The sequence below is a fragment of the Oncorhynchus mykiss genome, chromosome 4 (genome assembly GCF_013265735.2).
Source record: "Oncorhynchus mykiss isolate Arlee chromosome 4, USDA_OmykA_1.1, whole genome shotgun sequence".
Lineage (NCBI taxonomy): Eukaryota > Metazoa > Chordata > Actinopteri > Salmoniformes > Salmonidae > Oncorhynchus > Oncorhynchus mykiss.
In genome coordinates this window covers 41036505-41180683 of record NC_048568.1, presented here as the reverse complement: position 1 = coordinate 41180683, position 144179 = coordinate 41036505, and the positions used below count along the sequence as shown (strand labels likewise).

Here is a 144179-nt window from a genome sequence, read left to right as displayed (position 1 = left end):
GACCAGGAGGAACCTGGTCCCAGATCAGCCCTGCTACCGACCAGGGGGAACCTGATCCCAGATCAGCCCTGCTACTGACCAGGGGGAGCCTGCTCCTAGATCAGCCCTACCACCGACCAGGGGGAACCTGATCCCAGATCAGCACTGCTACTTGTTAGAAGTAGCAATGAAAAGGAGCAACAAAAACACTCAATCACTGACCTATATACCAACAAGCGACACTCCTAAATTGGTTGCGTAGTCCAACTGCACAGACACAAGAATCAAAATACACCCGGCTATACCGTACATGTACAGACAGAACCAGACGGATTAAAGCTACAAGAATAATGCCTCTCTCCTCATGCAGAGGCTGATAGGGATATCAGGGGAGATGTGAGTGTCGCAGGCCGCAGGAAGTGGAATACAACACTGGACTTAACAAAGCATCACAAGTCGAAGAGAAGAGGCTCTAACCCCCTTCTGCTAGGCCTCCGAAATGTCAGCAATGACAGCACCATCACTCATTACAAATGGGTCTCTCTTGGCGTACGTTTCTGTGTGTGTGTGTGTGTGTGTGTGTGTGTGTGTGTGTGTGTGTGTGTGTGTGTGTGTGTGTGCGTGGGTGCGTGTGCGTGCGTGCGTGCGTGTGCGTGTGCGTGTGCGTCTCCTCACACTGACCTCTGTGTGTCTGTGTGTGTTGTGATCCTCCAGGGTCTCTACGTCTGCTGAGAGCCGACACACTGGTGATGCTGGGAGGAGATATGCAATTATTCAAAACAGGAGAGGAGAGAAGCCCTTGCCTCGGCTGCTTGTGGCGATAGCTTGGGGGGCCGTAACAGTTCCGTCCTCTCACGTTTTCTACGTTTCTCACTTTGTTTTGTATGACTGCATCAACTCAACTGAAAGAAAGGCCGATGGCTAAATGCAACTAAAATTGTGTGATAGTTGTTTTGTGTAACACCCACCTAACACTTTGAATGTTCCTTCATAATCCCCAGAGAGCTCCTGAATAATAATCAGGATGGGGGACGCCATTTGCCTTTTGTATATAATAAATGTTTGCCTTTCCATTCAGGGGAATGACCGTGCAGGTTCGAATCCTGCCGACTACGCCAAATGTAACAAATGTGGATTACGCCATCAATATAATACTCTATACATCTTTTTTTTACCTTTATTTAACTAGGCAAGTCAGTTAAGAATAAATTTTTATTTACAATGACGGCCTAGGAACAGTGGGTTTAACTGCCTTGTTCAGGGGCAGAACGACAGATTTGTACCTTGTCAGCTCAGGGGGTTTGAACTTGCAACCCTCCGGTTAACAGTCCAATGCTCTAACCACTAGGCTACCCTGCCTAGTTTGCCTAGTTTGGTGTGCATCGCTGAAGGGTGTTGGGTGTAGTTTGGTGTGCATCACTGAAGGGTGTTGGGTGTAGTTTGGTGTGCATCACTGAAGGGTGTTGGTGTAGTTTGGTGTGCATCACTGAAGGGTGTTGGTGTAGTTTGGTGTGCATCACTGAAGGGTGTTGGTGTAGTTTGGTTTGCATCACTGAAGGTTGTTGGGTGTAGTTTGGTGGGCATTGCTGAAGGGTGTTGGGTGTAGTTTGGTGTGCATCGCTGAAGGGTGTTGGGTGTAGTTTGGTGTGCATCACTGAAGGGTGTTGGGTGTAGTTTGGTGTGCATCACTGAAGGGTGTTGGGTGTAGTTTGGTGTGCATCACTGAAGGGTGTTGGTGTAGTTTGCTGTGCATCACTGAAGGGTGTTGGGTGTAGTTTGGTGTGCATCACTGAAGGGTGATGGGTGTAGTTTGGTGTACATCACTGAAGGGTGTTAGAGGTTAGAGATACGTGAGATTGTCATAAATATGCTTGCGAAGTAAATGATTATAAAAACAAAGCCACAACAGTCATCTCTGCACACCCATCCTGATAACTCTGGCTAACACACGTCCATATTGCAACATCGTTAACAAGATCCACTAATACAGGTAGTGGGTTCCATTGGTTGAGAGGGAGGTTTGACTAATTACTTGAATGTATTGGAGTCATGCTCATTAAATATATAAATTGTGTTCTGTGGGGAAGGATTGGTTTCAATGATCAATCTTGTTATGGACAAGCTTACAAGATAACAGCTTTTCGTTGTAAAATGAAAAACACCACACACATACTTGAGTGAGTGCATGCACACACAGACGGGGACACACACGTACTCGTCCCAGTCTGGCGATGTGGTGTGGATGTTCCCATCTTTTCGCCATCTCTGTTGCGTTGACTTTTTTTGTCTTTTCATCTGTTGTTGTTGTTGTTGTTGTTGAATTTTATTTTATTTAACCTTTATTTAACCAGGAAGGGATCATTGAGATTACAATCTCTTTTTCAAGAGCGTCCTGGCCAAGATAGGCAGCACCAAGTCATTACAAAAAAATTACAGACAGACAACATGAAAAACTACAAGTGATCTAGTAAAAACCATTGAATTCACAAGAGTATAAAACAGCAAATTAAAAACATTGACAGGTCAGGGAATCAGCCTCAAAATCCTTCATCAGTGATTTAAAAACACCAATCGGGACAAGTTCTTCCAGTTTAAAAGTATTTTGTAAGGCGTTCCAAGACGATGGCTCAGAGGACATAAAAGCCCTTTTACCAAATTCAGTTCGGACGTTTGGAACAGTTAGCAGGATAAAGTCCAGCAAACGAAGAGAGTACCCACCACATTTCTGAACGATAAAAATGCCCAAATAAAAAGGTAGTAAACCCAAAATGTCTTTGTAAATAAAAGTATACCAGTGACTGAGTCTACGAGTGAGAAGGCCAGCCAACCCTGGTATACAAAGTGCAGTGGTGCCACATCTGTATCCCCCCCTCACCACATCTGTATCCCCCCTCACCACATCTAGATCCCCCCCTCACCACATCTAGACCCCCCCCTCACCACATCCAGATCCCCCCTCACAACATCCAGATCCCTCCCTCATCACATCTAGATCCCCCCCTCACCACATCTGGATTCCCCCCTCTCACCACATCCAGATCCCCCCCTCACCACCTCCAGATCCCCCCTCACAACATCTAGATCCCCCCTCATCACATCTAGATCGACCCCACCACATCTAGATCCCCCCTCACCACATCCAGATCCCCCCTCACCACATCCAGATCCCCCCTCACCACATCCAGATCCCACCCTCGCCACATCCAGATCCCCCCCTCGCCACATCCAGATCCCCCCTCACCACTTCCAAATCCCCCCTCACCACATCCAGATCCCCCCCCCTCACCACATCCAGATCCCCCCTCACCACATCTAGATCCCCCCTCACCACATCTAGATCCGCCCCTCACAACATCCAGATCCCCCCTCACCACATCCAGATCCCACCCTCGCCACATCCAGATCCTCCCCTCGCCACATCCAGATCCCCCCTCACCACATCCAGATCCCCCCCTCACCACATCCAGATCCCCCCCCTCACCACATCTAGATCCCCCCTCACCACATCCAGATCCCCCCCTCGCCACATCCAGATCCCCCCCTCGCCACATCCAGATCCCCCTCACCACATCCAGATCCCCCCTCACCACATCTAGATCCCCCCTCACCACATCTAGATCCCCCCTCACCACATCCAGATCCCCCCCTCGCCACATCCAGATCCCACCTCACCACATCCAGATCCCCCCTCACCACATCTAGATCCCCCCCCCTCACCACATCCAGATCCCCCCTCACCACATCTAGATCCCCCCTCACCACATCCAGATCCCCCCTCACCACATCTAGATCCCCCCTCACCACATCTGGATCCCCCCCTCATCACATCTAGATCCCTTCTCACAACATCCAGATCCCCCCCTCACCACATTCAGAACCCCCCCTCACCACATCTAGATCCCCCCTCACCACATCCAGATCCCCCCCTCACCACATCTAGATCCCCCCCTCACCACATCTGGATCCCCCCCTCATCACATCTGGATCCCCACCTCACCACATCCAGATCCCCACCTCACCACATCTAGATCCCTTCTCTCAACATCCAGATCCCCCCTCACCACATCCAGATCCCCCCCTCACCACATTCAGAACCCCCCCTCAGCACATCCAGATCCCCCTCACCACATCTAGATCCCCCCCTCACCACATCCAGATCCCCCCCTCACCACATCCAGATCCCCCCCTCGCCACATCCAGATCCCCCCCTCGCCACATCCAGATCCCCCCTCGCCACATCTAGATCCCCCCCTCACCACATCCAGATCCCCCTCACCACATCCAGATCCCCCCTCACCACATCTAGATCCCCCCCCTCACCACATCCAGATCCCCCTTCACCACATCCAGATCCCCCCTCACCACAATCAGATCCCCCCTCAGCACATTCAGAACCCCCCCTCAGCACATCCAGATCCCCCCTCACCACATCCAGATCCCCCCCTCACCACATCTAGATCCCCCCCTCACCACATCCGGATCCCCCCCTCATCACATCTGGATCCCCACCTCACCACATCCAGATCCCCACCTCACCACATCTAGATCCCTTCTCTCAACATCCAGATCCCCCCTCACCACATCCAGATCCCCCCCTCACAACATCCAGATCCCCCTCACCACATCCAGATCCCACCCTCGCCACATCCAGATCCCCCCCTCGCCACATCCAGATCCCCCCTCACCACATCCAGATCCCCCCTCACCACATCCAGATCCCCCCCCTCACCACATCTAGATCCCCCCTCACCACATCCAGATCCCCCCCTCGCCACATCCAGATCCCCCCCTCGCCACATCCAGATCCCCCCTCACCACATCCAGATCCCCCCTCACCACATCTAGATCCCCCCTCACCACATCTAGATCCCCCCTCACCACATCCAGATCCCCCCCTCGCCACATCCAGATCCCACCTCACCACATCCAGATCCCCCCTCACCACATCTAGATCCCCCCCCCTCACCACATCCAGATCCCCCCTCACCACATCTAGATCCCCCCTCACCACATCCAGATCCCCCCTCACCACATCTAGATCCCCCCTCACCACATCTAGATCCCCCCTCACCACATCCAGATCCCCCCTCACCACATCTAGATCCCCCCTCACCACATCTGGATCCCCCCCTCATCACATCTAGATCCCTTCTCACAACATCCAGATCCCCCCCTCACCACATTCAGAACCCCCCCTCACCACATCTAGATCCCCCCTCACCACATCCAGATCCCCCCCTCACCACATCTAGATCCCCCCCTCACCACATCTGGATCCCCCCCTCATCACATCTGGATCCCCACCTCACCACATCCAGATCCCCACCTCACCACATCTAGATCCCTTCTCTCAACATCCAGATCCCCCCTCACCACATCCAGATCCCCCCCTCACCACATTCAGAACCCCCCCTCAGCACATCCAGATCCCCCTCACCACATCTAGATCCCCCCCTCACCACATCCAGATCCCCCCCTCGCCACATCCAGATCCCCCCTCGCCACATCCAGATCCCCCCTCGCCACATCTAGATCCCCCCTCACCACATCCAGATCCCCCTCACCACATCCAGATCCCCCCTCACCACATCTAGATCCCCCCCCTCACCACATCCAGATCCCCCTTCACCACATCCAGATCCCCCCTCACCACAATCAGATCCCCCCTCAGCACATTCAGAACCCCCCCTCAGCACATCCAGATCCCCCCTCACCACATCTAGATCCCCCCCTCACCACATCTAGATCCCCCCCTCACCACATCTAGATCCCCCCCCTCACCACATCCAGATCCCCCCCTCACCACATCTAGATCCCCCCCTCACCACATCTAGATCCCCCCACTCACCACATCTAGATTCCCCCCCTCACCACATCGAGATCCCCCCCTCACCACATCTAGATCCCCCCTCACCACATCTAGATCCCCCCCCACCACATCCAGATCCCCCCTCACCACATCTAGATCCCACCCTCACCACATCCAGATCCCCCCCTAACCACATCTAGATCCCCCCCTCACCACATCTAGATCCCCCCTCACCACATCTAGATCCCCCCCCACCACATCCAGATCCCCATCACCACATCTAGATCCCCCCCTCACCACATCCAGATCCCCCCCTAACCACAGCTAGATCCCCCCTCACCACATCCAGATCCCCCCTCACCACATCCAGATCCCACCCTCGCCACATCCAGATCCCCCCCTCGCCACATCCAGATCCCCCCTCACCACTTCCAAATCCCCCCTCACCACATCCAGATCCCCCCCCTCACCACATCCAGATCCCCCCTCACCACATCTAGATCCCCCCTCACCACATCTAGATCCGCCCCTCACAACATCCAGATCCCCCCTCACCACATCCAGATCCCACCCTCGCCACATCCAGATCCTCCCCTCGCCACATCCAGATCCCCCCTCACCACATCCAGATCCCCCCCTCACCACATCCAGATCCCCCCCCTCACCACATCTAGATCCCCCCTCACCACATCCAGATCCCCCCCTCGCCACATCCAGATCCCCCCCTCGCCACATCCAGATCCCCCCTCACCACATCCAGATCCCCCCTCACCACATCTAGATCCCCCCTCACCACATCTAGATCCCCCCTCACCACATCCAGATCCCCCCCTCGCCACATCCAGATCCCACCTCACCACATCCAGATCCCCCCTCACCACATCTAGATCCCCCCCCCTCACCACATCCAGATCCCCCTCATCACATCTAGATCCCCCCTCACCACATCCAGATCCCCCCTCACCACATCTAGATCCCCCCTCACCACATCTAGATCCCCCCTCACCACATCCAGATCCCCCCTCACCACATCTAGATCCCCCCTCACCACATCTGGATCCCCCCCTCATCACATCTAGATCCCTTCTCACAACATCCAGATCCCCCCTCACCACATCCAGATCCCCCCCTCACCACATCCAGATCCCCCCCCTCACCACATCTAGATCCCCCCTCACCACATCCAGATCCCCCCCTCGCCACATCCAGATCCCCCCCTCGCCACATCCAGATCCCCCCTCACCACATCCAGATCCCCCCTCACCACATCTAGATCCCCCCTCACCACATCTAGATCCCCCCTCACCACATCCAGATCCCCCCCTCGCCACATCCAGATCCCACCTCACCACATCCAGATCCCCCCTCACCACATCTAGATCCCCCCCCCTCACCACATCCAGATCCCCCCTCATCACATCTAGATCCCCCCTCACCACATCCAGATCCCCCCTCACCACATCTAGATCCCCCCTCACCACATCTAGATCCCCCCTCACCACATCCAGATCCCCCCTCACCACATCTAGATCCCCCCTCACCACATCTGGATCCCCCCCTCATCACATCTAGATCCCTTCTCACAACATCCAGATCCCCCCCTCACCACATTCAGAACCCCCCCTCACCACATCTAGATCCCCCCTCACCACATCCAGATCCCCCCCTCACCACATCTAGATCCCCCCCTCACCACATCTGGATCCCCCCCTCATCACATCTGGATCCCCACCTCACCACATCCAGATCCCCACCTCACCACATCTAGATCCCTTCTCTCAACATCCAGATCCCCCCTCACCACATCCAGATCCCCCCCTCACCACATTCAGAACCCCCCCTCAGCACATCCAGATCCCCCTCACCACATCTAGATCCCCCCCTCACCACATCCAGATCCCCCCCTCACCACATCCAGATCCCCCCCTCGCCACATCCAGATCCCCCCCTCGCCACATCCAGATCCCCCCTCGCCACATCTAGATCCCCCCTCACCACATCCAGATCCCCCTCACCACATCCAGATCCCCCCTCACCACATCTAGATCCCCCCCTCACCACATCCAGATCCCCCTTCACCACATCCAGATCCCCCCTCACCACAATCAGATCCCCCCTCAGCACATTCAGAACCCCCCCTCAGCACATCCAGATCCCCCCTCACCACATCCAGATCCCCCCCTCACCACATCTAGATCCCCCCCTCACCACATCCGGATCCCCCCCTCATCACATCTGGATCCCCACCTCACCACATCCAGATCCCCACCTCACCACATCTAGATCCCTTCTCTCAACATCCAGATCCCCCCTCACCACATCCAGATCCCCCCTCACAACATCCAGATCCCCCCTCACCACATCCAGATCCCACCCTCGCCACATCCAGATCCCCCCCTCGCCACATCCAGATCCCCCCTCACCACATCCAGATCCCCCCTCACCACATCCAGATCCCCCCCCTCACCACATCTAGATCCCCCCTCACCACATCCAGATCCCCCCCTCGCCACATCCAGATCCCCCCCTCGCCACATCCAGATCCCCCCCTCGCCACATCCAGATCCCCCCTCACCACATCTAGATCCCCCCTCACCACATCTAGATCCCCCCTCACCACATCCAGATCCCCCCCTCGCCACATCCAGATCCCACCTCACCACATCCAGATCCCCCCTCACCACATCTAGATCCCCCCCCCTCACCACATCCAGATCCCCCCTCACCACATCTAGATCCCCCCTCACCACATCCAGATCCCCCCTCACCACATCTAGATCCCCCCTCACCACATCTAGATCCCCCCTCACCACATCCAGATCCCCCCTCACCACATCTAGATCCCCCCTCACCACATCTGGATCCCCCCCTCATCACATCTAGATCCCTTCTCACAACATCCAGATCCCCCCCTCACCACATTCAGAACCCCCCCTCACCACATCTAGATCCCCCCTCACCACATCCAGATCCCCCCCTCACCACATCTAGATCCCCCCCTCACCACATCTGGATCCCCCCCTCATCACATCTGGATCCCCACCTCACCACATCCAGATCCCCACCTCACCACATCTAGATCCCTTCTCTCAACATCCAGATCCCCCCTCACCACATCCAGATCCCCCCCTCACCACATTCAGAACCCCCCCTCAGCACATCCAGATCCCCCTCACCACATCTAGATCCCCCCCTCACCACATCCAGATCCCCCCCTCACCACATCCAGATCCCCCCCTCGCCACATCCAGATCCCCCCCTCGCCACATCCAGATCCCCCCTCGCCACATCTAGATCCCCCCCTCACCACATCCAGATCCCCCTCACCACATCCAGATCCCCCCTCACCACATCTAGATCCCCCCCCTCACCACATCCAGATCCCCCTTCACCACATCCAGATCCCCCCTCACCACAATCAGATCCCCCCTCAGCACATTCAGAACCCCCCCTCAGCACATCCAGATCCCCCCTCACCACATCTAGATCCCCCCCTCACCACATCTAGATCCCCCCCCTCACCACATCTAGATCCCCCCCCTCACCACATCCAGATCCCCCCCTCACCACATCTAGATCCCCCCCTCACCACATCTAGATCCCCCCCTCACCACATCTAGATACCCCCCTCACCACATCCAGATCCCCCCCTCACCACATCCAGATCCCCCCCTCACCACATCTAGATCCCCCCTCACCACATCTAGATCCCCCCCCACCACATCCAGATCCCCCCTCACCACATCTAGATCCCACCCTCACCACATCCAGATCCCCCCTAACCACATCTAGATCCTCCCCTCGCCACATCCAGATCCCCCCTCACCACATCCAGATCCCCCCCTCACCACATCCAGATCCCCCCCCTCACCACATCTAGATCCCCCCTCACCACATCCAGATCCCCCCCTCGCCACATCCAGATCCCCCCCTCGCCACATCCAGATCCCCCCTCACCACATCCAGATCCCCCCTCACCACATCTAGATCCCCCCTCACCACATCTAGATCCCCCCTCACCACATCCAGATCCCCCCCTCGCCACATCCAGATCCCACCTCACCACATCCAGATCCCCCCTCACCACATCTAGATCCCCCCCCTCACCACATCCAGATCCCCCCTCATCACATCTAGATCCCCCCTCACCACATCCAGATCCCCCCTCACCACATCTAGATCCCCCCTCACCACATCTAGATCCCCCCTCACCACATCCAGATCCCCCCTCACCACATCTAGATCCCCCCTCACCACATCTGGATCCCCCCCTCATCACATCTAGATCCCTTCTCACAACATCCAGATCCCCCCCTCACCACATTCAGAACCCCCCCTCACCACATCTAGATCCCCCCTCACCACATCCAGATCCCCCCCTCACCACATCTAGATCCCCCCCTCACCACATCTGGATCCCCCCCTCATCACATCTGGATCCCCACCTCACCACATCCAGATCCCCACCTCACCACATCTAGATCCCTTCTCTCAACATCCAGATCCCCCCTCACCACATCCAGATCCCCCCCTCACCACATTCAGAAACCCCCCTCAGCACATCCAGATCCCCCTCACCACATCTAGATCCCCCCCTCACCACATCCAGATCCCCCCCTCACCACATCCAGATCCCCCCCTCGCCACATCCAGATCCCCCCCTCGCCACATCCAGATCCCCCCTCGCCACATCTAGATCCCCCCCTCACCACATCCAGATCCCCCTCACCACATCCAGATCCCCCCTCACCACATCTAGATCCCCCCCCTCACCACATCCAGATCCCCCTTCACCACATCCAGATCCCCCCTCACCACAATCAGATCCCCCCTCAGCACATTCAGAACCCCCCCTCAGCACATCCAGATCCCCCCTCACCACATCCAGATCCCCCCCTCACCACATCTAGATCCCCCCCTCACCACATCCGGATCCCCCCCTCATCACATCTGGATCCCCACCACACCACATCCAGATCCCCACCTCACCACATCTAGATCCCTTCTCTCAACATCCAGATCCCCCCTCACCACATCCAGATCCCCCCCCTCACCACATCTAGATCCCCCCTCACCACATCCAGATCCCCCCCTCGCCACATCCAGATCCCCCCCTCGCCACATCCAGATCCCCCCTCACCACATCCAGATCCCCCCTCACCACATCTAGATCCCCCCTCACCACATCTAGATCCCCCCTCACCACATCCAGATCCCCCCCTCGCCACATCCAGATCCCACCTCACCACATCCAGATCCCCCCTCACCACATCTAGATCCCCCCCTCACCACATCTAGATCCCCCCTCACCACATCCAGATCCCCCCCTCGCCACATCCAGATCCCCCCCTCGCCACATCCAGATCCCCCCTCACCACATCCAGATCCCCCCTCACCACATCTAGATCCCCCCTCACCACATCTAGATCCCCCCTCACCACATCCAGATCCCCCCCTCGCCACATCCAGATCCCACCTCACCACATCCAGATCCCCCCTCACCACATCTAGATCCCCCCCCCTCACCACATCCAGATCCCCCCTCACCACATCTAGATCCCCCCTCACCACATCCAGATCCCCCCTCACCACATCTAGATCCCCCCTCACCACATCTAGATCCCCCCTCACCACATCCAGATCCCCCCTCACCACATCTAGATCCCCCCTCACCACATCTGGATCCCCCCCTCATCACATCTAGATCCCTTCTCACAACATCCAGATCCCCCCCTCACCACATTCAGAACCCCCCCTCACCACATCTAGATCCCCCCTCACCACATCCAGATCCCCCCCTCACCACATCTAGATCCCCCCCTCACCACATCTGGATCCCCCCCTCATCACATCTGGATCCCCACCTCACCACATCCAGATCCCCACCTCACCACATCTAGATCCCTTCTCTCAACATCCAGATCCCCCCTCACCACATCCAGATCCCCCCCTCACCACATTCAGAACCCCCCCTCAGCACATCCAGATCCCCCTCACCACATCTAGATCCCCCCCTCACCACATCCAGATCCCCCCCTCGCCACATCCAGATCCCCCCTCGCCACATCTAGATCCCCCCCTCACCACATCCAGATCCCCCTCACCACATCCAGATCCCCCCTCACCACATCTAGATCCCCCCTCACCACATCTAGATCCCCCCTCACCACATCCAGATCCCCCCCTCGCCACATCCAGATCCCACCTCACCACATCCAGATCCCCCCTCACCACATCTAGATCCCCCCCCCTCACCACATCCAGATCCCCCCTCACCACATCTAGATCCCCCCTCACCACATCCAGATCCCCCCTCACCACATCTAGATCCCCCCTCACCACATCTAGATCCCCCCTCACCACATCCAGATCCCCCCTCACCACATCTAGATCCCCCCTCACCACATCCGGATCCCCCCCTCATCACATCTGGATCCCCACCACACCACATCCAGATCCCCACCTCACCACATCTAGATCCCTTCTCTCAACATCCAGATCCCCCCTCACCACATCCAGATCCCCCCCTCACAACATCCAGATCCCCCCTCACCACATCCAGATCCCACCCTCGCCACATCCAGATCCCCCACTCGCCACATCCAGATCCCCCCTCATCACATCCAGATCCCCCCCTCACCACATCCAGATCCCCCCCCTCACCACATCTAGATCCCCCCTCACCACATCCAGATCCCCCCCTCGCCACATCCAGATCCCCCCCTCGCCACATCCAGATCCCCCCTCACCACATCCAGATCCCCCCTCACCACATCTAGATCCCCCCTCACCACATCTAGATCCCCCCTCACCACATCCAGATCCCCCCCTCACCACATCCAGATCCCACCTCACCACATCCAGATCCCCCCTCACCACATCTAGATCCCCCCCCCTCACCACATCCAGATCCCCCCTCACCACATCTAGATCCCCCCTCACCACATCCAGATCCCCCCTCACCACATCTAGATCCCCCCTCACCACATCTAGATCCCCCCTCACCACATCCAGATCCCCCCTCACCACATCTAGATCCCCCCTCACCACATCTGGATCCCCCCCTCATCACATCTAGATCCCTTCTCACAACATCCAGATCCCCCCCTCACCACATTCAGAACCCCCCCTCACCACATCTAGATCCCCCCTCACCACATCCAGATCCCCCCCTCACCACATCTAGATCCCCCCCTCACCACATCTGGATCCCCCCCTCATCACATCTGGATCCCCACCTCACCACATCCAGATCCCCACCTCACCACATCTAGATCCCTTCTCTCAACATCCAGATCCCCCCTCACCACATCCAGATCCCCCCCTCACCACATTCAGAACCCCCCCTCAGCACATCCAGATCCCCCTCACCACATCTAGATCCCCCCCTCACCACATCCAGATCCCCCCCTCGCCACATCCAGATCCCCCCTCGCCACATCTAGATCCCCCCCTCACCACATCCAGATCCCCCTCACCACATCCAGATCCCCCCTCACCACATCTAGATCCCCCCCCTCACCACATCCAGATCCCCCTTCACCACATCCAGATCCCCCCTCACCACAATCAGATCCCACCTCAGCACATTCAGAACCCCCCCTCAGCACATCCAGATCCCCCCTCACCACATATAGATCCCCCCCTCACCACATCTAGATCCCCCCCCTCACCACATCTAGATCCCCCCCCTCACCACATCCAGATCCCCCCCTCACCACATCTAGATCCCCCCCTCACCACATCTAGATCCCCCCCTCACCACATCTAGATACCCCCCTCACCACATCCAGATCCCCCCCTCACCACATCGAGATCCCCCCCTCACCACATCTAGATCCCCCCTCACCACATCTAGATCCCCCCCCACCACATCCAGATCCCCCCTCACCACATCTAGATCCCACCCTCACCACATCCAGATCCCCCCCTAACCACATCTAGATCCCCCCCTCACCACATCTAGATCCCCCCTCACCACATCTAGATCCCCCCCCACCACATCCAGATCCCCCTCACCACATCTAGATCCCCCCCTCACCACATCCAGATCCCCCCCTAACCACAGCTAGATCCCCCCCTCACCACATCTAGATCCCCCCCTCACCACATCCAGATCCCCCCCCCCTCCCCACATCCAGATCCCCCCCTCACCACATCCACCCCCCCCCCCCCCTCACCACATCCGGATCCCCCTCTCACCACATCCACCACCCCCCCCCCCCCCTCACCACATCCAGATCCCCCCCCTTACCACATCTGGATCCCCCCTCACCACATCTGGACCCCCCTCTCACCACATCCACCCCCCCCCCCCCCTCACCACATCCAGATCCCCCCCTCACCACATCCAGATCCCCCCCCTCACCACATCTGGACCCCCCCACCCCCCCCCTCACCACATCTAGATCCCCCCTCATCACATCTGGACCCCCCCCACCCCCCCTCACCACATCTAGACCCCCCCTCACCACATCTAGACCCCCACCTCACCACATCTGGATCCCCCCCCCCCTCACCACATCTGGATCACCCCCTCACCACATCTTGACTCCCCCCACCCCCCCTCACCACATCTGGATCCCCCCTCACCACATCTGGACCCCCCCCCCCCCCACCCCCCCCCCCCTCACCACATCTTGACTCCCCCCACCCCCCCTCACCACATCTGGACTCCCCCCCCCCCCCCCCTCACCAGAAACATCCCCATTATTCTATCGGCCACTTCTGCCCCTTGCATTTCAAACATCATGATACTTTTAAATGTGGGAATGCCTTATTCATGCCTCTGGCTATATGAAATATCTGTCTCACATTTTTGAGGAATTATATCACAGACGTTATAGTCTCTATAAGATACAGGGAATAGAATAAACCCAGCCGGTTCAACTCACTGGCAGGCCCGGCTATTCATATAAATCAAACAGCTACGTTCCTTTATGACACAAAGCAAATACGCTCTTCTTCTCTCCTAATAGTCTGTCTGGTTACAATCATACTGTTACATGTTATCGTTATCGTATCAGGCAATCACCTCTTTTTTTCTCATAGGTATCATTTATAACCAGTGGACAGATGGTTCTGTAATGATATTCGAAGCAGGCTGGCTATTGGGTCTAGGGATCTTCCTCTCTGTTTAGTTGGATTTACATATATTTCTGTGTGTTTAATTTCCACATCGTCCAAGTATGATGAATGCATAGCTGTAGTCTGTCTGGGGGTCTGGGACAGAAACAAGGCACTATATATACACACACAATGTATCTGAGGCCAGGCAAGCTGCAGTTTACATTTACCAACAAGGTTAGACGTCTGTCTATCGAAATGAAATATCTTATTATTACAAATGTATTAATTGTATATAGACCAATATATCAGAGGACACAGGGCAGTTTACAGCAAAGTTGACCATGTGTTTTGGTTTTAAATGACTTGTTATTTTAAAATGACCATCTTATAATTGCATAATTATATATACATATAAATATATATATAGTACCAGTCGAAAGTTTGACACACCTACTCCTTCAAAGGTTTTTCTTTATTTGTACTATTTTCTACATTGTAGAATAATAGTGAAGACATCAAAACTATGAAATAACACATATGGAATCATGTAGTAACCAAAAAAGTGGTTAACAAATCTAAATATATTTTACATTTGTGATTCTTCAAAGTAGCCACCCATGATTCCATATGTGTTATTTCATAGTGTTGATGTCTTCACTATTATTCTACAATGTAGACATTAGTACAAATAAAGGAAAACCCTTGAATGAGTAGGTGTGTCTCCTCTTTTGACTGGTAAAATGGAAAACTGGAAACCAAAACAGGCAAGGTATTTATAAACCATCTGTGTTGTAGACCTATACTCCCCCTTTCATTTGTAGAGCGTTGGTTAAATAATTAATATTCTTCTCTCAAGGACTTTTTATAAATCTCATCATTAATAAAAACAGACATTCAATTAGCAACCAAAGCTTGATAGCCAATTTTGTCATCATAACAGTCTCTCTCTCTCTCTCTCTCTCTCTCTCTCTCTCTCTCTCTCTCTCTCTCTCTCTCTCTCTCTCTCTCTCTCTCTCTCTCAGCTGGAGGGATGGTGTGAGAGGGAGGGAAAAATTAACTAATTTCATTCATCTCGTTGTCATCCTTTTTCAAGTGGCTGCTAATAAGTACAAATTAATATGATTAATCAAATTGACTGCATCAACTCATTCCAGGTTTTCAAAGGCGAGAGGGTGTGTTGAGGTGATAGGGAGGGAAGAGAGGATGAAGAGAGGAGAGGACAGAAGAACCTTGTCATGTATTGTCATGTTGTGTGTTTCTGTCCTTTCCCTTCACCCTGTCTCCCTCTGCTGGTCGTTATTAGGTTACCTTTTCTCCCCCGCTTTCCCCCAGCTGTTCCTTGTCTCCTCCTAACTACCCATTCACCCCGTTTCCCACCTGTTCCCTTTTTCCCTCTGATTAGGTCCTCTATATCTCTCTCTGTTTTTGTTCCTGTCCTTGTCGGATTCTTGTTTGTTGTGTTTCATGCCTGAGCCAGACTATCGTCATGTTTGCTGTAACCTTGTCCTGTCCTGTCGGAATCTGCCGGTCTATCTGAGCCTACCTATGTTTGGTTATTAAAGAAGCTCTGTTTAAGTTAGTTCGCTTTTGGGTCCTCATTCACTCACCGTAACAGAAGAATCCGACCAAGAATGGACCCAGCGACTTCGGATCCTCTCCACTCAGCCGTCGAGATCCAGGGAGCGATGCTAGGCAGACACGAGCAGGAATTGTCTGCTGCTCGACATGCCGTTGAGACCCTGGCCACCCAAGTCTCCAACCTCACAGAACAGGTTCACCATCTCCGCCTCGATCCACCGGCCACTTCCAGGGCTTTCGAATCTCCGGAGCCCAGAATCAATAACCCGCCGTGTTACTCTGGGGAGCCCACTGAATGCCGCTCGTTCCTCACCCAGTGTGATATTGTGTTTTCTCTCCAGCCCAACACTTACGCCAGGAGCACTGCTCGTGTCGCCTACGTCATATCTCTCCTTACTGGACGGGCTCGTGAGTGGGGCACGGCAATCTGGGAGGCAAGGGCTGAGTGTACTAACCAGTATCAGGACTTTAAGGAGGAGATGATACGGGTTTTTGATCGATCTGTTTTTGGGGAGGAGGCTTCCAGGGCCCTGTCTTCCCTATGTCAAGGCAATCGATCCATAACAGACTACTCTATTGAGTTTCGCACTCTTGCTGCCTCCAGTGGCTGGAACGAGCCGGCTTTGCTCGCTCGTCTTCTGGAGGGTCTCCGCGCAGAGGTAAAGGATGAGATTCTCTCCCGGGAGGTTCCTTCCAGCGTGGATTCCTTGATTGAACTCGCTATTCGCATTGAGCGACGGGTTGATCTTCGTCACCGAGCTCGTGGAAAGGAGCTCGCGTTCTCCGTTGCCCCCCTCTCCGCATCACTACCATCTTCCTCTGCCGGCTCGGGAGCTGAGCCTATGCAGCTGGGAGGTATCCGTATCTCGACTAAGGAGAGGGAACGGAGAATCACCAACCGCCTCTGTCTCTATTGCGGTTCTGCTGGTCATTTTGTCACTTCATGTCCAGTAAAAGCCAGAGCTCATCAGTAAGCGGAGGGCTACTGGTGAGCGCTACTACTCCTGTCTCTCCTTCAAGATCCTGCACTACCTTGTCGGTCCATCTACGCTGGACCGGTTCGTCAGCTTCCTGCAGTGCCTTAATAGACTCTGGGGCGGAGGGCTGTTTTATGGACGAGACCTGGGCTCGGGAACATGACATTCCTCTCAGACAGTTAAGGGAGTCCACGGCCTTGTTCGCCCTGGATGGTAGTCCTCTCCCCAGGATTCAGCGTGAGACGCTACCTTTAACCCTCACTGTTTCTGGTAATCATAGCGAAACCATTTCTTTTTTGATTTTTCGTTCACCTTTTACACCTGTTGTTTTGGGCCATCCCTGGCTAGTTTGTCATAATCCTTCCATTAATTGGTCTAGTAATTCTATCCTCTCCTGGAACGTCTCTTGTCATGTGAAATGTTTAATGTCTGCTATCCCTCCTGTTTCCTCTGTCTCTTCTTCACAGGAGGAGCCTGGTGATTTGACAGGGGTGCCGGAGGAATATCACGATCTGCGCACGGTGTTCAGTCGGTCCAGGGCCACCTCTCTTCCTCCACACCGGTCGTATGATTGTAGTATTGATCTCCTTCCGGGAACCACTCCCCCCCGGGGTAGACTATACTCTCTGTCGGCTCCCGAACGTAAGGCTCTCGAGGATTATTTGTCTGTAGCTCTTGACGCCGGTACCATAGTCCCCTCCTCCTCTCCCGCCGGAGCGGGGGGGTTTTTTGTCAAGAAGAAGGACGGGTCTCTGCGCCCCTGCATAGATTATCGAGGGCTGAATGACATAACAGTTAAGAATCGTTATCCGCTTCCTCTTATGTCTTCAGCCTTCGAGATCCTGCAGGGAGCCAGGTTTTTCACTAAGTTGGACCTTCGTAACGCTTACCATCTCGTGCGCATCAGGGAGGGGGACGAGTGGAAGACGGCGTTTAACACTCCGTTAGGGCACTTTGAATACCGGGTTCTTCCTTTCGGCCTCGCTAACGCTCCAGCTGTCTTTCAGGCATTAGTCAATGATGTCCTGAGAGACATGCTGAACATCTTTGTTTTCGTTTACCTTGACGATATCCTGATTTTTTCACCGTCACTCCAGATTCATCTTCAGCACGTTCGACGTGTCCTCCAGCGCCTTTTAGAGAATTGTCTTTTTGTGAAGGCTGAGAAGTGCACTTTTCATGCCTCCTCCGTCACATTTCTCGGTTCTGTTATTTCCGCTGAAGGCATTAAGATGGATCCCGCTAAGGTCCAAGCTGTCATTGATTGGCCCGCTCCTAAGTCACGCGTCGAGCTGCAGCGCTTTCTCGGCTTCGCGAACTTCTATCGTCGTTTCATCCGTAATTTCGGTCAGGTGGCAGCTCCTCTCACAGCCCTTACTTCTGTCAAGACGTGCTTTAAGTGGTCCGTTTCCGCCCAGGGAGCTTTTGATCTCCTCAAGAATCGTTTTACATCCGCTCCTATCCTTGTTACACCTGACGTCTCTAGACAGTTCGTTGTCGAGGTTGACGCGTCAGAGGTGGGCGTGGGAGCCATTCTTTCTCAGCGCTCCCTCTCTGACGACAAGGTCCACCCATGCGCGTATTTTTCTCATCGCCTGTCCCCGTCGGAACGTAACTATGATGTGGGAAACCGCGAACTGCTCGCCATCCGGTTAGCCCTAGGCGAATGGCGACAGTGGTTGGAGGGGGCGACCGTTCCTTTTGTCGTTTGGACTGACCATAGGAACCTTGAGTACATCCGTTCTGCCAAACGACTTAATGCGCATCAGGCGCGTTGGGCGCTGTTTTTCGCTCGTTTCGAGTTCGTGATTTCTTATCGTCCGGGCTCTAAGAACACCAAGCCTGATGCTTTATCTCGTCTCTTCAGTTCTTCAGTAGCCTCCACTGACCCCGAGGGGATTCTCCCTGAGGGGCGTGTTGTCGGGTTGACTGTCTGGGGAATTGAGAGGCAGGTAAAGCAAGCGCTCACTCACACTCCGTCGCCGCGCGCTTGTCCTAGGAACCTTCTTTTCGTTCCCGTTCCTACTCGTCTGGCCGTTCTTCAGTGGGCTCACTCTGCCAAGTTAGCCGGCCACCCTGGCGTTCGGGGTACGCTTGCTTCCATTCGCCAGCGTTTTTGGTGGCCCACCCGGGAGCATGACACGCGTCGTTTCGTGGCTGCTTGTTCGGTCTGCGCGCAGACTAAGTCCGGTAACTCCCCTCCTGCCGGCCGTCTCAGGCCGCTTCCCATTCCCTCTCGACCGTGGTCTCACATCGCCTTAGATTTTGTCACCGGACTGCCTTCGTCAGCGGGGAAGACTGTTATTCTTACGGTTGTCGATAGGTTCTCTAAGGCGGCTCATTTCATTCCCCTTGCTAAGCTTCCTTCTGCTAAAGAGACGGCACAAATCATCATCGAGAATGTTTTCAGAATTCATGGCCTTCCGTCAGACGTCATTTCGGACAGAGGTCCGCAATTCACGTCTCAATTTTGGAGGGAGTTTTGCCGTTTGATTGGGGCTTCCGTCAGTCTCTCTTCCGGCTTTCACCCCCAGTCTAACGGTCAAGCAGAACGGGCCAATCAGACTATTGGTCGCATCTTACGCAGTCTTTCTTTTCGCAACCCTGCGTCTTGGTCAGAACAGCTCCCCTGGGCAGAATACGCCCACAACTCGCTTCCTTCGTCTGCGACCGGGCTATCTCCTTTTCAGAGTAGCCTCGGGTACCAGCCTCCGCTGTTCTCATCTCAGCTCGCCGAGTCCAGCGTCCCCTCCGCTCAGGCTTTTGTCCAACGTTGCGAGCGCACCTGGAAGAGGGTCAGGTCTGCACTTTGCCGTTATAGGACGCAGACTGTGAGGGCTGCTAATAAGCGTAGAACTAAGAGTCCTAGATATTGTCGCGGTCAGAGAGTTTGGCTCTCCACTCAGAACCTTCCCCTTAAGACGGCTTCTCGCAAGTTGACCCCGCGGTTCATTGGTCCGTTCCGTATTTCTCGGGTCATTAATCCTGTCGCAGTTCGACTTCTTCTTCCGCGATACCTTCGTCGCGTCCACCCGGTCTTCCATGTCTCCTGTATTAAGCCCGTTCTTCGCGCCCCCGCTCGTCTTCCCCCCCCCCCCCTCATCCTTGTCGAGGGCGCACCCATCTACAGGGTCCGCAGGATTTTGGACATGCGTCCTCGGGGCCGTGGTCACCAGTACCTCGTTGATTGGGAGGGGTACGGTCCTGAGGAGAGGAGTTGGGTTCCCTCTCGGGACGTGCTGGACCGTGCGCTGATCGAGGATTTCCTCCGTTGCCGCCAGGTTTCCTCCTCGAGTGCGCCAGGAGGCGCTCGGTGAGTGGGGGGGTACTGTCATGTATTGTCATGTTGTGTGTTTCTGTCCTTTCCCTTCACCCTGTCTCCCTCTGCTGGTCGTTATTAAGTTACCTTTTCTCCCCCGCTTTCCCCCAGCTGTTCCTTGTCTCCTCCTAACTACCCATTCACCCCGTTTCCCACCTGTTCCCTTTTTCCCTCTGATTAGGTCCTCTATATCTCTCTCTGTTTTTGTTCCTGTCCTTGTCGGATTCTTGTTTGTTGTGTTTCATGCCTGAGCCAGACTATCGTCATGTTTGCTGTAACCTTGTCCTGTCCTGTCGGAATCTGCCGGTCTATCTGAGCCTACCTATGTTTGGTTATTAAAGAAGCTCTGTTTAAGTTAGTTCGCTTTTGGGTCCTCATTCACTCACCGTAACAAACCTATCCCACAAAATGACACCACAATTGGGCATTAAACCATCAGTGGAAACAACACCCAGATGACGATGAGACCTGGGAGAGCAGATATCTGTACAGCTTTAATCTTTATTGTTTATTTTAATTATATATTTTCTTCTACCCCCATTCAAAGCTCTTCCTATTTGACTTAAAGACAATTCAAATATCAGATACGCACACTTTAACTGGATCTACATTGTGTTATATTGCAATAAGCATCAGACACCTTTTAATGTATATGTTATTCGCCCTTTGGCTTCATTTCCCCCAATCAGAATATACTATAGGCCTATACCATTCTCAGTGAGGATATATTAGCCTGTTCTTTTGTTCTTTTGTTCTGACATCGGATGAATCGGCTAGGGAGGGAAATAAAGCAGCATCACTATTAGACTGAACATGTTATTGTAAACAGAGTTTGTGTAACGGATGTGAAACGGCTAGCTAGCTTAGTTAGCGGTGGTGCGCGCTAAATAGCGTTTCAATCGGTGACGTCACTCGCTCTGAGACCTTGAAGTAGTGGTTCCCCCTTTGCTCTGCAAGGGCCGCGGCTTTTGTGGAGCGATGGGTAACGATGCTTCGTGGGTGACTGTTGTTGATGTGTGCAGAGGGTCCCTGGTTCGCGCCCGGGCATGGGCGAGGGGACGGTCTAAAGTTATACTGTTACAGATGTATACTTATTAAAATATAAATATGTACTACATACTCATACTGAACATAATGTATCAGCTTCATCTTATCAGAACGGCATCGTTACAGGTGATGTTCTCTGTTAATCAGCTTCATCTTATCAGAACGGCATCGTTACAGGTGATGTTCTCTGTTAATCAGCTTCATCTTATCAGAACGGCATCGTTACAGGTGATGTTCTCTGTTAATCAGCTTCATCTTATCAGAACGGCATCGTTAAAGGTGATGTTCTCTGTTAATCAGCTTCATCTTATCAGAACGGCATCGTTACAGGTGATGTTCTCTGTTAATCAGCTTCATCTTATCAGAACGGCATCGTTACAGGTGATGTTCTCTGTTAATCAGCTTCATCTTATCAGAACGGCATCGTTAAAGGTGATGTTCTCTGTTAATCAGCTTCATCTTATCAGAACGGCATCGTTACAGGTGATGTTCTCTGTTAATCAGCTTCATCTTATCAGAACGGCATCGTTACAGGTGATGTTCTCTGTTAATCAGCTTCATCTTATCAGAACGGCATCGTTAAAGGTGATGTTCTCTGTTAATCAGCTTCATCTTATCAGAACGGCATCGTTAAAGGTGATGTTCTCTGTTAATCAGCTTCATCTTATCAGAACGGCATCGTTAAAGGTGATGTTCTCTGTTAATCAGCTTCATCTTATCAGAACGGCATCGTTAAAGGTGATGTTCTCTGTTAATCAGCTTCATCTTATCAGAACGGCATCGTTACAGGTGATGTTCTCTGTTAATCAGCTTCATCTTATCAGAACGGCATCGTTAAAGGTGATGTTCTCTGTTAATCAGCTTCATCTTATCAGTACGGCATCGTTAAAGGTGATGTTCTCTGTTAATCAGCTTCATCTTATCAGAACGGCATCGTTACAGGTGATGTTCTCTGTTAATCAGCTTCATCTTATCAGAACGGCATCGTTAAAGGTGATGTTCTCTGTTAATCAGCTTCATCTTATCAGAACGGCATCGTTACAGGTGATGTTCTCTGTTAATCAGCTTCATCTTATCAGAACGGCATCGTTAAAGGTGATGTTCTCTGTTAATCAGCTTCATCTTATCAGAACGGCATCGTTACAGGTGATGTTCTCTGTTAATCAGCTTCATCTTATCAGAACGGCATCGTTACAGGTGATGTTCTCTGTTAATCAGCTTCATCTTATCAGAACGGCATCGTTACAGGTGATGTTCTCTGTTAATCAGCTTCATCTTATCAGAACGGCATCGTTAAAGGTGATGTTCTCTGTTAATCAGCTTCATCTTATCAGAACGGCATCGTTACAGGTGATGTTCTCTGTTAATCAGCTTCATCTTATCAGAACGGCATCGTTACAGGTGATGTTCTCTGTTAATCAGCTTCATCTTATCAGAACGGCATCGTTACAGGTGATGTTCTCTGTTAATCAGCTTCATCTTATCAGAACGGCATCGTTACAGGTGATGTTCTCTGTTAATCAGCTTCATCTTATCAGAACGGCATCGTTACAGGTGATGTTCTCTGTTAATCAGCTTCATCTTATCAGAACGGCATCGTTACAGGTGATGTTCTCTGTTAATCAGCTTCACCATTATAACCAGGTGATTAAGGAGCAGCTCGTATTGCTGCTGTGCTACACTGTATATTGGTATTATCTTTCAGATCCTCTGTCTCCTAATTGGAGAATTGAGGGCATTACAGACTAGATACAGACCAGACAATCTGGGGCGGAATACCAAATGCCACCCTAGCTATTCCTTATATGGTACACTACCCTGGTCAAAGGAAGTGCACTATATGGGGAATATGGTGCAAATTGGGACGTAGTTCTGGGTTCGATTGGAGAGGAGGAGAGCAGAGGAGAGGAGTTGAGAGGAGAGCTTGGAATGCTGCTGACAGTCGAGAAAGAGAGAGAGAGAGAGAGAGAGAGAGAGGGGAGAGAGAGAGAGAGAGAGAGAGAGAGAGAGAGAGAGAGAGAGGGGGAGAGAGAGAGAGAGAGAGAGAGAGAGAGAGAGAGAGAGGGAGAGAGAGAAGAGCAGAGAGAGAGAGAGAGAGAGAGAGAAGGGAGGCTTTTAAATGTCACACCAATTAATCTATCCAGCCATCAAACAATATTCTGGAAAACAAAGTCAGAGGCTGATCAATCGGCATCACTCTTCCCCTCACAGGGTTATGGGAAAATTGATTTGTCAAACAAAGCAAAGCGTTTTGAAAGCATCCAGCCAGGGAACAACCATGGAGACATGGGCATGTGCTGAATCCATTAGACTGCGTTGAACATTTTGTTTAACGTAGGATTTTCATCACAGGAGAAAATGCACCGTCCTCAATATTGTATAACTGTCACATTTTAAGTGTTTGAAATTGTTCAAACAGCTCTGGAAAGGGTTGTGCTGTTAAGTATCCATTACGCTGTACTATTCTGCTCTATAATACTACACACTTGTAGACGTTTCACTTCTAGACACCATTAGGAACACAACACATACTAATTTGGTCAGAAATGACCAGGAAATATAAAATATGGATATTGTTTACAAAAAAAATGATCTGACTTTTCACATTTCTTCCATACATCACTCAAATACAGGTAACTGTAAAAAATAATGACAACATTTGAGGAGATGAGGGATACAAAGTATATTGAAAAGCCGGTGATTCCACACAAGTGAGTTCATTAATAAATTAACATGCTTAGGGGTCATGTATAAAAATGGGCAGACCATTATTTTGTTTATTCCATATATCACACAAATACTATATCACAGTGGTATAGTGTACCCTATACCAGAAGATACAAAGGCCTACTCTTCTAAGCTGTAATGGCATATCCTGCTATTCAATACAGCACTGCCCTAAACTGCACCATGCTATTTCCTGGCCTGCCCATGCTATTCTTTATCCCCCCGTGCTATTCTCTATCCCCCCATGCTATTCCCTGGCCTGCCCATGCTATTCCCTGGCCCCCCTATGCTACACAGTCTAGTGTTCTAATCGAAACAGAACTGTATCAGTGTGCCCGTCATGCTTTTTAAAGGAGAGAGAGCTCAGCTTCCTTCCTGTTTAGGGATTCCTCCTCCCTCCACTGCATCCCTCCTCCCCATTCCCCCCTCCATCCCACCCTCCACCCCACTCCCCCCTCCATCCCACCCTCCACCCCATTACCCCCTCCATCCCACCCTCCACCCCATTCCCCCCTCCATCCCACCCACCACCCCACTCCCCCCTCCACCCCATTCCCCCCTCCATCCCACCTCCCCATTCCCCGCTCCATCCCTCCCTCCATCCCTCCCTCCACCCACCTCCCCATTCCCCCCTCCTTCCCTCCCCATTCCCCCCTCCTTCCCTCCCTCCATCCCTCCTCCCCATTCCCTGCTCCTTCCCTCCCTCCACCCACCTCCCCATTCCCCCCTCCTTCCCTCCCTCCATCCCTCCTCCCCATTCCCCGCTCCTTCCCTCCCTCCACACTCCTCCACATTCCCCGCTCCATCCCACCTCCCCATTCCCCCCTCCATCCCACCTCCCCATTCCCCCCTCCTTCCCTCCCTCCACCCTCCTCCCCATTCCCTGCTCCATCCCTTGACAATGTATCTGTATCCCTCCCTAAAGGCCAGAGCTCGTAGTGTGACCTTGTCTTCCATCAGGGAGGGCGTCCCGTCTTGAGAGTATAAAAAGCTGGGCCAGCGTCCAAAATTGCCCCCTATTCCCTATATCCCTCAAACTCAACTCTGGACCTCCAAGCCAGGTCCACTGCATTATTTCCACTGTTGCCCTCTAATCAGGGACTGATTTAGACCTGGGACTACAGGTGTGTGCAATTAATTATCAGGTAGAACAGAAAAGCAGCAGGCTCCGGACCTCGTAGGGTCAGAGTTTAGTACCCCTGCCCTATATAGTGCATAGGGATTTGGTCAAAAGTAGAGCACTATATAGGGAATAGGGTGCCATTTATTCTCTGTTTAACACCCCTTTAATGTCATCATGAAATATGAGGTCATTAGGAGATATTAAAACACTGCTGACAAACTCATTAACAGGAGACATTAAACGGGGCGGGGGTTGATTAATCCGCTTTAACGATTATTTTTAAGTGGTTCTGGTTTAAACTTAATACAGATTTACTGGGGATCTAACTGAAGACAAAACAGTAACACTGTGTGAAGGGTAGGGAGTCGAGAGGCCCTGAAGGGCAAGATAAAGTCGTTGGCGTTTGACCACAGCATGCGTCCTCTCTCCTTCAATCCCTTTTAGCTGAACTTCAAAGTCTCAAGGGGAACCAAAGTGATTTCCAAATCATCCCAACACTCCTACATTTTGTTAGTGGTTCAGACTTCTGTGATGGAGATCATTAGAAATATACCTATTTTAAAGGTATTCAACAAAGGCTGCACACACACACACAGGTTTTTTTGTAAGCCATCTCTCAGACCTTCAAAGCGCAATTATCTGATCCAAACTATTTTGTTTTGACCCAATAATTTACTGTTTGACCCAATAATCTATCTGATTGGTTCCAACAAAAAAAAACATTTTCTCGTCATGTTGTTTTGGACTACTGAAATCTGATTGTGGCATATGAGGTCTGTGTATTTATGTAGAAATGTCACCCTCTTGTGGAATGGAAAAATAACAACAATTTGATTGATCCGGAAATGATGTATTCATGACGTACATCCGTCATACCAACCAATCGGCGTGTACGTTTCCCACGTCTCCCTCCACAACCAGCTAGTTAGCTTTCTAGCTAAAGGATACGGAACCCGAAAACCAAGGCGAACAACGCATTTTCTTTAATTTGTTAACGTTTACTGATACAACAAACGCGATCAATAATCAGCGTTTGTTTACGGTTTGTAACGCACGTAAAAACGTACCTCTATATCGAGGGTAGCGTCGCATTACCTTGTATTTTTCACTGCGCCGGTTTTATGTGAGCACAAAGGCCCACACAAGCCCGCTGTTTCCAAGCATGTATCCCTGGGGTACTAACTACGGCGGTGGCCATCAACCACCTTCGCAGCAGAACTTCGGCGCGCCGTCTCCTCAAGGCGAAGGCTTCGCAGGTGGATTCGGGAGTTATGGAGCCGCTACGCCCGCAGCGGCACCCGGTTCCACGTTCAACAGCCTGCGGGAGCAGCATCTCCAGCAGATGCAGCAGCTACAACAGCTCCACCATAAACAGCTCCAATCCGTGCTGCACCACGACAGGAACGTAGATGCAAACCCCTATGGCGGCGGTGGTACTGCGGCCGAATCGTGGCAAGGCAGTTCGGGATATGGGTATGGTTCAACGGGGGCCGGTGCCCCTTCCCCTTATCAAGATGAGTATCAGACCATGCAAGCCGGTCCGCCCGGACCACAGCAGCCGCCGCTACCGCCACAGTCCCCGCAGTCCAAGGAGGCCCAGCCTCCCCCACCAGATTCGACCCTCCCGGTGCCCACTCAGAACAATGGTACTCCAGCGACTAAAGAGGTAAACACGAAAGAATCTTTGGCCTCGAAAGACCAGGCACATTCCTCTGGGTCGGAGGAGGAAAAGCCCGATTTTACGTCAATGTCGCTCCAGGTAATATCTTGGATGTGTATTTCACATTGCTGCAGTAGGTCTGCTTTCCACGACGGCATGCAAACGTACCCGTACTTCATCTCAGGAATGACGAGAATGTACCTTATATGATTTGTAATTTACTCATATTGCATCGGGAAGTCGTTGTTTCTGCGTGCTATTGTCATAGCCTGACCCCAGATTTGTTAAAGTTGTATATAGCAAGCTCCTATGATTTATCACTGACCGTAGGAGTCTGCAAAACAGCACAAACAGATCTGGGACCATGCTAGTAGTGTTGTTAGTTTCTAAATGTATTGTGATCTTCTCATCACCCATCTTCTTGCATGAGATAAGCCTACTTATCATTCCCCCAATCATCTCTCAGAGCAGGGTTTTAACTATAACACAATAGTAGCTATGTTTATTCCATCATATTTACAACAAGCAGGAAGGGAAAGGGGGCTGCACATCCTAATCAGAGTGTCTAAAATTGTCATGTTGATGTGATGTTTGTTGTTGTCATCCAGGAACAGCAGCAGTATTGGTACAAGCAGCATCTCCAGAATCTGCAGAGGCTGAAAGTCGAGAAGGCCAAACAGGGTCAGGGTGATGGCCCAACGCCCCGGCCCCACTCGACAGCCGCGCCTCCCCCTCCATCGGAACCCCCTAAGAACGCCCCTCCACCACCCCCACCCAAAGAGGAGCCCCCGCCACCACCTCCACCGGAGGACAAAACGGTAAAGGAGAAACCTGACCGTTTCACATGTCTGAGATTCTAATTGTTCGTAAATATATTGGTCTGTGAGACATATCCCATTTATAGCAGACGATGTGTTACCTGTAAAAAAAAACACAACAAAATTAATTAGTGGGATTTTTCTCTGTATGAAAGGGATACTGCTGACAAACGCAATCTTCTCCACACAATCGTCTCCCGAGAGTCTGATATGTTTTGAAATTCAATATCTTCAGAATGTAATCGGACTGTGGTAACGATCCAGTGATATGGTAGGTATTCACGTGTCGGTTTACCAATGTCACAGGGAAAAAATACAAATAATTGAATGGGAATGTTATTTAAGCTTCCTCGCGCTACAGAAACAAAGACAGAGGCTCTCGCCCCTGTGTGAAGTTCTGGTAGTGTGGACAAGGCTGAAGGACTCTACGTAAACGTAGCGTGGACAAGGCTGAAGGACTAAATGTAGCGTGGACAAGGCTGAAGGACTCTACGTAAACGTAGCGTGGACAAGGCTGAAGGACTAAATGTAGCGTGGACAAGGCTGAAGGACTCTACGTAAATGTAGCGTGGACAAGGCTGAAGGACTCTACGTAAATGTAGCGTGGACAAGGCTGAAGGACTAAATGTAGCGTGGACAAGGCTGAAGGACTAAATGTAGCGTGGACAAGGCTGAAGGACTCTACGTAAATGTAGCGTGGACAAGGCTGAAGGACTCTACGTAAATGTAGCGTGGACAAGGCTGAAGGACTCTACGTAAACGTAGCGTGGACAAGGCTGAAGGACTAAATGTAGCGTGGACAAGGCTGAAGGACTAAATGTAGCGTGGACAAGGCTGAAGGACTAAATGTAGCGTGGACAATGCTGAAGGACGTAAACGTAGCGTGGAAAAGGCTGAAGGACTCTACGTAAACGTAGCGTGGACAAGGCTGAAGGACTCTTCGTAAACGTAGCGTGGACAAGGCTGAAGGACTCTTCGTAAACGTAGCGTGGACAAGGCTGAAGGACTCTTCGTAAACGTAGCGTGGACAAGGCTGAAGGACTCTTCGTAAACGTAGCGTGGACAAGGCTGAAGGACTCTTCGTAAACGTAGCGTGGACAAGGCTGAAGGACTCTTCGTAAACGTAGCATGGACAAGGCTGAAGGACTCTTCGTAAACGTAGCGTGGACATTGCTGAAGGACTAAACGTAGCGTGGACATTGCTGAATGACTAAACGTAGCGTGGACATTGCTGAAGGACTCTACGTAAATGTAGCGTGGACAAGGCTGAAGGACTCTACGTAAACGTAGCGTGGACATTGCTGAAGGACTCTACGTAAACGTAGCGTGGACAAGGCTGAAGGACTCTTCGTAAACGTAGCGTGGACAAGGCTGAAGGACTAAATGTAGCGTGGACATTGCTGAAGGACTCTACGTAAATGTAGCGTGGACAAGGCTGAAGGACTCTACGTAAACGTAGCGTGGACATTGCTGAAGGACTCTACGTAAACGTAGCGTGGACAAGGCTGAAGGACTCTTCGTAAACGTAGCGTGGACAAGGCTGAAGGACTCTTCGTAAACGTAGCGTGGACAAGGCTGAAGGACTCTTCGTAAACGTAGCATGGACAAGGCTGAAGGACTCTTCGTAAACGTAGCGTGGACATTGCTGAAGGACTAAACGTAGCGTGGACATTGCTGAATGACTAAACGTAGCGTGGACAAGGCTGAAGGACTCTACGTAAACGTAGCGTAGACAAGGCTGAAGGACTCTTCGTAAACGTAGCGTGGACAAGGCTGAAGGACTCTACGTAAACGTAGCGTGGACATTGCTGAAGGACGCTACGTAAACGTAGCGTGGACAAGGCTGAAGGACTCTACGTAAACGTAGCGTAGACAAGGCTGAAGGACTCTACGTAAACGTAGCGTGGACAAGGCTGAAGGACTCTTCGTAAACGTAGCGTGGACAAGGCTGAAGGACTCTACGTAAACGTAGCGTGGACAAGGCTGAAGGACTCTACGTAAACGTAGCGTGGACAAGGCTGAAGGACTAAATGTAGCGTGGACATTGCTGAATGACTAAACGTAGCGTGGACAAGGCTGAAGGACTCTACGTAAACGTAGCGTAGACAAGGCTGAAGGACTCTTCGTAAACGTAGCGTGGACAAGGCTGAAGGACTCTACGTAAACGTAGCGTGGACATTGCTGAAGGACTCTACGTAAACGTAGCGTGGACAAGGCTGAAGGACTCTTCGTAAACGTAGCGTGGACAAGGCTGAAGGACTCTACGTAAACGTAGCGTGGACATTGCTGAAGGACTCTACGTAAACGTAGCGTGGACAAGGCTGAAGGACTAAACGTAGCGTGGACAAGGCTGAAGGACTAAATGTAGCATGGACAAGGCTGAAGGACTAAATGTAGCGTGGACAAGGCTGAAGGACTCTTCGTAAACGTAGCGTGGACAAGGCTGAAGGACTCTTCGTAAACGTAGCGTGGACAAGGCTGAAGGACTCTTCGTAAACGTAGCGTGGACAAGGCTGAAGGACTCTTCGTAAATGTAGCATGGACAAGGCTGAAGGACTCTTCGTAAATGTAGCGTGGACAAGGCTGAAGGACTAAATGTAGCGTGGACATTGCTGAAGGACTCTACGTAAATGTAGCGTGGACAAGGCTGAAGGACTCTACGTAAATGTAGCGTGGACAAGGCTGAAGGACTCTACGTAAACGTAGCGTGGACAAGGCTGAAGGACTAAATGTAGCGTGGACATTGCTGAAGGACTCTACGTAAATGTAGCGTGGACAAGGCTGAAGGACTCTACGTAAACGTAGCGTGGACAAGGCTGAAGGACTAAATGTAGCGTGGACAAGGCTGAAGGACTCTTCGTAAACGTAGCGTCAAAGCTTCATCTTCGTCGCTCTCTGCGTAGTTCTACGTACTAATATTTGTAACAGATCGTGTTATGATGATCCGTTGCTCTGTTTGCGTAGACTTTGTGGAGCCCTTAACTCCTCCAAGGCTTCCTTACTTAGTTAGTTTGGGTTAACTTTACTACAAGGTACACTCCTCTCCACCTGCAGCCTGCACCCCTAGCCCAGGACCCAGCAGAGGCGGCCCGGCTGAAGCAGCTCCAGAGTGCAGCGGCCCAGTGGCAGCAGGCCCAGCAGCAGAGAGCTGGCTACCAGTACCAAGCACTGATGCGGCACCATGCTCAGCTACAGGTCATCCTCAACCAGTACCAGCAGTGTATCCAACAACCTGCACAGCTCGAGGTAAGTAAGGATCCACTGACACAATATTATTTCCATCCTTTCTAACTAGGACACTGTCTAACTAGGACACTGTCTAACTATGTCTAACTAGGACACTGTCTAACTATGTCTAACTAGGACACTGTCTAACTATGTCTAACTAGGACACTGTCTAACTATGTCTAACTAGGACACTGTCTAACTATGTCTAACTAGGACTATGTTTAACTAGGTCTAACTAGGACTATGTTTAACTAGGTCTAACTAGGACTAGGTCTAACTAGGACTAGGTCTAACTATGTCTAACTAGGACTATGTCTAACTAGGACTATGTCTAACTAGGACACTGTCTAACTATGTCTAACTAGGACACTGTCTAACTAGGACACTGTCTAACTAGGACACTGTCTAACTAGGACACTGTCTAACTAGGACACTGTCTAACTATGTCTAACTAGGACACTGTCTAACTATGTCTAACTAGGACACTGTCTAACTAGGACTAACTAGGACACTGTCTAACTAGGACTAACTAGGACTATGTCTAACTAGGGACTATGTCTAACTATATCTAACTAGGACTATGTCTAACTTGGACTATGTCTAACTATGTCTAACTAGGACTATGTCTAACTATGTCTAACTAGGACTATGTCTAACTAACTGTCTAACTATGTCTAACTAGGACTATGTCTAACTAGGTCTAACTAGGACTATGTTTAACTAGGTCTAACTAGGACTATGTTTAACTAGGTCTAACTAGGACTATGTTTAACTAGGTCTAACTAGGACTAGGTCTAACTAGGACTAGGTCTAACTAGGACTAGGTCTAACTATGTCTAACTAGGACTAGGTCTAACTAGGACTAACTAGGACTAGGTCTAACTATGTCTAACTAGGACTATGTCTAACTAGGACTATGTCTAACTAGGACTAGGTCTAACTAGGACTATGTCTAACTATGTCTAACTAGGACTATGTCTATGTCTAACTATGTCTAACTAGGACTATGTCTAACTAGGACTATGTCTAACTAGGTCTAACTAGGACTATGTTTAACTAGGTCTAACTAGGACTAGGTCTAACTAGGACTAGGTCTAACTAGGACTAGGTCTAACTATGTCTAACTAGGACTATGTCTAACTAGGACTATGTCTAACTAGGACACTGTCTAACTATGTCTAACTAGGACTATGTCTAACTAGGACTATGTCTAACTAGGTCTATGTTTAACTAGGTCTAACTAGGACTAGGTCTAACTAGGACTAGGTCTAACTATATCTAACTAGGACTATGTCTAACTAGGACTATGTCTAACTATGTCTAACTAGGACTATGTCTAACTATGTCTAACTAGGACTATGTTTAACTAGGTCTAACTAGGACTAGGTCTAACTAGGACTAGGTCTAACTATATCTAACTAGGACTATGTCTAACTAGGACTATGTCTAACTATGTCTAACTAGGACTATGTCTAACTATGTCTAACTAGGACTATGTCTAACTATGTCTAACTAGGACTATGTCTAACTATGTCTAACTAGGACTAGGTCTAACTATATCTAACTAGGACTATGTCTAACTAGGACTATGTCTAACTAGGACTATGTCTAACTATGTCTAACTAGGACTATGTCTAACTATGTCTAACTAGGACTATGTCTAACTAGGAGAACTAGGTCTTACTGGACCTAGGACTACTGCTTCCACCAGGATCTAACAGCTGTATACAAGGTGGTGGTCTGTTCAGCTAGTGTAATGCTAGTGTAATGCTAAGAGCAGTCGACTTTATTTGCACAGCGTCTTGCATTGATAAAATAAAATACAATTTTGGAGTGAGCATAGAGGGCATCATCGTATCGTGCATACTCTTTGCTCCTGTCAAAGTGTGCGTTGTCTCTTTGCTCCTGTCGAAGTGTGCGTTGTCTCTTTGCTCCTGTCGAAGTGTGCGTTGTCCCTTTGCTCCTGTCGAAGTGTGCGTTGTCCCTTTGCTCCTGTCGAAGTGTGCGTTGTCCCTTTGCTCCTGTCGAAGTGTGCGTTGTCCCTTTGCTCCTGTCGAAGTGTGCGTTGTACCTTTGCTCCTGTCGAAGTGTGCGTTGTCCCTTTGCTCCTGTCGAAGTGTGCGTTGTCTCTTTGCTCCTGTCGAAGTGTGCGTTGTACCTTTGCTCCTGTCGAAGTGTGCGTTGTCCCTTTGCTCCTGTCGAAGTGTGCGTTGTCCCTTTGCTCCTGTCGAAGTGTGCGTTGTCTCTTTGCTGTCAGGGCATTTTGTAGTGTCATTTTGAAAAACGAAGCCTGTTCTATTCTCCTCAATGTCCTCCCCCGTGTAGACGATGTCTATGGCCATGCAGCTGAGTCACTATGAGAAGCAGCAGCAGCAGTTTGACCCGGTGTTTGGAGACTGGGGCCGCACCTTCAGCCAGTGGCAAGAGCAGTTCCAGTCCTACCCACATAAAGACCAGCTACAGGACTACGAGTTACAGTGGAAACAGTGGCAGGAACAGATGAACTCTACCTCAGCACACCTACAGGTACAGTACAACCAGACAAACTCCACCTCAGCACACCTACAGGTACAACCAGACAAACTCCACCTCAGCACACCTACAGGTACAGTACAACCAGACAAACTCCACCTCAGCACACCTACAGGTACAGTACAACCAGACAAACTCCACCTCAGCACACCTACAGGTACAGTACAACCTGACAAACTCCACCTCAGCACACCTACAGGTACAACCAGACAAACTCCACCTCAGCACACCTACAGGTACAGTACAACCAGACAAACTCCACCTCAGCACACCTACAGGTACAGTACAACCAGACAAACTCCACCTCAGCACACCTACAGGTACAGTACAACCTGACAAACTCCACCTCAGCACACCTACAGGTACAACCAGACAAACTCCACCTCAGCACACCTACAGGTACAGTACAACCAGACAAACTCCACCTCAGCACACCTACAGTACAACCTGACAAACTCCACCTCAGCACACCTACAGGTACAACCTGACAAACTCCACCTCAGCACACCTACAGGTACGGTACAACCAGACAAACTCCACCTCAGCACACCTACAGGTACGGTACAACCAGACAAACTCCACCTCAGCACACCTACAGGTACAGTACAACCTGACAAACTCCACCTCAGCACACCTACAGGTACAACCTGACAAACTCCACCTCAGCACACCTACAGGTACAGCCAGACAAACTCCACCTCAGCACACCTACAGGTACAACCTGACAAACTCCACCTCAGCACACCTACAGGTACAACCAGACAAACTCCACCTCAGCACACCTACAGGTACAACCAGACAAACTCCACCTCAGCACACCTACAGGTACAACCAGACAAACTCCACCTCAGCACACCTACAGGTACAGTACAACCAGACAAACTCCACCTCAGCACACCTACAGGTACAGCCAGACAAACTCCACCTCAGCACACCTACAGGTACAACCTGACAAACTCCACCTCAGCACACCTACAGGTACAACCTGACAAACTCCACCTCAGCACACCTACAGGTACAGTACAACCAGACAAACTCCACCTCAGCACACCTACAGGTACAGTACAACCAGACAAACTCCACCTCAGCACACCTACAGGTACAACCTGACAAACTCCACCTCAGCACACCTACAGGTACAACCTGACAAACTCCACCTCAGCACACCTACAGGTACAGCCAGACAAACTCCACCTCAGCACACCTACAGGTACAACCTGACAAACTCCACCTCAGCACACCTACAGGTACAACCTGACAAACTCCACCTCAGCACACCTACAGGTACAGTACAACCTGACAAACTCCACCTCAGCACACCTACAGGTACAACCTGACAAACTCCACCTCAGCACACCTACAGGTACAACCAGACAAACTCCACCTCAGCACACCTACAGGTACAGTACAACCTGACAAACTCCACCTCAGCACACCTACAGGTACAACCTGACAAACTCCACCTCAGCACACCTACAGGTACAACCAGACAAACTCCACCTCAGCACACCTACAGGTACAACCAGACAAACTCCACCTCAGCACACCTACAGGTACAGTACAACCAGACAAACTCCACCTCAGCACACCTACAGGTACAGTACAACCAGACAAACTCCACCTCAGCACACCTACAGGTACAACCTGACAAACTCCACCTCAGCACACCTACAGGTACAGTACAACCTGACAAACTCCACCTCAGCACACCTACAGGTACAGTACAACCAGACAAACTCCACCTCAGCACACCTACAGGTACAGTACAACCTGACAAACTCCACCTCAGCACACCTACAGGTACAACCTGACAAACTCCACCTCAGCACACCTACAGGTACAACCTGACAAACTCCACCTCAGCACACCTACAGGTACAACCTGACAAACTCCACCTCAGCACACCTACAGGTACAGTACAACCAGACAAACTCCACCTCAGCACACCTACAGGTACAACCTGACAAACTCCACCTCAGCACACCTACAGGTACGGTACAGCCTGAAGAGGAGGGGCCCTCCCCCTCTGCCTCTGGGGTCTGTTCAGTAGGATGTAATGTTACAGGACTTTTTTTTTTAGATATGTTCTGTCTGTCGCATAGTAAATGAGTAAATCCCCAGGCAGCTTCATGTAAAGGCGCTGCTGATGTGAAAAAAGGGGTCGTCATATTGGGGCGGCAGGGTAGCCTAGTGGTTAGAGTGTAGAGGCGGCAGGGTAGCCTAGTGGTTAGAGTGTAGAGGCGGCAGGGTAGCCTAGTGGTTAGAGTGTAGAGGCGGCAGGGTAGCCTAGTGGTTAGAGTGTAGAGGCGGCAGGGTAGCCTAGTGGTTAGAGTGTAGAGGCGGCAGGGTAGCCTAGTGGTTAGAGTGTAGAGGCGGCAGGGTAGCCTAGTGGTTAGAGTGTAGAGGCGGCAGGGTAGCCTAGTGGTTAGAGTGTAGAGGCGGCAGGGTAGCCTAGTGGTTAGAGTGTAGAGGCGGCAGGGTAGCCTAGTGGTTAGAGTGTAGAGGCGGCAGGGTAGCCTAGTGGTTAGAGTGTAGAGGCGGCAGGGTAGCCTAGTGGTTAGAGTGTAGAGGCGGCAGGGTAGCCTAGTGGTTAGAGTGTAGAGGCGGCAGGGTAGCCTAGTGGTTAGAGTGTAGAGGCGGCAGGGTAGCCTAGTGGTTAGAGTGTAGAGGGCGCAGGGTAGCCTAGTGGTTAGAGTGTAGAGGCGGCAGGGTAGCCTAGTGGTTAGAGTGTAGAGGCGGCAGGGTAGCCTAGTGGTTAGAGTGTAGAGGCGGCAGGGTAGCCTAGTGGTTAGAGTGTAGAGGCGGCAGGGTAGCCTAGTGGTTAGAGTGTAGAGGGCGCAGGGTAGCCTAGTGGTTAGAGTGTAGAGGCGGCAGGGTAGCCTAGTGGTTAGAGTGTAGAGGCGGCAGGGTAGCCTAGTGGTTAGAGTGTAGAGGCGGCAGGGTAGCCTAGTGGTTAGAGTGTAGAGGAGGCAGGGTAGCCTAGTGGTTAGAGTGTAGAGGCGGCAGGGTAGCCTAGTGGTTAGAGTGTAGAGGCGGCAGGGTAGCCTAGTGGTTAGAGTGTAGAGGCGGCAGGGTAGCCTAGTGGTTAGAGTGTAGAGGCGGCAGGGTAGCCTAGTGGTTAGAGTGTAGAGGCGGCAGGGTAGCCTAGTGGTTAGAGTGTAGAGGCGGCAGGGTAGCCTAGTGGTTAGAGTGTAGAGGCGGCAGGGTAGCCTAGTGGTTAGAGTGTAGAGGCGGCAGGGTAGCCTAGTGGTTAGAGTGTAGAGGCGGCAGGGTAGCCTAGTGGTTAGAGTGTAGAGGCGGCAGGGTAGCCTAGTGGTTAGAGTGTAGAGGCGGCAGGGTAGCCTAGTGGTTAGAGTGTAGAGGGCGCAGGGTAGCCTAGTGGTTAGAGTGTAGAGGGGGCAGGGTAGCCTAGTGGTTAGAGTGTAGAGGCGGCAGGGTAGCCTAGTGGTTAGAGTGTAGAGGCGGCAGGGTAGCCTAGTGGTTAGAGTGTAGAGGCGGCAGGGTAGCCTAGTGGTTAGAGTGTAGAGGCGGCAGGGTAGCCTAGTGGTTAGAGTGTAGAGGCGGCAGGGTAGCCTAGTGGTTAGAGTGTAGAGGCGGCAGGGTAGCCTAGTGGTTAGAGTGTAGAGGCGGCAGGGTAGCCTAGTGGTTAGAGTGTAGAGGCGGCAGGGTAGCCTAGTGGTTAGAGTGTAGAGGGCGCAGGGTAGCCTAGTGGTTAGAGTGTAGAGGCGGCAGGGTAGCCTAGTGGTTAGAGTGTAGAGGCGGCAGGGTAGCCTAGTGGTTAGAGTGTAGAGGCGGCAGGGTAGCCTAGTGGTTAGAGTGTAGAGGCGGCAGGGTAGCCTAGTGGTTAGAGTGTAGAGGAGGCAGGGTAGCCTAGTGGTTAGAGTGTAGAGGCGGCAGGGTAGCCTAGTGGTTAGAGTGTAGAGGCGGCAGGGTAGCCTAGTGGTTAGAGTGTAGAGGCGGCAGGGTAGCCTAGTGGTTAGAGTGTAGAGGCGGCAGGGTAGCCTAGTGGTTAGAGTGTAGAGGGCGCAGGGTAGCCTAGTGGTTAGAGTGTAGAGGGCGCAGGGTAGCCTAGTGGTTAGAGTGGAGGGGCGGCAGTGTAGCCTAGTGGTTAGAGTGGAGGGGCGGCAGGGTAGCCTAGTGGTTAGAGTGGAGGGGCGGCAGGGTAGCCTAGTGGTTAGAGTGTAGGGGCGGCAGGGTAGCCTAGTGGTTAGAGTGTAGAGGCGGCAGGGTAGCCTAGTGGTTAGAGTGTAGAGGCGGCAGGGTAGCCTAGTGGTTAGAGTGTAGAGGAGGCAGGGTAGCCTAGTGGTTAGAGTGTAGAGGCGGCAGGGTAGCCTAGTGGTTAGAGTGTAGAGGAGGCAGGGTAGCCTAGTGGTTAGAGTGTAGAGGCGGCAGGGTAGCCTAGTGGTTAGAGTGTAGAGGAGGCAGGGTAGCCTAGTGGTTAGAGTGGAGAGGCGGCAGGGTAGCCTAGTGGTTAGAGTGGAGGGGCGGCAGGGTAGCCTAGTAGTTAGAGTGTAGAGGCGGCAGGGTAGCCTAGTGGTTAGAGTGGAGGGGCGGCAGTGTAGCCTAGTGGTTAGAGTGGAGGGGCGGCAGGGTAGCCTAGTGGTTAGAGTGGAGGGGCGGCAGGGTAGCCTAGTGGTTAGAGTGGAGGGGCGGCAGGGTAGCCTAGTGGTTAGAGTGTAGAGGCGGCAGGGTAGCCTAGTGGTTAGAGTGGAGGGGCGGCAGGGTAGCCTAGTGGTTAGAGTGTAGGGGCGGCAGGGTAGCCTAGTGGTTAGAGTGGAGGGGCGGCAGGGTAGCCTAGTGGTTAGAGTGTAGAGGCGGCAGGGTAGCCTAGTGGTTAGAGTGTAGAGGCGGCAGGGTAGCCTAGTGGTTAGAGTGTAGGGGCGGCAGGGTAGCCTAGTGGTTAGAGTGTAGAGGCGGCAGGGTAGCCTAGTGGTTAGAGTGTAGAGGCGGCAGGGTAGCCTAGTGGTTAGAGTGTAGAGGAGGCAGGGTAGCCTAGTGGTTAGAGTGTAGAGGCGGCAGGGTAGCCTAGTGGTTAGAGTGTAGAGGAGGCAGGGTAGCCTAGTGGTTAGAGTGGAGAGGCGGCAGGGTAGCCTAGTGGTTAGAGTGGAGGGGCGGCAGGGTAGCCTAGTAGTTAGAGTGTAGAGGCGGCAGGGTAGCCTAGTGGTTAGAGTGGAGGGGCGGCAGTGTAGCCTAGTGGTTAGAGTGGAGGGGCGGCAGGGTAGCCTAGTGGTTAGAGTGGAGGGGCGGCAGGGTAGCCTAGTGGTTAGAGTGGATGGGGGGCAGGGTAGCCTAGTGGTTAGAGTGTAGAGGGGGCAGGGTAGCCTAGTGGTTAGAGTGTAGAGGGGGCAGGGTAGCCTAGTGGTTAGAATGTAGAGGGGGCAGGGTAGCCTAGTGGTTAGAGTGTAGAGGGGGCAGGGTAGCCTAGTGGTTAGAGTGGAGGGGCGGCAGGGCAGCCTAGTGGTTAGAGTGTAGAGGGCGCAGGGTAGCCTAGTGGTTAGAGTGTAGAGGGGGCAGGGTAGCCTAGTGGTTAGAGTGTAGAGGGGGCAGGGTAGCCTAGTGGTTAGAGTGTAGAGGGGGCAGGGTAGCCTAGTGGTTAGAGTGTAGAGGGGGCAGGGTAGCCTAGTGGTTAGAGTGTAGAGGGGGCAGGGTAGCCTAGTGGTTAGAGTGGAGTGGCGGCAGGGCAGCCTAGTGGTTAGAGTGTAGAGGGCGCAGGGTAGCCTAGTGGTTAGAGTGTAGAGGGGGCAGGGTAGCCTAGTGGTTAGAGTGTAGAGGGGCGGCAGGGTAGCCTAGTGGTTAGAGTGTAGAGGGGGCAGGGTAGCCTAGTGGTTAGAGTGTACAGGGGGCAGGGTAGCCTAGTGGTTAGAGTGGAGGGGCGGCAGGGTAGCCTAGTGGTTAGAGTGTAGAGGCGGCAGGGTAGCCTAGTGGTTAGAGTGTAGAGGGGACAGGGTAGCCTAGTGGTTAGAGTGGAGGGGCGCAGGGTAGCCTAGTGGTTAGAGTGTAGAGGTGGCAGGGTAGCCTAGTGGTTAGAGTGTAGAGGGCGCAGGGTAGCCTAGTGGTTAGAGTGGAGGGGCGGCAGGGTAGCCTAGTGGTTAGAGTGGAGGGGCGGCAGGGTAGCCTAGTGGCTAGAGTGGAGGGGCGGCAGGGTAGCCTAGTGGCTAGAGTGGAGGGGCGGCAGGGTAGCCTAGTGGCTAGAGTGGAGGGGCGGTAGGGTAGCCTAGTGGCTAGAGTGGAGGGGCGGCAGGGTAGCCTAGTGGCTAGAGTGGAGGGGCGGCAGGGTAGTCTAGTGGCTAGAGTGGAGGGGCGGCAGGGTAGCCTAGTGGTTAGAGTGGAGGGGCGGCAGGGTAGCCTAGTAGTTAGAGTGTAGAGGCGGCAGGGTAGCCTAGTGGTTAGAGTGTAGAGGCGGCAGGGTAGCCTAGTGGTTAGAGTGTAGAGGGGACAGGGTAGCCTAGTGGTTAGAGTGTAGAGGGGGCAGGGTAGCCTAGTGGTTAGAGTGTAGAGGGGGCAGGGTAGCCTAGTGGTTAGAGTGTAGAGGGGGCAGGGTAGCCTAGTGGTTTGAGTGTAGAGGGGGCAGGGTAGCCTAGTGGTTAGAGTGGAGGGGCGGCAGGGCAGCCTAGTGGTTAGAGTGTAGAGGGCGCAGGGTAGCCTAGTGGTTAGAGTGTAGAGGGGGCAGGGTAGCCTAGTGGTTAGAGTGTAGAGGGGGCAGGGTAGCCTGGTGGTTAGAGTGTAGAGGGGACAGGGTAGCCTAGTGGTTAGAGTGTAGAGGGGGCAGGGTAGCCTAGTGGTTAGAGTGTAGAGGGGGCAGGGTAGCCTAGTGGTTAGAGTGTAGAGGGGGCAGGGTAGCCTAGTGGTTAGAGTGTAGAGGGGCGGCAGGGTAGCCTAGTGGTTAGAGTGTAGAGGGGGCAGGGTAGCCTAGTGGTTAGAGTGGAGGGGCGGCAGGGCGGCCTAAAGGTTAGAGTGTAGAGGGCGCAGGGTGGCCTAGTGGTTAGAGTGGAGGGGCGGCAGGGTAGCCTAGTGGTTAGAGTGGAGGGGCGCAGGGTAGCCTAGTGGTTAGAGTGTAGAGGTGGCAGGGTAGCCTAGTGGTTAGAGTGTAGAGGGCGCAGGGTAGCCTAGTGGTTAGAGTGGAGGGGCGGCAGGGTAGCCTAGTGGTTAGAGTGGAGGGGCGCAGGGTAGCCTAGTGGTTAGAGTGTAGAGGTGGCAGGGTAGCCTAGTGGTTAGAGTGTAGAGGGCGCAGGGTAGCCTAGTGGTTAGAGTGGAGGGGCGGCAGGGTAGCCTAGTGGTTAGAGTGGAGGGGCGGCAGGGTAGCCTAGTGGCTAGAGTGGAGGGGCGGCAGGGTAGCCTAGTGGCTAGAGTGGAGGGGCGGCAGGGTAGCCTAGTGGCTAGAGTGGAGGGGTGGCAGGGTAGCCTAGTGGTTAGAGTGGAGGGGCGGCAGGGTAGCCTAGTAGTTAGAGTGTAGAGGCGGCAGGGTAGCCTAGTGGTTAGAGTGTAGAGGGGGCAGGGTAGCCTGGTGGTTAGAGTGTAGAGGGGACAGGGTAGCCTAGTGGTTAGGGTGTAGAGGGGGCAGGGTAGCCTAGTGGTTAGAGTGTAGAGGGGGCAGGGTAGCCTAGTGGTTAGAGTGGAGGGGCGGCAGGGCAGCCTAGTGGTTAGAGTGTAGAGGGCGCAGGGTAGCCTAGTGGTTAGAGTGTAGAGGGGGCAGGGTAGCCTAGTGGTTAGAGTGTAGAGGTGGCAGGGTAGCCTAGTGGTTAGAGTGTAGAGGGCGCAGGGTAGCCTAGTGGTTAGAGTGGAGGGGCGGCAGGGTAGCCTAGTGGTTAGAGTGGAGGGGCGGCAGGGTAGCCTAGTGGCTAGAGTGGAGGGGCGGCAGGGTAGCCTAGTGGCTAGAGTGGAGGGGCGGCAGGGTAGCCTAGTGGCTAGAGTGGAGAGGCGGCAGGGTAGCCTAGTGGTTAGAGTGGAGGGGCGGCAGGGTAGCCTAGTGGTTAGAGTGGAGGGGCGGCAGGGTAGCCTAGTGGTTAGAGTGGAGGGGCGGCAAGGTAGCCTAGTGGTTAGAGCGTTGGACTAGTAACCGAAAGGTTGCAAGTTCGAATCCCCAAGCTGACAAGGTACAAATCTGTCGTTCTGCCCCTGAACAAGGCAGTTTAACCCACTGTTCCTAGGCCGTCATTGAAAATAAGAATTTGTTCTTAACTGACTTGCCTGGTTAAATAAAGGTAAAATATATACAAATATATTTGATTGATTCGTTGCAGGAGAGGGTCACCACCCTGCGAGCCACGCAGCAACAGTACGGAGGTGGCGTCGGCAGCGATGGCGGTGGACAGTACGGCGCTGATCAATACGGTAGTAGTGACCGGTATGGTAGTGGAGGGTACGGGGACCAGTACAACCAATATGGTCAGTACCCACTATCTGGACCGGACTCGCAGATTCAACAAGGTCACATGGTGAGCCCGTCCGTGCCGTCCCAGACAGGTAGCCAGCCCTCGTCCACCTCTGGATCCATGTTGCAGGGCCCTCGACCAGGGCAGCAAGGCCCCTCAAACACCCAACGCATGGGAACCCCAACAGGAAAACCACACCAAGGGCCTCAGGCAGAGCAGTACAACCTGTCTGGAACTCCAGGGAGAGGGGCGGGCCCAGGAGGGAGAGGGGCGGGCCCAGGAGGGAGAGGTGTGGCCAGATCACCAGTTCCACCACCAGGACAGCCTCCACCCTTCCAAAGCCCCAGAGGACCAAGGTAACTTGTGTACTCATAGTATAATGATATTGAAACGGTGTGATTGTGTTTCACCTCTTGACCATAGAGATGTTGTTTCTACCTGAACATGACAATCTGGAGGTTAAATTAATAAATGAAAATAATTGTGGATTTGGACAAAAAAAAAACACAAAAAAAACATTGCAATTTCCAAAAACAGACTGTTGACAGACATTCATGTGATTTTCTTTTCAAGGTTTGATGGTCCGAGAGGGAATGGCCCGCTGTTTGACCAGCAGCAGCAATCCGGTCAACAGCAGAGGTTTAATGCTCCACCAGGCCCCAGGTTCAACGAGCAGCGCCAGAGGTTCAACCAGCCTGGCCCCAGAGGACCAGGGCCTCGCTTTGGGCAGCAGGGGTCCCGGTTCGACCAGCCCCCCCCGAGACAAAACCCCCCTGGCTGCTTTGAAAGACCACCTGGTCCCCTAGTTCCCCATATAGGCCCACAGCCTAAACCAGACACTAGTAAAGACACACAACCACCACAGGGTAAGACTGAGACGCCAGCGGGCTCCAAGCCTCCTGGTAATAAACCTACCGGGCCAGCGAAACCAGGAGCAGAACCGGAGGATATGTCAGAGGACATGGTGGACTCACTGGATGGCTTCTTCGTCCAAAATGACCCCATCCCTCAGACGAAGGCAGAAGCTGACGCTGCTGCTGCTAGTAAGGGATCCACCGTCAACATGGAGAAGGTGAGCCCTACTGGTCCTGCCGGTACCAAGCCCCAAGTGTCCACCGACGCCTCTGTGTCCCCGAAAACCGCTTCCCCCGCTAAGACCGCTTTCAAACCAGGTGGACCGGATGGGCCATTGAAGAATAATGTCAATAACAACAACAGGCCTCAGGGACCGGAGCCTTCGAAGACAGACCCAATGACCAACCAATCTCCTGGTCCTCCGGGGCCCATGGGACGTGGCCAGCCGCTAGGGCCTGTCAGAGGTCGAGGGGAGCCGGATGGAGGGATGAGGGGAGGTAGAGGACGAGGGGAGTTTGATGGGGGGATGAGGGGAGGTAGAGGACGAGGGGAGTTTGATGGAGGGATGAGGGGAGGTAGAGGACGAGGGGAGGCGGATGGAGGGATGAGGGGAGGTAGAGGACGAGGGGAGGCGGATGGAGGGATGAGGGGGGGTAGAGGACGAGGGGAGTTTGATGGAGGGATGAGGGGAGGTAGAGGACGAGGGGAGTTTGATGGAGGGATGAGGGGAGGTAGAGGACGAGGGGAGTTGGATGGAGGGATGAGGGGGCGAGGAGGAAGGGGTGGTCTGAGGGGACGTGGAGGACAACAGCCCGGTATCCCAGACTTCAGTCCCAACACTGTCCCCCTGGGAGGTGGGAGGACGGAGGACGACATGGAGGGGGTTCCTTACGACTACAGACCTCCTCATGACGAGATGAGATCACAACATGGAGGACCAGAGGAGGACTGGCAGCAGGACCCTTCACTGGAGAAACCTGGAGGTCCTCCTCTGCCTGAAGAGGAGATGTGGGTCCCTGAAGAGCACTACTACTCTCCAGAGGACTACTACGAAGACCCAGGGAGAGGAGGTCCCCCTATGGGGAGAGGAGAGCCTCTAGACGGGCACCACTGGGAGGAAACAGATCCCCCACTTCCAGAGTACTGGGGAGAGGAAGGAGATCCCTACTGGATGGACCGGAGGCCCCCTCCTCATGGCATGAGAGGAGGCCCCCGAGCCCCCTTCCATCCTGGGCGTAGTCGCCCTCCACGCGGCCGACCCGGCTTCATGCACCAGGGGGGTCCCAGACGCCCCCTTCCTCCTCCTCGCGGAGCCATGGACCCCCATGACCCTCTAGGATCCCCCATGGGGCCTCACGATGACATGGACCCTCTGGGACCCCCGCTGCATCGGGACTACAACCCCAGAGGGCCGCCCATGCACCACGATATGATGGAGCGAGACATGAGGGGGCGACCTCCTCCACCTAGAGAGATGATGGACAGAGATCTGATGGGGCCTGGTGATCATCCTCCATATCACGACACGGATAGGGACCTTGGCTGGCCCCCGGGCCCAGGACGGCCCCCCAACCACGGCAGAGTCGGGCCAAGAGGTCCGCCTCCCCTTGAGATGATGATGGAGCGAGGGGGGATGAGGAGGCGTCCGATGGGCCCTCGGGGAGCCCCGATGGGCAGGGCCCGGGGTATGATGCAGCAGCCACACGAGGAGATGGAGGGGTACCCCCACGACGGGTACGGGGAGGAGTTTGGTGGTCCTGATGATGACAGGTATGGAAGGCCGCTGCCACCGCGTGACTGGCCGAAGCGCCCGCCACATGACTACGACCGCGAGGAGGAGTATTATCCCCATGAGCCTCCTCGTGGTGGGGAGTGGGACAGGGAGAGAGGAGGACCACTACCAGAGAGAGACTACCCTCCCCCAGACCGCTTCAGAGAGGACGAGTGGACTGATGAGAGGGACCAAGACCGTCCTCCATATGCCTACGAGGGAGACAGAGACCGTCCTCCATATGCCTACGAGGGAGACAGAGACCGTCCTCCATACGCCTTCGAGGGAGAAGAGCACGGAAGAGGAGGCAAGCTACAAAGTCGCGGCTACCCGGACGACCCTCCTTACAGGCACAATGAACCCCCCTACTTGCCTCCTCCAGAGTGGGAGAGATCAAGACCACCCCTTCCGGAGAGAAACTACCCCTCAGATTTTGAGGAGCATAGGCCCCACTACGACGGACGAGCCGAGCCACCTAGATCCGATCTAGGTATCCCTCCACCCACCTCCTCCCAGGCCCTTGCTCCTCCCACTACTGGACCAGACAGCTCTCAGGAACCAGCCTCACAGGGAACTGGACCGGGCATACTGGCTCTGTCACAACGACAACATGAGATCATCCTGAAAGCTGCCCATGAGCTGAAGCTTATCAGGTAAATTAGAGACATCAGGATTGGGTTCAATTCGGGAAGTACCATTCCAATTATCTTCAATGCTTTTAAACTAGGAAAATGTGGAATTGCAATTTGGTTTACTTTTGTAATTGCTTGGAATTGAAATGGAATTGACCCCAACCCTAAGAGATGTGTATGTATGGATGGGGTTGCCCCTAAGATAGAAACTGTCTTGGTGAAACCTTGTCATTTTTTAATGACCACAATATATATCAAACTATACATTACATTTGGAAAGTATTCAGACCCCTTGACTTTTCCCACATTTTGTTACGTCACAGCCTTATTCTAAAATGTAAAATGGATGAAAAAATGTTTTTTTTACATCTCATCAATCTACACACAATACCCCATAATGACATCACAATACCCCATAATGACATCACAATACCCCATAATGACAAAGCAAAAACAATTTAAGATATTTTTGCAAATGTATAAAAAAATTCACCTGAAATATCACATTTACATAAGTATTCAGACCCTTTACTCTGTACTTTGTTGATGCACCTTTGGCAGCAATTACAAGCTTGGCACACCTGTATTTGGGGAGTTTCTCCCATTCTTCCCTGCAGATCCTCTCAAGCCCTGTCAGGTTGGATGGGGAGTGTCGCTGCACAGATATTTTCAGGTCTCTCCAGAGATTTTCGATCAGGTTCAAGTCCAGACTCTGGCTGGGCCACTCAGAGGCTTGTCCTGAAGCCACTCCTGTGTTGTCTTGGCTGTGTGCTTAGGGTCGTTGTCCTGTTGGAAGGTGAACCTTCACACCAGTCTGAGGTCCTGAGCACTCTGGAGCTGGTTTTCATCAAGGATGTCTTTACTTTGCTCCGTTCATCTTTCCCTCGATCCTGACTAGTCTCCCAGTCCCTGCCGCTGAAAAACATCCCCCCAGAGAGTCTTGTTTCTCATGGTCTGTCAGTCCTTTAGGTGCCTTTTGGCAAACTCCAAGCGGGCTGTCATGTGCCTTTTACTGAGGAGTGGCTTCTGTCTGGCCACTCTACCATAAATGCCTGATTGGTGGAGTGCTGCAGAGATGGTTGTCCCTTCTGGAAGGTTTTCCTGGTCACCTCCCTGACCAAGGCCCTTCTCTTCTGCTCAGTTTGGTCGGGCGGCCAGCTTTAGGAAGAGTCTTGGTGGTTCCAAACTTCTTCCATTTAAGAATGATGGAAGCCACTGTGTTCTTGGGGACCTTCATTGCTGCAGAAATGTTTTGGTACCCTTCCCCAGATCTGTGCCTCGACACAATCCTGTCTCGGAGCTCTACGGACAATTCCTTCGACACCAATCAAGTTGTAGAAACATCTCAGGGATGATAAGTGGAAACGGTACAATGGGCCTGAATACTTAAGGAAGGAGGTTTTCCATTTGGTGTGAAGTACTTAAGTAAAAGTACTTGAAAGTTCATCTTAAGTAGTTTTCTTGGGTATCTGTACTTTACTATTAATATTTTGGAAAACTTTTACTTCACTACATTCCTAAAGAAAATAATGTACTTATTACTCCATACATTTTCCCTGTCACCCAACTCGTTACACTTTGAAGGCTTAGCAGGACAGGAAAAATGTCTAATTCACCCACTTATCAAGAGAACCCTGGTCATCCCTACTGCCTCTGATCTGGCAGACTCACTAAAACACATGCTTCATTTGTAAATTATCTTTGACAGTTGGAGCATGCCCCTGGCTATCCGTAAATACATTTAAAAAAACTAGAAAATGTAGTGGTCTGATTTGCTTTAATATAAGGAATTTGAAATGATTTATACTTGTACTTTTGATACTTAAGTACATTTTATCAATTACATTTTCTTTTGACACTTAAGTATATTTAAAAACATATACTTTTAGACTTTTACTCAAGTAGTATTTTACTGGGTGACAGACTCACTTTTACTTGAGTCATTTCCTATTAAGGAATCTTTACTTTTACTCAAGTATGACATTTGGGTACTTTTTCTACCGCTGGGTATTTAAACAACAAAAAAATCGCAATCATTTCTTAAAACCCTGTTTTTGCTTCGTCATTCTGCGGTATTGTGACGTCATTATGGGGTATTGTGATGTCATTATGGGGTATTGTGACGTCATTATGGGGTATTGTGACGTCATTGTGGGGTATTGTGACGTCATTGTGGGGTATTGTGATGTCATTATGGGGTATTGTGACGTCATTATGGGGTATTGTGATGTCATTATGGGGTATTGTGACGTCATTGTGGGGTATTGTGACGTCATTGTGGGGTATTGTGACGTCATTATGGGGTATTGTGACGTCATTATGGGGTATTGTGACGTCATTGTGGGGTATTGTGACGTCATTATGGGGTATTGTGACGTCATTATGCGGTATTGTGACGTCATTATGAGGTATTGTGATGTCATTATGAGGTATTGTGATGTCATTATGAGGTATTGTGTGTAGATTGAGGGGGGAAAACAATCGAAACCATTTTAGTCTAGAGGTCTGAATATTTTTTGTTTTTCTTTATTTTTACTATTTTCTACGTTGTAATAATGAAATAACACATATAGTAACCAAAAAAGTGTTAATAATTAAACAAATCCAAAATATATTTTATATTTGAGGTTCTCAGAAGTAGCCACCCTTTGCCTTGATGACAACTGTGCACATAGTTTTGATGTCTTCACTATTATTCACTTGAATGAGTAGGTGTGTCCAAATTTGACTGGCACTGTATATTTTTTTGAAATGCCATTTTTCACAACTGTTTTTTTGTGAGAGACCTCTGAATGTAGCCTGAGTACCTGTCTGATTGTTCTATCATTCTACTCATTGCCACCCTTTTGTGATACCATTTTTGGAGTACACGGAGAGGAATGTTAGCACAAAATAGGTTCGGGATTCCAGGCTACTCTGTACATTCATATTAGCAAATGAATCACACAGCACTTTAAATACAATGTAGGTCTGTTTCTCTGGTACTGAACAGAGAAATGCAGGAGAATTTGACCGAGGGAGAGGCCCTATCCATCACGTCTGACCCTAAGACGGAGCTCCCTGCTGGGCTACTGGGGCTAGAGATCCCCCCTGAGGTCCGGAGTGCCCTGCAGGTAAACCACCACACCCTGTTGATATAAAATATGACTAAATATGACTAAAATATGACTAAATCAAATGTATATATTTTACATAAAATATAGAATTGAACTGTTTGACATTTACATATAGAATTTAGCTGCAGGTAAATCTATAGGCATTTGTTTGAGATAGTACAGTTTTGTGTATTTTTTCTTTCAAGCTGTTTATTCAAGTAATTATATATATATATATATATATATATATATATATATATATATATATATATATATATACGTATGTGTATATATATACGTATGTGTATATATATATGTATATATGTATATGTGTGTGTATTTGTATATAGGGTTGCAAAATCCCGGGAACTTTGAATAAATTCCCTGGTTTTCCAGAAATCCTGGTTTAGAGGGTTCCAGGTTTGCTGCTTGTTCCCTCCTGATTCCGGGATTCCTGGTTTAGAGGGTTCCAGGTTTGCTGCTTGTTCCCTCCTGATTCCGGGAATCCTGGTTTAGAGGGTTCCAGGTTTGCTGCTTGTTCCCTCCTGATTCCGGGAATCCTGGTTTAGAGGGTTCCAGGTTTGCTGCTTGTTCCCTCCTGATTCCGGGAATCCTGGTTTAGAGGGTTCCAGGTTTGCTGCTTGTTCCCTCCTGATTCCGGGAATCCTGGTTTAGAGGGTTCCAGGTTTGCTGCTTGTTCCCTCCTGATTCCGGGAATCTGGAATTTTGGGAAAACCAGGGAATTTATTCAAAGTTCTTGGAAGCCCATATAAAACTGTTAAATCTCACAGTTGAGTCATGTCACTAGCTAGGTTTCCATCCAATTGGCGACAGAGTTGCTTGCAAATATTCTAAAAAAAAAAAATAATAATAATTCCCAACAGAGATTTTTTTTGCGCGATGAAATGATGCACATACAAATTACTTTTTCCCATTTCATTTTCAACTCTGCTGATGGTTTTGGTACAAAAACAAAAAATGTTTGTGTTTTATAAAGCAAATGTGCCCTGTGTTTATTTCCATGTGCTTTAGCCAACATCTCTCAGCCAGTGCAGGTAGACTATCTACATGATGAGATTATTATGGATAAGAGTCATGTCATTTTTATTTGTCAAATGGGCACCCAAGCATCGATCATCATGTCACCAGAATAAGACCCTCAATATTTCCTATTGGAAAGGAGCGTCAAGCTCGCGTCACCGTGCACTTTCACCACCCTGTGAAGTTCCATCGGAACTGATTTCATCCGTAGTCTAATAAACTCCGTGGGTTTACCCTGTCATAGTGAGAGGAGCACACAACGTGTAATTTGCATGTCTCCAAGTTTACTTCGATATGATGGTTAATATACCGTATCATTATCTGCGCGTTAAAAGGTTTCCACCTCCATTTCTCGCACCAATTTATTTTACCGACAAGCGGCCACCTTGTCTAGCGCGTTTTTGTTTTATCGACAGTTAGGTTTACTGCCAGATTTGCGGTTGTCATCAGGCCTCTCGTGGCATTTTTAAAAATGTTCATTACACTGAATGTACTTGCATAAAGAGGCTGGTTGTAAACTGGTTATAATGTTGGTCATAATAGTTGGTTATAATGTTGGTTATAATGTTGGTTATAATAGTTGGTTATAAACCTGGTTATAATAGATGGTTATAATAGTTGGTTATAATAGTTGGTTATAGACCTGGTTATAATGTTGGTTATAATGTTGGTTATAAACCTGGTTATAATGTTGGTTATAATGTTGGTTATAATGTTGGTTATAAACCTGGTTATAATGTTGGTTATAAACCTGGTTATAATGTTGGTTATACACCTGGTTATAAACCTGGTTATAATGTTGGTTATAATAGTTGGTTATAATGTTGGTTATAATAGTTGGTTATAATAGTTGGTTATAATAGTTGGTTATAATGTTGGTTATAGACCTGGTTATAATGTTGGTTATAGACCTGGTTATAATGTTGGTTATAATAGTTGGTTATAATAGTTGGTTATAATAGTTGGTTATAATGTTGGTTATAATGTTGGTTATAATGTTGGTTATAATAGTTGGTTATAATGTTGGTTATAAACCTGGTTATAATGTTGGTTATAGACCTGGTTGTAATGTTGGTTATAATGTTGGTTGTAGACCTGGTTATAATGTTGGTTATAATAGTTGGTTATAATAGTTGGTTATAATAGTTGGTTATAATTGTTGGTTATAATGTTGGTTATAATGTTGGTTATAATAGTTGGTTATAATGTTGGTTATAGACCTGGTTATAATGTTGGTTATAATGTTGGTTATAGACCTGGTTATAATGTTGGTTATAATAGTTGGTTATAGACCTGGTTATAATGTTGGTTATAGTGTTGGTTATAATAGTTGGTTATAGACCTGGTTATAATGTTGGTTATAATGTTGTGGTTATAATAGTTGGTTATAATGTTGGTTATAGACCTGGTTATAATGTTGGTTATAATGTTGTGGTTATAATAGTTGGTTATAATGTTGGTTATAGACCTGGTTATAATGTTGGTTATAGACCTGGTTATAATGTTGGTTATAATGTTGGTTATAGACCTGGTTATAATGTTGGTTATAATGTTGGTTATAATAGTTGGTTATAGACCTGGTTATAATGTTGGTTACAACCTGGTCATAATATGGGTATAAACCTGGTTATAGTCCAACAATATATTTGAAGAAGACCACTTTAATTATTGTCCGTTGTCATTTCCAGGTCACATACATATTTCTAACTCTTTTTTTTGTTTGTTTTTAGTTACAAATTATAGATATTTACCCATTTTTTAAAAACGTGTTAACCCACAACACTATTTCTCCACCCCAGGCGACCAATCTCATTTCTAACTCAACTGCTGCAAAAACAGTGACGTGGGGAGACACCAACCCTCAAGACACTGGGTACATGTCCTCCGTTCCTCCAGTCCCCAACGCACCAGTCATCCCGAAGACTGTCGACTATGGACATGGACATGGTAGGGAAAGAAACATGGAAATAGGAAGCAGTGTTGGGGTCAGTTCCTGTTCCAATTCCATTCAATTCAGAAAGTATTCTAAATTCCTGTTCCAATTCCATTCAATTCAGAAAGTATTCTAAATTCCTGTTCCAATTCCATTCAATTCAGAAAGTATTCTAAATTCCTGTTCCAATTCCATTCAATTCAGAAAGTATTCTAAATTCCTGTTCCAATTCCATTCAATTCAGAAAGTATTCTAAATTCCTGTTCCAATTCCATTCAATTCAGAAAGTATTCTAAATTCCTGTTCCAATTCCATTCAATTCAGAAAGTATTCTAAATTCCTGTTCCAATTCCATTCAATTCAGAAAGTATTCTAAATTCCTGTTCCAATTCCATTCAATTCAGAAAGTATTCTAAATTCCTGTTCCAATTCCATTCAATTCAGAAAGTATTCCAAATTCCTATTCCAATTCCAAATGGCCCTTATTGAAAAGCATTAAAGAGAATTGGAATGCGTATTGGAATTTGTTTAGGAAATTGGTACTTCTTTTAATTGACTGATGTTAAAATGGAATAGCTTCTGTAAAAATATATAAATAGTAACTAAAGGATGCTCATTGGCCAAACTGTGTTATCTCTATCTTTAAAACCTACAGACCTGAAAGTGGTTATTCTGCTTCAGAAACACGCCGTTGCCTCCTTGTTTATTTTTCTGTTATACAAATCAAATTGTATTTGTCACATACACATGGTGAACAGATGTTAATGTTATGGTCACATACACATGGTGAACAGATGTTAATGTTATATGTCCTGGTCACATGGTGAGCAGATGTTAATGTTATGGTCACATACACATGGTGAACAGATGTTAATGTTATATGTCCTGGTCACATGGTGAACAGATGTTAATGTTATATGTCATGGTCACATGGTGAACAGATGTTAATGTTATATGTCCTGGTCACATGGTGAGCAGATGTTAATGTTATATGTCCTGGTCACATGGTGAACAGATGTTAATGTTATATGTCCTGGTCACATGGTGAACAGATGTTAATGTTATGGTCACATACACATGGTGAACAGATGTTAATGTTATATGTCCTGATCACATGGTGAACAGATGTTAATGTTATATGTCCTGGTCACATACACATGGTGAACAGATGTTAATGTTATATGTCCTGGTCACATGGTGAACAGATGTTAATGTTATATGTCCTGGTCACATGGTGAACAGATGTTAATGTTATGGTCACATACACATGGTGAACAGATGTTAATGTTATATGTCCTGGTCACATGGTGAACAGATGTTAATGTTATATGTCCTGGTCACATACACATGGTGAACAGATGTTAATGTTATATGTCCTGGTCACATGGTGAACAGATGTTAATGTTATATGTCCTGGTCACATGGTGAGCAGATGTTAATGTTATATGTCCTGGTCACATGGTGAACAGATGTTAATGTTATATGTCCTGGTCACATGGTGAACAGATGTTAATGTTATATGTCCTGGTCACATGGTGAACAGATGTTAATGTTATATGTCATGGTCACATGGTGAACAGATGTTAATGTAATGGTCACATACACATGGTGAACAGATGTTAATGTTATATGTCATGGTCACATACACATGGTGAACAGATGTTAATGTTATATGTCCTGGTCACATACACATGGTGAACAGATGTTAATGTTATATGTCATGGTCACATACACATGGTGAACAGATGTTAATGTTATATGTCCTGGTCACATGGTGAACAGATGTTAATGTTATATGTCCTGGTCACATGGTGAACAGATGTTAATGTTATATGTCCTGGTCACATGGTGAACAGATGTTAATGTTATATGTCCTGGTCACATGGTGAACAGATGTTAATGTTATATGTCATGGTCACATGGTGAGCAGATGTTAATGTTATATGTCCTGGTCACATGGTGAACAGATGTTAATGTTATGGTCACATACACATGGTGAGCAGATGTTAATGTTATATGTCCTGGTCACATGGTGAACAGATGTTAATGTTATATGTCCTGGTCACATGGTGAACAGATGTTAATGTTATATGTCATGGTCACATGGTGAGCAGATGTTAATGTTATATGTCCTGGTCACATGGTGAACAGATGTTAATGTTATGGTCACATACACATGGTGAACAGATGTTAATGTTATATGTCCTGGTCACATGGTGAACAGATGTTAATGTCATGGTCACATACACATGGTGAGCAGATGTTAATGTTATATGTCATGGTCACATGGTGAGCAGATGTTAATGTTATATGTCCTGGTCACATGGTGAACAGATGTTAATGTTATATGTCCTGGTCACATGGTGAACAGATGTTAATGTTATGGTCACATACACATGGTGAACAGATGTTAATGTTATATGTCCTGGTCACATGGTGAACAGATGTTAATGTTATATGTCCTGGTCACATGGTGAACAGATGTTAATGTTATATGTCCTGGTCACATGGTGAACAGATGTTAATGTTATATGTCCTGGTCACATGGTGAACAGATGTTAATGTTATGGTCACATACACATGGTGAACAGATGTTAATGTTATATGTCCTGGTCACATGGTGAGCAGATGTTAATGTTATATGTCCTGGTCACATACACATGATGAACAGATGTTAATGTTATATGTCCTGGTCACATGGTGAACAGATGTTAATGTTATGGTCACATACACATGGTGAACAGATGTTAATGTTATATGTCCTGGTCACATGGTGAACAGATGTTAATGTTATATGTCCTGGTCACATGGTGAACAGATGTTAATGTTATATGTCATGGTCACATGGTGAACAGATGTTAATGTTATATGTCCTGGTCACATGGTGAACAGATGTTAATGTTATGGTCACATACACATGGTGAACAGATGTTAATGTTATATGTCCTGGTCACATACACATGGTGAGCAGATGTTAATGTTATATATCCTGGTCACTTGGTGAACAGATGTTAATGTTATATGTCCTGGTCACATGGTGAACAGATGTTAATGTTATATGTCATGGTCACATGGTGAACAGATGTTAATGTTATATGTCCTGGTCACATGGTGAACAGATGTTAATGTTATATGTCCTGGTCACATGGTGAACAGATGTTAATGTTATATGTCCTGGTCACATGGTGAACAGATGTTAATGTTATGGTCACATACACATGGTGAACAGATGTTAATGTTATATGTCCTGGTCACATACACATGGTGAACAGATGTTAATGTTATATATCCTGGTCACTTGGTGAACAGATGTTAATGTTATATATCCTGGTCACATGGTGAACAGATGTTAATGTTATATGTCATGGTCACATGGTGAACAGATGTTAATGTTATATATCCTGGTCACATGGTGAACAGATGTTAATGTTATATGTCCTGGTCACATACACATGGTGAACAGATGTTAATGTTATATGTCCTGGTCACATGGTGAGCAGATGTTAATGTTATGGTCACATACACATGGTGAACAGATGTTAATGTTATATGTCCTGGTCACATGGTGAACAGATGTTAATGTTATGGTCACATACACATGGTGAACAGATGTTAATGTTATATGTCCTGGTCACATACACATGGTGAACAGATGTTAATGTTATATGTCCTGGTCACATGGTGAACAGATGTTAATGTTATATGTCCTGGTCACATGGTGAACAGATGTTAATGTTATGGTCACATACACATGGTGAACAGATGTTAATGTTATATGTCCTGGTCACATGGTGAACAGATGTTAATGTTATATGTCATGGTCACATGGTGAACAGATGTTAATGTTATATGTCCTGGTCACATGGTGAACAGATGTTAATGTTATATGTCCTGGTCACATGGTGAACAGATGTTAATGTTATATGTCCTGGTCACATGGTGAGCAGATGTTAATGTTATATGTCCTGGTCACATGGTGAACAGATGTTAATGTTATATGTCATGGTCACATACACATGGTGAACAGATGTTAATGTTATGGTCACATACACATGGTGAACAGATGTTAATGTTATATGTCCTGGTCACATACACATGGTGAACAGATGTTAATGTTATATGTCCTGGTCACATACACATGGTGAACAGATGTTAATGTTATATGTCCTGGTCACATGGTGAACAGATGTTAATGTTATATGTCCTGGTCACATGGTGAACAGATGTTAATGTTATATGTCCTGGTCACATACACATGGTGAACAGATGTTAATGTTATATGTCCTGGTCACATACACATGGTGAACAGATGTTAATGTTATATGTCCTGGTCACATACACATGGTGAACAGATGTTAATGTTATATGTCCTGGTCACATGGTGAACAGATGTTAATGTTATATGTCATGGTCACATGGTGAGCAGATGTTAATGTTATATGTCATGGTCACATGGTGAACAGATGTTAATGTTATATGTCCTGGTCACATGGTGAACAGATGTTAATGTTATATGTCATGGTCACATGGTGAACAGATGTTAATGTTATATGTCATGGTCACATGGTGAACAGATGTTAATGTTATATGTCCTGGTCACATGGTGAACAGATGTTAATGTTATATGTCCTGGTCACATACACATGGTGAACAGATGTTAATGTTATATGTCCTGGTCACATACACATGGTGAACAGATGTTAATGTTATATGTCCTGGTCACATACACATGGTGAACAGATGTTAATGTTATATGTCCTGGTCACATACACATGGTGAACAGATGTTAATGTTATATGTCCTGGTCACATACACATGGTGAACAGATGTTAATGTTATATGTCCTGGTCACATGGTGAGCAGATGTTAATGTTATATGTCCTGGTCACATGGTGAACAGATGTTAATGTTATATGTCCTGGTCACATGGTGAACAGATGTTAATGTTATATGTCCTGGTCACATGGTGAACAGATGTTAATGTTATATGTCCTGGTCACATGGTGAACAGATGTTAATGTCATGGTCACATACACATGGTGAACAGATGTTAATGTTATATGTCCTGGTCACATGGTGAACAGATGTTAATGTTATATGTCCTGGTCACATGGTGAACAGATGTTAATGTTATATGTCCTGGTCACATGGTGAACAGATGTTAATGTTATATGTCCTGGTCACATGGTGAACAGATGTTAATGTCATGGTCACATACACATGGTGAGCAGATGTTAATGTTATATGTCCTGGTCACATGGTGAACAGATGTTAATGTCATGGTCACATACACATGGTGAGCAGATGTTAATGTTATATGTCCTGGTCACATGGTGAACAGATGTTAATGTTATATGTCCTGGTCACATGGTGAACAGATGTTAATGTTATATGTCCTGGTCACATGGTGAGCAGATGTTAATGTTATATGTCCTGGTCACATGGTGAGCAGATGTTAATGCGAGTGTACCGAAATGATTGTGCTTCTAGTTCCGACCGTGCAGTAATATCTAACAAGTAATCTAACAATTTCACAACAACTACACACACCTTTATTTAACTAGGCATGTAAATTAAGAACTAATTCTTATTTTCAATGACGGCCTAGGGAACAGTGGCCTTGTTCAGGGGCAGAACGACAGATTTGTACCTTGTCAGCTCGGGGATTTGATCTTGCAACCTTTCGGTTACTAGTCCAACGCTCTAACCACTAGGCTACCTGCGCTCCGTGCGTGTCCGTGCGTGTGCGCGTGTGTGTGTGTTTGTTTGTTTGTTTGTTTGTTTTCCCTCCCCAAGACATTGACCCCCACATTTCCATGTTGCTATCCAGACCTGGGTGCTGCCACGGTGGAGCGGATCTCCTACGGTGAGAGGATTGTGTTGAGACCCGATCCCTTGCCCGACAGGGAGAGGAGTTATGAAAAAGGTGACTGTTTTATTTTTGCATGGTGATTATTTTTAAAAGTTACTAACATTGGTTTTGCAGGTAGCAGCTAATTCTGTATGTCGCTTTGGGTAAAAGTGCCTGCTTAAATGGCATCGACTATAACGATAACCTCCTTTCCCCCTATAGAACTACTGGGCCCCCTGAGAGACCCCTACCACAGAGACCTGTACTACGACAGACGACCGGTGGACCCCTACATGGAGCGCAGGGAGTACAGCAGGGAGAGGGACATGTACAGAGAAAAAGCTCCCATGGACTTTGAAAGAGAACGATACGAGAGGGAGCGCTATCCGCCTCGAGATGACAGGTATACCTGGTTACATTTAGTGGAGATTAAACTAGATGATTGAATAATACATGATATTGCTATGGGTTTAACAACACCCACTGTGTGTGTGTGTGTGTGTGTGTGTGTGTGTGTGTGTGTGTGAGACACACATAACTACAGGCTCCACTAATGAATTTGTCTTCTGTTCTTGTTAATGCAATTAGTCTTATCAATCAAATCTATTTCTAAAGCACTTTTTTCTTTACCTCAGCCGTTTCACAGAACTGTGTGACAGCGCTGTGTAGAACTAACAAGAGGCAGGACTCGTTTAACATTTTGTTTTTGTGTTCTGTTCTTGCTGCTTCAAGCAAACACTCCATGGATGTTGATGACAGGTATTATATCACACTGTCACTGTGACTAGTCCGGCTGGTATTATATCACACTGTCACTGTGACTAGTCCGGCTGGTATTATATCACACTGTCACTGTGACTAGTCCGGCTGGTATTATATCACACTGTGTTACTGTGACTAGTCCAGCTGGTATTATATCACACTGTCACTGTGACTAGTCCGGCTGGTATTATACCACACTGTCACTGTGACTAGTCCGGCTGGTATTATACCACACTGTCACTGTGACTAGTCCGGCTGGTATTATATCACACTGTCACTGTGACTAGTCCAGCTGGTATTATATCACACTGTGACTAGTCCGGCTGGTATTATACCACACTGTCACTAGTCCAGCTGGTATTATACCACACTGTCACTGTGACTAGTCAAGCTGGTATTATATCACACTGTGTTACTGTGACTAGTCCAGCTGGTATTATATCACACTGTCACTGTGACTAGTCCGGCTGGTATTATATCACACTGTGACTAGTCCGGCTGGTATTATATCACACTGTGTTACTGTGACTAGTCCGGCTGGTATTATATCACACTGTCACTGTGACTAGTCCGGCTGGTATTATACCACACTGTCACTGTGACTTGTCCAGCTTGTATTATACCACACTGTGACTAGTCCAGCTGGTATTATATCACACTGTGACTAGTCCAGCTGGTATTATATCACACTGTGACTAGTCCAGCTGGTATTATATCACACTGTGTTACTGTGACTAGTCCGGCTGGTATTATATCACACTGTCACTGTGACTAGTCCGGCTGGTATTATATCTCACTGTGACTAGTCCAGCTGGTATTATATCACACTGTCACTGTGACTAGTCCAGCTTGTATTATACCACACTGTGACTAGTCCGGCTGGTATTATATCACACTGTGTTACTGTGACTAGTCCAGCTGGTATTATATCACACTGTCACTGTCACTAGTCCAGCTGGTATTATATCACACTGTCACTGTGACTAGTCCGGCTGGTATTATATCACACTGTCACTGTGACTAGTCCGGCTGGTATTATACCACACTGTCACTGTGACTTGTCCAGCTTGTATTATACCACACTGTCACTGTGACTAGTCCGGCTGGTATTATATCACACTGTCACTGTGACTAGTCCAGCTGGTATTATATCACACTGTGACTAGTCCGGCTGGTATTATACCACACTGTCACTAGTCCAGCTGGTATTATACCACACTGTCACTGTGACTAGTCAAGCTGGTATTATATCACACTGTGTTACTGTGACTAGTCCAGCTGGTATTATATCACACTGTGTTACTGTGACTAGTCCAGCAGGTATTATATCACACTGTCACTGTGACTAGTCAAGCTGGTATTATACCACACTGTCACTAGTCCAGCTGGTATTATATCACACTGTCACTGTGACTAGTCAAGCTGGTATTATATCACACTGTCACTGTGACTAGTCCGGCTGGTATTATATCACACTGTCACTGTGACTAGTCCAGCTGGTATTATACCACACTGTCACTAGTCCAGCTGGTATTATATCACACTGTCACTGTGACTAGTCAAGCTGGTATTATATCACACTGTCACTGTGACTAGTCCGGCTGGTATTATATCACACTGTCACTGTGACTAGTCCAGCAGGTATTATATCACACTGTCACTGTGACTAGTCAAGCTGGTATTATATCACACTGTCACTGTGACTAGTCCGGCTGGTATTATATCACACTGTCACTGTGACTAGTCCAGCAGGTATTATATCACACTGTCACTGTGACTAGTCCAGCAGGTATTATATCACACTGTCACTGTGACTAGTCCGGCTGGTATTATATCACACTGTCACTGTGACTAGTCCGGCTGGTATTATATCACACTGTCACTGTGACTAGTCCAGCTGGTATTATATCACACTGTGACTAGTCCGGCTGGTATTATACCACACTGTCACTAGTCCAGCTGGTATTATACCACACTGTCACTGTGACTAGTCAAGCTGGTATTATATCACACTGTGTTACTGTGACTAGTCCAGCTGGTATTATACCACACTGTCACTAGTCCAGCTGGTATTATATCACACTGTCACTGTGACTAGTCAAGCTGGTATTATACCACACTGTCACTAGTCCAGCTGGTATTATATCACACTGTCACTGTGACTAGTCAAGCTGGTATTATATCACACTGTCACTGTGACTAGTCAAGCTGGTATTATAACACACTGTCACTAGTCCAGCTGGTATTATATCACACTGTCACTAGTCAAGCTGGTATTATATCACACTGTGACTAGTCCGGCTGGTATTATATCACACTGTGTTACTGTGACTAGTCCAGCTGGTATTATATCACACTGTCACTGTGACTAGTCAAGCTGGTATTATATCACACTGTGTCACTGTGACTAGTCAAGCTGGTATTATATCACACTGTCACTGTGACTAGTCAAGCTGGTATTATATCACACTGTCACTGTGACTAGTCAAGCTGGTATTATATCACACTGTGTTACTGTGACTAGTCCAGCTGGTATTATATCACACTGTCACTGTGACTAGTCAAGCTGGTATTATATCACACTGTGTTACTGTGACTAGTCCAGCTGGTATTATATCACACTGTGACTAGTCCAGCTGGTATTATATCACACTGTCACTGTGACTAGTCAAGCTGGTATTATATCACACTGTGTCACTGTCACTAGTCCAGCTGGTATTATATCACACTGTGTTACTGTGACTAGTCCAGCTGGTATTATATCACACGGTCACTGTGACTAGTCCAGCTGGTATTATATCACACTGTCACTAGTCCAGCTGGTATTATATCACACTGTCACTGTTACTAGTCCAGCTGGTATTATATCACACTGTGACTAGTCCAGCTGGTATTATATCACACTGTCACTGTGACTAGTCCGGCTGGTATTATATCACACTGTCACTGTGACTAGTCCAGCTGGTATTATATCACACTGTCACTAGTCCAGCTGGTATTATATCACACTGTCTCTGTGACTAGTCCAGCTGGTATTATATCACACTGTCACTAGTCCAGCTGGTATTATATCACACTGTCACTGTGACTAGTCCAGCTGGTATTATATCACACTGTCACTAGTCCAGCTGGTATTATATCACACTGTCACTGTGACTAGTCCGGCTGGTATTATATCACACTGTCACTGTGACTAGTCCAGCTGGTATTATATCACACTGTCACTGTGACTAGTCCAGCTGGTATTATATCACACGGTCACTGTGACTAGTCCGGCTGGTATTATATCACACTGTCACTGTGACTAGTCCAGCTGGTATTATATCACACTGTCACTGTGACTAGTCCAGCTGGTATTATATCACACGGTCACTGTGACTAGTCCAGCTGGTATTATATCACACTGTCACTAGTCCAGCTGGTATTATATCACACTGTCACTGTTACTAGTCCAGCTGGTATTATATCACACTGTGACTAGTCCAGCTGGTATTATATCACACTGTCACTGTGACTAGTCCGGCTGGTATTATATCACACTGTCACTGTGACTAGTCCAGCTGGTATTATATCACACTGTCACTAGTCCAGCTGGTATTATATCACACTGTCTCTGTGACTAGTCCAGCTGGTATTATATCACACTGTCACTAGTCCAGCTGGTATTATATCACACTGTCACTGTGACTAGTCCAGCTGGTATTATATCACACTGTCACTAGTCCAGCTGGTATTATATCACACTGTCACTGTGACTAGTCCGGCTGGTATTATATCACACTGTCACTGTGACTAGTCCAGCTGGTATTATATCACACTGTCACTGTGACTAGTCCAGCTGGTATTATATCACACTGTCACTAGTCCAGCTGGTATTATAACACACTGTCACTAGTCCAGCTGGTATTATAACACACTGTCACTGTGACTAGTCCGGCTGGTATTATACCACACTGTGTCACTGTCACTAGTCCGGCTGGTGTTATATCACACTGTCACTAGTCCAGCTGGTATTATATCACACTGTCACTGTGACTAGTCCAGCTGGTATTATATCACACTGTGTCACTGTGACTAGTCCGGCTGGTATTATATCACACTGTCACTGTGACTAGTCCGGCTGGTATTATACCACACTGTCACTAGTCCAGCTGGTATTATATCACACTGTCACTGTGACTAGTCCAGCTGGTATTATATCACACTGTCACTGTGACTAGTCCAGCTGGTATTATATCACACTGTGACTAGTCCAGCTGGTATTATATCACACTGTCACTGTGACTAGTCCAGCTGGTATTATATCACACTGTGTTACTGTGACTAGTCCAGCTGGTATTATATCACACTGTGTCACTGTGACTAGTCCAGCTGGTATTATATCACACTGTGACTAGTCCAGCTGGTATTATATCACACTGTCACTGTGACTAGTCCAGCTGGTATTATATCACACTGTGTTACTGTGACTAGTCCAGCTGGTATTATATCACACTGTGTCACTGTGACTAGTCCAGCTGGTATTATATCACACTGTCACTAGTCCAGCTGGTATTATATCACACTGTGTCACTGTGACTAGTCCGGCTGGTATTATATCACACTGTCACTGTGACTAGTCCAGCTGGTATTATATCACACTGTGACTAGTCCAGCTGGTATTATATCACACTGTGACTAGTCCAGCTGGTATTATATCACACTGTGACTAGTCCAGCTGGTATTATATCACACTGTGACTAGTCCAGCTGGTATTATATCACACTGTGACTAGTCCAGCTGGTATTATATCACACTGTCACTAGTCCAGCTGGTATTATATCACACTGTCACTGTGACTAGTCCAGCTGGTATTATATCACACTGTCACTGTGACTAGTCCAGCTGGTATTATATCACACTGTCACTGTGACTAGTCCAGCTGGTATTATATCACACTGTCACTGTGACTAGTCTGGCTGGTTGTTGTGGCCTTGTGAATGCTTCCTGCTCCGGGGCCTGCGTGTTCACAAAGCATCTAAGAGTTAGGAGTACTGATCTAGGATCAGGTCCTCCTTGTCCATATTATCATATTCATTATGATCTAAAAGGGGAAACTGATCCAAGATCAGCAACCCCATTTTCTTAAAAAAAAAACTATTTTGTAACTACCGGTCCAGATCTGCAGTGTTCTGAGGGATTTTCATCGTGTGTCTCTCTTTTCTCTCCAGACAACCCCCTGGCCATCCTCGCCCCGGTCCCCCACCTCCTCGCCCGGGCTACAGGGACAGAGACATGAGGGAGAGGGAGGGCAGCCGGACCAGTAGAGACAGAGAGGATACTTATGGAAGACCTGGGGGTTATGACAGACCTCCGTTCGAGCGCGGGCCTGAACGTGGGCCTGAGCGCTACGACCATGGTGACGAGCGCGGGCCGGAGCGCTACAACCATGGTGCCTCAGCGTATGGTAAGACATGCTATGTACTGCGGTCTCTAACAAACATATGCTAGCTAAGACATGCTATGTACTGCGGTCTCTAACAAACATATGCTAAGATATGCTATGTACTGCGGTCTCTAACAAACATATGCTAGCTAAGACATGCTATGTACTGCAGTCTCTAACAAACATATGGTAAGACATGCTATGTACTGCAGACTCTAACAAACATATGGTAAGACATGCTATGTACTGCGGTCTCTAACAAACATACACTCCCTTTCAAAAGTTTGGGGTGACTTATAAATGCCCTTGTTTTTGAAAGAAAAGCACATGTTTTGTCCATTAAAATATAATCAGATTGATCAGAAATATAGTGTAGATATTGTTAATGTTGTAAATGACTATTGTAGCTGGAAACGGATACATTTTTTAATGGAATATCAACATAGGCGTACAGAGGCCCATTATCAGCAACCATCAGTCCTATGTTCCAATGGCACGTTGTGTTAACTAATCCAAGTTCATAATTTTAAAAGGTTAACTGATCATTAGAAAACCCTTTTACAATTATGTTAGCACAACTGAAAACTGTTGTCCTGATTTAAAGAGGCAATAATACTGTCCTTCTTTACACTAGTTTAGTATCTGGAGCATCAGCATTTGTGGGATCGATTACAGGCTCAAAATGGTCAGAAACCAAAGCACTTTCTTCTGAAACTCGTCAGTCTATTCTTGTTCTGAGAATTGAAGGCTATTCCATGTGAGAAATTGCCAAGAAACTGAAGATCTGGTGCAACGTTGTGTACTACTCCCTTCACAGAACAGCACAAACTGGCTCGAACCAGAGTAGAAAGAGCAAGAGGACAAGTACATTAGTGTCTAGTTTGAGAAACAGACAAGTCCTCAACTGGCAGCTTCATTAAATAGTACCTGCGAAACATTGCCTTGCTGACATCTTTGCACACTCTTGGCATTCTCTCAACCAGCTTCACCTGGAATACTTTTCCAACAGTCTTGATGGAGTTCCCACATATGCTGAGCACTTGTTTACAGCAATTCCTTCACTCTGCGGTCCAACTCATCCAAACCACCTCAATTGGGTTGAGGTTGGGTGATTGTGGAGGCCAGGTCATCTGATGCAGCACTCCATCACTCTCAAATAGCGCTTACACAGGCTGGAGGTGTGTTTTGGATCATTGTCCTGTTGAAAAACAAATGATAGTCCCACAAAGTGCAGACCAGATGGAATGATGTATCGCTGCAGAATGCTGTGGCAGCCATGCTGGTTAAGTGCGCCTTTAATTATAAATAAATCACTGACAGTGTCACCAGCAAAGTACCCCCCTCACCATCACACCTCCTCCTCCATGCTTCACGGTGGGAAATAGACATGCAGAGATCACCCACAGCACGTCTCACAAAGACACAGCAGTTGGAACCAAAAATCTCCCATTTGGATTCATCAGACCAAAGGACAAGTTTCCACCAGTCTAATGTCCATTGATCGTTTTTCTTGGCCCAACCAAGTCTCTTCTTCTTATTGGTGTCCTTTCAGTAGTGTTTCTTTGCAGCAATTCGACCATGAAGGACTGATTCACGCAGTCTCCTCTGAACAGTTGATGTTGAGACGTGTCTGTTACTTGAACTCTGTGAAGCATTTATTTGGGCTGCAATTTCCGAGGCTGGTAACTCCAATGAACTTATCCTCTGCAGCAGAGGTAACTCTGGGTCTTCCTTTCCTGTGGCGGTCCTCTTCAGAGCCAGTTTCATCATAGCGCTTGATGGTTTTTGCGACTGCTCTGAAAGAAACTTTCAAAGTTCTTGAAATGTTCTGTGTTGACTGACCTTCATGTCTTAACGTAATGATGGACTGTCGTTTCTCTTTGCTTATTTGAGCTGTTCTTACCATAATATGGTCTTGGTCTTTTATCAAATAGGGCTATATTCTGTATACCACCCCTACCATGTCACAACACAACTGATTGGCTCAAATGCATTAAGAAGTAAATAAATTCCACAAATCAACCTTTAACAAGGCACACCTGTTAATTGAAATGCATTCCAGGTGACTACCTCATGAAGCTGGTTGAGAGAATGCCAACAGTGTGCAAAGGGTGGCTATTTGAAGAATCTCAAATATAAAATGTATTTTTAATTTATTTTACACTTTTTTGGTTACTACATGATTCCATATGTGTTATTTCATAGTTTTGATGTCTTCACTATTATTCTACAATGTAGAAAATAGTAAAAATAAAGAAAAACCCTTGAATGAGTAGGTGTTCTAAAACTTTTTACAGGTAGTGTACATGCCGAAAAACGCGTTGGTTTTAACAATCAAAATGGTGTTTGTGAAGGCAACTTCCATTGTCCTACTAATTTTCAGTTTGCTTGTCTTTTCATGCCTCTTGGTTTTAAAGTAAAATTGCGACAGGTTTCTCTTTTTTTTGCTTTGCACTGACTGTCCTGTCTTGTGGTCTAGGTGAACGGAGGAGTTACCCAGAGGAGAGAGGAGGAGGAGGCCCCACGTCGTCCCACCCTCCTCCCCCCCCACCGACTGCTCCTCCTTCCAGGATGGAGAAGAAACCGGAGACCAAGAACGTGGAGGACCTTCTCAAACTGCCAGGCCGAGACACTCGTCCAGAAAGGGTGCAAATAAATGACTTCTCGCTCAATCATCTTACTCTTCATTCACTTACTTCCTCATTCACTTCAATACAACTTTAAATACAGTACTTCCTCATTCACTTCAATACAACTTTTAAATACAGTACTTCCTCATTCACTTCAATACAACTTTTAAATACAGTACTTCCTCATTCACTTCAATACAACTTTATTTACCCCTCTCGGGGACAATTAAGAAATGCGTTGCCAGGATAATAACATCCTCAAGTACAACAAGAGTAGACAGATCTCATATCCCCAGATGCATGTCTCGTGTATGAGTGAGTTCCATAACCTCTGATGTTTCTCAGATCGTCATCATAATGAGAGGCCTACCAGGAAGTGGGAAAAGCCATGTGGCCAAGCTGATACGGGTGAGTGGAACCTAAATACAGTACTTCCTGTATCTTCCAACGTGGCTGTTCTGTTGTGGTAATAATAATGAAATGTCTGGGATGAAATGTTCTCTCCTGTCCCGCGTTTCCTGTTTTCCAGATATACTAATATATGATATATTGTATCCCAGAGTTCTTTCACAACGGTCAACTACCTAGCCTCGTTCCACCATCCTGATCTCGAGAGCTACGAGAGAGCGATGGTCAGGATGGTGGATCAGGTTAATCTAAATACCTGCACCACTCGTCTTAAATGCACGCTGCTACCTGCACCACTCGTCTTAAACGCACGCTGCTACCTGCGCCACTCGTAGTTGTCGTCTTGTCTGGAGCGCTGCCTTCTCTCACTGAAATACCTTGTCGTTACTAGCTCTGACTTTTCTGCTAGCGGCTTTATTCAGGAAGTTTTGCTTACTGTGACTGTGAAAGGTGGTTGTCTCATCTAGCTACCTTTTAAATAAAAAAAAGATGAGTACACTATAACTGTAAGTGTCTCTGGATAAGAGCGTCTGCTAACTGACTAAAATGTGAAATGTTGTTGCGTGGGTTAAGGACAAGGAGGTGGAGTGTGGAGGGGCTCCACCCAGAGTGCTGGGGTTAGACGACTACTTCATGACGGAGGTGGAGAAGGTGGAGAAGGACCCAGAAACAGGGAAACGGATCAAACTCAAGGTGTGTCCTTCTGTTTGCTCTCTGACTGACTTAAACCTCTCTCTGTGTGTGTGTGTGTGTGTTCCTGCTATATGTAGAGCATAAGGCTTTCTACAAGAGAGCAGTTTAGTGAAATACTATCTCTCTGTAGGAGATGACTGTAGGCCTTAAGAAAACTTACCCATGTGTAATATGGTGTCTCACTGGAGCTATTGTAATGCATGAAGCAAATGGGCCCCATTTATGCTATGTTGTTTTCATTAAGCAATAACTCACCGAAGAGGGTGTGGTATATGGGCCAATATACCACGGCTAAGGGCCGGTTCTTATGCGCAACGCAGAGTGCCTGGACACTGCCCTTAGCCGTGGTATATTGGGCGTAAATCACAAACCCCCGAGGTGTCTTATTACTGTTATAAACTGGTTAGCAATTTAAATAGAGCAGTAAAAAATAACATGTTTTGTCCGTTTTTATACGGTCTGATATACCACGGCTTTCAGCCAATCAGCATTCAGGGCTCGAACCACCCAGTTTATGATTAAATATTTGAACACGTGTTTATTTTGTATTTTTAATATCAATTCATAAATTGTTTATTTTTTTTATTTTTGTCAGTGTCTGGAATACGAGTACGAAGCCGAGATGGAAGACACGTACAGGAACAGTATGCTAAAAACATTCAGGAAGACCCTAGACGACGGCTTCTTCCCCTTCCTCATCATCGACGCCATCAATGACCGGGTTAAATACTTTGATCAGTTCTGGAGTGCTGCCAAGACTAAAGGCTTCGAGGTGAGTTGACGTTTTCATATCTTGAAATATCAAAAAATAATACCGTTCCTTAGTCCATACTAGCTTACCATTTTAGAATTCATGCCCAATGAATGACTTAATTCGAAGTTGTGTACTAGTGTGGAGATTCGAACCGAATTAAAACGTATACGCTTCCTGATGTGGCCTACATTACGTGGAAACGTGTCAAATGTTTTTTTTATACCAGGTATACTTGGCGGAAATCACGGCAGACAATCAGACTTGTGCTAAAAGAAATGCCCACGGACGGAAGATGGATGATATTCAGAAGGTACTGTACTGAGTGTCCTCGAGTCAACAACCGCAGAGCTCTTATACATTTTTAGTGGATTCAGGGGTCATATTTATCAAGGCATTGATAACGACAGTGATAGACCATGCGTAGATTGTCTATTTATTGTCTTGTGTCTGTCTATATAGTATTTTTTTTTTAATTAGAGTAATTAATGGCAATATATAGTGTTTTTTTTAAATTCCCGTTCTGTTTTCTATTTCTGTTTTCTGTCCGTCTAGATGTCCAGTAACTGGGAGTCGTCTCCACGTCACATGGTGCGGCTGGATGTCCGTTCCCTGCTTCAGGATGCTGCTATTGAGGAGGTATGTAGTACGGGAACATGTCACAATATGTTGACATCTTGGTTTTTATACCCGTTAGGGGCGTTAAAGGTGCTACACATAGGATTTGTTTGAATATCGGCAGTAGTGGTGAAATTAGTGTTTCACGGTAATTCTTACCTGTCAGTGTTGTGATTGGCTGGGATATTTGCCTATTGGCTGGGATATTTGCCTATTGGCTGGGATAGTTGCCTTTTGGCTGGGATAGTTGCCTTTTGGCTGGGATATTTGCTGGGATATTTGCCTATTGGCTGGGATATTTGCCTATTGGCTGGGATAGTTGCCTATTGGCTGGGATATTTGCCTTTTGGCTGGGATATTTGCCTATTGGCTGGGATAGTTGCCTATTGGCTGGGATATTTGCCTTTTGGCTGGGATAGTTGCCTTTTGGCTGGGATAGTTGCCTTTTGGCTGGGATAGTTGCCTTTTGGCTGGGATAGTTGCCTTTTGGCTGGGATATTTGCTGGGATATTTGCCTATTGGCTGGGATATTTGCCTTTTGGCTGGGATATTTGCCTATTGGCTGGGATATTTGCCTATTGGCTGAGATATTTGCCTATTGGCTGGGATATTTGCCTATTGGCTGGGATATTTGCCTATTGGCTGGGATATTTGCCTATTGGCTGGGATAGTTGCCTATTGGCTGGGATATTTGCCTATTGGCTGGGATATTTGCCTATTGGCTGGGATAGTTGCCTATTGGCTGGGATATTTGCCTTTTGGCTGGGATAGTTGCCTTTTGGCTGGGATATTTGCCTATTGGCTGGGATATTTGCCTATTGGCTGGGATATTTGCCTATTGGCTGGGATATTTGCCTATTGGCTGGGATATTTGCCTTTTGGCTGGGATATTTGCCTTTTTGATTTCTCCCGACCAGAGTGGTATTTGTTGTAAAAAATGACAAAGCTGTTTTGACTTTGGCTGTGTTATCTAGTGGCCAATGTAGAAATTGCTCTGTCATTTCCTGGTCGATAGAATTGTACACTGTTCACTCAATTTCAGTTTGTGAGCAAAAAAAACCAATAACTGAATAGTGAAGAGGAATCATTCTACCAATCACTGTCAAATATAATTTTCAATAACCAGAAATATTGTTTGTGAAGCTAGTGGACCAAAACAGAAAGTATGAAGCTCACGGCCCAAGGCTCCACCGTGTTACGGGGAAATGGGATGCAGGGGATGTTCATTTGGAATGCAGCTTAATGCTGTTCCAATTCACCTAGCATCCACACGGGGGATACATTCTAGTCGTAGCACCTTTTTTTATTGAGCGCTTATATAATGGGCTCCTGCTATAAGAGTGAACCTTGTCCTCTCTTATTAAAAGATGTGTCGTACCTGTTGGCACTGTCCTCAATGATTTCGGTGTCGCAACTTGTGTGGTTGTAAAGTTTTTTATTATTTTTATTATAGAATATTAATGGCATTTCAAAAAAATAAGAATCCAAAAATGAAATTCAATGGAAACATTTTGTGTTTTAAAGGTTGAGATGGAAGACTTAAATCCTGATGACGAGCCACTGAAGGAGCCCAAGAAGGAGGAGGAGGAGGAAGATATTAAGGTAGGACCCAGTCAGCAAGCCTTTAGGTCTGTTATTAAGGTAGGACCCAGTCAGCTAGCCTTTATATCTGTTATTAAGGTAGGACCCAGTCGGCAAGCCTTTATCTGTTATTAAGGTAGGACCCAGTCAGCTAGCCTTTATGTATGTTATTAAGGTAGGACCCAGTTAGCTGGCCTTTTATATCTGTTATTAAGGTAGGACCCAGTCAGCTAGCCTTTATATCTGTTATTAAGGTAGGACCCAGTCAGCAAGCCTTTATATCTGGTATTAAGGTAGGACCCAGTCAGCTAGCCTTTATATCTGTTATTAAGGTAGGACCCAGTCAGCTAGCCTTTATATCTGTTATTAAGGTAGGACCCAGTCAGCTAGCCTTTATATCTGTTATTAAGGTAGGACCCAGTCAGCTAGCCTTTATATCTGTTATTAAGGTAGGACCCAGTCAGCTAGCCTTTATATCTGTTATTAAGGTAGGACCCAGTCAGCTAGCCTTTATATCTGTTATTAAGGTAGGACCCAGTCAGCTAGCCTTTATATCTGTTATTAAGGTAGGACCCAGTCAGCTAGCCTTTATATCTGTTATTAAGGTAGGACCCAGTCAGCTAGCCTTTATATCTGTTATTAAGGTAGGACCCAGTCAGCTAGCCTTTATATCTGTTATTAAGGTAGGACCCAGTCAGCTAGCCTTTATATCTGTTATTAAGGTAGGATCCAGTCAGCAAGCCTTTATATCTGTTATTAAGGTAGGATCCAGTCAGCAAGCCTTTATATCTGTTATTAAGGTAGGATCCAGTCAGCTAGCATTTATATCTGTTATTAAGGTAGGATCCAGTCAGCAAACCTTTATATCTGTTAAGGTAGGACCCAGCCTTTATATCTGTTATTAAGGTATTAAGGTAGGACCCAGTCAGCTAGCCTTTATCTGTTATTAAGGTAGGACCCAGTCAGCTAGCCTTTATATCTGTTAGCCTTTATATCTGTTATTAAGGTATCTGTTATTAAGGTAGGATCCAGTCAGCTAGCCTTTATATCTGTTATTAAGGTAGGATCCAGTCAGCAAACCTTTATATCTGTTAAGGTAGGACCCAGTCAGCTAGCCTTTATATCTGTTATTAAGGTAGGACCCAGTCAGCTAGCCTTTATATCTGTTATTAAGGTAGGACCCAGTCAGCAAGCCTTTATATCTGTTATTAAGGTAGGATCCAGTCAGCAAGCCTTTATATCTGTTAAGGTAGGACCCAGTCCTTAAAGATATCCACTAGAGCAGGACTCTCCAACCCTGTTCCTGGAGAGCCTACCCTCCTGTAGGTTTTCACATATTTATCAACCAGCTAATTATTAGAATCTGGTATTTTTTATTTTACCTTTATTTAACAGCAAGCTGTTAAGTCAGTTAATTAAGAACAAATTCTTATTTTCAATGACGGCCTAGGAACAGTGGGCTAACTGCCTGTTCAGGGGCAGAACGACAGATTTTTACCTTGTCAGCTCGGGGGTTTGAACTCGCAACCTTCCGGTTACTAGTCCAACGCTCTAACCACTAGGCTACCCTGCCGCCCCGTATGCCAGGTGCGCTAGGACGGTAGTTCTCCAGGAACAGGGTTGGTACATGTTGATATGGTGTCATGGCAGTGAGCAGAAATGCTAGGTTGCTTGAAGGTACAGTGAGTGACTTGCTGACAAAAGGCCAGTATTGCATCTACAGCAGTATATTTATTTTTTACTTAAAGTCCCAGTGCAGTCAAAAATGTAATTTTCCTGTGTTTTTATATATATATTACCACACTATGAGTTTGGAATAATACTGAGTTTGTGAAAATGATATTGTATTTTTTTTGTGTAAGAGCTGTAAATTGTAGCCTGTTTCCCTCCCCACCCAGATCCCTCCGACAGTCTTAGCCAAATTCTTGCTAGAGAAATTGCTCTTTGCTAAGAAGCTATATTTGGTTTTTTTGTTGGGTTTTTTTGCTACCCAGAAGTGATTTGATATTGAGATTATTGTTTTTTTTAAACAGCTGCATTAGACCTGCTGTTTTTAATTTGGTCTTGTGTTTTTGGTCGAAACTGTCCTCCGTTGTGCTGAGATTAATCAAATTGATCCAAAATATCTCATAATATTAATGAGAACTTCATGAAGTTATAAACCCAAGTCAAACTTCCTATACAGGGATATAAAATACAAGCGTACCAGAATGAGGAAGATCGTGAGATTTGGCAACGTGATCAAAATTGAGGAAGTAGTGTGTTGGGTCTAGTGGTTTAGTTGACCTCGAGGAAGTAGTGTGTGGGTCTAGTGGTTCAGTGGTTAGTTGACCACAACACGTTTTGTTCAGAGAATCCAACCCACAATCCTTCTGACTCGGGCCTTTCCTGTTGTCCCTTCATTGTCCTACATGTTCAATACAGCACAAGGATACAGATGAAGTGGCATTTCCCACATACATACATATACATAAAATATTTTTAAAAAGATTACGCCTCCCGGGTGGAGCATTGGTTAAGGGCGCTGTACTGCAGCGCCAGCTGTGCCATCAGTCCCTGGGTTCGCGCCCAGGCTCTGTCGTAACCGGCCGCGACCGGGAGGTCCGTGGGGCGACGCACAATTGGCCTAGCGTCGTCCGGGTTAGGGAGGGTTTGGCCGGTAGGGGAAATCCTTGTCTCATTGCCCACCAGCGACTCCTGTGGCGGGCCTCCACGCTAACCAAGGTTGCCAGGTGCACGGTGTTTCCTCCGACACATTGGTGCGAATGGCTTCCGGGTTGGATGCGCGCTGTGTTAAGAAGCAGTGCGGCTTGGTTGGGTTGTGTATCGGAGGACGCATGACTTTCAACCTTCGTCTCTCCCGAACCCGTACGGGAGTTGTAGCGATGAGACAAGATAGTAGCTACTAAACAATTGGATACCACGAAATTGGGGAGAAAAAGGGGTAAAAAATAAATGTAAAAAAGATTACATATAAATACATGGAGAAAGCATTCATTTTGTCTTGGTAATGTCTTGGTAATGTCTTGGTAATGTCTTGGTAATGCCTTGGTAATGCCTTGGTAATGCCTTGGTAATGCCTTTGTAGCGTCTTGGTAATGCCTTGGTAATGTCTTGGTAATGCCTTGGTAATGTGGATGCTTTTTAGGATGGTAGACGTAAGTAATATGAAATATTCTATAATATATATATATTTTTTAAATGATTGTTAACTATGTAAGCCTATTAGCCTATTAGTTCTGTATTTCTTCTGTAATCAAACTCTACGTGAGTAAAACAAAATATGTTTGTGTTGCCGTGGCGTTAGTTCCTTACTAGATGGTAAGTACCAGCGTAACTGTTTACAGTTAGGATGTGTTGATCACACATTTTCCATCTCAGATCCATGGGTATAGTTATTGTGGTGATTTTCAATGTAATTAACAGATATGACTTGATACTTCCACAGTCATGATTATAATAACAATTTGTCATTTCTACAAACAGCACCATATATATTGTGTTTTTCTCATGTATTTAGCAACAAAAATATATATATATATATTTTCTAGCGGTACCTAAGGAAGTATAAAAACATATTTTCCAAACATTTCCCAAACGGCTCGCCCGGTGAAGGAATGGTGACCTGTGTGGGGGGAAAAAATTGTTTTCCTTTGGTTCTTTTCAGGTTTTTACTCCCAAAATCACATTTTTCTTTTTCTATCGACAACATTTAAATGTTCTAAGTGCACAACAATGGTTAAACCACGTCAGAGGGGTGTCCTACGAAGCAGGTTTGAGGAGTTAGCGAGGTTATCTTTGGCCAACTCCGTATAACCGGTCATACAAAAGTGGGTCACCTTTTTTTTTTTAAATTAAGCCAAATTTCTATTTTTGACAAATCTTTCAGAACTAACCTGCTCCTGGGCAGGCTAACTCCACTTACCCCGAATGAAATGACTTGAGCCGCGTGAGTTGAGGACCAATGAAATCCGATTCCCTCCATCTCGCAAAGATTACGTCTTCCACTTCATTTGAGGAAGACTACTGATTTTTTTTAATGATTTATTAATCAAATGTTGTTTTGGGGTGTAAAATATACATATTTTTAATATATATCACATTAAACATTTAGTAATAACAGAATGCATTTTAAACTTCACACAATGTAACACTTTTGTATGACTTAATATAAAAAAATTGAGGGGAGTGGGGAAAGAGGTACTTGTGCATTAATAAGCACGCCGAAGACGACATGAACAATAAGCAAGTGGTCTTGCAGTGCCTGGATAAGTGGGTATCCTCAAATTTTGCCCCCCTGCCCCCCCACAAAAAAATCAACCAAGACATCAAACCAAACCTTTTCAATAACAGGTTTGCAAACCCGTTGGTGCCTTAGTTAGCATTTACTTGTAGATATCATAAGCTAAAACATCTTTCCTACCCTACTGGCTACCGATGTCATTGTTCTGTGAGCTGCTCCATGCGACAATCAGTTGAGAGCTGAACGCTCCTGCTGCCTGATATTCGGCTGAAACAAGCTGTGTGCGGCACACTTATAAAACAAAATATATATATATATATATATATATATTTTGTAAAGAAAATCTTTGAAATTGTTGCCTTTATATTTTTGTTCAGTTTATATATATATGATAGTTTTACATTACAGATGACCGTGTGGTACAACTATAGTCTTTTACAATAAGCACTATGCAACTGCCTATATTTACATGCCTGGTACAATGTAATGCTCCTCTATGACCCTGGAATAATACCTATAACATAATGACATAGCCTTCCTCACTGCCAACATGTCAATGTTATGATCATTTTATTTACTTTTCACTTTTTTACTTTTTTACTTTTTTTACCTAAGAACTTTTCATTAAAACCGTGCATGATGACTGAATTGTGCATCGTAAAGATTCAACCAAGACATCAGACCACAAACTTTATAATTGAATGAATCTCTACTTATCTCTACTGCTACCAGAATCCCACCTCAAACACCCAGGGAAGGTCCTTCCAGAACTATTATTATTAACACAATTCATTAGATGATAGATCCATTTATTAGAAATGGTAAGAAAATGATGTTAGGATCATGTTTACTGAAGCACAGAGAGAAGCTACAGTACACCAGGAAACACATCTCACTCAGAAGTTGAGTGGGATTGGACATTAGGAAATATGGTGTCACAGGGTTTTGGGTCAATTCCATTTCAATTCAGAAAGTAAACCAAATTCCAAATTTTCCTCAATGAAAAGCATTGGAGAATTGGAATTGTCAGTGTTCTACCTGAATTGGCTGGAATTGAAGAATTGGAATTGTCAGTGTTCTTCCTGAATTGAAGAATTGTAATTGTCAGTGTTCTACCTGAATTGAAGAAGTGTAATTGTCAGTGTTCTACCTGAATTGAAGAATTGGAATTGTCAGTGTTCTACCTGAATTGAAGAATTGTAATTGTCAGTGTTCTTCCTGAATTGAAGAATTGGAATTGTCAGTGTTCTACCTGAATTGAAGAATTGGAATTGTCAGTGTTCTACCTGAATTGAAGAATTGGAATTGTCAGTGTTCTACCTGAATTGAAGAATTGGAATTGTCAGTGTTCTACCTGAATTGAAGAATTGGAATTGTCAGTGTTCTACCTGAATTGAAGAATTGTAATTGTCAGTGTTCTTCCTGAATTGAAGAATTGGAATTGTCAGTGTTCTACCTGAATTGAAGAATTGGAATTGTCAGTGTTCTACCTGAATTGAAGAATTGGAATTGTCAGTGTTCTACCTGAATTGAAGAATTGGAATTGTCAGTGTTCTACCTGAATTGAAGAATTGGAATTGTCAGTGTTCTACCTGAATTGAAGAATTTGAATTGTCAGTGTTCTACCTGAATTGGCTGAAATTGAAATAGTATTTACCGCAACCCTGCTGGAAGGTCTCAATTAACGGTCTGCTTTCAGGAACAAGGTAACCTCGTATCCAGACTCTCTCCTCCATTAGCTGTCTACTGTTTTGAACGAGCCTCTGATACCGCTTCATAAATGCTACTTTATTAATGATTCAAATATTTTTAGAAATTCAAAATCAGTTATTTGCCCAGCCCATTTAGTGCTGACAAAATGACCATGGCATGCCGAGAGGTGCTCTGACGGACAACAATCTCTGAGTCTCTAACCTCGTCCACCAGTCGTCTCCCTCTGTCTGTATGCCATAGCAGTTAGCCTAGGGGCGAGGTTACCTTGTTCCTAACAACAAAAAGCTAATGTGTCTCGGTTGGTAGAGCATGATGCTTCCAACGCCAGGGTTGTGGGTTCGATTCCCACGGGGGACCAGTATGAAAATGTATCCACTCACTACTGTAGTGGCTCTGGATAAGAGAGTCTGTTAAATGACTCACTACTGTAGTGGCTCTGGATAAGAAAGTCTGTTAAATGACTCACTACTGTAGTGGCTCTGGATAAGAGAGTCTGTTAAATGACTCACTACTGTAGTGGCTCTGGATAAGAGAGTCTGTTAAATGACTCACTACTGTAGTGGCTCTGGATAAGAGAGTCTTCTAAATGACTCACTACTGTAGTGGCTCTGGATAAGAGAGTCTGTTAAATGACTCACTACTGTAGTGGCTCTGGATAAGAGAGTCTGCTAAATGACTCACTACTGTAGTGGCTCTGGATAAGAGAGTCTGTTAAATGACTCACTACTGTAGTGGCTCTGGATAAGAGAGTCTGCTAAATGACTCACTACTGTAGTGGCTCTGGATAAGAGAGTATGCTAAATGACTCACTACTGTAGTGGCTCTGGATAAGAGAGTCTGCTAAATGACTCACTACTGTAGTGGCTCTGGATAAGAGAGTATGCTAAATGACTCACTACTGTAGTGGCTCTGGATAAGAGAGTCTGCTAAATGACTCACTACTGTAGTGGCTCTGGATAAGAGAGTCTGTTAAATGACTCACTACTGTAGTGGCTCTGGATAAGAGAGTCTGTTAAATGACTCACTACTGTAGTGGCTCTGGATAAGAGAGTCTTCTAAATGACTCACTACTGTAGTGGCTCTGGATAAGAGAGTCTGCTAAATGACTCACTACTGTAGTGGCTCTGGATAAGAGAGTCTACTAAATTGTAAATGTAAAATATATGGAGTCGTATCTGAGGCTCTATTCCAAAGTGTTTTTGCAAGTGCCAACATGTTGAAGGAGAAAAAAGTAGCACATAAAAAGGCCAGTCACTTTTTTTTTTAGCTTTCCAACTTTTTGTAAATGACTACCTAGATACAGGACGACCTAGATACAGGACGACCTAGATACAGGACGACCTAGATACAGGACGACCTAGATACAGGACGACCTAGGTACAGGACGACCTAGATACAGGACGACCTAGGTACAGGACGACCTAGATACAGGACTACCTAGATACAGGACTACCTAGATACAGGACGACCTAGATACAGGACGACCTAGATACAGGACGACCTAGATACAGGACGACCTAGATACAGGACGACCTAGGTAAAGGATCGACCTAGGTAAAGGACGACCTAGGTAAAGGACGACCTAGATAGAGGACGGCCTAGATACAGGACGGCCTAGATACAGGACGGCCTGGATACAGGACGACCTAGATACAGGACGGCCTAGATACAGGACGGCCTGGATACAGGACGGCCTGGATACAGGACGACCGACCTAGGTACAGGACGACCGACCTAGGTACAGGACGACCGACCTAGGTACAGGACGACCGACCTAGGTACAGGACGACCGACCTAGGTACAGGACGACCGACCTAGGTACAGGACGACCGACCTAGGTACAGGACGACCGACCTAGGTACAGGACGACCGACCTAGATACAGGACGACCGACCTAGGTAAAGGACGACCTAGATACAGGACGACCGACCTAGGTAAGGGACGACGGCCGACCTAGATAAGGGACGACGGCCGACCTAGATAAGGGACGACGGCCAACCTAGATAAGGGACGACGGCCGACCTAGATAAGGGACGACGGCCGACCTAGATAAGGGACGACGGCCGACCTAGATAAGGGACGACGGCCGACCTAGATAAGGGACGACGGCCGACCTAGATAAGGGACGACGGCCGACCTAGATAAGGGACGACGGCCGACCTAGATAAGGGACGACGGCCGACCTAGATACAGGACGACCGACGTGATTTAACGACAAATGTAAACAAACGATTAATGTATTTATTTAGTACATTTACATTTATTATTGTGGGCTCAAGATTCCTGTTATTAAGGAAATGGCTATATCCACTACTGCTTCCTGTTATTAAGGAAATGGCTATATCTACTACAGCTTCCTGTTTTTAAGGAAATGGCTATATCCACTACAGTTTCCTGTGTTGGAAGCATACGGTTTGAGAGGTATAACAACTATCCTGATTTCAAGTTTTGACCCAGAATACTTGTATTTCACGTTCTTAATTTATTTACCAAATACTGCAGAATCAAAGACGATTTAATGTCCAACTTGTGCACATCAGTGTTGTGTTGGGGGGGGTTTAACTAATGGTCTAACTTCTTCTTCAGTAACTAGGCTGTATAATCTGTTTTGACTTGGTGTTGAACCACGATTAACACAAAGAAAGTGTTGATCAAATCTAGTTGTGCACTTGTAGTAGGCTAGCTTGTCTATCAACTAGCTGTTTTCTGAAGTGTCTCAAAATGCTTTGATCATGGCTAACACCAAAGGCAAATCTTCTCAACACGGGGTGTCATAATGACATCTGACATGTTGGCATGCCAACGTCTTAAAAGAATGTTGTGGCATTCTTACGATTCTCCTGATTTGTACTGATATTGTTTGATTAACGTAACTATTTCAACGCCTTCTTTCCGTCACCGAAACCATCTCTCTGCTCTCTCTCTCTGCTCGCTCTCTCTGCTCGCTCGCTCTCTCTCTCTCTCTCTCTCTCTCTCTCTCTCTCTCTCTCTCTCTCTCACTCTCTCTCTCTCACTCTCTCACTCTCTCTCACTCTCTCTCACTCACACACTCACATATTCATTCATTCATATCCTCCACCTGACCCCTAGCTCCTTGCCGCTCAGAGGCCTAACCCTTGCGGTCTCTTCTCTGTATAATTTAGGGTTACATTCCACAAAGCAAATGGGAGATGGACACTTCTGATGCGAAACTCGGTAGGTATTCCCTTTGTTTTCTGATCTTACTAATGTACATGATATTTACTAACAACTATGTGGTGAATGGAATGATTTCAAAAACGTCTTTGATTCCATGTACAGCGCCTTCGGGAAAGTATTCAGACCTCTTGACCTTTTCCACATTTTGTTACGTTACAGCCTTATTCTAAAATGTATCAAATTGTTTTTTTTCCCCTCATCATAAATACCCCATAATGGCAAAGCAAAGATGGGTTTTTAGACATTTTTCCTAATTTATTTAAAGACAATTATAAACTGAAATATGATATTTACATAAGTATTCAGACCCTTTACTCAGTACTTTGTTGAAGCACCTTTGGCAGTGATTACAGCCTCGAGTCTTCTTGGGTTTGACGCTACAAGTTTGTCATGACGGTATTTGTGGAATTTCTCCCATTCTCCTCTCAAGCTCTGTCAGGTTGGATGGGGAGTGTCGTTGCACAGCTATTTTCAGGTCTCTGCAGAGATGTTCGATCGGTTTCAAGTCGGATTTTTGGCTGGGCCACTCAAGGGCATTCAGAGACTTGTCCAGAAGCCACTCCTGCGTGGTCTTGGCTGTGTGCTTAGGTTTGTTGTCCTGTTGGAAGGTGAAACTTCGCCCCAGTCTGAGGTCCTAACCTGCTGCAGAGCGCTTTTCATCAAACATCTCGCTGTGCTTTGCTCTGTTCATCTTTGCCTTGAGCCTGACTAGTCTCTCAGTCCCTGCTGCTGAAAAACATCCCCACAGCATAATGCTGCCACCACCATGCTTCACCGTAGGGTTGGTGCCAGGTTTCCTCCAGATGTGACGCTTGGCATTCAGGCCAAAGAGCTCAATCTTGGTTTCATCAGACCAGAGAATCTTGTTTCTCATGGTCTGAGAGTCTTTAGGTGGCAATCTCCAAGCGGGCTGTCATGTGCCTTTTACTGAGGAGTGGCTTCCGTCTGGCCACTCTACCGTCAAGGCCTGATTAGTGGAGTGCTGTGGAGATGGTTGTCCTTCTGGAAGGTTCTCTCATCTCCACAGAGTAACTCTAGAGCTCTGTCAGAGACAATCAGGTTCTTGGTCACCTCCCTGACCAAGGCCCTTCTCTCCCGATTGCTCAGTTCGGCATGGTGGAAAGTTCTAGAAAGTCTTGGTGGTTCCAAACTTCTTCCATTTAAGAATGATGGAGGACACTGTGTTCTTGGGGACCTTCAATGCTGCAGAAATGTTTTGGTACCCTTCCCCAGATCTGTGCCTCGACACAATCCTGTCTCTGAGCTCTACGGACAATTCCTTCGACCTAATTGCTTAGTCTTTTCTCTGACTTTAACTGTCAACTGGGGAACCTTTAGACAGGTATGTGGCTTTCCAATCCAATTTAATTTACCACAGATGGACTCCAAACAAGTTGTAGAACCATCACAAGGATGATCAATGGAAACAGGATGCACCTGAGCTCAATTTCGAGTCTCAAAGCAAAGGGTCTGAATACTTACGTAAATAAGGTATTTCTGCTTTTTGTTTTTAGTACATTTGCAAAAATGTATAAAAACCTGTTTTTGCTTTGTCATTATGGGGTATTGTGATGTCATTATGGGGTATTGTGATGTCACTATGGGGTATTGTGATGTCACTATGGGGTATTGTGATGTCACTATGGGGTATTGTGATGTCACTATGGGTTATTGTGATGTCACTATGGGTTATTGTGATGTCATTATGGGGTATTGTGATGTCATTATGGGGTATTGTGATGTCATTATGGGGTATTGTGATGTCATTATGGGGTATTGTGATGTCATTATGGGGTATTGTGATGTCATTATGGGGTATTGTGATGTCACTATGGGGTATTGTGATGTCACTATGGGGTATTGTGTGTAGATTGCTGAGGAAATTGTTTTATTTAATCAATTTTAGAATAAGGCTGTAACGTAACAAAATGTGGAAAAAGTCAAGGGGTCTGAATACTTTCCCGAAGGCACTGTACATGATGTTCACTAACAACTACAGCTTCCAGTAGATGTTCCCTTTTTTCCACAGTGTTATCCTTTTAACCAGTCGTTTTCAAACTTCTCCGGGACTCCCAGACTTTGACAATGTTGTTGTTGCCCTTAACTAGCTCACTTGATTTAATCAATCAAAGTTATTTATAAAGCCCTTCTTACATCAGCTGATGTCACAAAGTGCTGTACAGAAACCCAGCCTAAAACACCAAACAGCAAGCAATGCAGATGTAGAAACACGGTAGCTAGGAAAAACTCCCTAGAAAGGCAGGAACCGAGGAAGAAACCTAGAGAGGAACCAGGCTCTGAGGGGTGGCCAGTCCTCTTCTGGCTGTGCCGGGTGGAGATTATAACAGAACATGGCCAAGATGTTCAAATGTTCATAGATGACCAGCAGGGTCAAATAATAAGAGATCATTTAAGAAGTCAATGTCTTGATAACTAGTTGGCAAGTTGAATCAGGTGTGCTAGCTCTGGAATGGATCAAAGACATGTAACGGTTGGGGGTCCCCAAGGAGAGACACTCGGCCCTCCATGGAATGAGTTTGACACCTGTGGTCTGAACTGTTTCCAGCCTCCTCCTTATTATAGACAAATGTGCATAAATGCTGAATACAAAACGATCTGATCAGAACACACACAGATCAAAATAGTACGTTTTCAAATAAATAACATCCTCACTTATATTTACAAAAAAAAAAAAAAAAAGATGTTCTATAAAGGAACACATTAGTGCTTTTTATACCACACACAGTTTGCTTCAAAATCAAAATGAGAGGAGACAACTCTTTGACTGAGAGGGGATCTTTGGTAATACATCTGGAAAACATGGAAAGTTTCTTACAAGCATTAAAAATATTTATAGATGCAGGAAGATAATGGCGTTATACAGAATCTGAGCAGTGTCGGGCATCGTCACGGTGATCATGGTAGCAAGCTTTTTTTTTTTTTTTTTTTTTTTTTTTTGCTGAGTCGTGAGGTGACGTGGCGAGCGCTCTTCTCCTTACAGACAAGCTGGACGGCTTGGTGATGGGGGGGAAGAGGAAGAGGGAGGGAGACGACGTGGCAGGGATGGATGACTTTCTTCAGCTGCCAGACGACTACGCCACGCGCCACTCTGAACCCGGCAAGAAGAGGGTAAAGTGGTATACACTATTATATCCCGTCGTACCCGTTTCCTGTTTAACAGACCCAAAACCTCCACATCCTGTCTAATATTATTCATGCTTTTTTGTTGTTGTTGTTAACCTTTATTTGTCCATGCAAGTCTATTCTTATTTACAATGACTGACCATGTAATATGGTTTGCGGACAGTAACATTTTATCGTTTGTGACAAGTCAATCTCTGTATTTTAAGGCAGATCATTTCATCACAAAAAACAGGATTATCTATTGGCGAGAATGTGGTTTGATGTGCTCCCTAAATACTGTTTTGCAAAATTACTGGAATAGTTCAATTGCAATCCTGACCCATTTCCTGCTCGTGACCCATTTCCTGCTCGTGACCCCGCTGGATGTTGTCCTTCCTGTCGTCTAGGTTCGCTGGGCTGACCTCGAAGAGCAGAAGGATGCGGAGCGCAAGCGTGATATCGGCTTTGTGGTGGGTCAAACAGACTGGGAGAAAATCACAGACCAGAGCGGACAGATAGCTCAGAGAGCTCTCAACCGCACTAAGTATTTCTAAAAACAGAAGATCACTGCCCTCACCCCCTGCTTCCTGGTTTATAGGTATGTACATTACATTCTGTTCATAATCTAATTTGATGGAGTATTGCCATGTTTCTTTGTGTTTTTGGAGTGGCATTTGTGTGATCGTTTGTCTTTGTTTATTACAGTTAGGAGAGAGGGCTAGTGGTTATACCGGTCGTTATTTATTAAAAACGGTAGTTATTTGGAGGTTACAAAACACATGTTTTATATCCTGGTTAGTTCCCCAATAGGCGGGCCCCAAGTTTATGTTTATATATATATATATATATATATATATATATATATATATATATATATATATATATATATATATATATATATATATATATATATATATATATATATTGAAAAGTTTTAGAACACCTACTCATTCCAGGGTTTTCCTTTATTTGTACTAATGTCTACATTGTAGAATAATAGTGAAGACATCAACACTATGAAATAACACTTATGGAATCATGTAGTAACCAAAAAAGTGTTAAACAAATGAAAATATATTTGAGATTCTTCAAAGTATCCACCCTTTCCCTTGATGACAGCTTTGCCCATCATATCTCTCATACACACTACATGGCCAAAAGTATGTGGACACCACTTCAAATTAGTGTATACGGCTATATCAGCCACACCCGTTGCTACAAAAAAGTGTACAAAATCGAGCGCACAGCCATGCAATCTCCATAGACAAACATTGTCCGTAGACTGGACCATACTGAAGAGCTCGGTGACTTTCAACGTGGCACCGACATAGGATGCCAACTTTCCAACAAGCCAGTTCGTCAAATTTTCTGCTCTGTTATTGTGAAGTGGGAGGCTACAACAAGCTCACCGAACGGCACCGCCGAGTGCTGAAGCGCATAAAAATCGTCTGTCCTCGGTTGCAACACTCACTACCAAGTTCCAAACTGCCCCTGGAAGCAACATCCGCATCAGAACTGTTCATCGGGAGCTTCATGAAATGGGTTTCCGTGGCCGAGCAGCTGCACACAAGCCGAAGATCACCATGTGCAATGCCAAGCGTCGGCTGGAGTGGTGTAAAGCTCGCCGTTATTGGACTCTGGATCAGTGGAAACGCGCTCTCTGGAGTGATGAATCACACTTCACCATCTGGCAGTCCGATGGACAAATCTGGGTTTGACGGATGTCAGGAGAACCTTACCTGCCCCAAATGCATAGTGCCAACTGTATAGTTTGGTGAAGAAGGAATAATGGTCTGGGGCTGTTTTTCATTGGTTTGGGCTGGAACCCTTAATTCCAGTAAAGGGAAATCGCTACAGCATTTCAGGCTCCCGAGTTGCTCAGCAGTCTAAGACACTGCATCTCAGTGCTCGAGGCGTCACTACAGACCCTGGTTCAGCGGTCTAAGACACTGCATCTCAGTGCTCGAGGCGTCACTATAGATCCTGGTTCAGCGGTCTAACACACTGCATCTCAGTGCTCGAGGCGTCACTACAGATCCTGGTTCAGCGGTCTAAGACACTGCATCTCAGTGCTCGAGGCGTCACTACAGACCCTGGTTCAGCGGTCTAAGACACTGCATCTCAGTGCTCGAGGCGTCACTATAGATCCTGGTTCAGCGGTCTAACACACTGCATCTCAGTGCTCGAGGCGTCACTACAGATCCTGGTTCAGCGGTCTAAGACACTGCATCTCAGTGCTCGAGGCGTCACTACAGATCCTGGTTCAGCGGTCTAACACACTGCATCTCAGTGCTCGAGGCGTCACTACAGATCCTGGTTCAGCGGTCTAAGACACTGCATCTCAGTGCTCGAGGCGTCACTACAGATCCTGGTTCAGCGGTCTAACACACTGCATCTCAGTGCTCGAGGCGTCACTACAGATCCTGGTTCAGCGGTCTAAGACACTGCATCTCAGTGCTCGAGGCGTCACTACAGATCCTGGTTCAGCGGTCTAAGACACTGCATCTCAGTGCTCGAGGCGTCACTACAGATCCTGGCTCAGTGGTCTAAGACACTGCATCTCAGTACTCGAGGCGTCACTATAGATCCTGGTTCAGCGGTCTAAGACACTGCATCTCAGTGCTCGAGGCGTCACTACAGATCCTGGTTCAGCGGTCTAAGACACTGCATCTCAGTGCTCGAGGCGTCACTATAGATCCTGGTTCAGCGGTCTAACACACTGCATCTCAGTGCTCGAGGCGTCACTACAGATCCTGGTTCAGCGGTCTAAGACACTGCATCTCAGTGCTCGAGGCGTCACTACAGATCCTGGTTCAGCGGTCTAAGACACTGCATCTCAGTGCTCGAGGCGTCACTATAGATCCTGGTTCAGCGGTCTAAGACACTGCATCTCAGTGCTCGAGGCGTCACTACAGATCCTGGTTCAGCGGTCTAAGACACTGCATCTCAGTGCTCGAGGCGTCACTACAGATCCTGGTTCAGCGGTCTAAGACACTGCATCTCAGTGCTCGAGGCGTCACTATAGATCCTGGTTCAGCGGTCTAAGACACTGCATCTCAGTGCTCGAGGCGTCACTACAGATCCTGGTTCAGCGGTCTAAGACACTGCATCTCAGTGCTCGAGGCGTCACTACAGATCCTGGTTCAGCGGTCTAAGACACTGCATCTCAGTGCTCGAGGCGTCACTATAGATCCTGGTTCAGCGGTCTAACACACTGCATCTCAGTGCTCGAGGCGTCACTACAGATCCTGGTTCAGCGGTCTAAGACACTGCATCTCAGTGCTCGAGGCGTCACTACAGATCCTGGTTCAGCGGTCTAAGACACTGCATCTCAGTGCTCGAGGCGTCACTACAGATCCTGGTTCAGCGGTCTAAGACACTGCATCTCAGTGCTCAAGGCGTCACTATAGATCCTGGTTCAGCGGTCTAAGACACTGCATCTCAGTGCTCGAGGCGTCACTACAGACCCTGGTTCAGCGGTCTAACACACTGCATCTCAGTGCTCGAGGCGTCACTACAGACCCTGGTTTTAGCGGTCTAACACACTGCATCTCAGTGCTCGAGGCGTCACTACAGATCCTGGTTCAGCGGTCTAAGACACTGCATCTCAGTGCTCGAGGCGTCACTACAGACCCTGGTTCAGCGGTCTAACACACTGCATCTCAGTGCTCGAGGCGTCACTATAGATCCTGGTTCAGCGGTCTAAGACACTGCATCTCAGTGCTCGAGGCGTCACTACAGATCCTGGTTCAGCGGTCTAACACACTGCATCTCAGTGCTCGAGGCGTCGCTATAGATCCTGGTTCAGCGGTCTAAGACACTGCATCTCAGTGCTCGAGGCGTCACTATAGATCCTGGTTCAGCGGTCTAACACACTGCATCTCAGTGCTCGAGGCGTCACTACAGATCCTGGTTTCTTTCCAGGCTATCACAACCGGCCGTGATTGGGAGTCTTATAGGGCGGTGCACAATTGGCCCAGCGTCGTCCAGGTTAGGGTTTGGCCGGGGGGGGGGGGGGGGGGTAGGCCGTCATTGTAAATAAGAATTTGTTCTTAACTAACTTGCCCAGTTGAATAAAGGTTAAAAAAAAATTAAAAAAATACACTAACAGCGAGGTCCGTACAGAAATGGTTTGTTGAGATCGGTGTGGAAGAACTTGACTGGCCTGCACAGAGCCCTGACCTCAACCCCATCGAACACCTTTGGGATGAATTGGAACGCCGACTGCAAAGCCAGGCCTAATCGCCCAACATCATTGCCCGACCTCACTAATGCTCTCATGGCTGACTGGAAACAAGTCCCCGCAACAATGTTACAATATTTAGTGGAAAACCTTCCCAGAAGAGTGGAGGCCGTTATACCAGCAAAGGGGGAACCAACTCCATTTTAATATTATGTTCGACACGCGGGTGTCCACATACTTTTGGCCATGTAGTGCATGTGTGTGATTTAGTTTTTGGGGGGGGGGACATAAGATAATAAAATAACCAGCAAATCAGCTCAAATCATTTTTAAATTGAGGAAATCTGTTTCCAAGCATAAGTAGAGGCAAACAGGGCCAGAATGTATTCATACCTCTTGATTTATTCCACATTGTCGTTACAGCCTGAATTCAAAATGGATTACAAAAAAAAACTCGCCGTATCAACACACAATTCCCCATAATGACAAAGTGAAAACAAAACGTGCAAATATATTAAATAAAACGCGGAAAATATCTAATGTAAGTAAGTAAGTACATATATATATATATATATGCACAGTGTGTATATATAGTCTAGTGAGTGTGTGTATTTTTGCGTGGCAGATGTGTTGTTGCCTAGCCTCACCACCTTCGGCCGTCCCGTCAGGAAGTCCAGGATCCAGTTGTAGAAGGAGAGGTTCAGTCCCAGTGTCCCAGGCTTGGTGATGAGCTTGGAGGGGACTATGATGTTGAATGCTGAGCTGTAGGCTATGAACAGCATTCTCACATAGTTCATTCCCCTCTTGTCCAGGTGGGAGAGGCCAGTGTGAATTGCAATTGAGATTGCGTCATCTGTGGATCTGTTGGGGGGGGGGGGGGGTGTATGCGATTTGGAGTGGCTCTAGGGTGTCTGGGATGATTGTGTTGTGTGTCATGACCAGCCTTTCAACGCACTTCATAATTACAGATGTAAGTGCTGGTAGTCATTTAGGCAGGTTACCTTGGAGCTCTTGGGAACAGGGACAATGGTGGTCAGTTTGAAACATGTTGGGATTACAGACTGGGACAAGGAGAGATTGAAAATGTCCGTCAAGACACTTGCCAGCTGGTTTGAGCATGCTTTGAGAGCATGGCAGATGTGTTGTTGCCTAGCCTCACTACCTTGGGCCGGCCCGTCAGGAAGTCCAGGATCCAGTTGTAGAGGGAAGGGGTTCAGTGGAGTGCCCTGGTATTCGGTCTGTCCCGGCAGCCTTGTTATTGTTTACATCGGCTACGGGGAACGAGATCAGAGTCATTCAGAAGAACATGGACTTCAAGGCACAATGTTATATTCCTCAAAGCAAGCATAAAAGGCATTGAGCTCATTTTGGTAGTTCTACATCGCTGGGCATCTCACGGCTGGGTTTCCCTTTGTAATCGGTTATTGTCTACAAGCCCTGCCACAAACGACGAGCATCTGAGCCAGTGTAATAGGATTCCTCCTTTCTTCTATATTGTTTTTTTTTTATATCTAGTCAAGAGGTTGTAGTGCGCTTGTTGCTTGCGTACATGTCTGTGTCCTGTTCCTTGTAAGCGATAGCTCTAGCATGGATATTGTCTGTTGGAAAGCATACTGAACCAGGTTTTCCTCTAGGATTTGTTGCCTGTGTTTAGCTTTACTCCCTAGTCCTTGCTGATGACAAGCATACCCATAACATGATGCTGCCACCATCATCCTTGAAAATATGAGTAGTGGTACTCAGTGATGTGTTGGATATGCCCCAAACATAACGCTTTGTAATCAGGACATTAAGTAAAAAAATTGCAGTTTTGCTTTAGTGCTTTATTGCAAACAGGATGGATGTTTTGGAGGATTTTTATTCTGTACAGGTTTCTTCTTTTCACTTAGTTTAGTATTGTGGAATAACTATAAAATGTTGTTGATCCGTCCTCAGTTTTGTCCTGTCACAGCCATTAAATATTTTGAGAGGGATACTTCGGGATTTTGGCAAGGAGGCCCTCTATCTACTTGTGGAGACCATTTGTAGGTCTCTGTGTCCAGTATGAAGGAAATTAGAGGTAGTTTTGTGAGCCAATGCTAACTAGCGTTAGCAGAATGAGTGAAAGTCCAGATTTCCAGTCATTGTGCTAACGCTAGTTAGCATTGGCTCACAAAACGACCTCTAATTTCCTTCATACTGGACACAGAGACCTACAAATGGTACCCACTAGTTCATCTGACTCTGGGGAAGTAGAAAAGGACCTCATTGCAAAACCCCAGAAGTATCCTTTTTAAAGTTACCATTGGCCTCATGGTGAAATCCCTGAGTGGTTTCCTTCCTCTCCGGCAACTGAGTTAGGAAGTACGCCTGTAGTTTTGTAGTGACTGGGTATATTGATAAAGCACCCAAAGTGTAATTAATATCTATACTATGCTCAAAGGGATATTCAATGTCTGATTTTATTTTTTACCCATCTACCAATAGGTGCCCTTCTCTGCGAGCCATTGGAAAACCTACCTGGTCTTTGTGGTTGAATGTTTGAAATTCACTGCTCGACTGAGGGGAACTTACCTGTTTGTGTGGGGTACAGAGATGAGGTAGTCATTCAAAAAATTATATTAAACACTATTATTGCACACAGAGCGAGTACATGCAACTTATTATATGACTTGTTAAGCAGTTTACTCCTGAACTTATTTAGGCCATAACAAAAGGGGGTTCAATACTTATTGACTCAAGACATTTCAGCTTTTCATATTTAATGAATTAGTTAAATAAAATTCTACAAACATAATTCCACTTTGACATTATGGGGTAATGTGTGAAGACCGGTGACACAACGACTGTTTTTATGTGGATAAGGTCAAGGGGTATGAATACTTTCTGAAGGCATTGTATGTGATCGTATCCCAATGTAATCAAGGTTTAAAATAATTCTGCTTTTCCTCATACTCTATCTGTTGACCATCTGCTCAAAGATAAACCAGCCCATGGCTGAATATAATTTGGGGGGGGGGGGGGGGGGGAAACCCGGTTCTGTGTGAAAGCACCAATGTAACTACTCTGTTGGGTGAACAGAAATGCACTGTTAAATCCGTTGACCAGATGTCTATTATCTTTGTCAAAGGAAGATATATCATGTTCTTGTAAGATCATTTAAGTGAAAAGTTCATTGGATGGAAATGATAGATTTCCCCTTTTTTTTAAATTTTTTATCTTTGTCGCATATTTTTCAATCAGTTTTCTTCCTTCCTCTAGGTCTGCAGACTGTGAATATGCTTACCCCGTTTCTCAAAAAAACAAAGTCATGAAGACTACACATTCTACCTGTTGACTTTTAGGAGATCCATAGTTGTTTATTCCATTATTAGAATACAGAATAGATTTATCTTGCGTTTAAAAAAACAAAAACAAAAAAATTATAATAATTCTTGATCTTCAATTTGAGTATTTTTTTTTTTAGTTGTTTTTTTTCCTTCCTCCTTTCGATGGTAAAATTCATGCACCAGTTTATCTTGAGCTTCGCTTCTCATTTTATACTGTAATGTCTTCCTGTATGTTAGCACTGTTGCTTATTTTATTAAATAAACGGAAGAAACAATAAACGTTTCACACACAAAACAACCAGGAGAGTCTCATGTGTGTGGTCGTGTGGGCTACGCCATGGGAGAGTCTTCTGTGATGTCTGTTGTCATGGCGACCACATACAGTACAACCTCAAAAGATACAAAACCAACAACAACAAAAAAAATGTTGTTTTTTTATTTATTTTTTTGAGAAATATATTTCAAAGTTTCAATCATTTCAATATTTCAAACAACCTTCATTCCAAATGTGTTTGTGTCTGTGAGGTCCTACTGCGTTTACAAGAGGTATATAGCCAAAGTTTGAGTGGTAGAACAGTAGCCGGAAGGTTCTTGGTTCAAGCCCTGAGCCAGGCGATGAAGTGGGAGCTGAACTGACAACCGTAGGGCTGCTGGCCTCTTCGCCACTGGCTGCCATTGTGCCCTTGAGCAAGGCACTTGGCTCTCAAACCGCTACAGGGAGGCTGCACTGTGGCTGACCCTTTGCCTCAATGTATGTGTGTGTCTGGGGGGGGGGGGGGGGGGTTGGGTAAGATGAAATTAAATGAGTTTTCAGTGCTCAAATCAAACCACACACACAGTATCACTTTCTCATATTTAATTATATTTAAACTTTCACGTTGCATTCTCGTAAACTCCTAAACTTTTGAAGTTAAGGAAAAGTTTGCATTCACTGTTTCTTCCAACAAATCCAATACTGAATTGACAGTATATATATATATATATATATATATATATATATATATATATATATATATATATATATATATATATATATATATATATATATATATATATATATATATATATATATATATATATATATATATATATATATATATATGTGTATATATATATATATATATATATATATATATATATATATATATATATATATATGTTGTGCTGTTTTAATGACGACACAGCGTCCCTTACGTGTAAAACAAACTAAATATCAAGATTATAGTAAAGGTCAATTCACTACACTATCAACTTGCTAACTGAAGCAAGTGCCATGTTCCTTAGGGTTTTGTTTTCTGTACAAAGATGCCCTATGGGTATGGCATGCAAGCCAAAACAACTGAGCCAACAATGGTCACCCCTCTGTTTCACAGTACGATCTCATTAGCAATGGCAAACTTTACCAGCCCATATTTGCCTCAATTTGTATTATTTATTTTTTTCGTAACATGACTTTCCTCTCCTTTTGCTAATTTGACTGAAATAAATGCGGACCGCACCGCCATAATCCAGATTGACAAATTCAGAAACATACAATCTGGATTATGCTGCAGTCTAAGTGAATATGATCAATTATGATAATCTGAGAGAATATATATATATATAGAATATAATATATATATATAGAATATATATCCTCTAGTGTAGTTGTGAATGGGCATTCTGTAAATAAACCGTATGGTTCTGGCAGGGGCGGACTGGGACCAGGCATTTCTAACCCACCAGACCATTATTTTCTTTGAGGCCCTTATTATTATTATTATTATTATTATTATTATTATTATTTGCCTAATAATGATCATTCTGTGCAAAACATCCAATTTAGAAAGGCCCACTGAGTCATTACTGTAGGCAGCTCTAGAGTCAGTACTGTAGACTGCTCTAGTCAGTACTGCAGGCAGCTCTAGTCAGTACTGCAGGCAGCTCTAGAGTCAGTACTGTAGGCAGCTCTAGTCAGTACTGCAGGCAGCTCTAGTCAGTACTGCAGGCAGCTCTAGAGTCAGTACTGCAGGCAGCTCTAGTCAGTACTGTAGGCAGCTCTAGTCAGTACTGCAGGCAGCTCTAGTCAGTACTGCAGGCAGCTCTAGTCAGTACTGCAGGCAGCTCTAGTCAGTACTGCAGGCAGCTCTAGAGTCAGTACTGTAGGCAGCTCTAGTCAGTACTGCAGGCAGCTCTAGTCAGTACTGCAGGCAGCTCTAGAGTCAGTACTGCAGGCAGCTCTAGTCATTACTGTAGGCAGCTCTAGTCAGTACTGCAGGCAGCTCTAGTCATTACTGTAGGCAGCTCTAGTCAGTACTGTAGGCAGCTCTAGTCAGTACTGCAGGCAGCTCTAGTCAGTACTGCAGGCAGCTCTAGAGTCAGTACTGCAGGCAGCTCTAGTCATTACTGTAGGCAGCTCTAGTCAGTACTGCAGGCAGCTCTAGAGTCAGTACTGTAGGCAGCTCTAGTCAGTACTGCAGGCAGCTCTAGTCAGTACTGCAGGCAGCTCTAGTCAGTACTGTAGGCAGCTCTAGTCAGTACTGCAGGCAGCTCTAGTCAGTACTGCAGGCAGCTCTAGAGTCAGTACTGCAGGCAGCTCTAGTCAGTACTGTAGGCAGCTCTAGTCAGTACTGCAGGCAGCTCTAGTCAGTACTGCAGGCAGCTCTAGTCAGTACTGCAGGCAGCTCTAGTCAGTACTGCAGGCAGCTCTAGTCAGTACTGTAGGCAGCTCTAGTCAGTACTGCAGGCAGCTCTAGAGTCAGTACTGCAGGCAGCTCTAGTCAGTACTGCAGGCAGCTCTAGAGTCAGTACTGCAGGCAGCTCTAGAGTCAGTACTGCAGGCAGCTCTAGAGTCAGTACTGCAGGCAGCTCTAGAGTCAGTACTGCAGGCAGCTCTAGAGTCAGTACTGCAGGCAGCTCTAGAGTCAGTACTGCAGGCAGCTCTAGAGTCAGTACTGCAGGCAGCTCTAGAGTCAGTACTGCAGGCAGCTCTAGAGTCAGTACTGCAGGCAGCTCTAGAGTCAGTACTGCAGGCAGCTCTAGAGTCAGTACTGCAGGCAGCTCTAGAGTCAGTACTGCAGGCAGCTCTAGAGTCAGTACTGCAGGCAGCTCTAGAGTCAGTACTGCAGGCAGCTCTAGAGTCAGTACTGCAGGCAGCTCTAGAGTCAGTACTGCAGGCAGCTCTAGAGTCAGTACTGCAGGCAGCTCTAGTAAGTACTGCAGGCAGCTCTAATCAGTACTGCAGGCAGCTCTATTTAGTATTATTTAGCCTTAACTAGGCAAGTCAGTTAAGAAAAAATTATTATTTACAATGACGGCCAACACTGGGCCAATTGTGCTCCGCCCTATGGGAAAATCATGGCCGGTTGTGATACAGCTTGGATTCGAACGAGGGTCTGTAGTGACGCCTCTAGCACTGAGATGCAGTGCCTTAGACCGCTGCGCCACTCGGGAGCCCACTCTGGAGTCACTACTGCAGGCAGCTCTAGAGAGAGTCACTACTGCAGGCAGCTCTAGAGAGAGTCACTACTGCAGGCAGCTCTAGAGAGAGTCACTACTGCAGGCAGCTCTAGAGAGAGTCTTTACTGCGGGCAGCTCTAGAGAGAGTCACTACTGCGGGCAGCTCTAGAGAGAGTCACTACTGCAGGCAGCTCTAGAGAGTCACTACTGCAGGCAGCTCTAGAGAGTCACTACTGCAGGCAGCTCTAGAGAGTCACTACTGCAGGCAGCTCTAGAGAGAGTCACTACTGCAGGCAGCTCTAGAGAGAGTCACTACTGCAGGCAGCTCTAGAGAGAGTCACTACTGCAGGCAGCTCTAGAGAGAGGCTGTACTGCAGGCAGCTCTACTGCGGGCAGCTCTAGAGAGGCACTACTGCGGGCAGCTCTAGAGAGAAGCACTACTGCGGGCAGCTCTAGAGAGAGGCACTACTGCGGGCAGCTCTACTGCGGGCAGCTCTAGAGAGGCACTACTGTGGGCAGCTCTAGAGAGAAGCACTACTGCGGGCAGCTCTAGAGAGAGTCACTACTGCGGGCAGCTCTAGAGAGAGGCACTACTACGGGCAGCTCTAGAGAGAGGCACTACTGCGGGCAGCTCTAGAGAGAGGCACTACTGCAGGCAGCTCTAGAGAGAGTCACTACTGCAGGCAGCTCTAGAGAGAGTCACTACTGCAGGCAGCTCTAGAGAGAGGCACTACTGCAGGCAGCTCTAGAGAGAGGCACTACTGCAGGCAGCTCTAGAGAGAGGCACTACTGCAGGCAGCTCTAGAGAGAGGCACTACTGCAGGCAGCTCTAGAGAGAGTCACTACTGCAGGCAGCTCTAGAGAGAGGCACTACTGCGGGCAGCTCTAGAGAGAGGCACTACTGCGGGCAGCTCTAGAGAGAGGCACTACTGCGGGCAGCTCTAGAGAGAGTCACTACTGCGGGCAGCTCTAGAGAGAGGCGTTACACTACGACTGTGATTTCCTGGAGATGCACTCAACAGAACACCACTGGAGGGCGAATCAACTAACATTGCCGGGATATATGAAGACAAACCCACAAGTCATGTTTTGAGGTCACACCTGTTGAAAACCACACGTCTGATTGAAATATCCAATAGGGAGCTTTTGATTTTGCCTTCTTTCCTCTTCCTGTGAGACGTGCTGGAACGTTTAGCAGAGACGTCAAGGTGAGTATATTGATATGCTAAAAGGAGAGATGTGATGTAAACTAGTTTTGAAGCCCGTCGGCTAAAAGAATGTTGTTATAGTCAAATGTTTTCTGGACGTAGCGACTCCTGTGGCGGGCCGGGCGCAGTGCGCGCTAGCCAAGGTTTCCGGGTGCACGGTGTTTCCTCCGACACATTGGTGCGGCTGGCTTCCGCGTTGGATGCGCGCTGTGTTAAGAAGCAGTGCGGCTTGGTTGGGTTGTGTATCGGAGGACGCATGACATTCAGCCTTCGTCTCTCCCGAGCTCGTACGGGAGTTGTAGCAATGAGATAAGATAGTAACTACTACAACAATTGGATACCACGAAATTGGGGAGAAAAAAGGGGTAAAATTAAAAAAAATAAAAAAATGTGCTGGACGTCTCCTCCTTTCGCCAAAGTCCATGCAGTATGTAGTGAATATGTAGTTAATGGTATTGGGGTGCCGTCAGTGTTAAGTGAGTTTAGGTTTGACACGTTATACAGGTTTCATTGTTCTGATCACACCAGGCCAGTAGAATGAAACGCATGCTGACTTGCACCGATTGTGTATTAAAGGATTTTGTACTTGTGTGGATTCTGTTTTTTTGTCTGTCCAGTTGTTTCTTTACAACAGTTTAGAAACCATCAGTGGTCTCTTGAAACTTTTAAAACATTTTTAGATTATGTAATGCAATAATGCCGTCCTCCCATTCACTAACATGCCTGAAACTGCCTTCGTAATTGACGCACACTGAAAAATTCTAAATGAAAGGTCTCTTGTATTATTGCTAGATTGATCTGATGTAGCAAAAAATACAAATTTAATTCACATGCGCCAACATGGTTTTAATAACAGATTCTATAGTAAGTAACGCATGCCTCAATATCAATCAAAATTGTATACATTGTTTTTTTTATTTTTATTAAAACTACATTGCAATTTGCTCTACGATCCTCCTGTGAATAAAAAAACCCAGCTGTGACATGGGCCTACTGTACAGACACACATTTCACACGACGGACCTCTGAATGGGAAGCCTACTGTACAGCCACACATTTCACACGACGGACCTCTGAATGGGAAATGGCGTTAACAACATTTACCTTTACACTGTTTTTCCAAAGCGACTTACAGAACCGTCCACGTTGACCATATATTGAAACACTGGGTACCCTGTCCTGCTGTTGTACGTTTAGCATGGCTTCGATTCAAGACGTGGCCCATGCAGGGAAAAATACACTTTGTTTTTACATACGGCAGCCTCCGTCTGTCTCTTTCTATGTTGTGAGGGGGGCTTTGAATTCAGCCGGTACGTCACTGTCCAGTTTACTGATGACCTTATAGATGGCTTTCTTCCAGGATGGGTCTGAGTCTCTGGCCAGGGAGATTGAGATGTAAAACTCCTGTAGTGTGATCTCAGCCACTTCAAGGAACCTGTCAGGAACCTGTAGATTAAAGGCACAACCTGTAAGATATATGTAAATGGACAATCTGCAATTCAAAAACAAGCCGCAGCCATTTTGGTAAAAAAAAAAGCAGATGGGTGTGGAGAAATGTAACCACTCGAATGTATAGACAGAGCTATAGAGGCAAAGAATGGCCATCTGAGTTACAGCTCATATGGAAATCAGTTAACAGTAAGACATTAATTTGGCCCTAATCTATGGATTTTACATTGACTGGGAATACACATATGCATCTGTTGGTCACTGATACCTTAACAACACTATTGTGGCGTGGATCAGACAACCAGCCAGTATCTGGTGTGACCAGCATGTGTCGCGCTGCATGAGGCAAATCTCCTTCACATAGAGTTGATCAGGCTGTTGACTGTGGCCTGTGGAATGTTGTCCCACTCCTCTTCAATGGTGGTGTGAAGTTGCTCGATCCAGAGCATCCCAAACATACTCAAGAGTATGCAGGCCATGGAAGAACTGGGACATTTTCAGCTTCCAGGAATTGTGTACAGATCCTTGCGACATGGGGCCGTGCATTATCATGCTGAAACATGAGGTGATGGCGGCAGATGAATGGCACTACAATGAGCCTCAGGATCTCGTCACGGTATCTGTGTGCATTCATAGTGGCCATCGACAAAATGCAATTGTGTTTGTTGTCTGTAGTTTACGCCTGCCCCATACCATAACCCCACCGCCACCATGGGGCACTCTGTTCACAACGTTGACATCAGCAAACCGCTCGCCCACACGACGCCACACTCTGTCTGCCATCAGCAGTTGAAACAGATTAATTAATGAAGAACTTCTCCAGCATACCAGTTGCCATCGTCGGTTACGACGCCAAACTGCAGTCAGGTCAAGACCCCGGTGAGGACGAAAAGCACCTAGATGAGCTTCCCGGAGACGTTTCTGACATTTTGTGCAGAAATTCTTCGGTTGCCCAAACCCACTCTTTCATCAGCTGTCCGAGTGGCTAGTCTCAAGACGATCCCGCAGGTGAAGAAGCTGGATGTGGAGGTGCTTGGCTGGACTGGTTACACGTGGTCTGCATTTGTGAGGCCGTTTGGACGTACTGCCAAATTCTCTAAAATGACATTGGAGGCGGCTTATGGTAGAGAAATGAACATGCAATTCTCTGGCAACAGCTCTGGGGGATATTCCTGCAGTCAGCATGCCAATTGCACGCTCCCTTAACTTGAGACATCTGTGGCATTGTGTTGTGTGATACAACTGCACATTTTAGAATGGCCTTTTATTGTCCCCAGCACAAGGTGCACCTGTGTAATGATCATGCTGTTTAATCAGCTTCTTGATATGCCACACTGGTCAGGTGGATGGATTATCTTGGCAAAGGAGAAATGCTCACTAACAGGGATGAAAATCCAATTGTGCAAAAAAATTGGGAGAAATCAACTTTGTGCATATGGAACATTTCTGGAATATTTTATTTCCGTTAAGTAAACATGGGACCAACACTTTACATGTTGCCTTTATATTTGTGTTCAGTGCACAGTCGTGGCCAAAAGTTTTGAGAATGACACAAATATTCATTTTCACAGTGTCTGCTGCCTCAGTTTGTATGATGGCAATTTGCATATACTCCAGAATGTTGTGAAGAGTGATCAGATGAATTGCAATTAATTGCAAAGTCCCTCTTTGCCATGCAAATGAACTGAATACCCCAAAAAACATTTCCACTGCATTTCAGCCCTGCCACAAAAGGACCAGCTGACATCATGTCAGTGATTCTCTCGTTAACACAGGTGTGAGTGTTGACGAGGACAAGGCTGGTGATCACTCTGTCATGCTGATTGAGTTTTAATAACAGACTGTAAGCTTCAAAAGGAGGGTGGTGCTTGGAATCATTGTTGTTCCTCTGTCAACCATGGTTACCTCCAAGGAAACACGTGCCGTTATCATTGCCTTGCACAAAAAGGGCTTCACAAGCAAGGATATTGCTGCCAGTAAGATTGCACCTAAATCAACCATTTATCGGATCATCAAGAACTTCAAGGAGAGCGGTTCAATTGTTGTGAAGAAGGCTTCAGGGCACCCAAGAAAGTCCAGCAAGCGCCAGGACCATCTCTTAAAGCTGATTCAGCTGTGGAATCGGGGCACCACCAGTACAGAGCTTGCTCATGAATGGCAGCAGGCAGGTGTGAGTGCATCTGCACGCACAGTAAGGTGAAGACTTTTGGAGGATGGCCTGGTGTCAAGAAGGGCAGCAAAGAAGCCACTTCTCTCCAGGAAAAACATCAGGGACAGACTGATATTCTGCAAAAAGTACAGGGATTGGACTGCTGAGGACTGGGGTAAAGTCATTTGTTCTGATGAATCCCCTTTCTGATTGTTTGGGGCATCCGGAAAAAAGCTTGTCCGGAGAAGACAAGGTGAGCGCTACCATCAGTCCTGTGTCATGCCAACAGTAAAGCATCCTGAGACCATTCATGTGTGGGGTTGCTTCTCAGCCAAGGGAGTGGGCTCACTCACAATTTTGCCTAAGAACACAGCCATGAATAAAGAATGGTACCAACACATCCTCCGAGAGCAACTTCTCCCAACCATCCAGGAACAGTTTGGTGACGAACAATGCCTTTTCCAGCATGATGGAGCATCTTGCCATAAGGCAAAAGTGATAACTAAGTGGATCGGGGAACAAAACATTGATATTTTGGGTCCATGGCCAGGAAACTACCCAGACCTTAATCCCATCGAGAACTTGTGGTCAATCCTCAAGAGGCAGATGGACAAACAAAAACCCACAAACTCTGACAAACTCCAAGCATTGATTATGCAAGAATGGGCTGCCATCATGTGTGTGGCCCAGAAGTTAATTGACAGCATTCCAGGGCAGATTGCAGAGGTCTTGAAAAAGAAGGGTCAACACTGCAAATATTGACTCTTTGCATCAACTTCATGTAATTGTCAATAAAAGCCTTTGACACTTATGAAATGCTTGTAATTATAATTCAATATTCCATAATAACATCTGACAAAAATATCTAAAGACTATGAAGCAGCAAACTTTGTGGAAATGTATATTTGTGTAATTCTCAAAACTTTTTGGCCACGACTGTAGTGTGAGTTTTATAAAAACATTTATATTTCGATTTTTATATGTTTTAGTTTAAGTGTTAGGTAGAGAAAGTAGTGGATTTGTTCCCTGTTAACTTGTGCATCACTATGTATCACTAGCTAAGTCTGTTTGAAACATCACATTCTCCTGGAAGTGTTTACCCTCTGGATTCTGAAGCTTAAAAACCACATTAGAAAAAAGTTTGAAAAGCCCTTTGACTTTTAACCCCCCTCCAAAAAAAAAAAGACTAAAACTGAACATATTCATGTCGGTTTTTATTTTGGTTGTTTTTAATAATAATAATAATAGTTTTAGTTTTTCAAACAAGTTTCTTTAATTATTTTACTTTAGTTAATGAAATTGTTTTTTTTTTTAAGGATTATTTTTAGTTTTAGTGTACTAAAAATAAAGCCTTTGACACTGTCATGCTTGGTAACATAGCACGTTTTCTGATATACAAAGTCATTTTGTCACCTGGCTGGCAGACGTGTTGATGGTTAGTTATACGTGCTTTTGAACTGTCAGTCTTTTCTTCGTCTTGTCATTCTGTAGTCGTTTGTAAAGTTGTTTGTGATGTCGTTTGGCAAGATCACAATGCTTGGGTAAGTAAGCAGAGGCCGGTAGCAGGCTGGTTTGAATCCAGGTCCAGGGAAAGAAGTCAAAAGGAATTGGCAACAGGTTTAAAATCTCCTGCCGTTGTTCCCTTGAACAAGGCATTTAAACCTCAAAATTAGTTATAGGAGTATTGCAATGCAGCTGACCCTGGGATCCAGCCAAAATGTTAGTTGTGTGTGTGTTGTCCGGGGGGGGGGGGGGGGGGGGGGGTCAGAGTAGAATAAACAGTTGATTCTGTTGATGGATGAATAAAAATCATATTCTATTCTCCATTATGACATCAGACAGAATAACCAACATCAAATGTAATCAATTCCACCCCTCTGAACTATTAGGTTTTATATCTGTCTGGCCTATTGACCTTTGACCCATTTTTAAAGCGTTTTGTTTTCAACTCACCATACTTGAATTGATCTTTGTAGACGTGTACAGATTTAAAGCTTTTTTAAAAAAAATAATAATAATCTGTGCTTAGACTTCCATGAACATACCTGTTGTACATGCTGACCACATATAAACAATGTATTGTGCATACCATCTTATCTTTGGATCAGATTGACTGTCTGTACAGGAATCCAGCTGAACACAATGGAGACGTAAGGGATGAAGGCATGTCTTTAAAAATACACGAGAGAGATGAAGTCATGGCCAGCACAATGAATTCAATCCGCAATTAGCGAAACAGAATGTAGGCTCGTGAGATCAGGATGGTCGTACGATTGGTTTTTTTTTTTTTAAACGAATACGGAGATTTACAGTACCTGAAAGTCATTGGCCTTGTTGTAGTGCATGTTGAGGGCTCTGAAGAGCTCCGAGTCTCTGCTCACTGCTACGTCCCTCACACTGTTAACCCCCTCCACTCGGGCCCGGCGGGCAAACTTCTCCATCTGAATATAGTAGAACTCTCTGAAGTTACTGAACCATTTAATCAGCTGGGACATGATACACCGAGTGAGCTGTATGGGAAACACAAAGAAACAAAACAATTTGGGTAAGTACATTTATATAAGTTATTTTAAAATGAGTGATAGTTATGTCTGGGTTAATTCACTTTGATGTAGGTTTAGTTGGTTTTAGTATGTGTGAGAATTTTGTTCATCCAACTGTTTCTGCATTCTTTGTAAATATGTCAATAAATCATGAATGAACTATTTTGAATAAAGCAAATTGCCCACAGTTATGTGTTCAGTGATTGTTTTCAATTAGGGGATTCTATCTCAACATTTCAGGTATTCACTCTACCAGGACTTGTAACACTGGTAAAGGTCATTCATTCAAATCTGTATATCTCTCGATATATAACACGCCATTTATAACACATTTAAATATGTATACACTATATATACAAAAAGTATGTGGACACCCCTTCAAATTAGTGGATTCGGTTATTTCAGCCACACCCGAAGCTGACAGGTGTATAAAAATCGAGCACATAGCCATGCAATCTCCATAGACAAACATTGGTAGTAGAATGGCCATACTGAAGAGCTCAGGGACTTTCAACGATGCCACCTTTCTAAAAAAAAAAAAAGTAAGTTGGTCAAATGTCTGCCCTGCTAGAGCCGCCCCCGGTCAACAGTAAGTGCTGTTATTGTGAAGTGGAAACGTCTAGGAGCAACAACGGCTCAGCCGCGAAGTGGTAAACCACACAAGCTCACAGAACAGGATCACAGAGTGCTGAAGCATGTTGCTCATGTCCTCGGTTGCAGCACTCACTACCGAGTTCCAAACCGCCTCTGGAAGCAATGTCGGGAGCTTTCCGTTTCAGCATGGCAATGCCCCAGTGCACAAAGCGAGGTCCATACAGAAATGAGTTTGTTGAGTTCGATGTGGAAGAACTTGACTGGCCTGCACAGAGCCGTCACCCCAACCCCATTGAACACCTTTGGGATGAATTGGAAAGCCGACTGCGAGCCAGACCTATGTTCCAACATCCTAGTGGAAAGCCTCAGAAGAGTGGAGGCTGTTATAGCAGCAAAGGGGGGATGGGCAACTCCATATTAATGCCCATGATTTTGGAATGAGATGTTGGACGAGCAGGTGTCCACATACTTTTGGCCATGTAGTGTATTTCATTACCTGGATATCGGAGAAAAAGGCTGTGAGCACGTTAGAGCTAGGGTAGCGAGTATAGAAGAACATCAACTTGGCTTTCTTCAGGTGGTGTGTGGTCAGACCCTCCTACACGTCAGGTTATGGAGCTAACAAATTTAGATGTTGTGTGGTCAGACCCACCTACCAGTCAAAGGTTTGGAGACACCTACTCATTCCAGGGTTTTTCTTTATTTTTTACTATTTTCTACATAGTAGAATAAGACATCAACACTGAAATAACATGTATGGAATCATGTAGTAACCAAAAAAGTGTTCAACAAATTAAAATACGTTATATACGTTAGATTCTTCAAAGTAGCCACCCTTTGCCTTGATGACAGCTTTGCACACGTTTGGCATTCTCTCAGCCAGTTTCACCTGGAATGCTTTTCCAACCGTATTGATGGAGTTCCCACATATGCTGAGCACTTGTTGGCTGCTTTTCCTTCACTCTGCGGTCCAACTCATCCGAAACCATCTCAATTGGTTTGAGGTTGGGTGATTGTGGAGGCCAGGTTATCTGATGCAGCACTCCATCACTCTGCTTCTTGGGCAAATAGCCCTTACACAGCCTGGAGGTGTGTTGGGTCATTGTCCTGTTGAAAAACAAATGATAGTCCCACTAAGCGCAAACCAGATGGGATGGCGTATCACTGCAGAATGCTGTGGTAGCCATGCTGGTTAAGTGTGCCTTGAATTCTAAATTAATCACTGACAGTGTCACCAGCAAAACACCATCACACCACCACCTCCATGCTTTACGGGGGGAACTACACATGCAGAGATCATCCGTTCACCTACTCTGCGTCTCACAGAAACAGCAGTTGGAACCAAAAATCTCCCATTTGGACTCATCAGACCAAAGGACAGATTTCCACAGGTCTATTGTCCATTGCTCATGTTTCTTGGCCCAAGCAAGTCTCTTATTCTTATTGGTGTCCTTTAGTAGTTGTTTCTATGCAGCAATTCGACCATGAAGGCCTGATTCACGCAGTCTCCTCTGAACAGTTGATGTTGAGATGTGTCTGTTACTTGAACTCTGTGAAGCATTTATTTGGGCTGCAATCTAAGGTGCAGTTAACTTTAATGAATGTATCATCTGCAGCCGAGGTAACTCTGGGTCTTCCTTTCCTGTGGCGGTCCTCATGAGAGCTAGTTTCATCATAGGGCTTGATGGTTGTTGCGACTGCAATTGAAGAAACTTTCAAAGTTCTTTAAATTTTATGGATTGACTGACCTTCATCTCTTAAAGTAATGATGGACTGTCGTTTCGCTTTGCTTATTTGAGCTGTTTGTGCCATTAAATGGACATGGTCTTTTACCAAATAGGGTTATCTTCTGTATACCACCCCCTACCTTGTCACAACACAACTGATTGGCTCAAATGCATCAAGAAGGAAAGAAATACCACAAATGAACTTTTAACAATGTACACCTGTTAATTCAAATGCATTCCAGGTGACGACCTCATGAAGCTGGTTGAGAGAATACCAAGAGTGGGCAAAGCTGTCATCAAGGCAAAGGGTGGCTACTTTGAAGAATCTCAAATCTAAGATTTGTTTAACACTTTTTTTGGTTACTACATGACTCCATATGTGTTATTTCAATGTACAAAAGAGAAAGAAAACCCTGGAATGAGTAGGTGTGTCCAAACTTTTTTGACAGGTACTGTATATTCAGGATATGGAGCTTAACACATTTAGATGGTGTGTGTGTGGTCATACCCTCCTACAGGTCAGGTTAGAGAGCTAAACAGATACAGATGGTGTGTGGTCATACCCTCCTACAGGTCAGGTTATAGAGCTAAACAGATACAGATGGTGTGTGGTCAGACCCTCCTACAGGTCAGGTTATAGAGATAAACAGATACAGATGGTGTGTAGTCAGACCCTCCTACAGGTCAGGTTATAGAGATAAACAGATACAGATGGTGTGTGGTCAGACCCTCCTACAGGTCAGGTTATAGAGATAAACAGATACAGATGGTGTGTGGTCAGACCCTCCTACAGGTCAGGTTATGGAGCTAAACAGATACAGATGGTGTGTGGTCAGACCCTCCTACAGGTCAGGTTATAGAGCTAAACAGATACAGATGGTGTGTGGTCAGACCCTCCTACAGGTCAGGTTATAGAGATAAACAGATACAGATGGTGTGTGGTCAGACCCTCCTACAGGTCAGGTTATAGAGATAAACAGATACAGATGGTGTGTGGTCAGACCCTCCTACAGGTCAGGTATGGAGCTAAACAGATACAGATGGTGTGTGGTCAGACCCTCCTACAGGTCAGGTTATGGAGCTAAACAGATACAGATGGTGTGTGTGGTCAGACCCTCCTACAGGTCAGGTTATGGAGCTAAACAGATACAGATGGTGTGTGTGGTCAGACCCTCCTACAGGTCAGGTTATGGAGCTAAACAGATACAGATGGTGTGTGTGGTCAGACCCTCCTACAGGTCAGGTTATGGAGATAAACAGATACAGATGGTGTGTGTGTAGTCAGACCCTCCTACAGGTCAGGTTATGGAGCTAAACAGATACAGATGGTGTGTGTAGTCAGACCCTCCTACAGGTCAGGTTATGGAGATAAACAGATACAGATGGTGTGTGTGTGGTCAGACCCTCCTACAGGTCAGGTTATGGAGATAAACGGATACAGATGGTGTGTGGTCAGACCCTCCTACAGGTCAGGTTATAGAGATAAACAGATACAGATGGTGTGTGTAGTCAGACCCTCCTACAGGTCAGGTTATAGAGATAAACCGATACAGATGGTGTGTGTAGTCAGACCCTCCTACAGGTCAGGTTATAGAGATAAACCGATACAGATGGTGTGTGTAGTCAGACCCTCCTACAGGTCAGGTTATAGAGATAAACCGATACAGATGGTGTGTGTAGTCAGACCCTCCTACAGGTCAGGTTATAGAGATAAACCGATACAGATGGTGTGTGTAGTCAGACCCTCCTACAGGTCAGGTTATAGAGATAAACAGATACACTACTCAAGTCATTCCATACATCAGAATAACATGAACGGGAGAAAATACATATGATTTTCTTTAGGAATACTGTCTACTCTTTTTTTCTTTTCATGTCAATAGGTTTCACCTTGTTTCTACACTTCCCTACTTCAATATGTATTCCTGTTGAAAACAAGCTTCTGTTCCTGAATCCCGACAATTATTTTCAAAGACAGATATTATTTTTTTACATCAATGTTTTTCTCTGTCCTGTAATCATTAGACGACACTCAGATAGTAGAAGCAATTTCCTTTCGAAGTAGAGATCACAAGATCAAAGGGTAAACTCTCCTTGAAGTGCATCCTACCACAGCTACTAATGCTCTCCCAAGCCTCATAGATATCGTTCTCCCGGATAGAGAAAACTAAATTGATTTTTTTTTTCTTCTGTTTATAGACTATCCATGTAGTGCAGAGAAAGGTTATTATGAGACACTTAGCGAAAACCTCAAAGAAAGGCAATCTTTCTTAGGCACAGTATTGTGGATATGACTCATCCTACCTGAAGCCAATTGCCTCACTAAAGAAAGCCAACCAAAGAATCTATCATTTGGTGGAAATGAAAAATACAGATAGTCATGGTTGACCACAACATATTACAGATTTACTAAATCAATGAAAAGTGTATATAGTAGTATTCTATAGTAAAATATTGGTGCAGAGCCGTGGTGTCGTGGTAACACTTCCTGGCTCGTCACAAATACTTTTTACACCACCGCCAGTGGTGTAGAAAATACTTGAAAGTACTACTTAAGTATTTGTACTTGACTTTACTATTTATATATTTTGGGGCGACTTTTACTTCACTACATTCCTAAAGAAAATGATATCCTTTTTTACTGTCTACATTTTCCCTGGCACCCAAAAGTATTTGTTACATTTTGAATGCTGAGCCGGACAGGAAAACGGTCTAATTCACCCATTTATCAAGAGAACATCCCTGGTCCATCCCTACTGCTTCTGATCTGGCGGACTTGCTGAACACAAATGCATCTTTTGTAAATGATGTTGTAGTGCCCATTGCTATCCGTACATTTTAAAAACAAGAAAATGGTGCCGTCTACTTTGCTTAATACACGTCATTTTGAAATTATTTATACTTTTGATATTTAGAACCAAATACTTTTAGACTTTTACTCAAGTAGGATTTTACTGGGTGACTTCCACTTTTACTCAAGTAGGATTTTACTGGGTGACTTCCACTTTTACTCAAGTAGGATTTTACTGGGTGACTTCCACTTTTACTCAAGTAGGATTTTACTGGGTGACTTCCACTTTTACTCAAGTAGTATTTTACTGGCTGACTTCCACTTTTACTCAAGTAGTATTTTACTGGCTGACTTCCACTTTTACTCAAGTAGTATTTTACTGGGTGACTTCCACTTTTACTCAAGTAGTATTTTACTGGGTGACTTCCACTTTTACTCAAGTAGTATTTTACTGGGTGACTTCCACTTTTACTCAAGTAGTATTTTACTGGGTGACTTCCACTTTTACTCAAGTAGTATTTTACTGGGTGACTTCCACTTTTACTTGAGTAACTTTCTATTAAATTGATCTATACTTTTTACTCAAATATGACAATTGGGTACTTTTTTCCACCGCTGACGGAGACCAGGGTTCTGTTTCTCCTACTTGCCTGTGTCTCCCCATCTCATTTCCTTACTGTCTGAATAATGTGGTAAAACACCAAAATGTAAATTAAAATAAAATACTATTTTCAAAGGATACATTCAGCACATATGAGGTCCTCTTCACCATACTCTGAAAGCTACCGTACTCCATCTTAACGTGAGGGAGACCGAGACTGTCCAGAAGCACATTATGTCCTGTGGCTGTGGGGTGGTGAACCTGTGGACTCCTGGGTGGCCTGGAGGTCACCTTGGACTTCACTTTGACCGGATCCCACAATAAGTCAACCATCTCTGGGGTAGGTAGACCCGTGGTAGTAGGTCTACACGGGAGCTTTCCAAAGGTATCGTGATGGAAACCGTTGTGTTTCAGGTTATCCAGTACTTGGTGGTCTTCCTGTAGATCAGTGGGGTGGTTGTATAGGAGGGAGGGCTGATGGAAATGGAGAGGCCTTTTCACTGTCAGGTTTAGAGAACATGGGCGAGTCATTGAAGCAGGCTTTTGAACAACCAGAGATAGAGCCTCGGTTTGAATCTCTGGTAGTTGTTGGGCCATACCACTCTTGGAACATGGGGGGAGTCGTGACATGCTGTCTACGTGGGTGGATGATGACGCTAGCTCATGAGAGCTGAGGAACACGGGCTCATCGTCTGTTTCCACCATTCCCCCATCCTTGATGTGTAGCTGTGGTGGCTTGAATAATGTATGTGATATGTTTTTGAAAATCGAGTCAACGCTTGAGTTTACGGCTCTGGAGAGCTCATACTTGAGAATATCTGCTAGGAGTTTGTCTTCTTTGTCTGGGTTTGAGTGGATGTAGTCAGTTAGCTTGTGATTCTTCCACCCCAGATGACCTCTATCTAAAGGCCCTCCATTGTTAAACTCACTGTAAGGGTCCATAAACACCTCTGTCTCCGGGTATCCTTTGTTCCAAGTACTTTGGTGGTCGTCCTCCATCACACCTGTTGAAAACGTCCCATCCCTGACGTCCTCCTGAGACTCATTAGTCTGATACTCGTAGATCTGGATGAACCTGGCCTGGAGTTGACCCAGGAGCCTCTGCATGGTCTGAAGCTGCTTCTTCAGGTTATGGCCTTCGTCCGTACTCTTTCCGCTAGCGCCCCCCGTCCTCAGGAGATCCTGGTGCTGCGGCACCCTCTGTTTCCTTTTGCCCTCCTGTTTGTTTTCCATTGTCTCACTCTGAAGGTCACTGGTAGGAGTGGTTTCTCCATGTGTACAATGAACACTGGGACTGGGAGGAGAGACTGCTATGCCTCTGATGATGTTCTCCACTCTGGCACGCTTCGCCTGACGTCTATCCCCCAGCTCCAGGGTCCAGTCCTGGTTCCACCCGGCTCCATTGGGGCTGGCCCCGGTGGATGCCTGGCTGGCTGGAGACAGAGGCTCCATGGTGGTGCTGCTGCTCTTGGAAGAAGTGCTGCTGTGATGATCCACCAGTCTAGGGCTCGTCAAGGCAGAGAAGGAAATATGCGCCTCGGGGTTGTAATATGCAGCAGAGCTCTCCTGGAGGGTCTGTTCACTCTCAACGGTTTTCCGTAGGAGCATAGAGATAAGGGATCCTCCGCTTGAGCGAGAGGAGGATGGAGGGGTGGGCGAGTTGTATGTGTTGTCGTGTAGAAAGGAGGGAGGATGCTCTGCTCTGTCCTCTGGGTAGGTGCTGCTGGGGAAATGATGCATGCTGTGGTCCAGAAGGCTTGGGTTCATGCTTCATGCAAAATAAAGACAAATGTACTTTATCTTAACAAACGGTTTTAGAAATTAGACACAGTTCTACAGAAATCTTAAAGGAAAACAAAATTGTTCATGGAAAACCAACAATATGGCAAAATGTAAAGTTATTTCCCCCAGAAAATAAGAATTTGTTCTTAACTGACTTGCCTGGTTAAATAAAGGTAAAATAAAAAATAAATAAAAAGAAAGAAAACAACATATCATTTTAATGGTAAAACTATATTTAGCAGATCTGCTATAGTATTTATTAATAAATCAATCATTTTGCAATTGGTAATACCTATTAAATACTGTATTTTGTCCGTTAACAGCAGTTTGAAAGTTTGTGAAGTCAAATCTACCAGACATCAATAGCTGTAATCATAGTGTGCAACTCGTAGAATATTACTCACATTTTAACTCAAAACTATGTGGATATAATGTCAATGCTAGAAAGGGAATATACATCCTGTAAAGAAGCACAATTTAAATGTATTTTTTATTTTTTAAAAATTATATTGATAAAATCTGTTGACTGATAAGACTGGAACGAGCACTACTTTTATAAGTGACGAAATGCTCTAATGTACCGTTGTTAGCAACAGACACGTTTTAAGAACCAAATGACGACAACCTGCTATTCATTTGATGAAATCCAATCACACTATTTCTTTTAATTAAAAAAAACATATATTTGAGCTATTACTTTCAAAAAAATCATTATCGTTGTTGAGAATATTGTTACAGCTTATTGTCTAAATTTCACCTGTCTTATTTCCTAAGATCCCACAGACACAAACAAGAGAAAGGATATCTGCCTACCTGTTGCTCAGAGTGAAGATAGCTGTCCAGAAAAGAGAGAAGAATTGATGCTTGCCACAGGAGAGGAGGGTTATTATAACAGGGCAATACTGTATTTCCTAGAACCCCATAAATCCACACAAGGAGGGGGCGTGGCACCTTAATAATAAATGCAACCTCATTATCGATTAGCTCATACCATCAGCCCTCTGTGGGAACGAAATGACAGACAACACATTTCCTCATTTTGTTTTGCACAATATCACACCGCATGTTTTTGAATGACGCATGTTTTTATTATTTTGCCTTTTTATTTCTATACATTGATCACAAAATACGATTTCTTCAATAATTAATAATATTTTATACAGCAAAACGCAGCCTGAAGTTCAGACTGTAGGAGTGTATGTAGTCAGGCCTGGTAGGAATGAGCTACCACCCCTATCATTAAAACGACATTAGTTTTGTCCCTCGTCGCTTTCCGTCGGCGCAGAGCCTTGACGACAGCTTCTACTGTCAGACCTTCGTTACCACTCTTCCCTTTTTGGTCGGTTTACCACCACGGTTGAAGCTATGTTATCGCATTCCCGATGTCTTTCCCGGACACTCGGGCGGTCTCTGTCTGCGTTAAGTCAGGTAGGAGAGAAATACCGATTACATTTCCCGTGTACCGTAACCTTTGGAGTTAGGGAAAAACTTTTTTTTTTGAACGCCATAGCTTAACAGGGAATAGGCCTCACCCTGAACCCAAGGACATAATGACACCCGTCCTACTAACTGTGTCTAACTAAGGAAATGGCTTGTTTCCCCCCCTCTCTCAATTCATTATGAAATATAAATCTGTTAGATATGCGTAGTTAGTAGGAATATCACCAAAACCAACTAACTAAGCTAGCTAAATTATTTAAAAACCAATCGGACTGTCACAGGTAGCTAAATCGGTTAAATCAACTTAGTTAGCTACCTGAGTTTATTAGCTAGCTACCATTATGCTGTTCTTGTTTTTTTACTGGGATTTCCTTGTTTGGCGGTACCTGAATAGCTAGCTAAGTAGCTTGCTATCTAACCTGCTAGCTAGCGAGGTATCTAGCCTAGCTACCATAAGATTACTAGCTAACTAGTTAGTTAATGTCCTCTACTGCTCTAAAAACCATGTTGGGTTCCACATTAATAACAGGCGAGAGCTGTCATGGATGCAACATTTAATACCGCAGATGACTCGGACAGTAAACTAGCTGTTTCACATTTAGGATTGTCAAGACACACTTGAGCCACACCTCTCATGCATATGCTGCAGTGTTATTCCCCAGCTATTAGTTTGTTTTTTTGTGGTATATTTTACAGCTGACCTCTGTTTGAAACTTGCGCCAGAAATAGCCCGTCTCATGTCAGGCATGAAGGTGTCGTGTGTGTTTAGCTCATCTGTTATTAGCTGAGGAACGCTAAGCTCGGTTCTATTATATCGAGGAAGACGTCGGTGGTTGTATTCGATAAAAGTTTATTACGTTTTCATTTTTGTTTTTATTAAGTATGAATTTCAGCACCCCGCGGAAGGTCAGCAGTTGTAAAGGACAAACATAGGTACTGGTAAACGTTTTCAGAATTTGATATTTGTACAAGTATCGACTGATGGTGTCGTCTCAATGTTGTAGCTAGCAAATCACACGATCAGTTATCAATACACAAGTCCGCCTAGACATAAGATAATGGAGTTGAGCTGTGTCTGCATCCCCACTTTCACTACACCAAGATAATAAGATAATGGAGTTGAGCTGTCTCTGCTGTCTCTACATCCCCCTTTTCACTACACCAAGATAATAAGATAAATGGAGTTGAGCTGTCTCTGCTGTCTCTACATCCCCCTTTTCACTACACTAAGATAATGGAGTTGAGCTGTCTCTGCTGTGTCTGCATCCCCACTTTCACTGCACCAAGATAATAAGATAATGGAGTTGAGCGGTCCTCTGCTGTCTCTGCATCCCCACTTTCACTACACCAAGTTACACGACCAAGTCTGCTGTAGCAAAACGTCAGACTTACCATGGTTACGCCATGACATCGGTCTGAAAGAAGTCCCAGTAAAATTTTAAAAAACAGCAATAAGACGCAATAAATACATAGTCTCTATAAGGCTGAATGTTGATTGGGGGGGGGGGGTGGACTGAGTTTGGGGAACCCTGGTCTAGAGGACTAGTAGTCAGTAGACCTAATTGTATGAACTTTTATTAGGTACTGGGGTTTAACAGATGAAAACCATTGACTGAAAAATGGCATACAAAAATAGAGAAAGTGGCCAAACGTATCAAAGGGAAGGGGGGGGTAATGTGTGGGGGGGGTAATGTGTGTCGGGGGGGGGGGGGGGGGGGGGGGGGGGTAAATGTGTGTCGGGGGGGGGGGTAACGTGTTTCAAAGAAGGAGCTCCCAAGTGGCTCAGCTCTCTAATGCACTCACTGCATCTCAGTGCTCAAGGCGTCACTACAGACCCTGGTTTAGTTTCCAGGCTGTATCACAACCAAATGTGATTGGGAGTCCCATAGGGGCGGTGCACAATTGTCCCAGCGTCGTTAGGCTTTGGCCTGTGGGGGGGTAGGCCGTCAAGGCGACTCATTCACTGTGTCAGTTCTGTGGCATTCAACTCCAGCTGTGCTGTTAGAACGTGTCTGGATTCAGGAACACGTCATGGCCAGATGTTTTGTCTCGTTATGCTGAGATGCAGAGTGACCATGAAAGCAGGGGTGTTTTCAGTTACGACAGAACTGTGCGCACCGTTAATGTCAATGGAAACGGTACTGTACTGAACATTCTGTTGATAAAAAGCTGTGATTATGGTGTCCCAGAGGTCTATTGTGTAAGGTGTGCTGCATGAGTTATCTGATTTCAGTCACACCCATATAGATCAATCCACACCTCACCACACCCATATAGATCAGTCCACACCTCACCACACCCATATAGATCAATCCACACCTCACCACACCCATATAGATCAGTCCACACCTCACCACACCCATATAGATCAGTCCACACCTCACCACACCCATATAGATCAGTCCACACCTCACCACACCCATATAGATCAATCCACACCTCACCACACCCATATATATCAGTCCACACCTCACCACACCCATATAGATCAGTCCACACCTCACCACACCCATATAGATCAGTCCACACCTCACCACACCCATATAGAGTAGTCCACACCTCACCACACCCATATGGATCAGTCCACACCTCACCACACCCATATAGATCAGTCCACACCTCACCACACCCATATAGATCAGTCCACACCTCACCACACCCATATAGATCAGTCCACACCTCACCACACCCATATAGATCAGCCCACACCTCACCACACCCATATAGATCAATCCACACCTCACCACACCCATATAGATCAGTCCACACCTCACCACACCCATATAGATCAGCCCACACCTCACCACACCCATATAGATCAGTCCACACCTCACCACACCCATATAGATCAGTCCACACCTCACCACACCCATATAGATCAGCCCACACCTCACCACACTCATATAGATCAGCCCACACCTCACCACACTCATATAGATCAGTCCAGACCTCACCACACCCATATAGATCAGCCCACACCTCACCCACCAAATGGAAGCAAAATGTCCCTAAAAGACTGTTGGAAGAATGGTGTGCACCGTTTTGGGGGAAACATTTTATTTTGGGTACAAACCGTTAAGCAACGTAGCAAATGTAACAGTATAACTTTAGACCGTCCCCTCGCCCATACCCGGGCGCGAACCAGGGACCCTCTGCACACATCAACAACAGTCACCCACGAAGCATCGTTACCCATCGCTCCACAAAAACCGCGGCCCTTGCAGAGCAAGGGGAACTACTACTTCAAGGTCTCAGAGCAAGTGACGTCACCGATTGAAACGCTATTTAGCGCGTACCACCGCTAACTAAGCTAGCCGTTTCACATCCGTTACACAAACACTGAACTGAACGCACCCCAGTTCTCTGTTTTTTCAACTTTGCCCCTTTGACTTCAAAGCTGTTTGTTTGAATCAGAGAGAGATTTAATCTAAGCACACCTTTGCCTCAACTGCTACATATTCAAAGCTCTCTTAATGCAAGCAAACATATTGAATGATGATGTAGGCCGAATTTTGATTCTGAAGCAGCCCGGCGAAGAATTCAATTGAAAGGATATTGATCTTCCTCCCGTTCCCATTTATTTTCAGGGGAATAATGTGCTGGCTGGAAGGACTGCTTCAGGTGAGTGGACCTCTCTCTTTCTCCTCTGTCTGTAGGGTTGAGCAGTACAGGGTCCTGTTAATTAAGGCACACCGTAACAAAATGATTTGCAATGGAAAACAAACAAAAAACACGCTTTCCTCATTGGACAAATCCATGTAAGCCCTTTCCCCGTTTCAGTCTGTTTTGTTTCCGTTTTGTGCCTGATGAACACAGCCCACCCAGGACTAATGTAAGATCAGAGGCCTTTGTTCCTCGTAATAAATCTGAATAAACATGCCCTGTATGGATGGTGATTCATGGCTCAGAAGACTGTAATGCCCATGAAGTATCAAAGAGCACTGGAGGGCCTGTGAGTGGTTAAATATGCCCCATCATCAAGGAGCTGTTTATGTATTCGCACGGCCCAGGGTTCTCAAGAAGACTGACTCAACAGTGGCAGCCGTGGTTATCACTGTTGATAATAATCATATCCCTTCCTCTTTCTCTCTGTCTCCCCCCTCTTTCTTCCCTTCTCTGTCTCTCGGTCTGTCTTCGTTTTATCTCCTTGAAGGCCTATCCGTTGGCAACAGGGTTGTCTACAGGAACAGTCAGTCGTAAGTGTCCTCTGTCCTGGGTTTTTGTCCGTATGTTTTGCCTCAGGCTAAACAAACGAAAGTCTGAAGATGTCTGCTACAGAATACTGTTCAGTCATTTAGTGTGTGTTGCACTAGTTTTAAGCCACTTGATTTTACAACGGGCTACTTTAAAGCCTGATACATAATGACATGTTCTCTTCTTCTGTGTGTAGTAGATTTGAATCTCCGTCATCAGTCGGTGTCTTCCACATCAGATACTTCAAGACGTCTGCAGCACACAGTACGTATTCAAACCACTGTCTCGTCTGTGTCCTGTGTATTTAAACAAGTCGTTGTATTAAATCAAATCTCTGACATCTTTGTTTTGTTTTTTTCCGATCAGGGGATGAAGTTGTCACCGTCAACACCCCTCCGTTCTCTGAGTCGATCACAGAAGGGGACGTCAGGTGGGAGAAAGGTCGGTGTCCTGGATATATTTTTGTTTTTTGTGGAGCCGGCTTCCGTTTAGTATGTTGTTCCCAGGAAGGTTTTGTGCAGGACAGTAATACCTTCCTTTGGTCTTTTCCAGCTGTTGGAGATTCAGTGAAAGAGGATGAGGTGGTGTGTGAGATCGAGACTGACAAGGTACTGTAAAACACTAAGGAGTCACACACTGGAATGGAGTACGAATATATATATATATAGCCTTGACCTTTATGCCAAACAAAACATTTTACGGAATAAAGAAATGGCGTTGATGATCGGATATTTAGAAAAGGCGAGCTGTCGAATGCTGAGTTTGTAATTTCAGTAACTGTTTTGATGTGAAGACAACGTTTTTCTCTCAGACCTCGCTGCAGGTGCCGTCTCCGGCGGCCGGTGTGATCACCGAGCTGCTCGTGCCAGACGGAGGGAGAGTGGAGGCCGGGAATCCCCTCTTCAAACTCAAAAAAGGAGGTAACCCTCTTCCTCTTCTCTCTCTCTCGTCCAACTGATCCTTTCATCTTCATACACGTAGTACCGTTCCTATCAGGAGTTGATCTGAAAATCACGATGTCAATGTCTTCTTCTACTCTGGTCAGCTGCAGCAGCCGCTTCTGTCCCTGCAGCAGAGGCCCCTGCTCCAACCCCGGCTGCCATCCCCGTCGCCATGCCCGCGGTGCCTCCCGTGCCAACACAAGCAGCCCAAGCCAAACCTGGTACGTCAGCTGCTCAACTGTTATAAAAGTGCATTTAGATTCATGTTTAACTTCAGTGGAATTATATAAAATATATACAGATATATTTAAGCGGGGTTCTCACCATTTTCTTTTATCATTATAAGCTTTTTTTTTTCTGTCTTATGCTCTTTCTAGTTTCTGCAGTCAAGCCCAGCGCACCAGCAGCACCAGCAGAACCAGCAGCCCATGGGGCCAGGACGGAGAGCAGGGTAAGGCCTCTCCACACCAGGCCAGCTTCAGGCCAACACTCCCATACTAACAGAACAAGATGAAATGACAGGGAAAAAGCCTTAGGCTAGTTTCAAACCAAGAGAAGGGGTCTTGCTGTGATTTTATTGAGATACCGGACAGATGCTCCCAACCAATTGTCTTATTATTCGTCCAGGTCAAGATGAATCGAATGAGGCTGAGGATCGCTCAGAGGCTAAAAGAGGCTCAGCAGACTTGTGCCATGCTCACCACCTTCAACGAGATAGACATGAGGTGACCGTCCAACTTTATTTGTCCTCTATGGTCAAGTGGCTCCAGTGCAACCGCGGGTGCAAACATGCACATAGAGACACTTCATAAATGGCCTGTTGTTTACCCTTGGAAATGTTGTTGTCCACCAAAATGACCACCCAGTAGGAAGCTCCATGAAGATGTTTTCCTCAAGCGACACACACCCCCGGCTTTGAATGTTCTCTCACATCCCTCACCCCCTGCTTTACTGAATGTTCTCTCACATCCCTCACCCCCTGTTTTAATGCTTGTTCTCTCACATCCCTCACCCCCTGCTTTACTGAATGTTCTCTCACATCCCTCACCCCCTGTTTTAATGAATGTTCTCTCACATCCCTCACCCCCTGTTTTAATGCTTGTTCTCTCACATCCCTCACCCCCTGCTTTACTGAATGTTCTCTCACATCCCTCACCCCCTGTTTTAATGCTTGTTCTCTCACATCCCTCACCCCCTGCTTTACTGAATGTTCTCTCACATCCCTCACCCCCTGTTTTAATGCTTGTTCTCTCACATCCCTCACCCCCTGTTTTAATGCTTGTTCTCTCACATCCCTCACCCCCTGCTTTAATGAATGTTCTCTCACATCCCTCACCCCCTGTTTTAATGCTTGTTCTCTCCCATCCCTCCTCAGCAACATCCAGGAGATGAGGAAGCTCCATAAAGATGCTTTCCTGAAACGACACAACATCAAGCTGGGTTTCATGTCGGCCTTCGTTAAGGCTTCAGCACACGCTCTCATGGACCAGCCTTCTGTCAATGGAGGTAAGACCCTCTACCCCCACAGACTACCCCTCTACCCCCACAGACTACCCCTCCACCCCCGCAGACTACCCCTCTACCCCCGCAGACTAACCCTCTACCCCCGCAGACTAACCCTCTACCCCCACAGTCTAACCCTCTACCCCCGCAGTCTAACCCTCTACCCCCGCAGACTAACCCTCTCCCCCCGCAGACTAACCCTCTACCCCCGCAGACTAACCCTCTACCCCCGCAGACTAACCCTCTACCCCCGCAGACTAACCCTCTACCCCCGCAGACTAACCCTCTACCCCCGCAGACTAACCCTCTACCCCCGCAGACTAACCCTCTACCCCCGCAGTCTAACCCTCTACCCCCGCAGTCTAACCCTCTACCCCCGCAGTCTAACCCTCTACCCCCGCAGACTAACCCTCTACCCCCGCAGTCTAACCCTCTACCCCCGCAGTCTAACCCTCTACCCCCGCAGTCTAACCCTCTACCCCCGCAGTCTAACCCTCTACCCCCGCAGTCTAACCCTCTACCCCCGGAGTCTAACCCTCTACCCCCGGAGTCTAACCCTCTACCCCCGGAGACTAACCCTCTACCCCCGCAGTCTAACCCTCTACCCCCGCAGTCTAACCCTCTACCCCCGCAGTCTAACCCTCTACCCCCGGAGACTAACCCTCTACCCCCACAGACTACCCCTCTACCCCCGCAAACTAACCCTCTACCCCCGCAGTCTAACCCTCTACCCCCGCAGACTACCCCTCTACCCCCGCAGACTACCCCTCTACCCCCACAGACTACCCCTCTACCCCCGCAGACTACCCCTCTACCCCCGCAGACTACCCCTCTACCCCCGCAGACTAACCCTCTACCCCCGCAGACTACCCCTCTACCCCCGCAGACTAACCCTCTACCCCCGCAGACTAACCCTCTACCCCCGCAGACTAACCCTATCTCTGTTTGTAGAGAGTCTTATCTCCGACTCCCACTTCTCTCTCTCTCTCTCTCTCTCTCAAATTCCATGAACTTTCCCCAAACTTCCTGGTTTTCCAGAAATCTCAGTTGGAAGATTCCTGGAATCAGTATCGAATAAGCAGGAAATCCAGGATTTCTTGAAAACCAGGGAGTTTTGAATGTTAGTTACCAGAACCCCACAGGGACATTATTTCCACAGTTACATGTTAAAGTCAACAGGTTTGCCATCAGAGTCCCTGGGTTCGCGCCCAGGCTCTGTCGTAACCGGCCGCGACCGGGAGGTCCGTGGGGCGACGCACAATTGGCCTAGCGTCGCCCGGGTTAGGGAGGGTTTGGCCGGGATATCCTTGTCTCATTGCCCACCAGCGACTCCTGTGGCGGGCCGGGCGCAGTGCGCGCTAGCCAAGGTTGCCAGGTGCACGGTGTAGCCTCCGACACATTGGTGCGGCTGGCTTCCGGGTTGGATGTGCACTGTGTTAAAGAAGCAGTGCGGCTTGGTTGGGTTGTGTATCGGAGGACGCGTGACTTACAACCTTCGTCTCTCCCGAGCCCGTACGGGAGTTGTAGCAATGAGACAAGATAGTAGCTACTAAACAATTGGATACCACGAAATTGGGGAGAAAAAAAAGAAAAAAAACAAGTCAACAGGTTCTTGATTAAGTTATATATGGTATTCTGTTGCTGGGAGGAATCGGGGCGGCAGGGTAGCCTAGTGGTTAGAGCGTTGGACTAGTAACCGGAAGGTTGCGAGTTCAAACCCCCGAGCTGACATGGTACAAATCTGTCGTTCTGCCCCCGAACAGGCAGTTAACCCACTGTTCCCAGGCCGTCATTGAAAATAAGAATTTGTTCTTAACTGACTTGCCTGGTTAAATAAAGGTAAAAAAAAATTTAAAAAAATGTGCCAACTCATAATTACTTAGTAGTCTCAAACTGAATTTCTTTACCAGAACCTCCAGAATGGATGAAATTAAACAGAAATGTCATTGAGGTAAAAAAAAAAAAAAGGTGAGGACGATTTTAGTCTCTTCCTGTTTCCTGTCCCCAGTGATTGATGATACAACCAAAGAGATCGTGTACAGGGATTATGTTGACATCAGTGTGGCTGTGGCCACTCCCAAGGTAAGGCACCGAGGACATGTGACCTATACATTCTGTTCTCTTATTGACTGCCCCTTGTTGTCCTGTTGGTGGGAGGTTGGACCAAATATATATATTAAATAGTGGTCATTTTATTAGTGGATTGATCGGGGGCTAGAGATCCTTGTACAGTAGGATGTTGTGTTTGTGTTCTTTGCTGTGTGTCGGTGGTTTCTTCTGTGTGTTGGGTGAAAATTCTATAAAAATGTAACCAGAAAGGTATGGTGTGTTTGTGTCTGTGGTCTCATCTGCTGCTCTTCACTAGGGACTGGTTGTACCGGTTATTCGCAACGTAGAGACCATGAACTTTGCTGACATTGAGAAAACCATCAACGGTCTGGGAGAGAAGGTACTGAACAAGGCTTTGTCTGAGTGGGATGAATGTGTCACGGTCTGGGAGAGAAGGTACAATGCTTTGTCTGAGTGGGATGAATGTGTCACGGTCTGGGAGAGAAGGTACTGTACAAGGCTTTGTCTGAGTGGGATGAATGTGTCACGGTTTGGGAGAGAAGGTACTGAACAAGGCTTTGTCTGAGTGGGATGAATGTGTCACGGTCTGGGAGAGAAGGTACTGAACAAGGCTTTGTCTGAGTGGGATGAATGTGTCACGGTCTGGGAGAGAAGGTACTGAACAAGGCTTTGTCTGAGTGGGATGAATGTGTCACGGTCTGGGAGAGAAGGTACTGAACAAGGCTTTGTCTGAGTGGGATGAATGAGTCACGGTCTGGGAGAGAAGGTACAAGGCTTTGTCTGAGTGGGATGAATGTGTCACGGTCTGGGAGAGAAGGTACAAGGCTTTGTCTGAGTGGGATGAATGTGTCACGGTCTGGGAGAGAAGGTACTGAACAAGGCTTTGTCTGAGTGGGATGAATGAGTCACGGTCTGGGAGAGAAGGTACTGAACAAGGCTTTGTCTGAGTGGGATGAATGTGTCACGGTCTGGGAGAGAAGGTACTGAACAAGGCTTTGTCTGAGTGGGATGAATGTGTCACGGTCTGGGAGAGAAGGTACTGAACAAGGCTTTATCTGAGTGGGATGAATGTGTCACGGTCTGGGAGAGAAGGTACAAGGCTTTGTCTGAGTGGGATTAATGTGTCACGGTCTGGGAGAGAAGGTACTGAACAAGGCTTTGTCTGAGTGGGATGAATGTGTCACTGTTGTTGACATACGATCCACCAGTTAGTCTGAGATCGGGCCTTATGTCACCACATCAGTATGACGACGCCACCTTGTGATAAACGGCGCCAAGAAGCTCTTCAAACGGGAGATGAATGTAAAAAAACAAATTGAATAACGACAGGACTGACTCCTGTGTGTGTTTTTGTCCAGGCTCGTAATAATTTGCTGGCTGTGGAGGACATGGACGGAGGAACCTTCACCATCAGTAACGGAGGAGTGTTTGGTTCCATGTTCGGCACGCCCATCATCAACCCGCCCCAGTCAGCCATCTTGGGCATGCACGGTATCTTCGACAGGCCTGTGGCCATCGGCGGCAAGGTGGGTGACACCCTCAGTACATTCGCTTCTGTATGCCAACGCATTAAATCGTATCTCCATCCAGAAGTTGAATTGGACATTATTTTACGCAAATGTATGAATGCGTGTTGTCATGTCAACAAAGTTATCTTTTCTAAAAAATCTAGCTGCTATAATGTAAGTTTCAACCTCAGTCAGTTATTTTATCACGATTTATTATGACTAAATGACTGCGGCGCGGTTGTTTCTATGGCGACTGCGGTGCGGTCGGTTCTATGGCGACTGCGGCGCGGTCGTTTCTATGGCAACTGCGATGCGGTCGTTTCTATGGCGACTGCGATGCGGTCGTTTCTATGGCGACTGCGGCGCGGTCGGTTTCATAGTCTAGCTACTAGTTGTTCTCGTCTTGTTTCTCTCCATCAGGTGGAGATCCGGCCCATGATGTACGTGGCTCTGACCTACGACCATCGGCTGGTCGACGGCAGAGAGGCAGTCACCTTCCTGCGTAAGATCAAGTCAGTGGTTGAAGACCCCCGTGTTCTACTGCTCGACATGTGATCCCAACCTCCCATCACTACAGCAGGGCCACGTTCAGTACACTGTACTGTTGCCTGACATTATAGAGGGTTATGCTATAAACGCAGAATCAGAGTTAGCCAGCTAACTTTGATCAACAACCAGAAATAACTAGTTATTGATCTGGTTCATTAAGAAAGCTCAACTTAGATTTGCATTTATTTTTTTGGTTGTTCGGTCAATTTTGACCATGCTCATTTCAAGGTTATCTCCCCCCCCCCCCCCCCCCCCCCCCCCAAAAAAATGTAAAAAGTTATTTCTGAATATTTAGGTAAGTTAGCTGGCTCTCGTTGACCCTGCTTTGTAGTATAACCCTCAGATAGCAGTGTTGTGAATAGAGCAGACTTCTTATACCCTCGAGAGGGGTGTTGTTTCAACATAATGCTCCAAAACGTTGTGCCCTGCTGAACGCACCCCAAAGCTATTTAAACATCACTCTGCCTCTGTATAAACCCCCCCCCCCCCCCCCACAAGCGACAGCCAAATCTTGTCATGTACTGCTTTTGGTTAAAGAGAGAGAACCTGAGTCCCTGATCTGGTTGTGGTGTTTTGTCAAGAAACAGAGACAAAACAGAGATATGGGAATCACGTAAACAGAGAATTTAATGTTGAGATTATTCACTTTTATTATTGGGTGGTGTCATTCTGCAGCTTTGGTTCAGATTGATTCAACGGTTGGTCAACATCATCATATAGTGTTACCACTGACTGACTGAACCTACCAGGTCTGATCTGTCTCAATGTTAGACTGACTGGCTGAACCTACCAGGTCTGATCTGTCTCAACGTTAGACTGACTGAACCTACCAGGTCTGCTCTGTCTCAATGTTAGACTGGCTGACTGAACCTACCAGGTCTGCTCTGTCTCAATGTTAGACTGGCTGACTGAACCTACCAGGTCTGATCTGTCTCAATGTTAGACTGGCTGAACCTACCAGGTCTGATCTGTCTCAACGTTAGACTGACTGAACCTACCAGGTCTGATCTGTCTCAATGTTAGACTGGCTGAACCTACCAGGTCTGATCTGTCTCAACGTTAGACTGACTGAACCTACCAGGTCTGATCTGTCTCAATGTTAGACTGACTGAACCTACCAGGTCTGCTCTGTCTCAATGTTAGACTGGCTGACTGAACCTACCAGGTCTGCTCTGTCTCAATGTTAGACTGGCTGACTGAACCTACCAGGTCTGATCTGTCTCAATGTTAGACTGACTGAACCTACCAGGTCTGCTCTGTCTCAATGTTAGACTGGCTGACTGAACCTACCAGGTCTGCTCTGTCTCAATGTTAGACTGGCTGACTGAACCTACCAGGTCTGATCTGTCTCAATGTTAGACTGGCTGAACCTACCAGGTCTGATCTGTCTCAACGTTAGACTGACTGAACCTACCAGGTCTGATCTGTCTCAATGTTAGACTGGCTGAACCTACCAGGTCTGATCTGTCTCAATGTTAGACTGGCTGAACCTACCAGGTCTGATCTGTCTCAACGTTAGACTGACTGAACCTACCAGGTCTGATCTGTCTCAATGTTAGACTGGCTGAACCTACCAGGTCTGATCTGTCTCAATGTTAGACTGGCTGAACCTACCAGGTCTGATCTGTCTCAATGTTAGACTGGCTGAACCTACCAGGTCTGATCTGTCTCAATATTAGACTGACTGAACCTACCAGGTCTGTTCTGTCTCAATGTTAGACTGGCTGACTGAACCTACCAGGTCTGATCTGTCTCAATGTTAGACTGGCTGAACCTACCAGGTCTGATCTGTCTCAATGTTAGACTGGCTGACTGAACCTACCAGGTCTGCTCTGTCTCAATGTTAGACTGGCTGACTGAACCTACCAGGTCTGCTCTGTCTCAATGTTAGACTGGCTGACTGAACCTACCAGGTCTGATCTGTCTCAATGTTAGACTGGCTGAACCTACCAGGTCTGATCTGTCTCAACGTTAGACTGACTGAACCTACCAGGTCTGATCTGTCTCAATGTTAGACTGGCTGAACCTACCAGGTCTGATCTGTCTCAATGTTAGACTGGCTGAACCTACCAGGTCTGATCTGTCTCAACGTTAGACTGACTGAACCTACCAGGTCTGATCTGTCTCAATGTTAGACTGGCTGAACCTACCAGGTCTGATCTGTCTCAATGTTAGACTGGCTGAACCTACCAGGTCTGATCTGTCTCAATGTTAGACTGGCTGAACCTACCAGGTCTGATCTGTCTCAATATTAGACTGACTGAACCTACCAGGTCTGTTCTGTCTCAATGTTAGACTGACTGACTGAACCTACCAGGTCTGTTCTGTCTCAATATTAGACTGACTGAACCTACCAGGTCTGTTCTGTCTCAATATTAGACTGACTGAACCTACCAGGTCTGATCTGTCAACGTTAGACTGACTGAACCTACCAGGTCTGATCTGTCTCAATGTTAGACTGACTGAACCTACCAGGTCTGTTCTGTCTCAATGTTAGACTGACTGAACCTACCAGGTCTGTTCTGTCTCAATGTTAGACTGACTGAACCTACCAGGTCTGTTCTGTCTCAATGTTAGACTGACTGAACCTACCAGGTCTGTTCTGTCTCAACGTTAGACTGACTGAACCTACCAGGTCTGATCTGTCTCAACGTTAGACTGACTGAACCTACCAGGTCTGATCTGTCTCAACGTTAGACTGACTGAACCTACCAGGTCTGATCTGTCTCAACGTTAGACTGACTGAACCTACCAGGTCTGATCTGTCTCAACGTTAGACTGACTGAACCTACCAGGTCTGTTCTGTCTCAACGTTAGACTGACTGAACCTACCAGGTCTGTTCTGTCTCAACGTTAGACTGACTGAACCTACCAGGTCTGATCTGTCTCAACGTTAGACTGACTGAACCTACCAGGTCTGATCTGTCTCAACGTTAGACTGACTGAACCTACCAGGTCTGTTCTGTCTCAACGTTAGACTGACTGAACCTACCAGGTCTGATCTGTCTCAATGTTAGACTGACTGAACCTACCAGGTCTGATCTGTCTCAATATTAGACTGACTGAACCTACCAGGTCTGTTCTGTCTCAATGTTAGACTGACTGAACCTACCAGGTCTGTTCTGTCTCAACGTTAGACTGACTAAATCTACCAGGTCTGATCTGTCTCAACGTTAGACCTGTACGTTCAAGGCACTTGCATTGCTGTCTAGAAGGAACGTGGACGTCAGCATCTCATTGGACAGTGTACTGTACCATGTGTATCCAGTATATACGACTATTAGACGTGAACTTTGAAAAGAAATGGACACATTTTATTTTTCTTCAAAGCATCATGAATTTTGTGTACTTTTTTTCCCCCCAACACCGTGATTTTCATTGAGCTGTACATGTAATCTATCCGTGCTCGTGATTTAAAGCCAATACGTGTTTTTATAACGCTACCCTAAAGAAGTGCTCGGTCGGACAAGATGAAGTCCATTCTGAAGCTCCTGTGCTGTTTGACTGTCCCGGTTCTGTGTTTTTGACAGAGCTTTTCACGGGGGATGCAGAAGCCTGTCTCCCCTGTACGTCTAGTCTCCTGGCTTCCTACTGTTGCAGTAACTTCTGCTTATTTTGGGGTGACTGTCCCACTGAGCAGCGTTGGAAGTGATTGGAATCTCATGGAAACTACCACACGCATTGGAGTGTGTCCATAATGGCATCCTATTTCGTTTATATAGCGCACTACTACAAAAGTAGGGCACTATATACGGATTAGGGTGCCATTTCAGATACAGATATTGTCTTTGAGCTTTTGGTAGAGAAGGGAATAACCACTTTCCGTCGTGTCTCTCTCTCGATGGACTTCTGTCTGTCCGCGAGAAGGTACCCGTAGACCCGGACGCTAGTTTGGTTCAGGACTTACACAACACCGTTTTGGGAGTAGTTTTCAAAGGAGCACAATTTTAGCAGCATGCACAATGTATTTCTCATGATAACCTCCTCTTCGTGGAACCCACCCTGGTGAAGATTCTTTCTGTGCTGTATACAATGCTTTGTAAACTATTTAAAAACAACCGTTGTAGGTAGCAACGCGTAATAACGCCACGTAATATAGCATTTGTGATGGGTTTAGTAAATAGTTTATTTAATCATTACTCCATTCATAAGATGTTTTAATATAGGTCATTTTATAAACCATTTAGTTAAGTCATTAGTTTAAATTATTTTTTTTGCTTGAACCTCATCTAAAGTGTGGGTTATTTATTTAAAAAAAAATCTAAATATGTATTATTTTGTGAGGGTTTAGACTTTACAAACCCGGAACTCCCAGAACTAAATCTACTGACGAGATGATGCCAGGTTTCACTTCCGGGTTAATTGAGATAAGACTTGATCTTAAGGCATGGCTGCAAACCACACTTTGCTTTTGGTAGAAAGGTCACTGGCAAGAAACGCTAATGTTCACATCATCCTCGGCGTTGTGGGCTTATTGTTTAACCGTTGATAAAGTTCGAGGGGACATTTAGAGACCTTAGGGAGCATCAGATACTCCTGGAATGTCTACCAATGACCATGTCCATCTTTTGGTGAGGAAATTACACTGGTCACTCAAAACATTTATAAAATTAATTATAAAGTATAAATAGACAACTTTTGATTAGGTCATGCAAAAATACTTTACTAATGATTAGTAGATGGTTTAGAAGGACGTATATTAAACATCTTAGGAAACGTTATTAAATGCTTTAGAAGTTGTTTTATAAAAGTGTGAATAACTAGGTTACTAACATTTTTTTTTTTTACAAATGTGAGTAATGATGAATAAATGATTTACTAATCCATTCTAAAATGCTTTTATGTAGAGTTATTATAGAGTGCTACCCAACATTAAAACATCTTTGTTTAAATTGACATTGTCTTGTTTTTTTGTGTGTGTTTTTCTTTCCCCTCTCTGAGCGTATCTGCTGACTGTGTTTACCATTTACATTCATTTATGATGCGTAGGGCTGGTACAATTATTGTATAAGTGTGTAACCGATAATTAGGAGCAATATCCAGGAACAAAATAATCATAATTGTCATTTTAGGTCGAAGGGAGATTCAAGTTCATATTGAAGTACACACGGAGTGTACAAAACATCAGGAACACCCTTCCTTTTGCGCTAAGAACAGCCTCAATTCGTCGGGCATGGACTGTGGAAAGCTTTCCGCAGGGATGCTGGCCTATGTTGACACCGATGCTTCCCACAGTCTTGCCCATTCACCCTCTGAATGGGACACATACACAATCCATGTCTCATTTACTGTTCTCATGTTGAAGAATAATGTGGCCATGTACTGGTATTTTTTATTGTATTTATTAAGGATCCCCATTTTTAGTTCCTGCCAAAGCAAGCAGCTACTCTTCCTGGGGTCTGGCAAAAAAATGAAGGCCGCTTATACAATTTTTAAAAACATTTTACACAATACATTGACAGATTTCACAACACACTGTGTGCCCTCAGGCCCCTACTCCACCACCACCACCACATATCTATCTAATCTCCACCCGGCACAGCCAGAAGAGGACTGGCCACCCCTCAGAGCCTGGTTCCTCTGGTCTACCCAGTACAGCCAGAAGAGGACTGGCCACCCCTCAGAGCCTGGTTCCTCTGGTCTACCCAGTACAGCCAGAAGAGGACTGGCCACCCCTCAGAGCCTGGTTCCTCTGGTCTACCCAGTACAGCCAGAAGAGGACTGGCCACCCCTCAGAACCTGGTTCCTCTCTACCCGGCACAGCCAGAAGAGGACTGGCCACCCCTCAGAGCCTGGTTCCTCTCTACCCGGCACAGCCAGAAGAGGACTGGCCCACCCTCAGAGCCTGGTTCCTCTACCCAGTACAGCCAGAAGTGGACTGGCCACCCCTCAGAGCCTGGTTCCTCTCTACCCAGTACAGCCAGAAGAGGACTGGTCACCCCTCAGAGCCTGGTTCCTCTCTACCCAGTACAGCCAGAAGAGGACTGGCCACCCCTCAGAGCCTGGTTCCTCTCTACCCAGTACAGCCAGAAGAGGACTGGCCACCCCTCAGAGCCTGGTTCCTCTCTACCCAGTACAGCCAGAAGAGGACTGGCCACCCCTCAGAGCCTGGTTCCTCTCTACCCGGCACAGCCAGAAGAGGACTGGCCACCCCTCAGAGCCTGGTTCCTCTCTACCCGGCACAGCCAGAAGAGGACTCAGAGCCTGGTTCCTCTCTACCCTGTCACAGACAGAAGAGGACTGGCCACTCCTCAGAGCCTGGTTCCTCTCTAGTTTATAATCTCCACCCGGCACAGCCAGAAGAGGACTCAGAGCCTGGTTCCTCTCTACCCAGTACAACCAGAAGAGGACTGGCCACCCCTCAGAGCCTGGTTCCTCTCTACCCAGTACAGCCAGAAGAGGACTGGCCACCCCTCAGAGCCTGGTTCCTCTCTACCCAGTACAGTCAGTAGAGGACTGGCCACCCCTAAGAGCCTGGTTCCTCTGGTCTACCTAGTACAGCCAGAAGAGGACTGGCCACCCCTCAGAGCCTGGTTCCTCTGGTCTACCCAGTACAGCCAGAAGAGGACTGGCCACCCCTCAGAGCCTCGTTCCTCTCTACCCGGTACAGCCAGAAGAGGACTGGCCACCCCTCAGAGCCTGGTTCCTCTCTACCCAGTACAGCCAGAAGAGGACTGGCCACCCCTCAGAGCCTGGTTCCTCTCTACCCAGTACAGCCAGTAGAGGACTGGCCACCCCTCAGAGCCTGGTTCCTCTCTACCCAGTACAGCCAGAAGAGGACTGGCCACCCCTCAGAGCCTGGTTCCTCTCTACCCGGCACAGCCAGAAGAGGACTGGCCACCCCTCAGAGCCTGGTTCCTCTCTACCCGGCACAGCCAGAAGAGGACTCAGAGCCTGGTTCCTCTCTACCCTGTCACAGACAGAAGAGGACTGGCCACCCCTCAGAGCCTCGTTCCTCTCTACCCGGTACAGCCAGAAGAGGACAGGCCACCCCTCAGAGCCTGGTTCCTCTCTACCCAGTACAGCCAGAAGAGGACTGGCCACCCCTCAGAGCCTGGTTCCTCTCTACCCAGTACAGCCAGTAGAGGACTGGCCACCCCTCAGAGCCTGGTTCCTCTCTACCCAGTACAGCCAGAAGAGGACTGGCCTCCCCTCAGAGCCTGGTTCCTCTCTACCCAGTACAGCCAGAAGAGGACTGGCCACCCCTCAGAGCCTGGTTCCTCTCTACCCAGTACAGTCAGTAGAGGACTGGCCACCCCTCAGAGCCTGGTTCCTCTCTACCCGACATATAGCCCTTTCCTATAGCAACATGGATCTAATGTGTTTATATAGCCCTTTCCTATAGCAACATGGATCTAATGTGTTTATATAGCCCTTTCCTATAGCAACATGGATCTAATGTGTTTATATAGCCCTTTCCTGCAGCAACATGGATCTAATGTGTTTATATAGTCCTTCCTATAGCAACATGGATCTAATGTGTTTATATAGCCCTTTCCTACAGCATCATGGATCTAATGTGTTTATATAGCCCTTTCCTACAGCATCATGGATCTAATGTGTTTATATAGTCCTTCCTATAGCATCATGGATCTAATGTGTTTATATAGCCCTTCCTATAGCATCATGGATCTAATGTGTTTATATAGCCCTTCCTATAGCATCATGGATCTAATGTGTTTATAAAGTCCTTCCTATAGCATCATGGATCACCGTAGAGCAAGTAGAAGCACCGTGGTAAGGACTAGGAAGATTAGTTTTAAATTTAGCGTTCAGCACATCCAGTAACATGCAGGTGCTGGGAACATTTATCAGTGTTCTGGTATCTATTCTTCATAGAAAAGGAACAATAGCCAGCCAAGCAGACCGTGTGCCCCGTCCTACTCTTGATGTACTGGTAACCGGGTATAATTGAACAGACAATCTGCAGTTCAGACGATAACGAAGCAGTCACCCCGCCCCACTTTCAGTTAACAGCGGAGGGAATAACAAATCTCAAATTCATAGACAGAGCAATAGATGTATGGTGTGGCCGTCCATGATATCAACATGATAGTTTTAACCATGTATTTCAAGGCTATGCATTATTTGTTTACAATTGCGTTGTTTGTAAAATGGTGTAAAACATGCTTATATTTAACTAAAGCTCAATGAGGCATAAGTTATATTGTTCCAGAATCCAAAAATTGAATGTCGCAATCGCAGATTGTCCCTTTGAATAAAGAGGAAGCGGGTCGAGAACGTTTTGTTCCTTAGCTGCTGTCTGTCATTACACTGCAGCACTGCACCCAGATGAGTCCTAACCCAGAGCTGGATCTGGGCCCTGTTCATTAAGGCACACTGTAGCAAAACCTGGTTCAATGGAAAGGGGAACACAAGCAGTTCTTATTGAGTCCTGATCGTCCCTCCCCGTTTGTCTGTTTTCTTCCCTTTGGTGCTTCACGAAGACGACCGGGATCTTCAAAGCTAATTATCGTAGTGCTTTGCTGTTCTCTAGAAGCCTCTGAATAATGGGCTCACCTCTCTGACAGAGAGTCTTGAGGGTTGCTTGGCTCGGGCCTTTCCTCCCCTCTCTTCCTCCCCTCAAGTGCCTGCAGCTGCCTCCAAAGACGAGCACCCTCCACTCTGTTTACTTTAATAATCATGGAGGACAATGGTTGTGTCTTTGTTTCTGTGCCAGGACCTACACAAACGTCTGAAAAACACCATTTGGAAGGAGAGAGAAAAAAAACAAAAAAAAACCCCACGGGTTCATTCATTATGTTGAACACAAAATAAATAAAAACAAATATCCTGATGTTAGATTAGCATGAGAATACAGGAGGCCTTGATGATTCATGAATACAGGAGAACAATAACACCATGGGGTCTTTCATTTAAATATGTACTTTTATTGGCCACTCAAGATTCCATTAGCTCTATTGAGATGATTTCAAATGTGCTGAATACACTCTATTAAGCCAAGCCTATGCTGCAGCGTGCATAGATATCCAACGTCTTGAACATTAGGCCCAACACGTGAATATCCAATGGAAAAGTCCTCGTTGAATAGCACGAGGCCTTCAAGGCTTTGTGTTAATTCAGATGAAAGATGGACCATTAGGAACAGGAGAGATAGATATTTATTTTCATTAAGCTAACATCAAGAGATGTAATTTACCTCAATTATTCTGTTATTTTTTTGTCTCCCATCTTTTGAAACAGGCCTGTTGGCGTCTACAGAGCCTTCAGAAAGTATTCACACACCTGAACTTTTTCCCTAATTTTTGTTGTGTTTCAGCCTGAATTTAAAATGGATTAAATGTATATTTTGTGTCACTGGCCTTCCCCCATAATGTCAAAGTAGAAATGTTGTTTTTTAGAAATGTTTAGAAATGAATAACTGAAAAGCTGAAATGTCTTGAGTCAATAAGTATTCAATCCTTTTGTTATGGCAAGCCTAAATAAGTTCAGGATTTAAAAAATGGGAATACCAAGTCACCTAAGTTTCATGGACTGTGTGCAATAATAGTGTTTAACATGATTTTTGAATGACTACCTCATCTCTGTACCCCCACACATATAATTTATCTGTAAGGTCCCTCAGTCAAGCAGTGAATTTCAAACACAGATTCAACCACAAAGACCAGGCATGTTTTCCAATGCCTTGCAAAGAAGGGCACCTATGGTTAGATGGGTAATAAAACAAGCAGACATTGAATATCCCTTTGAGCATAGTGAAGTTATTAATTACACTTTGGATGGTGTGTCAATACACCCAGTCATTACAAAGATACAGGTGTCCTTCCTAACTCAGTTGCCGGAGAGGAAGGAAACCGCCCAGGGATTTCACCATGAGGTCAATGGTGACTTTACAACAGTTACAGAGTTTAATTGTAGTGGTAGGAGAAAACTGAGGATGGATCAACAATATTGTAGTTACTCCACAATACTAACCAACTAGACAGAGTGAAAAGAAGGCAGCTTGTACAGAATACATTTTCCCAACATGCATCCTGTTTACAATAAGAAAATAAATGAACTTAATGTCCTGAATATAAAGCGTTATGTTTGAGGCAAATCCAACACAACACTGAGTACCACTCTTCATATTTTCATGCATGGTGGTGGCTGCATCATGATATGGGTATGCTTGTCATCAAGGTCAAGGGAGTTTATTTTGGGGCGATTAAAATAAACAAAATAGAGCTAAGCACAGGCAAAATCCTAGAGGAAAACCTGGTTCAGTCTGCTTTCCACCAGACACTGGGAGATGAATTCACCTTTCAGCAGGACAATAACCTAAAACACAAGGCCAAATCTACACTGGAACTGCTTACCAAGATGTCATTGAATGTTCCTGAGTGGCCTAGTTACAGTTTTGACTTTAATCGGCTTGAAAATCTATAGCAAGACTTGAAAATGGCTGTCTAGCAATGATCAACAACCAGCTTGAATAATTTTTGTACAATCCAGGTGAGCAAAGTTTTTAGAGTCTCCCAGCTGCCAAAGGTGATTCTAACATGTATTGAATACTTAAGTAATCAAGATATATTCGGCTTTTATTTGGTAACACTTTACTTGACACCCAGCGTTATAACACGTTATGACGCGATCATAACCATGTCATAACAGCTGACAACTTGTCGCAAACTGTAAAAATGGTCATAACACTGTCGTGACCCATATATTTTAACCTGTTGTGACATATGTATTGTGTTATTTTATGTCTGGTTAGGACGCCTACATAAGAGTGTCAAAACCCAGAAAACCTACCAAACAAGGCAGAACACTCCATAGCCTACCTGTCAAATCAAATGTGGAGACTATATACAGGGTGTTACGGTACACCATAGCCTACCTGTCAAATCAAATGTGGAGACTATATACAGGGTGTTACGGTACAGAGTCAATGTGGAGACTATATTCAGGGTATTACGGTACAGAGTCAATGTGGAGGCTATATACAGGGTGTTACGATACACCATAGCCTACCTGTCAAATCAAATCAAATTGTATTTGTCACATGCGCAAAATTCAACAGTTATAGACCATACAGTGCGGCAGGTAGCCTAGTGGTTAGAGCGTTGGGCCAGTGACCGAAAGGTTGCTAGATCGAATCCCTGACAGGTAAAAATCTGTCGTTCTGCCCCTGAACAAGGCATTTAACCCACTGTTCCTAGGCTGTAGGAATTTGTTTGTTCTTAGCTGACTTGCCTGGTTAAATAAAGGTTAAATACAAATTTTAAAAATACAGTGAAATGCTATATACAGGGGGTACCGGTACAGAGTCAATGTGGAGGCTATATACAGGGTGTTACGGTACAGAGTCAATATGGAGGCTATATACAGGGGGTACCGGTACAGAGTCAATGTGGAGGCTATATACAGGGGGTACAGACTCAATGTGGAGTCTATATACAGGGGGTACCGGTACAGAGTCAATGTGGAGACTATATACAGGGGGTACCGGTACAGAGTCAATGTGGAGGCTATATACAGGGGGTACCGGTACAGAGTCAATGTGGAGACTATATGCAGGGGGTACCGGTACAGAGTCAATGTGGAGACTATATACAGGGGGTACCGGTACAGAGTAAATGTGGAGGCTATATACAGGGAGTACTGGTACAGAGTCAATGTGGGGACTATATACAGGGGGTACCGGTACAGAGTCAATGTGGAGGCTATATACAGGGTATTACGGTACAGAGTCAATGTGGAGGCTATATACAGGGGGTACCGGTACAGAGTCAATGTGGAGACTATATACAGGGGGTACCGGTACAGAGTCAATGTGGAGGCTATATACAGGGTATTACGGTACAGAGTCAATGTGGAGGCTATATACAGGGGGTACCGGTACAGAGTCAATGTGGAGGCTATATACAGGGGGTACCGGTACAGAGTCAATGTGGAGGCTATATACAGGGTATTACGGTACAGAGTCAATGTGGAGGCTATATACAAGGGGTACCGGTACAGAGTCAATGTGGAGACTATATACAGGGGGTACCGGTACAGAGTCAATGTGGAGGCTATATACAGGGGGTACCGGTACAGAGTCAATGTGGAGACTATATACAGGGGGTACCGGAACAGAGTCAATGTGGAGGCTATATACAGGGGGTACCGGTACAGAGTCAATGTGGAGACTATATACAGGGGGTACCGGTACAGAGTCAATGTGGAGGCTATATACAGGGTATTACGGTACAGAGTCAATGTGGAGGCTAAATACAAGGGGTACCGGTACAGAGTCAATGTGGAGACTATATACAGGGGGTACCGGTACAGAGTCAATGTGGAGGCTATATACAGGGGGTACCGGTACAGAGTCAATGTGGAGACTATATACAGGGGGTACCGGAACAGAGTCAATGTGGAGGCTATATACAGGGGGTACCGGTACAGAGTCAATGTGGAGGCTATATACAGGGGGTACCGGTACAGAGTCAATGTGGAGGCTATATACAGGGGGTACCGGTACAGAGTCAATGTGGAGGCTATATACAGGGGGTACCGGTACAGAGTCAATGTGGAGGCTGTATTATGCCAGCTGTTATGACATTATGACGTGGTTATGACCAAGTGTTTTATTTTTCATGATTGTTTTTTTAGTTTACAAATGTTACAATTTACAATATTATTGACAAAAAATCTGACAATTCAATTCATTTTAATCTCACCTTTTGTAACACAACGACATTTTGAAAAAGTAACGGGGTGTGAATAGTTTCTGAAGGCCCGGGAGTCTTGCTACTCTCTGTAGCGAGTCATCTTGGGTTAGTGGCCCTATGTTGCATTATTTTGTTTTTATAGATTTTTTATTTAACCTTTAACTAGGCAAGACAGTTAAGAATAAATTCTTATTTACAATGACTGCCTAGTGGGTTTAACTGCCTTGTTCAGGGGCAGAACGACAAATTTGTACCTTGTTATCTTGGGGATTCGAACCACCAAACTTTTAGGTTACTGGCCCAACGCTCTAACCACTAGGCTTCCTGTCGCCCAAAGAGGCATTAGTAGGCAAAGTGATATTTTATAACAGATACAACTTCCTCATTTAGGGATAGAGCTGTATTATACCCTTGTTCTATCTATTTAAATGCAGTCATTCCATTACTATTCCATGTCTTCTAGGGGTTTTCAAACCTCTCCTCGGGGGCCCACAACCGTTCCAAACCTCTCTTCAGGGACCCCCAACCTCTCCTCAGGGACCCACAACCATTCCAAACCTCTCTTCAGGGACCCCCAACCTCTCCTCAGGGACCCCCAACCGTTCCAAACCTCTCCTCGGGGGCCCACAACCGTTCCAAACCTCTCCTCGGGACCCACAACCGTTCCAAACCTCTCCTCAGGGACCCCCAACCATTCCAAACCTCTCAGGGACCCCCAACCTCTCCTCAGGAGCCCCCCAGCCATTCCAAACCTCTCCTCAGGGACCCCCAACCTCTCCTCAGGGACCCCCAACCATTCCAACCTCTCCTCAGGGACCCCCAACCATTCCAAACCTCTCCCCAGGGACCCCCAACCATTCCAAAACTCTCCTCGGGGACCCCCAACCGTTCCAAACCTCTCCTCAGGGACCCCCAACCGTTCCAAACCTCTCCTCAGGGACCCCCAACCTCTCCTCAGGAGCCCCCCAGCCATTCCAAACCTCTCCTCAAGAGCCCCCCAGCCATTCCAAACCTCTCCTCAGGGAGAGGCCATCCCAGCCATTTCATGTGTTTGATCTATTCCAAAGCTAGCACCTGATTCAACTTGTCAACTAATCATCAAGCCCTTGATTAATTAGGTGAATCAGTGAGCTAGTTCAGGGCTTCACGTCTTGGGGTCCCTGAGTAGCACTATCTTATAGATGAAGCTGATTTATCCTACGTAATGCTTCGACAGTGTAAAAGCAAAGTATTTAAGTTTTAATTTAATCTCTATCTTGGTGCAATTAGTGTTCTTTACTCAAGAGCAATGCACAGCTATCAGGTTAGCAGAGGACACAGGCACCACAATGTCCCACACCTTGATGTCAATCGCATCAGATCCACAAAATGTCCATTTTTTTGTGTTACCGATGGGTATCCATCCTCCCATTGAGAAACGTAGCGCCAAATCAAATCCATTTTAAACAACTCAAGCATTTGAACCAGATATTTCCTCAAATGACTGTCCACAACAGCAAATTGAACCAATCAGTGGGTTGTAAAAGGCACTTTAAGGAAACAAGTGGTTATAGTCATGTTCCATCCACACACTCTCTGAGCGGAACAAACACAGCTGTCGCATGAAAACATCAGGAGAAGGGTGAGAACATCATCATCCTCATCTGACCAGTTGTGCTTTTTATGCCTCTTTACCAGAGCAACAGGGCGACAGTCAGGGTGGGGTCGATTCCATTTGAATTCCAATCGATTGGCGAACGTGTGTAAAGATGGCCGAATTCGATATGACGTCATCGTTTTAGCACAATCCGATAGAGTTCAATGTGCCTATAAATCAGCAGTGTCTTTTTCTTCTTCTCAAAGTGCCGGCGTCTCGGAGCTAAAAACACGGGGATCATGTATATTGTGCCTAATGACGATACCAAAAAAAAAGAGAAACGGAAGAGCAACGAGAAGTTAGCAAATTAGTACTTAATGCACCGCAGTAACTCAGATAGTACACAGAGATTCCATTTTCAGTTTGGAATTAGAATTTGGAATTAGAATTTGGAATTAGAATTTGGAATTAGAACTTGGAATTAGAATTTGGAATTAGAACTTTCTGAATTTACTGGAATTTAAAATGGGACTGAGCCCAGCCCTGCTACAGTACCTACAGTAGGCTATGCAAACAATACCCTTTGACCTCCTCCTCACAGAGACCCACCCAGGTCATGTCAACAATGTGACCGACCTGGGTTTTGAACCCTGTTGTCCTGAGCCACATACAAGGCTTGCTGCTGAGCTAGGCACGCACAGTTACCCATTAGGGGAGCGTGACTCACCAAACCACAGGCACGTGTACTCATTAGGTGACTCACCAAACCACAGGCATGGTTACTCATTAGGTGACTCACCAAACCATAGGCATGGTTACTCACCAGGTGGCTCACCAAACCACAGGCACGGTTACTCACCAAACCACAGGCATGGTTACTCACCAGGTGGCTCACCAAACCACAGGCATGGTTACTCATTAGGTGACTCACCAAACCATAGGCATGGTTACTCGCCAGGTGGCTCACCAAACCACAGGCACGGTTACTCACCAAAACATCAGGCATGGTTACTCACCAAACCACTGGCACGTGTACCCATTAGGTGACTCACCAAACTACAGGCACGGTTACTCACCAGGTTACTCACCAAACTACAGGCACGGTTACTCACCAAACCACAGGCACGGTTACTCACCAAACCACAGGCACAGTTACTCACCAGGTTACTCACCAAACCACAGGCACGGTTACTCACCAAACCACAGGCACAGTTACTCACCAGGTTACTCACCAAACCACAGGCACGGTTACTCACCAAACCACAGGCACAGTTACTCACCAGGTTACTCACCAAACCACAGGCACGGTTACTCACCAAACCACAGGCACAGTTACTCACCAGGTTACTCACCAAACCACAGGCACGGTTACTCACCAAACCACAGGCACGGTTACTCACCAAACCACAGGCACAGTTACTCACCAGGTTACTCACCAAACCACAGGCACGGTTACTCACCAAAACATCAGGAATGGTTACTCACCAAACCACAGGCATGGTTACTCACCAGGTTACTCACCAAACCACAGGCACGGTTACTCACCAGGTGGCTCATCAAACCACAGGCATGGTTACTCACCAGGTTACTCACCAATCCACAGGCATGGTTACTCACCAGGTTACTCACCAAACCACAGGCACGGTTACTCACCAAACCACAGGCACAGTTACTCACCAGGTTACTCACCAAACCACAGGCACGGTTACTCACCAAACCACAGGCACGGTTACTCACCAAACCACAGGCACAGTTACTCACCAGGTTACTCACCAAACCACAGCCATGGTTACTCACCAAACCACAGGCACAGTTACTCACCAAACCACAGGCACAGTTACTCACCAGGTTACTCACCAAACCACAGGCACGGTTACTCACCAGGTTACTCACCAAACCACAGGCACGGTTACTCACCAGGTTACTCACCAAACCACAGGCACAGTTACTCACCAGGTTACTCACCAAACCACAGGCATGGTTACTCACCAGGTTACTCACCAAACCACAGGCACGGTTACTCACCAAACCACAGGCATGGTTACTCACCAGGTTACTCTCCAAACCACAGGCACGGTTACTCACCAGTTTACTCACCAAACCACAGGCACGGTTACTCACCAAACCACAGGCATGGTTACTCACCAAACCACAGGCACAGTTACTCACCAGGTTACTCTCCAAACCACAGGCATGGTTACCCACCAAACCACAGGCATGGTTACTCTCCAGGCGGCTCACCAAACCGCTTCTGGTTTGGACGAAGCCTTCTCAGCTACCTAAAGTGTCTCTCCATAATCTCTCCATACATAAATACACCTTGAGACACAATCAGCCTTATTTACACCCAACGTTGTGCCTGCATAAGTAATGATCTGCATGCATATTCATCAGGAGTATCTGTCCAGCCATCTCCTTTATAGGCTATGCGTACATTCACAAAGCAGACACGAATGGCTGCATCTGGTCCTATTCTTCCTGCCTCCCTCTGCCTGTCTTTTATAAATCCTGGACCAAGGTCTCCTAGTCTACCTGCCTCCCTCTGCCTGTCTTGTATAAGTCCTGGACCAAGGTCTCCTAGTCTACCTGCCTCCCTCTGCATGTCTTGTATAAATCCTGGACCAAGGTCTCCTAGTCTACCTGCCTCCCTCTGCCTGTCTTGTATAAATCCTGGACCAAGGTCTCCTAGTCTACCTGCCTCCCTCTGCCTGTCTTGTATAAATCCTGGACAAACATCTCCTATTCTTCCTGCCTCTCAGTCTGTGTATATGTCTCTGGATGTGTTGTTGTCATAGCAGAAGATTAATGCTGGCTGTAGAATGGGCCAGAGTGATGAGATTAATGCTGGCTGTTGAATGGGCCGGAGTGATGAGGAGAGACAGGAAGAGAGAGAGAGAGAGAGATGGGCCTCGGGAACACCTGGCTGAACTGACGTGCCCTCCCTGTGTGCAGCTGGCTGGGGTTAAAGGTCAAATGTATTCACCAATCACCATGAAGGGTTTGAGTGGGAAAGATGAATGTAGATCCCTACAATACAATCTTGAATATTCAGTTTTGTTTGTTTGTTTCTTTGGTGCCTCTGTGTGTTTTCCGTGCATGCAAACACAACCCCATTGTACAAGGAGACAATCCTATTCACAGACTGATGTTTATTAGAGGATCTCTCTCTTATCATCCTCCATCTTGTCTTCTCATCCTCCATCTTGTCTGTCCTGCTTCTTTCACTATCCTCTCACCACCAATGGCTGCCTATGACTGCTCAGCAAACTGACTGTGGAAGCAACCGAGCACACAGGGAGCCCAATAACAAGACAGTAGATTAAATAGTACCACAGATAAAAACACATTTGACTCTGTGTACAAACTAAGACCTTATACTCTCCTTAAAGGGGCAATATGTAGTTGAAACAATAATGAAGTGGGCTCCCCGCCTCTATTTTGATGAACAGCCGAGGGGGATTGGGCTTGAGACGGAGCAATGTATGCAAGGACTGACCATGCATAGATTGATTAAACATGTTTTAAGTTTGTTTACCTTGACTTGGTTTACAAACATTGGAGTTAAGAAGCTTCTATGTTTGGGTTGTGATGGGGTGTGACAGTTGAACTAAGCTCATGAGGAATGTGTAGGTTATATTCCTCAAGAATCCATGGGTATATCATTCATTTATAAGTAAAAAAAATTAAATAAAAACATGTATGTAGCAACTGCGAATTGCCCTTTAACCTTTTCTCTGGCAGATTCTGGATGAGGGACACTAATCTTAGTAAGATTTGACTATGGTTTTAAACCATTCATGACGTCCACTACAGTGGATAGATATTCCAGTTCATGTATTTATTGAGAAGAGTGGAGACCCACCTGTAGTTTATCCTGCCTGACCCTGCCTGTAGTTTATCCTGCCTGACACACCTGTAGTTTATCCTGCCTGACCCTGCCTGTAGTTTATCCTGCCTGACACATCTGTAGTTTATCCTGCCTGACAAAACTGTAGTTTATCCTGCCTGACACACCTGTAGTTTATCCTGCCTGACCCTGCCTGTAGTTTATCCTGCCTGACACATCTGTAGTTTATCCTGCCTGACAAAACTGTAGTTTATCCTGCCTGACACACCTGTAGTTTACCCTGCCTGACCCTGCCTGACACAGCTGTAGTTTATCCTGCCTGACCCTGCCTGACCCACCTGTAGTTTATCCTGCCTGACCCACCTGTAGTTTATCCTGCCTGACCCACCTGTAGTTTATCCTGCCTGACACACCTATAGTTTATCCTGCCTGACAGACCTGTAGTTTATCCTGCCTGACCCACCTGTAGTTTATCCTGCCTGACACACCTGTAGTTTATCCTGCCTGACACACCTGTAGTTTATCCTGCCTGACCCTGCCTGTAGTTTATCCTGCCTGACACACCTGTAGTTTATCCTGCCTGACCCTGCCTGTAGTTTATCCTGCCTGACACACCTGTAGTTTATCCTGCCTGACAAAACTGTAGTTTATCCTGCCTGACACACCTGTAGTTTACCCTGCCTGACCCTGCCTGACACACCTGTAGTTTATCCTGCCTGACCCTGCCTGACACACCTGTAGTTTATCCTGCCTGACACACCTGTATTTTATCCTGCCTGACCCACCTGTAGTTTATCCTGCCTGACACACCTGTAGTTTATCCTGCCTGACCCACCTGTAGTTTATCCTGCCTGACACACCTGTATTTTACCCTGCCTGACCCTGCCTGACACACCTGTAGTTTATCCTGCCTGACACACCTGTATTTTACCCTGCCTGACACACCTGTAGTTTATCCTGCCTGACACAACTGTATTTTATCCTGCCTGACCCACCTGTAGTTTATCCTGCCTGACACACCTGTAGTTTATCCTGCCTGACACACCTGTATTTTACCCTGCCTGACCCACCTGTAGTTTATCCTGCCTGACACACCTGTAGTTTATCCTGACTGACACAACTGCATTTTATCCTGCCTGACCCACCTGTAGTTTATCCTGCCTGACCCACCTGTAGTTTATCCTGCCTGACACACCTGTAGTTTATCCTGCCTGACACACCTGTAGTTTATCCTGCCTGACCCTGCCTGACACATCTGTAGTTTATCCTGCCTGACACACCTGTAGTTTATCCTGCCTGACCCTGCCTGTAGTTTATCCTGCCTGACACACCTGTAGTTTATCCTGCCTGACACACCTGTAGTTTATCCTGCCTGACACACCTGTAGTTTATCCTGCCTGACCCACCTGTAGTTTATCCTGCCTGACACACCTGTAGTTTATCCTGCCTGACACACCTGTAGTTTACCCTGCCTGACCCACCTGCAGTTTATCCTGCCTGGCACACCTGTAGTTTATCCTGCCTGACACACCTGTAGTTTATCCTGCCTGACCCTGCCTGTAGTTTATCCTGCCTGACACACCTGTAGTTTATCCTGCCTGACACACCTGTAGTTTATCCTGCCTGACACACCTGTAGTTTATCCTGCCTGACACACCTGTAGTTTATCTTGCCTGACACACCTGTAGTTTATCCTGCCTGACACTGCCTGACCCACCTGTAGTTTATCCTGCCTGACACACCTGTAGTTTATCCTGCCTGACACACCTGTAGTTTATCCTGCCTGACCCACCTGTAGTTTATCCTGCCTGACACACCTGTAGTTTATCCTGCCTGACCCACCTGTAGTTTACCCTGCCTGACACACCTGTAGTTTATCCTGCCTGACACACCTGTAGTTTATCCTGCCTGACACACCTGTAGTTTATCCTGCCTGACCCACCTGCAGTTTATCCTGCCTGACACACCTGTAGTTTATCCTGCCTGACACACCTGTAGTTTATCCTGCCTGACACACCTGTAGTTTATCCTGCCTGACACACCTGTAGTTTATCCTGCCTGACACACCTGTAGTTTATCCTGCCTGACACACCTGTAGTTTATCCTGCCTGACACACCTGTAGTTTATCCTGCCTGACACACCTGTAGTTTATCCTGCCTGACACACCTGTAGTTTATCCTGCCTGACCCACCTGTAATTTATCCTGCCTGTACAGTCCTTGTCAAAGTTCTGGATCAGCCACTCCAGCTGTTGTTGATCCAGGGGTATGTTAGCTTGCTGCAATACACAAACAAAATTGTTATCTATACCATCATATTCAAAATTATATACATTAATTGATTTGTTGATTGATTGACTGATTGGTTGGTTGATTGATCTTGTTGATTGGTTGATTGATTGATCTTGTCATGTTCAATCACTTGGGAGACTGTGAAACAGTGACTAGTCACTCTGTCAGTGGGCTGCTCGTGGCGTCAGACCTGCACAGCCTTCCTGAACTCCTTGTTGGTCACAGACATGGTTCCCTCTTTATCCAAACTCTGGAACAGTTCTACCAGGCCCTCCTTTCGCTCTGTAAGGAAGTCCTACAGGAAATACATTGAAGCCATTTGTTATTCACAAAGATAAATATAGCTATTTTGTTCTAGATACAGTATAATCATTTAAAAAAATCAATAATCCAAATGTAGTTATGCTTTTGTAGTTGAATGTAATGTGTGGTTTCAATGGGCTTGCTTGAATAACACCACAAATGAAGTTAATTTGGGAAAAATAAAGTTTTCGGGCTAACTAACAGTGTTCTCAGTCTAACTAACAGTGTTCTCAGTCTAATTAACAGTGTTCTCAGTCTAACTAACAGTGTTCTCAGTCTAACTAACAGTGTTCTCAGTCTAACTAACAGTGTTCTCAGTCTAACTAACAGTGTTCTCAGTCTAACTAACAGTGTTCTCAGTCTAACTAACAGTGTTCTCAGTCTAATTAACAGTGTTCTCAGTCTAACTAACAGTGTTCTCAGGCTAATTAACAGTGTTCTCAGGCTAATTAACAGTGTTCTCAGTCTAATTAACAGTGTTCTCAGTCTAACTAACAGTGTTCTCAGTCTAACAGTGTTCTTAGTCTAACTAACAGTGTTCTCAGTCTAACTAACAATGTTCTCAGTCTAACAGTGTTCTCAGTCTAACTAACAGTGTTCTCAGTCTAACAGTGTTCTCAGTCTAATTAACAGTGTTTTCAGTCTAACTAACAGTGTTCTCAGTCTAACTAACAGTGTTCTCAGTCTAACAGTGTTCTCAGTCTAACTAAGTGTTCTCAGTCTAACTAAGTGTTCTCAGTCTAACTAAGTGTTCTCAGTCTAACTAAGTGTTCTCAGTCTAACTAAGTGTTCTCAGTCTAACTAAGTGTTCTCAGTCTAACTAAGTGTTCTCAGTCTAACTAAGTGTTCTCAGTCTAACTAAGTGTTCTCAGTCTAACTAAGTGTTCTCAGTCTAACTAAGTGTTCTCAGTCTAACTAAGTGTTCTCAGTCTAACTAAGTGTTCTCAGTCTAACTAAGTGTTCTCAGTCTAACTAAGTGTTCTCAGTCTAACTAAGTGTTCTCAGTCTCAGTCTAACTAACAGTGTTCTCAGTCTAATTAACAGTGTCTCTTGTTTTACGATATTCCCAAGTGTCGCTCATCACTAAATTGACACTGACCTGTATGATGTTGAGTGCGATGGAGGGTTTTTTGGTCCTGGTGATAGAGCCCGTAACCCCCTGGTACTGAACCTTCAGACCTGAATGGTCCTGACGCACTGCCTCCAGCAGCTCCACAAATGCCTCGTTCACCAGCACCGTCTACAAACACAGGTACGGACAGATGGATACACACACACACAGGTACAGACAGATGGATACACACACACAGGTACGGACAGATGGATACACACACACAGGTACGGACAGATGGATACACACACACAGGTACGGACAGATGGATACACACACACAGGTACGGACAGATGGATACACACACACAGGTACGGACAGATGGATACACACACACAGGTACGGACAGATGGATACACACACACAGGTACGGACAGTCACACACACAGGTACGGACAGATGGATACACACACACAGGTACGGACAGATGGATACACACACACACAGGTACGGACAGATGGATACACACACACAGGTACGGACAGATGGATACACACACACAGGTACGGACAGATGGATACACACACACAGGTACGGACAGTCACACACACAGGTACGGACAGATGGATACACACACACAGGTACGGACAGATGGATACACACACACAGGTACGGACAGATGGATACACACACACAGGTACGGACAGATGGATACACACACACAGGTACGGACAGTCACACACACAGGTACGGACAGATGGATACACACACACAGGTACGGACAGATGGATACACACACACACAGGTACGGACAGATGGATACACACACACAGGTACGGACAGATGGATACACACACACAGGTACGGACAGATGGATACACACACACAGGTACGGACAGATGGATACACACACACAGGTACGGACAGATGGATACACACACACAGGTACGGACAGATGGATACACACACACAGGTACGGACAGATGGATACACACACACAGGTACGGACAGTCACACACACAGGTACGGACAGATGGATACACACACACAGGTACGGACAGATGGATACACACACACAGGTACGGACAGATGGATACACACACACAGGTACGGACAGATGGATACACACACACACAGGTACGGACAGATGGATACACACACACAGGTACGGACAGATGGATACATACACACAGGTACGGACAGATGGATACACACACACAGGTACGGACAGATGGATACACACACACAGGTACGGACAGATGGATACACACACACACAGGTACGGACAGATGGATACACACACACAGGTACGGACAGATGGATACATACACACAGGTACGGACAGATGGATACACACACACAGGTACGGACAGATGGATACACACACACAGGTACGGACAGATGGATACACACACACAGGTACGGACAGATGGATACACACACACAGGTACGGACAGATGGATACACACACACAGGTACGGACAGATGGATACACACACACAGGTACGGACAGATGGATACACACACACAGGTACGGACAGATGGATACATACACACAGGTACGGACAGATGGATACACACACACAGGTACGGACAGATGGATACACACACACAGGTACGGACAGATGGATACACACACACACAGGTACGGACAGATGGATACACACACACAGGTACGGACAGATGGATACACACACACAGGTACGGACAGATGGATACACACACACAGGTACGGACAGATGGATACACACACACAGGTACGGACAGATGGATACACACACACAGGTACGGACAGATGGATACACACACACAGGTACGGACAGTCACACACACAGGTACGGACAGATGGATACACACACACAGGTACGGACAGATGGATACACACACACAGGTACGGACAGATGGATACACACA

The 144179-nt window shown here is 46.5% G+C and overlaps 3 protein-coding genes and 1 long non-coding RNA gene across 8 annotated transcripts; 2 read left to right on the top strand and 2 right to left on the bottom strand.

The window, feature by feature from the left end:
* Positions 1 to 26513: 26513 nt before the first annotated feature.
* On the top strand, positions 26514 to 90349 carry LOC110522635 (YLP motif-containing protein 1). The gene is made up of 24 exons (XM_036976343.1): positions 26514 to 27387; positions 27897 to 28106; positions 31161 to 31352; positions 33660 to 33860; positions 42107 to 42594; positions 42812 to 43378; positions 44216 to 45517; positions 48489 to 48609; positions 51432 to 51579; positions 57396 to 57491; positions 57639 to 57819; positions 58149 to 58175; positions 63389 to 63624; positions 66083 to 66249; positions 66579 to 66641; positions 67215 to 67334; positions 67930 to 68106; positions 68315 to 68398; positions 68641 to 68724; positions 70228 to 70305; positions 79384 to 79435; positions 82440 to 82567; positions 82969 to 83159; positions 89984 to 90349. Exons 1-23 carry the CDS (start codon positions 26791 to 26793, stop codon positions 83113 to 83115), a joined length of 5466 nt encoding a protein of 1821 aa, XP_036832238.1. The 5' UTR covers positions 26514 to 26790; the 3' UTR covers positions 83116 to 83159; positions 89984 to 90349.
* A 4646-nt stretch (positions 90350 to 94995) lies between these two features.
* Positions 94996 to 109202, bottom strand: LOC110521114 (prospero homeobox protein 2). The gene is made up of 3 exons (XM_036976342.1): positions 109147 to 109202; positions 100611 to 100805; positions 94996 to 96143 (listed from the first exon to the last, which is right to left on the bottom strand). Exons 2-3 carry the CDS (start codon positions 100788 to 100790, stop codon positions 95976 to 95978), a joined length of 348 nt encoding a protein of 115 aa, XP_036832237.1. The 5' UTR covers positions 100791 to 100805; positions 109147 to 109202; the 3' UTR covers positions 94996 to 95975.
* A 394-nt stretch (positions 109203 to 109596) lies between these two features.
* On the top strand, positions 109597 to 125430 carry LOC110522634 (dihydrolipoyllysine-residue succinyltransferase component of 2-oxoglutarate dehydrogenase complex, mitochondrial). Of its 5 annotated transcripts, none has more exons than XR_005051542.1 (16): positions 109598 to 109761; positions 113361 to 113394; positions 113927 to 113969; positions 114164 to 114231; positions 114334 to 114408; positions 114520 to 114575; positions 114779 to 114887; positions 115013 to 115129; positions 115286 to 115359; positions 115536 to 115633; positions 116284 to 116414; positions 118420 to 118493; positions 118777 to 118860; positions 119840 to 120007; positions 120410 to 121287; positions 121416 to 125430. XR_005051542.1 is itself a non-coding variant. In XM_036976341.1 (15 exons), exons 1-15 carry the CDS (start codon positions 109699 to 109701, stop codon positions 120542 to 120544), a joined length of 1326 nt encoding a protein of 441 aa, XP_036832236.1. In that variant the 5' UTR covers positions 109597 to 109698; the 3' UTR covers positions 120545 to 125430. The 5 variants fall into 5 exon arrangements, 2 of the variants coding, with proteins under 2 accessions (XP_036832236.1, XP_036832235.1); XR_005051541.1 differs by having other exon boundaries at positions 121372 to 125430; XR_005051540.1 differs by having other exon boundaries at positions 120410 to 121331; positions 121372 to 125430.
* Positions 125431 to 139644: 14214 nt separating this feature from the next.
* On the bottom strand, positions 139645 to 142447 carry LOC118964399. Its single transcript, XR_005051447.1, has 3 exons — positions 142314 to 142447; positions 140474 to 141206; positions 139645 to 140288 (listed from the first exon to the last, which is right to left on the bottom strand). It is a non-coding gene; the product is annotated as an uncharacterized LOC118964399 (long non-coding RNA).
* Between the last annotated feature and the right edge of the window lie 1732 nt (positions 142448 to 144179).

What these genes read in the sequence shown, in the direction of transcription:
- LOC110522635 (XM_036976343.1), top strand. Translation starts at nt 26,791, where the DNA reads ATGTATCCCTGGGGTACTAACTACGGCGGTGGCCATCAACCACCTTCG. An exon ending in CTCCACCGGAGGACAAAACG is followed by an intron (nt 28,107 to 31,160) that starts GTAAAGGAGAAA and finishes CTCCACCTGCAG; the next exon opens with CCTGCACCCCTAGCCCAGGA. An exon ending in GCCTCTGTGTCCCCGAAAAC is followed by an intron (nt 43,379 to 44,215) that starts CGCTTCCCCCGC and finishes CTGGGAGGAAAC; the next exon opens with AGATCCCCCACTTCCAGAGT.
- LOC110521114 (XM_036976342.1), bottom strand. Translation starts at nt 100,790, where the DNA reads ATGTCCCAGCTGATTAAATGGTTCAGTAACTTCAGAGAGTTCTACTAT. An exon ending in ACAAGGCCAATGACTTTCAG is followed by an intron (nt 96,144 to 100,610) that starts GTACTGTAAATC and finishes TTTAATCTACAG; the next exon opens with GTTCCTGACAGGTTCCTTGA.
- LOC110522634 (XM_036976340.1), top strand. Translation starts at nt 109,699, where the DNA reads ATGTTATCGCATTCCCGATGTCTTTCCCGGACACTCGGGCGGTCTCTG. An exon ending in CTCTGTCTGCGTTAAGTCAG is followed by an intron (nt 109,762 to 113,360) that starts GTAGGAGAGAAA and finishes ATTTATTTTCAG; the next exon opens with GGGAATAATGTGCTGGCTGG. An exon ending in CTGTGGCCATCGGCGGCAAG is followed by an intron (nt 120,008 to 120,409) that starts GTGGGTGACACC and finishes TCTCTCCATCAG; the next exon opens with GTGGAGATCCGGCCCATGAT.